The sequence below is a fragment of the Phascolarctos cinereus genome, unplaced genomic scaffold, assembly GCF_003287225.1.
Source record: "Phascolarctos cinereus isolate Bilbo 61053 unplaced genomic scaffold, phaCin_HiC Scaffold_5;HRSCAF=322, whole genome shotgun sequence".
Taxonomy (NCBI): Eukaryota; Metazoa; Chordata; class Mammalia; order Diprotodontia; family Phascolarctidae; genus Phascolarctos; species Phascolarctos cinereus.
The window spans coordinates 105,588,905-105,733,083 of record NW_027555958.1 but is presented as its reverse complement, the minus strand read 5'-3'; the positions used below and the strand labels follow the sequence as shown (position 1 = coordinate 105,733,083).

Here is a 144,179-nt window from a genome sequence, read left to right as displayed (position 1 = left end):
TTAATCCTAACTGGTTCCTCTCTATTCATCCTTATTACTTTTCCTTAAACTATCTGTAACACTAGCCCTTAACATATCCCTAAAAAAACAAACAATAAAAAAGAAACACTGCCCATACCATTGTTCCTGTTCTTAACCTAAATCTATCTCTAATTCTCTAGTCCTATTTCTCAATCTATTATCTAATTATAATTTTATCCCTAATTTAAGTATATGAATGTATGTGTGCAATACACTTAAAAACAATAAAATACAGAATCAAGCATAGCTTCATTAGTCAATATGTTAACATTAATTAATAGTTAATATTAAAAGATAAAGGAATGTTGCTGATACTAAAATATTCAAGGCAGAGTTGAAGAAACAAAATAATAATAGCATTAATGATAGCAAATTATAAAAAACAATCAATCACCACTTGTCCTGGACAATACATAAATATATATATATATATATGCATATATGTCTCTATGTGCGTATATCTATATGCATATATGTATTTATGTGTATATAACTATATCTGTACCTATATCTATATCTATATCTATATCTATATCTATATCTATATCGTCCAGGCCAAGTGGTGATTACAATATGTATATATGTATACATCTGTTTTTATATATGTATGTATGCACACATATGTTTTAAGACATTAAAAGATCTAAGACTAGTAGGGTTATAAAAATCAATCAAAATTTTGGGTAAAAGGATTATTAGTTGGAATGCTTTCTAAATAAACAAAGGGAGGAAAGTTTGGGGAAAAAACATTTTTATAGCAAAGTGCAAGAAAAAAAGGGATAAGGCAGACTAGTAGATACCCTATGGAGAATAAATCCAGAGAAGGCAGCAAATCACCAGCCTAGGATGCTGACTGCAGGTAAACCAAGTTACTAAGAAGCCAGGAGCATGATGGATGATAAAACTGAGTGACAGCAGATTAAAACTAGAATATTTATGGGAAGTAAAACCAAAGAAGATAACATATCACTATCTTAGGATATTGACTATAGGTATGAGATGTCAATTTTTAAAAATACCTATTTTCTAGAAAAGGAAACTAAGCCACAGTTAAATGACTTGTCATAGAAAAGTCTTTGATGCTGATATCCAAGGACCTAGGTTCAAATCCTACATCTAATGCTTACTCCCTTTGTGACCTTGGGCAAGTCACTGAAGTTCCTTAGACCTCAGTTTGCTCATCGGTAAAATGAGTGAGTTAGAGTAGAAAGCCTCTAAAGTCCCTTCCATTCTAAGTCTGTAGTTCTATGATCCAAATAATAACTCTACTAAGTATCAGAACTGTGACCCAAACCATATCTTTTAGACTCTTTTCATCATACCATTATTCCTTTCAGTAGTCTGGTGACTTAGCCAAGGTCATTGTGTAAGCCAAGGGCACCATCCAAGCCTATGCCCCTAGAATTGGATGTTCTACTATGACTTATATAACAATTCCTATGAATCATCCTCTGGAGAGAACACAATATAGTAGAAGTACCACTGGGTTTGGATCAGAGAACCCCAGTTTAAATACTGGCTCACTAATCCCTATTGGTTCATTCTTTTTTTTCTTAGGGGAAATTATTCAATACTTTAGGTCTTAGGGGTTTTTTTTAATTTTTAAAAATTAATGTATTTATTTTTAGTTTTCAACATTGACTTCCATAAGATTTTGAATTCCAAATTTTCTTCCCATCTCTCCCCTCCTATCACCCCAAGACGGTGTGCAATCTGATACAGGCGCTACATGTACATTCATATCGAACCTATTTTCAAATTAGCCATATTGTAAAGAAGAATTAGAACCAATGGGAGAAACCACAAGAAAGAAGAAACAAAAAAAAAGAAAAAAAGATCAAATAATGTGCTTTATTCTGCATTCAGACTCCATAGTTCTTTTTCTGGATGTGGGCAGCATTTTCCTTCATGAGTCCTTTGGAGTGTCTTGGATCCGTGCATTGTTGAGAGGAGATGCGTTTGTCTAAGTTAGTCATCGCACATTTTGGCTGTTACTGTGTACAGTGTTCTGGTTCTGCTCACTTCACTCAGCATCAGTTCATTTGTCTTTCCAGGTTTTTCTGAAGTCTGTCTGCTCATCATTTCTTATAGCACAATAGTGTTCCATTACATTCATATACCACAACTTGCTCAGCCATTCCCCAACTGATGGACAGCTCCTCAATTTCCAATTCTTTGCCACCACAAAAAGAGCCGCTGTAAATATTTTTGTACATGTGGGTCCTTTTCCCATTTTTATGATCTCTTTGTGATACATACCTAGAAGTGGTATTGCTGGGTCCATTTTTGTAGCCTTTTGGGCATAAGTTCAAACTGCTGTCCAGAATGGTTTGATCAGTTAATAGCTCCACCAACAATGCATTAGTGTTCCAATTTTCCCACATCTTCTCCAGCATTTATTATTTCCCTGTTTTGTCATGTTGGCCGATCTGATAGGTGTGATGTGACACTTCAGAGTTGTTTTGATTTGCATTTCTCTGTTCGATAGTGATTTAGAGCATTTTTTCATATGACCATAGATAACTTTAATTTCTTCCTCTGAAAACTACCCACTTATCAATTAGGAAATGACTTGCATTCTTATAAATTCAACTCAATTTTCTATATATTTGAGAAATGAAGGCCTCAGTTTCTTCAACTATAAAATGAATACTTTGAACTAGATGATCTCTGAGTATCCTCTAGCTCCAATATTAGTGGAAACTTCCCCTTAGCCTGATATACCTCTATCTATGGATACTTATTGAGATTTAGAGCTGGAGAGACAAGTCATTCATCCTCTCTCTTTGCCTCAAACTTCTCCCGCCAACTCAAGAAACTCTGTGGTAATATAGTATAAAGTATAGAATGCTGAACCTGAAGTAAGGAAGACCCCAGTTCAAATGTAGCTGTGACTCTCAACAAACCACCTGATGGTTCTACTAAAGTGGGAAGGGGATGTCATTGTGTCAACCGGGAGAATATGGACATGAACAAAGTCATAGATATTTGAAAAAATGGAAAATAGATAAAAATATAAAACACACTGATATGAAAACACACATAATGACCTACTGAACAGATAAGGAAAAGAGTAAGTGTAATTTTAATATAACATTTTGCCATGTATAAAGCACTAATAAATTTTACTAAAATAAACTTTGCAGTGCTTAAAAGACAATATTCTTTTTTTCAGGGTTAAGGATTTAAAAGAGGGATTACATTTAATAAAAAAATTAATTGAACTATTAAAAAGTGTTTAGTTTTCCCTTAAATCATGAAATCCTCCCAGCTACATGCTTCTTAGCTATCAGTGTTATATTTATAAAATATTCTTAGTTCATGAAATGTCCTTTCCACCAAGCACTAAGGAATTTAATACAGAAGTGGTGCTTTATTGATGCTTGGTTTTTCTGACCTTTCCAGTCTTGTGTTGGTGACATATTGGTCCTTTGTCTCCAATGCTATGAGAATCTAATAGATAGGATGGAATGGGTCAGATAATGAAAGTCCCTGGTACATTAACTTTCAATTTCATGAATGTCTGAATATTGCAGAGAAGATGAATAACAGGACTCTCTTTGCTTTTGCATTTTAACATTTATAAGCTGGTTAAATTCCTCCCACACCACCTCATAGCAGCTCCTCATTTTATGACAAGAACATGTCCATTTACATTTTTGACCAAGATGATAAAATTCTGAAACAATTTACAAACCACAAAGGAGCCATCTTTCTAAGAGTGATGACTAAAACTGGTATACATTTAATCTGTAATATGTGAACTTTCCATTGAAAAAAGCAGCTCCCTTTCCAGCTCCTTGTTTTACTGACATTGGAGAATAGTTGGGGGTGTGGAGTTGCATGCCTGATCTATTATTAGCAGGCTAAAATCATCCCCCAAAGCAGTGTTATTGTTCTGGAGAAGCATTAATCTGCACAGAGAATGTAATGGCAAAGCATGGCAGTCTGAAGAGTCTGTTAGAAGTGATTAATCATTGGCAGGAGGCTCAAAGTCACCAAAGTGATGGGGAATAAGAAGGAGCCAGGGAGTTGTTGGGTGAGGATAGGGATGAGGAGGCACACAGCTGTTAGATTGTTGGGGTTAGGATGATGAGAAGTGAGCTCATTTGTATTCTCCTGGGTTATTTTATAGTCATTGCATCATCTGCTCTTGCCCTATTCTATTCTAACCACTATATTTATGGGATCCATTTTTGTGAAATATGACCAGCATTAGACTTTACAGTTTGGCCTTTTGGATTGTGCTGATACTACATCTGTATTTTTTTAAATATGTGCTGTTTTCCATGGTACAGAAGCATTTTTTAGATCAGAGATGATGTTTTACATAAGGGAAGCAGCCATTGGGTTAATTCAGTGAGAAATTCTATTATGTAAACCACACCTGCCCTGGATTCCTTTAACATTTGATTAAGGGTGTGTGTGTGTGTGTGTGTGTGTATGTGTGTATATACACACATATATATTCATATACCCATATACATATACATGTTTCTATGTCTGTATATATGTATGTTTATATATATATATATTTATATGAGTATATGTGTGTGTGTATATGCATGTGTATATGTATGTGTGTATGTGTTTGTGTGTGTGCATGCGTGTGTGTGTATGTGCAGCTAGGCAGTGCAATGGATAGAGCTTGGAATCAGGAAGACTCATCCTTATAAGTTCAAATCTGACCTCAGACACTTACTATAGCTGTGTGACCCTGAGCAAGTCACTTAACCTTGTTTGCCTCAGTTCCTCATTTATAAAATGAGCTGGAGAAGAAAGTGGCAAACCACTCTAGTATCTTTACCAAGAAAACCCCCCAAAAGGGGTCACAAAGAGTCATACACACCTGAAATGACTGGATAGCAACAACAGTATGTGTGTCTTTGTGTGTACACATGCATGCTACATTTAGATGATGAAATACTTTCCCTGTGAAAACCTTCAAGTACATAATACAGAATAGGCGAGGAGCATCCCATTCAAGAAATGATTTCACTCTCTGATACCTCGGGAAAATTCCCTTGGATTTTGTGCTTGGCTCCCTGACCATGCAAACTGTCTACAGAGACCAGTCACTCTCTTGGTTTCAGTCATTATGTAATTTCTGTCCATGTCCATATGTCTTATTATCATAGAACTTTGTGGCTATCCTCTATCCCCATTCCAAACCATTCTACCTGCTTCAGTCCAAGTAATTCACCAAGCACTACGATTTGGCCATATCATAACTCTATCAAAATCCTCTAATGGTTCACAATTGTCCATCCAATCAATATGAGCCCCTTGTGAGTGTGTTTCAAGGACACTTCATCGCAGTGTGCCACTCAGCTTAAGTCTGCTCTTCTATATAGCTAGGCCTTTCCCCAGAAAGGACACTCCAGCTAGGCAAAGCTAGACTTCTCTCATTTCCAAGTTTTCAGAGAAGCTGGCTCCTTCATTCAGAGCAGTTTACCCTATCCCCTTTGCCAATATGTGTCTTTCTAGGCTTTTAAAACTTAGATCTAAATTCTCCTCTAGAGCTGTGATATTTTTCTACATTTGTGATTCAATTCAACAGGCATTTATTATGAATCTACTATGTGACAAGTAGCCTAGCAGAGTGAATAGAGAGCCAGCTTCAGTGTCAAGATCTGGGTTCAAGTTCTTCCTGATAGATACTGTGAAAATGCCACTTAGCTTCTCAGTGCTGCCAAGTACCCCTCTAAGACCATCTATTGAAAATTAGGCACCCATCTGTATTGGTATTGGGAGCTTCCTCAGCAGAAAGTTCCTATACCACTGAAATCACAAATCAGCTTAAAAAAAATATAAATGGCATTGGGCTGAGCACTGGAGATTCAAGATAAAATGAAGACCAGTCCCTGCCCTCAAGGAGCTTACAACTAAATCCAAAGCTCTCTTATGTTATCTGAATAGGTCTTCCTAAATAAATATATCAAGATTATCTCTTATTTTTCATTATGTTCTATGTATTTGTCAAGCTTGTGTTTGCCCATCTCCTTCATGACAATACTTTACACTCCTTAAGGTTAGAGAAGGTAGCTAATTAAAGCCCTGCAAATATATTAAATTTTAATATGATGTCAATCGCTACCATTTGCTGAGGTCACTTTAAAAGGTGATACTAGAGTCCCGAGGAATGAATTCTCTCCTGTCACTTGTATTTCTAGGACCAGAGTTGTTCATTGGATACGGTATACTGATGTAACCACCTCAGTCCTTTACACTTAGTGGGCTTATTATTGTAATAATCAGTAACCTCATGGATGGGCAGTGACTTACAGAGGCAGCTAGAAGGAGGTAATTCTGTTGGTGCTAAACAAAAAAAAATTACACTAGAAGCTCATATAAATATACATACAACCTCAAGGCAAAGCAAATGGGATTATCCCATCTCATCTTCAGTCTTACATCCCTCTGCCAAGCCCACTGTGATTCAAATGGAGCTATTTGATTGCTTGAAGACAACCACCACAACCACCACAACCTGGCACCCCTTAGAGATGGCCCTGCTCATAACCTTCATGTCTGAACACTGTCTCTACAGAACCAATATTTTCCCTGAAATTTAATTCATTAACTCTGCCTTCTGACAGGATTTTCCCACTTGCATATTCACTGCAAATGTAATAAATAGGTTCAAGCCATATCTTATTAATTTTTGCATCCGATCAACTTACCATCATTTGTTGTATATTTCAATCAGTGTGTTTACTATTCTGTCAATCTGATGTTTGAAAACTCAGAATCATCATTGAATTTTCCCTAACCAATACATTCCACTGTACTTCCATTATACCAAAGCTGCCTCTGACTAGCTTCATCTCCCACTATTTCCAAACATAATCCCCTCTTCCAGCCAGACTAATCATCTCATTGCCTCATGATCCCTTCTGTCTGACACTCTTTCCCCATTAGATCATATCATTAGCCAACTAGCTCACTAACTGGACTCAATGTTATGTCAGGAATTTGGAATGACATAGATTTTAAAATGTCAGCTTTTCTAGAATCTTATTTTAAACATTTATATCTGAGCATAGAAATCTATGGCCTTGAAAGAAGCAACATTTTCTCTGTTACTGTCTAGTGAACTTGGCCCTGACATAGATAAAGGAGAAATCTGTATTTATTTCAGCCTCTGTGGGATGAGAAAGACTCTTTCAATCTCTGGCCTCCTCAAGAATTCTCCTGAACAAACATTTCAATTCAAGGAGCATCTCTGAAATGCCAGGCACTAGATATACAAAGACACAAACAAATCAGGCTGTGCCCTTAGGTTCTTTAATGAAACTGGGCAGGAGGTAGAAAAAACAAACAAACATGTACACAGAGAAGTAAATGTAAAGTATATACAAAGTAAATTCAAAGTAATTTGGGAAAGGGGAGGATACAAACCTTTGATGTCTAGGAAAGGTCTCATATAGGGTAATACTTGAGCTGATCCTTGAAGGGACAAAGGGTTTCAGAGAGGAGACAGTGAAGAGGAAGTCCAGCATAGACATCCCTGCACAAAAGTGCTAAGGTGGGAGATGGAATGTTGTGTATGGGGACTAGAAAGTAGGTCAGTTGACTGATATGTATAGTGTGTGAGAAGTAATGTAAAACCAGTCTGTGCAGACAGGCTGGAGATTGTAAGGGCTTTAAATGCCAAAATGGAGAGTTTGTATTTTATTTTAAAGGCAATAGGGATCCACTGATGCTTCTTGAACAGAGGACTTAGATGTCTAGAATTGTGCTTAAGGTAGATCATTTTAATAGCCAACAGGAAGACAGAATGAAGAGGAGAACCAGAAATCAGAAAGACTGATTATGAGGTTGTTGGGATAATCCAAGTGAAAGGTCCTAAGAGCCTGACTTAGAGGAGTGGTCACATAAGCAGAAACAAGGGGACAGATGGAAGAGAAGTTGTGGAGACACAATTGACATCTTAACTACTGTTTGGCAGTTGGCTGTAGGGGCTGTCTGGTTTCCTTAAGTGTAAGAAGATGGAAGACATGGGAAGAGATGTGTTCAATGTCAACTTGGAAGAAAGTGGAGTTCTTTAGTGGAGTTCGTAAAGGGTAGGTGCTCTCACTCCTCACTTCTGCCTTGATGTCTTTCATGTTTCAGGTCAAGAGCCACCTTCTGTAACAGTCCTGTAGTGCTCTACCAGGCAGCTAGTTTGCGCAGTAGATACAGTACTGGCTCTAGAGTCAGGAAGACCTGAGTTCAAATGCAGCCTCAGACATATACCAGCTATGTGACCCTGGACAAGTCACTTAACCCTGTTTGCTTCAGTTTCCTCATCTGTAAAATGAGTTGGAGAAGGAAATGGCAAACCATTCCAGTATCTTTGCCAAGAAAACCCCGAATGGGATCAAAGAGAGTTGAACACAATTGAAATGACTCAACAACAGTACTTCACTAGCTACTAGCACCTTCCCTTTGTATCTGCTTTGTATACCAATTTATATACACGATATTCCCAACATCAGAATATATGCTCCTTGAAATAAAACTTATTTTGTCTTTGTATCCTCAGCACGTAAATTAAGCCAAATCAAGTCAATAAGCATTAATTAAGTGCTTACTATGTGCCAGGCACTGTGCTAAGTACTGGGAATAAAAATACAAGGAGCAAGACTGCCTCAACTCACCAGGAACTGACATTCTAATTCGGGAAGGAAACACACAAAAGGAAAGTGGAAATGGAAGGAAATATGAAGGTCCTTGTTCAAAGAGCATCACAGGGAAACATGGCTGGCTTCGGTGTCCTCCTTAAATGATGCTTCTGGGAAGAGTTGTCCAGTCAGAGGGAGAGGCCACAGGGGCAGAGGGTACTCCCAATGGGTGAAGTCCAGGGCTGGAGTGAGCTTCCAAAGTAAAGAAGTTCCTGGGACATGGTAGAAAAGAGTCTGGGAGGAGTCAGGAATGCAGTATGGAAAAGAATGAAAAAGGAGAGCCTTCCAAGTACGACTCCAATTTCCCAATTAGATTGTATAATCAAAGCAGAAGAGAGCTACAGTATATTTCTAAGCATGAACTAAGTATCATTTTAGGGTTACTCTCATCACAGGAACCACCAGATTAATTTTTTAATTGTGTAAAACCTGTTGCTCTGATTTCTAAAGCCAATAATACAAAAAGAGATTATAAAAGTTGCTTAGATATCTGTTCCAACAGTGAGGATCTGACCTTTTCTGGAATTGCACTTGTCCTAACACATATTAGTGTTGCTCTTTATTTTCCAGTAAAATGTTTCATTAACTTTCTGCACTGATCAGTTAGCTTAGAGATCCCAGCAAAGGACAGGATTGTTTAGGTATCAAGGCAGAGATTGCTGAATTGACATCTACAGCTTTTGGGGAGAATGGAGGTGTCAGGATTTGTTATGTAGATACTCTCTCTAGCAATGCAGATCAGATGCTTTTCTGGAAATTATAATCTTACAAAGTTGCCTGAGAGCACTGAGAGGACAGGCATTTGCCAGGGTTGCCCAGCCACTGCAGATCAGAAGTGGACCTGGCTCTCTGCCTACTACCCCAGTCAATATCTTCCTACATCTATGGTATTGAATGAAAGCATAAAGCATTCTCAACGTTTATTGTTTATTCCAGTTGTATTCCATTTTTATGATCTGAGATTTAGAATTGGAAGGAAACTCAGACATAGTTGAGTCCAAACTCCTTATTTTATAGAAGGGGAAATTGAGATCCAAAGAATTAAAGTGATTTGCCCAGGCTTACAATCAATAACTGACCAACCCAAAATTTGAACCTAGGACCTTTGAATCCAAATCTAGTCTTCTTTCCACTGTATCAGAAATGACTGTCTCATGTTGTTGCATTATGTCATAAATTGGACAGCTAGGTAGTGTAGTGGATAGAGTGCTGGGTCTGCAGTCAGGAAGACTTCTCATAGTGAGTTCAATCTTGTCTCAGGCACTTACTACATGTGTGACCCTGGGCAAGTCACTTAACCCCATTTATCTCAATTTCCTCATCTGCAAAATGTTCTGGAGGAGGAAATGGCAAACCACTCCACTATCCTTGACAAGACCCCAAATGGGGTCATGAAGAATTGTACACAATTGAAAAAAATGACTGAACATCTCATAAATTGTTTATAATAACTCATTTTTATAAGTCTATTAAGGTTTGAAAAGCATGTTGCTCACCACAATCCTGTGAGGTAGATAGTTAGGTATTATTATTAATAGGAAGATAGTAAGGCTCTGGGTGGGGGGAGGTGCTATTCCTGACCCAGAGTCACTTAGTGAATAAGTGTTTGAGGCAGCATTCAAACCAGAGCCCACTAAGTCCAACACTTTTATCTCCTATGACAATGCTTATAAAAAGCTACAAGGATGGGCATGCAATTAAACCCAATATGGAAAGGTGCACATTTGAAAGAATATAGAATAACATTTCCATGACAGAACACTGAGTCCTTCAGTTTTCTTTGATGTCCAGCAGAACACCAGGAATAAAAGAAGCAAAGAAAAAGTGAAAGGAAGGTGACAGGTGGAGATGACAGAGCAGGGATGCTGGCAATAAAAAAAAAATTATAGCTTGGATTTTATATATGCTTTGAAAAGTGGATAAAATGGTAATTAGTACTGAAGCTATTCTAAGAAAGCCATCCCTCCAACTCTAAACCTCCATGTGTGAAACGTAAAGTGTGTGTGTGGTGAAATTCATGCAGCTACTTGTGTGAGCTAATGGGCCAATAAATTTGGCCCAAAATTGGTAGTTCTAAAAATGTAGATGTTTGGGTTTATGTATTCTGAATTAGGGTTATCTTGTAATTTTGGTCTGGGCCTGTGACTTCATTGGTATAAAGAAACATGGGAGCTGCTCCTCAGTTACTTAGAGTCCCATTACCCCAGTGAATGAATGTATGAATGAAAAAGAGTTTATTAACCACTTACTAAGAGCCAAGAACTGTGCTACTTATTAGAGATACAAAGAGAAGCAAGCAAGATAGCCAGTGCCTTTAAAGAGATAATATACTTTGAAATGGGGATAAATGGTAAATTTGAATTGGAGGTAGCTCAATAATCCCAACTCTCCAATTCCAAACCTCAAATGATGAGACATAAAGTAGAAATGGGGATGATGTCACCATAGAAATACAAGTGGAGAAAATATAGCATGGAGAAAAAGGTAGTGGAGAGAGGTTCTCACCCAGAAGTGTGAGATATCCAGGAATCTAGACAAAAAAACCAAACAAACAACAACAACAACAAAAGAATCACCTATAAAGCAGAAAGTCTCAGGGGCAGAACCCAACTTCCAGTGGCATGGAGTAGCTTAATGACTTTCTCAGGGCCACACAGGTGGCATATGTGTCAGAAATAGCACTTGAACCAAGGTCTACCTGCCTCCAAGGGTGTCCACCATAGAATGCTGCCTCTAGATTTGGGGGTTATCTATTTCAGATCTTCTTAACCTATGGGTCCTTGCTCCGTTATGGGATCATGATTCACAGTTTAAGAAGTGCTCAGGGCATCACAACTGGAAAAAGTTTAAGAAGCCCTGAATTCTACTCTTTGAGTTATATTTTATTTTCACAAGTTAAGGCCAACAGGCATAAGTCTCCTGAATTAAAATGTTAAAAATTAAACATGATTTCATTTAATTATAGTCTATTCTTACTTGCTTCACTGAGACTCAGAGTTATGTACCTCTTCTTCAACAAACTCAGATTTTTATTCCTTCTACAAACCTTCTACTTTCATCTTTTCTGCTTAAGAAAGCTGAAAGCTGAAAAAAATACGAACAAATATGCTATATTTTTAAATTACTTTCTAGGCAAAAGATGGTCAGCAAAAAGATTTAGTCTAGCCTAGATTTGGAATTTATATTGAATAGTTTGAGATCTTGGTTTCTTCTATTTTTTTCTTATATTCACATTGGTGCGGACCTAGGGAATATTTCTTAAACAAAGAACAACAAGGAAAAAAAAAAGCTAAAACGAGGAGGGAAATTGGTTTTCCTGCAGACCAACCTCTTTCACATTAACAGAGGAAAGTGCTAATGTGAAACCCTGTGACAGTAATCGCATTTCCCTTTAGCTTTGTGGGGAAATCACAGTCATCCATATTAGCATTTCACACTAGTTAGGGAAGAACAGCAAAATGATCCAAGGATGCTGTCCAGAGGGTGAGAGGACCATGAGTGAGAATTGATTTGGGGAATGAGTTTTCCTGGGGAAAGCACTTCTCTGATAAATTTTGTATGGAAGCCAAAACATTTTTGGGACAGCCTTTAAAAAAATAAAAGACCAAGAGGCAATGGCCATGACACAGGAGCCAGGCAAGGCTGTAGTTTATTCAGACACTGACACACAATCAATATTGCCAGCACCTATTGATGATTTATTTGGATAATTACTCATGAACTCTTACCCAAGATGCTGTCAAAACAGGGCAGCTATATAATGGAAAATGACTGTACTTTTCTGTTTGGTAGATGAATTTTAATATAATAATGAAAACAATACTGCCCAGGATAGGATCTTGATAATGAACAGTCAACAACAGATTAAATGTATTAGAGATTATGGAAAAATATGGAATTTTTTTTTCCCTAAATCTTCACTATCAGGATTTGACTTCCCAAAAGAAAAATATTTTTTCTACTAGTTCAGATGACAATGAGTATAATTAGAGATGAATGTAGTAAAGAACATAGTAAAGCCCTGGGAGTCAGGAGAACTGCTAGATGACAATCTCAATGAGGGCAGCAAGGCCATCGACTTATATAAATTTTGTCTTTCTCTAAGTACCTTAGTTCACAGAACAATGCAAGGCACTGAAGGTGCTTATTCAATTCAATTCAAAAGACATTTATTAAACACACTATATTCAGAAGATTGTGCTAGGCACTGGGGATACAAAATAAAACAACAACAACAACAACAAAAACTAGTCCTTGACCTCAAGAAGTTTATATTCTACTGGGGAGGTACAATATCTATGTAGATAGATATATTTTGCTATATATCTAGACTACCCTCCTCCTCAACTTGACACTCATACATTTTTCAAGTTGGATGCCAATGTGAATGGCTATCTCCAGTATTCAAAGGTACCCTGTGGGTTTGTCCTCCTAAACCTTTAGTTCATGAGTCCTCACTGGTAAGTTTACATTTTACAATATTTTTTTTTTGCTTTTTGGTGAGGCAGTTGGGGTTAAGTGACTTGCCCAGGGTCACACAGCTAGTAAGTGTCAAATGTCTGAGGTCACATTTGAACTCAGGTCCTCCTGACTCCAGGGCCAGTGCTCTATTCACTGCACCACCTGAGTTTACATTTTATACTCAGCCAATAGATACAATTAGCTCAAAACAAAGGCATTTACTAAGATGATATAGAAAGAATAACAGCTAAAAACACTCTCCTTCCTGGTATATACTTTCCCAGAAATACATACTACATCCATGAGAAGAGAATGCAAAGAATTAGAACAGACTGGTGGTGAGGCACATATGTAAGGAACACATGTAGCCAATGCAAATACCTCCTCTAGCACCCCAGGTCCTGATATTCTCTTTTCGTGGTGTCTTCACACTTCTACCCACAGGATAAAGCATCGTCCTATTAGGTAAGTCTGCTTCTCTTGGCAGCTTCACTTTTGACGACCAGGGCTACTTCTCTCTTGAAGCCATAGGTGGTTCTCTTCTCCACTTTCAAAGGTCTTGACAAATTGACAGATTTGTTTCTAGAAGAGATAGCACACAATGAATGGTAAAGTAAAGATCTCAAAAGATTTCAGTAGGTTAGAGCCAGAATATTGTGCTAAATCTAATAGGGATTAAATGGAAAATCTTATAAGTGATTTCAAAAAAATCAACTCTGTAGGTATGAAAAAGGGGATACATAGCTAGACATTTCATCTGCAAAAGATCTAGGAAGCTTACTGGGCTACAAGTTCAATATGTCAACAATATGATATGAAAACTGTGATAGTAATGTAACCTTATGCACAATGTCCAGGTCATAGCTCTTGAACATTCTGTCACACTTAACCCTTGTTTGAGTTTCACACTAGGGAAGTAGGAATGTGACTTTCTGCCCTATTCTCCCTTCTAACTTCACCAATTATACTTCTATTGGCCCTTCCTAGTTCTGCCTAATGAGGGATACCTGGTTGGAAAGAGTGGTTTGTCACCAATTTCTCTCTCTCTCTCTCTCTCTCTCTCTCTCTCTCTCTCTCTCTCTCTCTCTCTCTCTCTCTCTCTCTCTCTCTCTCTCTCTCTCTCTCTCCTTTCTTCTCTCCCTCCCTCCCCTCTTCTTCTCCCCATATCCCTTCCTCATCTTTCTTTCTCTCCTTCCTCTCCCTTTCTTCCTCATCCTTCCTCTCTCTGTCGGTCTCTCTCCCTCTTCTTTTCTTTCTCTCTTTCTCTCCCTCCCTCCTTCACCCCCCTTTCCTACTCTAAATGCTTTTTTAAAATCAGAATTGCCTTTAAACACTTTACCAAATGTTTTAAAATAAGACTTTTTAAAAAATCCATCAAAAGATATATCACACGTGTGTATGTGTTTGTAGGTATGTATGTATATATGTGTGTGTATGTGAAATGACCAAATAATCAAATGTATCTATGATCTGATCAATTTGGACCCTTTGTACAGGCATGCAGATTGCAACCAAATATGCCTGCTATCCTGTGGGACTCTTGTTCATGTCCTATCATGATGATTGGTGTTCCTAATATTTGGAGGGGTTTTCCTTATTTCTCTTCATATCACAAGGATGCAAGTATAAAACATGGACTATCCAGTAATTATCCCTCACTCTCCCCACGTGACCAGCCTATAAAATATATGTGTGTATAGTCTCATTTATATATCCAGTTTAGTACATGGGAGAAAAAATCCATTGCCTTTCAATTAGCATCTTTTGAGAAACTTCTTATTCACTAGCAAGTTCTGTTGGTGAATTCTAGGTGAGTCTGTTCTTAATACTGTTCAACTACATTGCCCTTAGCTTTCCTGAATTATGGAGAAGCTCGTTTTCCCTAAGAAGAAACAGGCTGCTGCAAGTCATGTAGTATATATATGTTATTGCCCAGAACAGAATGGATTGATTCTATTATAAAATCTTCAAAGAGGTACAGAGAGGCACTTCCTACAAGTAATGCCTAGTATTACTGCCTTAGTAAAACTGATGGCTGATGTCAAGGCTCTGCAATTGGTGGCTAAAAAGATCCTTTAAATACAAAAGGTCAATTTGGGACCACTCTTTCTTGAAAGAAAAAAAAATGAGCATCAGCCTATTACCTGGGTAACAACTTTATGTGTTCCCTTTAGTTACCAGATGGGAAACTACATCGGCAGCTTTAACAGATAACCTTCATTAAAATAATGGAGAGAGGTCACACTTTTTTTTCTGATCCTCCTTGGTATCCGTTGCCACTTTTAAGCATGCATTTCTCTGAACTGGGACCACTTTTTATTTATTTTTTAATGCCTACAGACATCTCTCTTGAAAAGAGCATGTTCTGATGAAATCTAGTTTAATTTCACCTTGGTCCATCCAGTCCAGTCCTTCAGTAGCAAACTGAACTGACCTAATAAGAAATGAGAAAATTGTGTTTGGTGCCTTGGGCTGCAAAATTGCAGCTTGTATTGAAGGCATTTAAGTTTTATGAGATAGAATTCAGGAACCGACCTCCAGAATCCCTATTTCCAAAATCACTACTAAGTGTACTAGCCTTGTGAAAATTTGACCAATTGGCCATGAAACAATATGACTCTATCTACCTCTAAATGAAATAGCCTAACTCATATATTTCTAAACAAAAATAGTCAAGTGCACAGTAACCAAACCCAACCGATCCAAGTATGTCCTGGTTGGCTGTGAAGAAGCCTAAGATCTTAAGATCTGGCTTGTACCAGCTAGCACCTTCAATAGAGTTTCAGCAAATCATGAGCCCCCGTAGCTTTCTAGCAGTAGATTGGAACTGAGTCATTTTAGTGAGTTCAGTCTTAAGTCTGATGATCCAACAGAAGATGTAGATTTAAATAGATTATTGGTTTTGTTTTCTGATCAAGAGAGTCCTATATATTGAGCCTCTTTAAACTCTTCACAGAATATCATCTATTTTGGAATTGTTAGTCATGATTGGCATCTTTAGCTGAGCTGAAAGTGTAGAAGCTAGGGCATATTTCATCTCTGTGATGACTCTGTTGCTTTCAGATTTCATTATTAAATCAGTCCTTCACTGTGAAAGGTACGCCTAGATGTGGGATATGATAACAACCTTGACAGATGTTTCCAAACTTAATAAAGGATATGATAATATTCTTATAAATAATAAAGAATCAAGAAATAATAAAGATATAATGATGAAAAGTATAATTAATATAAGTATAATAAAGAAATAATAATATAACAATAAATTATATACATATATAGCAATATATATATATAAAGAGAGAGTGAGGGGAGAGGAGAGAGAGAGAGAGAGAGAGAGAGAGGAGAGAAAATAGAAAGAGAAGAGAGAGAGGGAGAGAGATACAGCAGAGAGAGGAGAGAAGAGACAAGAAGGGGGAGGGGGAGAGGGGAGAGAGGGGGAGGGAGAGAGGGGGAGAGAGAGAGACAGAGAGAGAGACAGAGAGAGAGAGACAGAGAGAGAGAGACAGAGAGAGAGAGAGAGAAGAGGAGAGGAGAGAAAATAGAAAGAGAAGAGAGAGAGGGAGAGAGATACAACAGAGAGAGAGAGAGAGAGAAGAGACAAGAAGGGGAGAGGGGAGAGGGGGAGAGAGGGAGAGAAGGGGAGAGGAGAGAAAATAGAAAGAGAAGAGAGAGAGGGAGAGAGATACAACAGAGAGAGAGAGAGGAGAGAAGAGACAAGAAGGGGGAGAGGGGGAGAGGGGGAGAGAGGGAGAGAAGGGGAGAGAGAGAAAGAGAGAGAGAGAGAGAGAGAGAGAGAGAGAGAGAGAGAGAGAGAAGGGGGGAGAGAGAGAGAGAGAGAAAGAGAGAGAGAGAGAGAAGAGAGAGAGAGAGAGAGAGAGAGAGAGAGAGAGAGAGAGAGAGAGAGAGAGAGAGAGAATGAGAGAATGAAAATCTATTTAGGATAGGGTCCAGACTATGCTTTCACTGTTACAGAGAACCCCTGGGTTAGGAAACTCCCTTCACCAAAGAAGGTTGGCATCTTCTCTGTACCCTTGTAGTTTAAGAGAGAGAGTTGCCTAGAGGTCTGAGGCATTAAGTGACTTGGCCAATGTCACACAGCCAACATGAGTCAGAAGTGGGACTCAAATCCAGATCTTGCTGGTATTGAGGCTGGAATTTTCCATTATGCAATGCTGTCTCTTAAAGAGAGAGCGTAAGATATTAAAAAAAAGAAAAGAAAAAGAAAATTACCAATGTAGCTCAATTATAAGGGTTAATCAAAGAGGAATTCTGATATGCCTCATCCATCCCCTTTTTTTTTTTTAAACAGGCCTTTTTATCACTCATAGTTGTTTCATTGTATCAATAAACATTTAGGCTTTAACATCAACATTCATTATAGCCTCTTGTTTTTGCTTATGCTAACTAATGTGCTTTATAATGTCTTTTCTTTTGCTATTTAAAAAAAATAAAATTTTTCTTCTCCCAGAAAAGGATAGTGAAAACACTGGGGCTTTGATTTATTCAAATGTGATGCTTTGGGCCATATTTTCATGCCATTAGTATTGTGTTATGTTAGAATGAAAGTGCTTAATGGACGTTAAGCATTATTTTGTGTTCCAATTTAATACAAGTGTAGCCCTTTTTGCTGATCAGTACTGCTTTAAGATTAATTGCCCAAATTACTGGTCTGGATTCCATATATTGTGGCCAAACACAAGTTTAGGAAATTAGCACCTACAACCATAGGACTCCCTAAGTTCTTCTAGTCAGAGCACCCCCAAATATTTTTCAAATAAAAGAATTCCTCTGCTCTTTGCCTAACACGTTCTCCCTTTTCCTCCGTTACAATGGCAATTAAATACTTGCTATGTTGTATTCTGCCACATAACAAAGGCCTGTACACACTATACGCAAGTCCAAATGAGTAAAAAAGGCACAAATTTGAAGGTGAAATTACAGCTGACCCCATGCTATGGTAGGATGAAAATGAAGAAAGGGAAATGGTGTGACTTAAAAGAATCCGCCCTACTTAGCTTCTTAGTGTCCTAAGTGTCCTAACAGCTTGTCTCACTGTTTGCTTAAACTTGGTTTATTTTTTTTTACTTTATTTTGCAATAAAACTCAAAGTGGCAAAGAGATGGCACAAACACTTTTGGAACCTTTGAGGAAATCTAAAACAATCCATGTATGTATTCAAAGCCAGGAAGCAGACCTCGGGATTATTTGATTGATTGATTGATTGATTGATTGATTGATTCTTGTCTAGTTCAAACAGTGCCTAGGCAAGAATAAATCAGTAAGACAAACAATGTGCATTTATTAAGTGCCTACTGTATTCAAGGGACTGTGCTAGACTCTGAAGACACAGATTCAAAGAATAAAATAATCCTTAATCTGAAGGAGTTTATGTTCTAATAGAAGAGATAATAAGCACTTCTATCAGTACACACAGAACAAATAAGAGAATAATACAAAGCAATCAATAATATTAATTCTTTGTATTAATAATAATACAAGGTAATTTGAGAAGGAAGGCACTGTCAATTGTCTAGGGGCAAAGCAAAGAATATGTCTCCTCCTCCTCCCCTTAGCCCAGTGTGTCATCATTGAGCCACAGTGTCATCTTCATGAAGCCAGATTTTCATGAATCCAAGAAGCTGGAAGGAGTATGAGTGGCCAAGGTCCACAAATTTGTTGTTGTGTTGAATTGTTTCAGTTGTGTCTGACTCTTTTTTGACCCCAATTGGGGTTTTCTTGGTAAAGATAGTGGAGTGGTTTTCCATTTCCTTCTCCAGCTAATTTTACAGATGAGGAAACTGAGGCATATAGAGGTAAATGACTTGCCCAGGGTCATACAGCTAGTAAGTGTCTGAAGCCAAATGTGTCTTCCTGACTTTAGGCCTGCCACTCTATCCACTTCACCACCTAGCTGCCCCCAAAATTTCTAGAGAACACTATAGAGACAGCAGAGTGATGTAGGGACTTGACAGAGATAGAGGGAGGATGAGTATAAGAAAGCATCATTTCACAGTGGAGAAAGAAGTATTCATCCAGGCAACCTTCTACATTGTACTACATAGATTTGGAGACTAGAAGACAGTTTGATAACTATAGGATAATACATTCACACCCTTCCAAATGAGCAAAGCTAAGTGCCTTCAGGCCTCAGCTAAAATGTTGATTTGATTTTCTTAGGGGTGGGGCTGAGGCTTTGGTTGTGGGTTGACTTCAGGTTACTCCTTAATAGGAGCCCTGGTGTCTGGGACCCTTATGTGTAGTCTATAAATAACTGTCTCTAGATTGTGGGCCCCTCCTCCTTATTGAGAATGGGCAGGGATTGAGCCCATGTCCTCAGAAGCAAAATAAGGAGAACAGTGGGGAGAAGAATGAGAAAGAAGGAATAAGTGCCCTTATGCATATAGGTAGAACTCAGCTGTCCTGAAATAGAAGTGACTTAAGCCTTCACTAGCAGACAGAAAGAGGAAGGAGGTGGAAAAGTACGTGAGATAATGACAACAGGGTACTTGTGTTTCTATTCAAGCCACTTGACAGGATTCAGAAACCTGGTACCTAGAGTGCCCAAAGAGTAAGTCCATAAATGAGGAAGAGCACAGGAGAAGCTGATAAAGCCTTTAGAGGCCTCAGACATCCAGGACCTAAGCTGATTGGCTCATGCACGCTGGTCTCTCCCTGCAGTACAAGGAGGTTGAAGTTGAATCTAAGTCCCCAAACTATGTCTTCACATTGCGATGTTTTCTTCTGACATTGACTACAGATGGTGGGGAAATTAAAATCTAAGCACCTTAACTGTATTTCTTCATCTCCTGGGTTTTTGGTTTGCCTAAACGCCAAAAAGGGTTTGGACTGCCTGACTTAGAAGCAATTTCAGACCCTTAACCTATGTAGTGTGTTTTTATACATTTCTATTTCCATTATGATATTCCTATTTAATTTTTATGTCTATGACTAAGAAACTATATGCAATTAAGCAATAGTTGTGTGATTGGTTCTAATTGTACCAAGCTTGGACAGGGTGTCTCAATGGGTAGAAGTAACATAATATATGAGTCTAATTAGATAAATCCATATATCCCAGTCTCCTAAGTGGAAAAAAAAAAAAACAATCCTACCACCCCAAAAGGGGAGGGTCTGGGTGAGAGAGGTAGCTCTCATGAAGAGCTTGGTGATGGCCCACAGTTTCCTCTTGTGTCAGTGATAACACAACCAACCATATAGAATGATTGTGGAACTACAAGCACCCTAGTTCTTATCAATAACTAGCATTATTGGTAAGCCACCAAAAGAATCCACCCCTTGGTGTTTGTACACATGTCCATAATTTCAGAAATAAATTCACAGTAAACCCCCCAGACATTAGTACATGTCCTTAAGAGAAGGGAGACCAGAATATCAGAGATCTTATGTTTAAAGGTTTGATTAGTATTGATTACTACCAAGCTGTTATAAGAATCTCTAAGCATTTTATCACTTTAGTCCCTTGAAGAAGTGAAGGCATGTAGAGTGGATAGGCCTGGACCTGGGATCAGGAAATCATGGATGCAAGTCCCAGACTTTAGCACTAACCAGTCACCTTAGGCAACTCCCTAGGATTCATCTGCCTTACAGAAGGGTTGGAGTATGTGTATCATCTGTCAATTCCCTTTTCAAAGAGTTATAATGCAAGCAAATTGTAGTAAGAAGGTATTCTGAGTCTGAAGTCAGTGAACCTGAGTTCTGCAGCGTGATGCCAGGCAAGTCACTTTGCATCTCTTGCAAAATGGGAAGGCTGGATAAGATGACTTCTAAGGGCCCTTGCACTTCTAAATGTATGATATTCTGAACCTACTTTTAGGTGTGCCATGATAATTTCTGTAAAATTTGGACGTCCATAGGGAAATGATTTTGAATGATTGAAAAAGCATTTCATTGAGTGCTTGGCATGTGCCAAGCAATATTAAGTATTGGGGATACCACCACAAAATCAAACCCGGTCTATGCTCTTAAGGAACTTATCCGCATCATAATAATCGGGGAGATGGCATATATAAATGAGTCGTAGGAGAGTATGTAGAGAGTGCCCAGATACAGGCATAATGAGTATGCATATAGGATTATATAGCTTGACACATTCTATCCAGGTCAATATCAGAACTGATTTGACTGTAATTCATGATTCTGAACTGTAAGGGAGAAAAGAAGAAGAAATGGTACATGCACAGTGAAAATTATTTGGCAAAGCTGTGGAGGAGTTGGCTGGCCACTGGGAAGTTATGTGGTTATAACTCTCCTGAAATAGTGATCTCTTTTTGTGGGCAAAGAACTAGAAACTAAGGGGGTCCATCTATACTAGAATGGCTTACAAATTATGGTAAATGAATGGAACAATAGTGTATCATAAGACATGATGAAGGGGATTATTTCAGAGAAGCCTGGGAAGATTTGCATAAACTAATATAGAGCAAAGTGAGAACAAGGAGTATGATTTATGTAACAACAACATTATAAAGCTAAATAAATTCGAAAGACTTCCCTATATACCACCATTCCCTACTCCCTACAAATATGTCTCCCCCATCCTAAAAATACCCTCTTATTAGATCCTTCTATCCCTACTCTTATCCTATATTTCTTCTTTCCTTCATGGCTAAAAGCCTTGAAAAGGCCATCTACAATAAGTGCCTCTACTTCCTCTCCTCTCAATTTCTTCTTAATCCTTTATAATCCAGTTTCTAACCTTACCATTCCACCAAAACTAGTCTCTACAAAATAACCAATGATCTCTTAGTTGCCAAATGCAATAGCTTTTTTCTCAGTCCTCATTCTTCTCGACCTCCACAGCAGTTGACACTATTGGTCACCTTCTCTTCCTTGATACTCTTTTTTTCCTCTTATTTTTTTGAATACCACTCTCCTGGTTCTCCTCCTGCCTTTCTGGCCACTCCTTCTCAGTCTTCCTTGTTGTATCCTTACTTAAATTACACCCTCTAACCATTAGTGTCCGACAGGGTTGTGTCTTGTGTCCTCTTCTCTTCTCCCTGTGTAATACTTCACTTGGTGATTTTATTAATTTCCATGGATTTAAATACCATCTGTACCCTGATGATTCTCAAATCTATGTATCCTGACGTAGTCTCTCTCCTGACCTCTACTCTCCTATATGTAACTGCCTTCTAGATATCAGAAACTAGACGTCCAGTAGATATACTAAACTCATCATGTCCTAACCCTTGCTCCCCCCCACCAAAAAAAAACCCTTTCTTATGCAGCACTTCTTAAACTGTGAGTCATGACCCCACATGGAATCACAAAAATTTGGCAACAGTGAAAGTTTTCTGAACACACAATGACCAAAATTTAATTAAAAATTAAAGGCATAATGAATCTGAGGTGTATCTGCCAATGTTTGCCCGTGTTGCATTGTGCAACTTCATGCAGCCCTGGTTCTGAACCCAAAGCTTAAGCAATTTGTACTACACATACCCTCAGGCCACGCAACACCAATGAATGCTGCCAAAATACAAAAAGTGATTGCAAGCGGAAAAAGATTAAGAAGCTCTTTGTGTAGAATATAACCTAATGCTCCCAGAATCTCAGGCTTGAAACCTAGGATACATCCTGGACTCCTCACTATCTCTCATTGCCACCCACCCCAATAACCAATATGTTTCCAAAGCCTATTGATTTCACTTTTGCAACATCTCTTAAATATGCCCCTTCTCTCTTTTGACACTGCAACCACTCTGGTACAGGCCCTCATCACTTCCCATCTGGGTTACTGCAACAGCCTGCTAGTGGGTCTGCCTGCTTCATTTCTCTCTGCAATCCAATCCATCCTCTATTTAGCCATCAAAGTATTTTTCCTAAAGGGAAGATCTATGTCACAACCCTATTCAATAAACTTTAATGTCTCCCAATCACTTCCAGAATCAAATTTTAAAAATGCTCTGTTTGGCATTCAAAGACCTTAATAACCTAGCCACTTCCTACCTTTCCAGTCTTTTTAATACCTTACTCCTTAACACATACTCTTCAATCCTGTGACACCAAACTCTTTGTTGTTCCACAAACACGACACTCCATTTCTCAGCTCTGGACATTTTCTCTGGCTCTCCCTAATGCTTGGAATGCTCTTTCCTCATCTCCACCTACTGCCTTCCCTGGCTTCCTTTAGATTCCAAATTCCATCTTCTATATGGAACTTTTCCCAACCTCTCATTTCTGGTGCCTTTCCCTCTCTTAGTTACTATCTATTTATCTTGTTTGTAGCTTGTTTGTTCATATTTTTTTGCTTATTGTCTTCCTCCTTAAGTTGTAAGCTTCTTGAGGGCAAGGACTATCTTTTACCTCTTTTTATACTTCCAGAACTTTGGACAGTTCCTTATACATAGTAGATGCTTAATAAATGTTTATTGCCTGAGTAACTGATGCTTCAAAGTCCAACCTCAATTCCAGGTGACCCATGCTGAAACAATATGTGCATAATGGACTCAAGATGTAGAATGGTATAGATATGGAATTCCCATTTCTGGGAATGGTCATTGTGGGTATTTGTTTGGCTTAATTGTGCATATTTGTTAAAAAGTGTCTCTTCTCCCATGATGGAGGAGGGGCTTAGAGGGAGTTTGGTGAGAAAGAAAGTAAATGATTATTAATTGAAAAATGAGAAAAACAAAAGAACAGTGGGCCAGGAAGAAGCAGTTACCAATGTGTTTTGTTGTTCATAAATATCCTTGACAGGGCTTGATCTGGGAAGGTTAGTTTGTCTGTCATATAGAAGTAACCCAATGTAAACACTCAGGTCCAGATATCCTAACATATGGTTCCTGATCACTGCTACGAGCACACGCAAACAGAGTTTCCAAATCTCACATTGGTGCCATAAATACTAATTCAACATCAGTAATCTTTAAAAGTGCAGCCAATTAATAGACTAAACAAATCTACTCTGCAAAGTGTTTTATGACCCACAGGATAATTTTAAAAATCATTCTTGAAGATTTAAATGTTGCATGTTTAGTCCTTCTTCAACAAATGCTTTGTCTCTATATTCCACCAATGAAGTGATTTTCCATCTGAGAAGAGGGTGAGAGTGTGGCCATCAAGGTAGAATTAATTATATTAAAATTGATTGCAACAGACAAGTAGGAGGGAGTGCTTTAAAATAATCGCCCATGGACTGCACTTTAGTTGAGGAGATACACATGAAGAATTGCTTTACACTCTGCATTAGCCCATCTTAATGATTTTATCGCTATGATATATACAGGAGCTACAATCCTCACAGTGGGTAATGAAGCCCAGCAGATTTACTTGATCCAAGACAGCTGATAAGGAGACAGCAACAGTAGTTAAAAGAACTGGCTTTTTTTTTTCCTTTTGAACAGCAGCATTTCTCTTCTATACCAGATAATTCTAACATATTATCTATTCAGTTTCAGTTTTTAATTGCGAAATTATTCAGTACTTTGATGGAGATTATTTTTTTTTAAATTCAGTTTGAATTTTATTCTTTGGGTCCATAGATTGCCACTTTCTTATCTCTCCCAAAGAGAGAGAAGAAGTAATTCACCTCAGCTACCCTGTGGTTCATTGAATTAGGTGGGAGGAGGTGGAGGCAGGTAGAAGCAAAGTGAGAATGCAGTTTAATCCCTAAATTTAATCTAAGGTTTGTTAGATACTTCAGATTCTTATGTCTCCTTCAGTTTCATTCTATAGAAGGGAGAAATGTGAAGTGATGGTCTCTGACAGGTCAAGTCTGTTCAAGCCAAGCAGATATATTGGTGTTTTCGTACAGCAAATTCCTCCCACATTGTGTTTTCTCTGAATCTCAGTAATAGGACTGTCACTCAGATTTTTGCCACCTGAAGTCAGTAAGCAAACTGCTGAACTACTTCAGGCCATGAAACAGGGGAAAGGAGCCCTAAACCTGAAATCCAGGAAGCCCTGAATTCAAAACCTACTTTTGGTTTTTATCGGTCATGTGAATGTCATTTCCTTATCTGAGAAATGGGGAAGATATCTGTAGCACTTCTCACAGGGCTGTTGTGAACATCAGTGAGAAAAAATATGAAAATAATTTTGCAAACCTTAAAACGTTAAGTAATTGTCAATTATTTAAGAATCTAATGTTTGGACTTCTGACTAAGGTGGTGCCATATTAGGACCTAGAGGATCCCAGAATCTCTATAAAAGTTCCCAGTAAAGCTAAAATTAATGCACCAGAAAGAAAAAATGATAAAGAAAACCAAAAATAAATAACTAACAAGCCTCCACAAAAGTCCAGAACTGCACAATAAGGCTGCAGTAAATCTAACAAGGCTCTGAGTGAAAACGAGTCAGGGTGGACTCAAGGCAAAGCACATGTAAGCAGTCCAGACCCACAGAGACAGGGCCATACCAGCCCCTGGATAGGGCAGCATCCTCAGACATATTCAAGTTACATAAAAAAGCCCACTGAAAAAGGAAATGCTAAGGCAGCACATAGATGACTGCTCCCCTAAGATCTTACAGAAAACCTGCTACCAGCTTAGCTGGTACCATGTAGTAGGAGCCTGTCAGGTTCATAGAAAGGGAAAAAAAAACTGATCTAGCTTTAAGACTGGGAAAAGAGAAGAAGGTACAGGAAGGGCCCAAAACCAAAACCTAAGGTGAACCACCAGGCAATTGACTTAAAGCCCAGGAAATCTTGCAGAAGGTGGGCTGGTCTTAGCCACCAAATCCAGGATGAAACGGGTCAATCCAAATCATTTCAGAGTATGAGAAGTATAGCAGAATCTGATGCAAGGATAATGCCCTGACCCAGAAACTGAGACTAGAGATGTGAGGAAAAGGACAAACACAATGAAGAAATGTTATAGATTAAGAGACACCCAAGATGTAAATCCAGAAAAGAATAATTTCCCAAGTCCAAATAGAGCCTCATAGAAAAGAATGACCTAGCTATAATGACTAGAATAGTACTAGAAGAAATGAAGCAAGAGATATAAAATGCAATGGTAAATTAACAGAGCTAGGAAGGAAAGAGTGAAAAGGAGAATTAATGGTTTAGAACAAAAAATGGTAAACCTTACCCAATCATTGGACTTACTGAAAATAAAGGTAGGCCAAGCAGAAAAGTAATGACTCCATGAAGCAACAAGGCATATTAAAAGAAAATTGAAAGACTGAAAAATCCCCAATTAAATATTTTCAGAAACCATTGTCTTGAGGAGTGATAATCTAAGAATCATAAGAGTACCTGAGTATTATGACCAAAAAGAAAGGCATAAATATCCTATTTCAAGAAATCATAAATTAAAACAGATCAAATCTATTTGAATTAGCTGGCAAAGTGAACATAGAAAGGATTTGCTAGTCAGCTCCTGGAAAACAGTAAAAAAAAATCAGTAATGTCACAGCCAAAATCCAGAGCTATCACATCAAAGGAAAATGCTGTAAGCAGCCAGAAAGACAAAGTTGAAGTACTAAGGAATCACACTTAGGATCACTCAAGCCTTGGTAGTTACTTCCCTACAGTAAAGGAGACTTTAGAATATAATATTCCATAAGACAAAAGATAATGGCTGATAGCCAAGAAAAACTTATCTCGAAACTGAGTGTACTCCTACATGAAAAAAAAATGGATGTGTAATTATAAGAGAAATTCTAAGCATTGATGATGTGAAGACTAGAGAAGACACATGACTGAAGAGAAAAACCAGAAATGTAAGTATAAGCACGTGGAAGGAGCTATACAATGGGCACACGCTTATATTCTAATAAGGGAGAAGAATCAAGTGCACCTACCTCACAGGGTTCACTTGAGATAACATATATAAAGTACTTTGAAAACCTTAAAGTGCTTTGCAAATGTCAGCTGCTGTTATGTCTCTTCAAAATTTAAATGTTTTCAAGGATCATGGGATGAGTCATATAAAACAAAAAGAGGTCCTGAGCTGGTTTTGTTTGGTTTTGATGGGGATTGAGAGGGAAAAGAACATACTAAAGAAATAAAGAAGAGGATGGAACAAGTGTCTTACACAATAGGGATTCAGGGATAGGTTAAGGGGAACAGGACCCATATGAACCTCACTTTCATGTGAACTAGACAGAAAGATAGCTGAACACATGTACACAAAGTGTCTGTTACAGAAATGCACTCAATTCAACAGAAAAAATGGGACAGGAAAGAGGAGAATATAGTTTAAAAGAGAAAGAAAGATTGGTGAGGTTGGTTATAAGTAAAACAGCTTCATCATTAGAGGGTGCAGCATAAAAAGGAAACTAAAGGGAAAGAAATAAAAAGTAAAAATCTGTAATATGTGTGATGTAAGTGGTATAGAATAAGGACAAAGCAGCAAAAATAGATTGCTGCAAATCAAATATAGATGAAAATATAGATATGAATGATAAGATTTAAGGATTACACAATTAAAAATCACAATCACATAAGCAAATGAGATGAAACTCACTTGTCAAACAGAGGGGAATAGAAGACTGTATCAGAAGGCGAATCCAGCAATATGATATTTTAAAAAACTCTTGAAACTTCAGAACTCACACAGTTAAGTGGCTAAAACAAAATGTATAATACATCAAATGAACTTGGTAAAGCAGGAATAATAGTCATGATCTCAGACAAGGCAGGATTAAAATACACACAATTGAAAGAGATAAACAGGGGAACTATATTATGCTTAAAGGCATTATAGATAGTGAATCAATATCAATACTTGATATATGCCCATTGAACTGCATAGTATCTAAATACTTACAGGAAAAGTTAATCAAGTTACAGAGGGAAATTGACAGTAAAACTATAATAATGGGTGACTGTAAAGTATTTTTTTCAGACTTAGACATTTCTATGGAAAAGATAAAAAAGAAAGTAAAGGACCCAAATAGAGTTGTTTAAATGTTAGATAAAATTGACATTTATCAATTACTGAATGAGAATGTGTGTGTGTCTGAGTTAGATAAAATTTATATTTAGATTAAAAGTTAGATAAAATTGATATCTAGCAATTACTGAATGGAAGATAAATATGTATATATAACTATATCTCTGTATATACATATATATATGTATGTATGTATGTACATATATATGTACACACATAAATGTATATATAAGATATGAATGACACCTCTTCAAAAATTAACCATGGATAAGGGCACAAAACCACACAAACAAAAGTAGAAAAGTAGAAATATTAAACATATCCTTTACTGACTACAATGCAATAAAATCACATTCAACAAAAGGACTTTAAAAATGGATTGGAATCTAAATAGCTTAATTATAAATAATTAGTGGGACAATGAACAGATCATAAAAAAATAAATCAGAGAAAATAACAATAATGAAGTAGCATAAAAAAATCCTTGAGTTGCAACTAAAACATATTAGGTGGGGGTGAAATAATTTGTATCTCTAAATGCTTTCTTCAGTCAAAGAAAGAAAAGCTCAGTGAATATGTACAGTAAGTAAAAACTAGAAAAGCAGTAAATTTTAAAATCCCAACTAAAAACCAAATTATAAATTTTTAAAATCAGAGAAGAGAGTTTAAAAAATTGAAAGCAAATTAAATAAAATCACTAAATTTAAAAATAAAATGAGTAGTTATCAAAAAAACCTGATAAAATAAATAACTAGTATGAGTTTTTAAAAGACAAGAAAACTAAATTTTCAGTGTAAAAATATGAAACCATCAGAATTGGGGATAAAATAAAAGAAATTATTTTGCCAAATTATATTCCAGTAAAACTGATAACTTAGATGAATTAATATTTACAAAAATATAAAATGCTTAGACTATCAGAACAGGATATAGATTTCTAAAAATGACCCTGTATCTGAAAAATAAACTGAGCAAGATACCAATGAACTCCTAAAAGAAAAAAAGGGTCCAGATGAATTTATAAATACATTCTATTAGACACTTAAAAATTAAAGTTGATGTAATTGCTACATTAGCATTAATAATGTTACTATACTTAATATACTATAAGTAATTTTTAATAGAAAAGAAGGATCATCTCAAACTTGCTTTATTACACAAATAGGGTTTTGATACCTAAACCAAGGAGGAAGAAATGGGAGAAAGAAAACCATAGGCCTAAAAGTTTATCTAATGAATAAATGGAAAAAATATTCAGGATTGATTATTTTTGTATTTATAATTTCTAGCACAATGATAATTTCACAGTCAGTACACAAGGAATACTTGCTGATAGACTAATTTATTGAAAGTTAGAGAGTGATTAGAAGGATGATGACTTTTATAAAGGAAATTTAAGATTAAATTCCATCACCTGTATAAGCTTCTCAAAGCTTTTCCAACACTTGTGAATCACTCATGGTAAAATTCATTTTATCTTCTAACTTAAGCTAATGTAATTAAAAGTATTATGGGTTACCAGAACTTGAAAATGAGTACAAGAGTAGTATCAGATGTAACAGAGAAGTTTAGTGGAGTAAATTACTCCCTATATTGTAAAGTAATTTAGCATTTTCTGATGATGGATTAAGGACTAATGTTTTATGCAACATAAAGTGATGTTGAGTATATAAACTCCTCCTAGATCATTGCCTTGTCATGGCAGAGGGGCTTGCATAGCTCAATGAGACTACAAGCTATGCTGTTCAGGGTTGCTCAAGACAGACATCATAGAGGAGAGTTGTAACAAAAGGTGATCCACTGGAGAAGGAAATAGCAAACCATTCCAGGATCTTTGCCAAGAAAACCCCATGGACGGTGTTAAAATAGTAAAACGTGTGATGCCAGAAGATGAGCCCCTCAGGTCAGAAGGTGTCCAACACATTAAGAGTGGAGGACAACTGCAAGTAGCTCCAGATAAGCAGCTGAGCCAAAGCCAAAAGGAAGGTTGGCTATAGTTGCATCTGGTGACAAAAGGAATATCTGATACTGCAAAAAACAGTATTGCTTAGGAACCTGTAATGTAAGATCTATGAATCAAGATGAACTGGATGTGGACAAGCAGGAAGATGGAAAGGTTAAACATCGACACTTGAGTGTCAGTGAACTTAAGTGGATCAGAATGGGGAATTTAATTCAGGTGACCATTACATATACCATTGTAGTCAAGAATCCTTAGAAAAAAATGGAATAGCCCTCATAGGCAATAAAAGGGTAAGAGGTACGATCTCAAAAATGACAGGATGATATCTATTTGAATCCAAGGCAAACCACTCAACATCATAGTAATACAAGTCTATGCTCCAAAACACTGATGCTAAAGAGGCCAAAGTTGATCAGTTCTATGAAAACCTACAACATCTTCTAGAAATGACATTTCTTAAAATGTCACATGAATCATAAGTGATTGGAATTCTAAAACAGGAAATCAAAAGATAATTGGGAAAACAGGCAAATTTGGCCTTGGAGTACAAAATGAAGCAGGGCAGAGAGTTTTGTCAAGATAACTCACTGGTTGTAGCAAATGCTCTTTTTCAACAACTTAAAAGGTGACACATGAATATTACCAGATGGCCAATATAGAAATCAGATTGATTATGTACTTTGCATCCAACTGTGGAGAAACTATGTACAGTAACTCAGTTAAAACAAGACCTGGAACTGACTGTGGCTCAGATCAGGAGATTCTTATTGCAAAATTCAGATTTTAACTGAAGAAAATAGGGGAAACTATCAAATCACACCGATATGACCTAAATAACATCCCTCACGATTATGAAGCAGAAGTGACCAATAGATGTAAGAGATTAGATCTGGTAAACAGAGTGCCTAAAGAAATATGGACAGAGGTTCTCAATATTGTGTAGGAGGCAGCAACAAAAGAAATCCCAAAGAAAAAGAAAAGCAAGAAAGCAAAATTATTGACACTGATGCTATACAATGAGACTTTACAAATATGTGAGGAAAGAAGGAAAATGAAAGGTGAAGGGAAAAGGGAAAGATATACCCAACTGAATGCAGCATTCCAGAGACTAGCAAGGAATAACAAGAAGGGTTTTTGTTGTTGTTGTTGTTGTTGTTGTTGTTGTTGCTGTTTTTAATGAGCAATACAAAAAAAATAGAAGAAAACAATAGATTGGGAAAGACGAGAGATCTTTTCAAGAAAATTGGAGATATCAAGAAAATGTTCGATGCAAAAATAAGAATGATAAAGAAAAACAATGGTAGGGACTTAAAAGAAGTAAAAGAGATTAAGAAGAAGGGCAAGAATGCACAGAAGAACTATAGAGAAAGATCTTAACATCACCTTTATACAAATAAGGTTACTGATCTAGAGCCAGACATCCCAGAGAATGAAGTCAAGGGAGCCTTAAGAAGCATTACTAAAAATAAAGCTAGTGAAGGTGACAGAATTCCAGCTGAGCTATTTAAAATCCTAAAAGAAGCTGCTGCTAAATTGCTGTACTCAATATGCTAGCAAATTTGGAAAACTCAACAGTGGCCACTGGGTTGGTAAAGACCAGTTTATGTCCCAATCCTAAAGAAGGGCGATGTCAAAGAATGTTCAGATTACTAAACAGTTGTACTCCTTTCACATGCCAGCAAGGTTATGCTTAAGATTCTGCAAGCTAGACTTCAGTAATATGTAAACTGGGAATTACCAAAAATACAGACTAGTTTTTGAAGAGGCATAGGAACTAAAGACCAGATTGCCAACATTTGTTGGATTATGGAGAAAGCAAAGGAGTTCAAAAAATCTGCTTCTGTTTCATTGACTATACTGAAGTCTGTATGGATCATAACAAAATGTGGCAAGCCCTCAAGGAGATGGCAGTACCAGCTCATCTTATTTGTTTCCTAAGGAACCTGCATGTGGATCAAGAAGCAACAATTAGAACCAAACATGGAACAACTGATTAAGATTGGAAAAGGATACTGTATATTGTCATCTCATTTTTTAAAGTTATATGCAGAGTACATCATGTGAAATGCCAGAATGGAGAATTGAAAGTTGGAATGAAGGTTGCCAGGAGAAATATCAACAATCTCAGACATGCAGACGATACAAATTGGCAGAAAGTAAAGAATTAAGAAGCCTCTTGAAGGCGGTGAAAGAGGAGAATGTAAAAGCTGTCTTGAAGCTTAGCATTTGAAAAAGAAAAAGTAAGATCATGGCAACTGCTCCCATCACTTCCTAGCAAATAGAGGGAAAAGAAATGGAAGCAATGTCAAATTTTACGTTCTTGGGTCAAAGATCACTGCAGATGGCACCTGCAGCCATGAAATAAAAAGAGATTTGATCCTCGGAAGTAAAGCTATGAATAAAAGGAAAATGGCTACAATTGACTCATATAAAATGAAAATATTTAATTAATAGATAAACAACTTCTCCACCAAATTAGCCAACGTGACACTTGAACTGCTTTGAGGGAAACTGAAGCCAGGAATTAATGCCTATTATATCATCTAGATGTCAGTTGGAGACAGTGCAACCTAAGGGATTTTCTATAGCTGATATAATGGGATGAAATAACATTGACTCATAATTTTAGAAATGAAAGAATTAGGATTAGAGTTATGTGCCTTAAAGGGCATCTTGCCCAATTCCCTTTCTCAGGTGAGGAAACTATTGTTACTCACTCAAGGTTGTAAAGCTAGTTAATGACAGAACCAGCACTAAAATTCATCTCCTGATTTCCAGTACCAAGCACCCTCTGCCATACCAGAATTTACCTTCCTCCCCACCCTCCGCCCCAGCTTTTAAAAAACAATTATACTAATAAAGTACAATGAGATATAGATAAAATGCTTTCTACTCTTTTGGCCCATTGGGATGGCAATGATAACAAGAAAACATCACTATAAACCATTTGTAAGACTCATAATAAAAACATTATACAATAGGCAACAATATAGAATACAATTTTAAAAGATACACATACATGTATATATGTGTATGTGTGTATATAAAATTTAAAGACTGTTCTACAGTATGAGTGAAAAGTAGTTCCTGCTTCCCAGGAAATCATATAGTCTAGCCAGTGACAGTGACACTCTTTCATGATATTAACTGAGCTCTCTCAGGGCAAAGGGTTAGCATTTGCAGCTCACTCCCTTAAGTGCTGATGTGGATTCTAAGCATGAAGAACCTTCAGACCCTGAGTAAGACATTTATTTCTGTTGCTATGCATCTTTTTGGGTTGCTATGCTTGAAGCAGTTAGTAAGGATTGCTTTGCTTAATTTGGGTTTTATTATTCTGTCTTATTTGAGCAATTTGTTATGTGTTCATTTAGGGTACTGAAGGCACATAACCCTCCTGTGAATGATATATGAAACCCTTAGACATTGTAGACTGGAAAAGGCTTTAAAAGCAATTAAACAAACAAACTGTGGTTTTGGCAGTTGGGGGATAATCAATTTTTGAAAATGATAAAATGCTTATAAATCATGCAGTTGATGACAGATACTAGATTAGGTGTTCCCAAGGAGCTGTCACCCCTCATTGGAGGTCAGAAGTTGTGCTGTTTACTCATTAAATTCTACCACCTGGCTTTAACTGTGGTTTGCAGGCTATTTTGAGATGTAATAATAGAGAACATGTTGCCCACCCAATCTTGTCTCATATGACTAAATTGACCAGCACTGAGAAGTTACATGATTTCAAACCCTTATCCTGAAAATTAGGGAAAGTGTAGGATTTCCCCATGATTTTGTTGAAAGGTTAAATATTTCAATCGATCTTCAGAAAAACCTGGAAAGACTTGTATGGACTGATGCTGCATGAAGTTAGCAGAACCAGGAGAACATTGTACACAGTAACAGCCATGTTGTTCGATGACTAACTCTGATAGAGTTAGCTCTTCTCAGCAATGCAAGGATCTAAGACATCTCCAAAAAGCTCATGATGGAAAATGCTATTCACATCCAGAGAAAGAACTATGGAGTCTGAAGGCACATCAAAACATACTATTTGCTCTTTTTTTCTTCTGTTTTGTTTTGTTTCTTCTTTCTTGTGGTTCCTCCTATTGGTTCTAATTTTTCTTTACAACATGACTAATGTGAAAATATGTTTAATAGGAATGTATATGTACAGCCTATATCAAATTGCATGCCATCTTGGGAAGGAAGGTGGGGAGGGAGGGGGAGAAAATTTAGAACTCAAAAGCTTATGGAAGTGGATGTTGAAAACTAAAAATAAATTAATTTTTTAAAAATTTAAGTCAGCAAATCAACAAACATTTATTAAGTGCTGATTATTTGCCAGGTGCTGTGTTAAGTCTTGGCGATACAAAGAAAGGAATGTACATAACTCCTGACTTCAAGGAGCTTACATTCTGAGGGGAAGACAATATGCAAACAACTATGTATATACAAGACATATACTGTATAAATGGAGATATTCTCTGAGGAAAGGCATTGGGGAGAGGGTTAGGAGAGGGTCTAGAAAACACTCATTTAGAAAGTAGGATTAGGGCCAAGTCCTGAATGAAATCAGGAAAACCAGGTGTCAACAGAAGGGAAAGCATTCCAGGTATGGGAGACGACCTCTGAAAAGGTACTAAGGGGCAGCTAGGTGGCACAGTGGATACAGCACCAGCCCTGGAGTCAGGATCCGGCCTCAGACACTTGGCACTTACTAACTATGTGACCCTGGGCAAGTCACTTAACCCCGTTGCCTAATGAAAAGAAAAAGTACCGAGTTGGGAGAGCGAATGTAATGTGAGAATCATATCAAGAAAACCAATGTCACTGGATCCAGCAGCATCCTAGAAGTAATAGGGAGCAAACAAAGTTTGTTGGGTAGGAGGGTGACATGGTCAGATCTGTACTTTAGGAAGACCACTTTGGCATATGAGTAGAAGTAGACTAGGAGGAGAGACTTGAGGCAGGGAAACCAACCAGCATAGTTGCAGTGGTCCAGATGTGGGATGGTGAGGGCCTGACCAGGCTTTTTCAATGAAGTTAAGCTTTGCAAGTATAGCCAGTAAGGGGACTGATACTGTAGCTACAATGATAATGGCAGTATAGTAATGCAGCTCATGGGGTAGACATTTCAGTCCAAGCTCTTCTGTATTTGTATCCCAGATCCATCAGGCTTCCAAGTTGTAATTGTATGTGTGAGTTAGAAGACACAGAGCTAAATAGATAAGAGATATAGATCGCTTATCCCTCCTGGGGATCTCATTCAGGGACTGCATTTCCCACAATAACTCACCAGCCTCCCTCTATGTAATGTCACCCAGTGCACACCTCTAGTCATGGTGGTTGACAACACATAAAAAGAACATGGGGTCTATGAATGAACACTGCCAACTCACTCCCCCCACCACCCTAGTTACTTCCATTTTTTTCCCCAGCACCATAATTGCAACAATAAAAAATGCAAGCCTTTCTCATTAGATTATAAGCTCCTTGAGGGCACGGACTGACTTGTTTCTCTTTGTATCCCCAGTGCTTAGCACAGTGCCTGACACATAGTAGGTGCTTAATAAATGTATATCGATTGATTCCATAAAAGCCCTGAACCCTCATGGCTTCTGTAAAACGTGCTATTTACTCCATGTGTATGTATTTTCTGGCTTTTCTTGTTTTACACTAGTTAATACAGAGAACTTCTGCCCTCTCCCTGGAATAAGATAACACTGAGAAGTTGAAGTGCAAAGTTAAACTTTAAATTTAGCATAATGTTATCTTCATATTTTGAAAATGAAGGAAAATCAGAAAAAGGCGGCAAGAACACTGATTCTTATACAATGACTCCACGTGTTTAAGGAGGGATGATTAATGAAGATATCTCTCACTCAAACCTGTTATGATATTGTGAGCAACTGAACTCTAGAAAAGTGGGTGTGAAGAAAGCCTGAGGTTGATTTAAAATAATCACCTTCAGATGATAGCACGCTATTAAGCAGCAAGTTGATGGCTAAAAGATAAAATTGTTATCCCAGTTGGAAATAAACTAGTTAAATATTCATTTACCTTGGGCTTTCACTAATAGCTCTCCCATAAGAAAATGTTGATTCTTAATCAATACTACACCATCCTTGAGAACATTTTCTTCATTAGGGCTCTGTTTAAGTCCCAGTGTAAGTTGTCAGTGTTGGTTCCCACATGTTAATTAGTTCAGATTTCTCTCTTTCTCTGAAGTGCTGAAATGTGTCTCTGGCAAGAATCCCATGCTTTCATTCAAGTTAAAGATAATTATATGAGCATAGGTCAGAAAAGAGCTTATGGCTGCCCATTCCTAAATACTACTAGATTTTTTTTTAAATTGGCCACTAATGAACAAGCTAAATTTTCCATAGTGAAGATTAGCAATTTGGATATAAAATATTTGGAATCACATCCTAATTAGTGAACCTGTTTTAACACTTTCCAATTATTAATTGACAGGTTTTTTTTAAAGGTTAAATAGTTTGATGCACATCGTGTTCATCTATGGAGAAAATGCTTTAATATCTTTGGAAATAGCATTGTCCATGTGTCTTCATACTATGAGAATTTCACTAATTGCCAGCCAAAGGATATAGGATCCATAATTCCTTGGGATGAAACTGTAATAGGTCCTGAAGCTTAGCTCAAAGAGTTATTAGCAGGCTACTGTTCAGTTTGGAGTGTCAAGAAAAGAGAATGATGTCAGAGGTCAGCTTGACCCCACACCCTCATTTAACAGAAGTGTAGACCATTCAATACACCTGCCCCACTTCCATTCCCAGCACCCAGCACTTAACTATTTGAGGGGAAGGGAATGGGAAATGACTTAAATCACTGAGCCATCAATAACTTTAAAAAAAAAGCCTTGCCTTAGTAATATATTTTAAAATCATATTCAGCATTTCTTATTCCTTTGTGTGGAAGGAGGGTCCTGTATTTTCAAATTGAAAAGACAATGAGTCATGTGCATGAATTCATTAGTTGCACCTCTCAGTGCCTACCAATTGTTAGTATAGAAGAAGAAAAGCTGGAGTAATTGTCTACAAAACTGAAGCTCCTGGGTCTTACTTTAACAACCATCACAAGTGATTGCAGTATATAGAAAGTGTTAATCATTTTCACCTTCTTGATTGTCATTAATGATATTCAGAGTTAAGGTTACAATATTTACTCTGTCTCTAATTTCTCTTCCATTTTTCTCCATTGTAATACTTCCCTCCTTGCATCCCTCATAGCACTTTGTGAGTATTTGCCCTATGTACTTATCTATATCTGTTTTGTATTATGCTTATTTGATACCTCCAAATTAGATTATGAACTCCCAAAGGTCAGAATAAATAAATTCCTGGTTTATTTATCTTTGTACTGTTTGGTACACAACACAGTGTCTTGCACATTGTGCTGAATACATTTGTTGGTTTGAATTTAATGGAACTGTGGCCTCTTCATAGTAGGACAATCATACCAAATGTTGAAAGTCTTTGGTTATGATTCTGCTGGAAATTATGAGACCTTAGGAAAATTATTTACCCCATCCATATCTTCATTAATCCTGTTGATAATCCTGTTGATTGTGTATCCAAAACCATATCCATGTCCTTTGTTTTAAAATCTGATGTTCAATGCTTCAAGTAGAAAATGTATTAACGTAGGGTTAAGTGGAAATGCTGTGAAAGGTATCTATTATTCCTGCTTCTACCTAAATCTCTTTTTCTAACCTCTGCTTTCTTACATGTACTCAACCCTTCTTCTCTTCCCTCACCTAAAGGCAGAAGGAGGGTTTGCTAAAATAAATCTAGGGAAGGCTAATCTTCAAGGAGATGTCCCTTCGTTGAAGCTGGAGAAGGCATCTTTCCCTGAGTTTATGCCAGCCAGATGTAACTTAATAACATAAATCCCTGAATAGCCCAACCATACAAATAGACACATGCATAAATAGACACTTGGCCATGATTTTGGATGGTGATGACAATCCACAAAGGCAGTGGTAGGATTTGGTGGGCAGAAAACTTCCTCCCCTCAGATTCCTCTGAAGTATGCTCTTTGGCCTCCCAGTAACAACAAAACTGTGCATCTGGTCCATTCTTCTGGTCACATAATGGAGGTAAAGATAATTTATTTTTTCCACCTGGTAGAATGCCAGATGTCCTGGAGAACCTTGGGGAAGGGGTGGTGGTGTTGAGGGAGCCTCTCTCCCCCTTGGCTTCCTGGAAGGAAGGTTGCTAATGCTCTTCAGATGTGAAAAAGGGAATTTAACTGACTAAGCCAGGAATCTTTAGACTTTGATTTGGCTTATTATTTTTATTCCAACTCACTTCTAAACTTCCTAAGTCTATCAATTTTCATTGTTTGAACAGTTCTCTCTCTTCAACATAAATTTCTTTACCTTGACAAAAATATCTTTTTTTTTTGGTTACTTCTCTTCATTTACTTGATAGTCCAGTCAAACTGGCTTCTTTGATATTCCTTATAAAGAGCATTTCATCTCCTTTCTCTGTGACTTTTCATAGCTTTCCCCACCCATACCTAAAAGAAACCACCTGCTTACCTCCTTCTCTTAGAATTTCCATTTTGCTTGTTGATTGCTTGAATCAATCAATCAATAATTACCTAGTTTTAACCAGGCACTTTGCTAAGAACTGGAGATACAAAGAAAAAGCAAAAACGTCCGACCCTCAAGGAACTTATATTCTACTGAAGATTATTACCCCCACCCATGTCTCTGTCTCTCTCTGCTTCTGTCTCTCTTTCAATATATAGACATATATTTGCACATATCTCTATGTATAGAGACACACAAACACATATTATATGTATATATTTGCTGTATTTTACATGTATATGCATATATGTATATACATACATACATGTATGTATGTGTGTATATATGTGTGTGTTTACTTTGGCAGCTGTGTGGAAAAGGATTGGTGTAGCAAGAGACTTGAGGCAGAGAATCTAAATAGAAGTCTCTTGCAGTAGTCCAGGCAAGAAGTGAAAAAGGCCAGAATTGGTGTAGTGGCTATTTGGGTGAGTACAGAAAACATCATTTTGAGAGTGAAGCCCTGTAAGTGAAGGGGCTCAGGGAAATCCTCTTATGGGAAGTGATTGGGCTGAGCTTTGAAGGAAAATGGGGAATTCTAGGAGGAGGAGGTAAGTAGGTGATTCATTCTAGGTACGGGGTGATGCATGGTGGGTCTTGGGGAAAAGATGAGTTCTCTTTCAGATGTTATGAATTTGAAATGTCTCTGAAACTTCCAATTTGAAAAGCTCAGGGGAGAGGCTGAGTCTAAATATATAGATTTGGGAATCCTTGGTATGGAGATGATAACTGAGCCCATGGAAGTTGATTAAATCATCAAGTGAAATAGTAGAGGGAAAGAAGAGAGGCTTGGGTTATACCATCAATTAGAGATCTTGACATGAAAAAAGATCTAGCAAAGGAGACTGAGAAGGAAATAAGCCAAAAACCAAAAGATAAGAGCATCACAAAAACCCAGCGAGAAAAGAAATGGGTCAAACCTAGCACAGAAATCAAGAAGAATGAGGATTGAGAAAAAACTATTATTAGATGAGGCAATTAACAGATCACTGATAACTTTCAAGAGAGGCTTCAGTGGAAAGATAAGGTTGGAATCCAGACTGTGGAGGATTTCAAAATGTGACAGAAGTGGAGACACTGAGTAAAAATGGCTTTTTCCAAGTTCATCTTGAAAATAAGTTGAGCTGAGTTGTATCTGATTGATTTGTTATAATAAAAATCATTGTGTAGTTGGAGAGGATCCCATCAAGTGAAACAAAGGACAGTGTGAAGGAGTATGCTCTTTTGACTCTGAATCAGAAATAATAATTGGTATTTATATGAGGCCTCTAAAGTTTCCAAAGCATGTTAATTTCATTTTGAGACTTAACACAATCCTATGAGGTAGGTAGTACAAGTAGTATTATCCCCATTTTATAGATAAGAAAACCATGGCTCACAGAGATTAACTGATTTGCCCATGGTCCCAAAAATAATCAGTTTCATAGACGACAGTTTCTTTGCCATATAACACTGCCTCTTACATAAACAATCTATTAATAAGTATTTATTAATTACTCATTATGTGACTATGCTAAGCACTGGAGATAAAAAGGAAAAAAGCAAAATATTCCCTATCCTCAGGAAGTTTCTACTCTAATAGGGGAGACAACACAGACTTATTTAGGTATATATAAGTCATATCTAAAGTAGATTCAATGTAACCTAAGAGAGGAAGGTAGTAGTAGCTTGAGGTACCAGGAACACCAGAAGGTGCTGCTTGAACTGATTCTAAGGAAACCAGGGATTCCAAGAGGCAAAGGCAATGAAGGAGAGCATGGAAACCATGAAAGACAATCAATATGGAGATATTGGTATGGGGGATGGAGCATTGTATGCAAAGAATGGCAAGGTCAGTGTGACTGGACCAAAGTGTGTGTGTGTGTGTGTGTGTGTGTGTGTGTGTGTGTGTGTGTGTGTGTGTGTGTGTGTGTGTTTCTATAAAAGAGTTAAGAAGACTGAAAAAGTAGGAAGTGACCAGGTTGTAAAAAGCTTCAAATATCAAACAAACTTTATCTTAGATTTTGGCAGCAACAGAGAGCCATTGTAGGTTTATTGAGTGGGGCTGGGAATGGGAGTGACATGGTCAGATTTACATCTAAGATAATCACTTTGGCAGCTGTATGGAAGATGGATTGGAGGGGGTTGAGATTTGAGGTAAGGATATGTTATATTGTATGCAAGATTTAGCTTTACATTTTAACATAGACTAGCAGCTCTGGTGTGAGGGCTTGCTGAGCCCTTTTCATCTAGCATTGGTACCCATCTGTTACCCAACTCTCACCTGTGGCTCCAAGAAACTGTAGCATGTACAGCACCCATACCCCTAGGGTGTCACAGCAGATGGACCAAACCAGGTTGAGGGTAACCGATAGGCCTCAAACCCATCAGTGAGTTAGGGGGTGTTTATCCAAAGCATGTGAAGACTTTCCATGGGAGAATGGGTGGACGAGAGCAATTCATTCCCCTGGCCATGAAGGTGACTGAAGCAGGTGCTGTGAAGTGCTTAGAGCTTGACCAGACATCGAAGATGCCAAGGTTATCCACCATATTCCAGGCTATCACTAGTCATCTTGATTTTTGTCTTGCTACTAGACTTCGATGACTCTGGAAGAGAGAGTGAAGCTGATGCTTTTATGAAACTCTGCCTCACTTAAATCTAATTCACACAAAAGTCAAGACATTACCCCTCACATCAAGATGTCATTGGTCATTTATGAAAACAAAGTATGAACAACAACAACACATAGCAGGTACCATGTATTAATAGAGATGGAGAAGAATGCGTAGTGTCTTGGAAACTGGAATACCTTTGGAGTCAGAGGACCTGGCTTCAAAGGCACTTTTCCTAATTACTACCTGTGTGATCTTTCTCTTCACAGGTCTGAGCTTCTTCATCTATAGAAAGAGAGGATTGGAAAAATGACATCTAAGTACTCTCTCAGCTTAAGATCTGTGATCTTATGATTCTAGAGAAAAAACTAATATTATGAGTATCAGTGAAAGCAGATAGCTTGTGAGTATTATTCTAGACTGTATAAATCACTTTCTGGGTTTAGCATCCTGACAAAACATAGAGAGGAGACAGCTTTGCTAATGGGGTCCAACAAACTTGAAAAACAGTATCTCCCTTTTAAATTTGATCTTATTTACAGATAATGTTCAGGCCTTTAAGGAAGTAATCTTTTACTTTTGCTGAATCAGTGTAATGGGTGAAGGGGTCATTATTTACTTTTGAAGTGATATTTCTTGAAGCAGTAAATTCAAATGAAGACTTTTTCAGTATTCCTTCCCATTGGTAAGAAGAAACTAGAACACAACAACACTCAAAAGACAGCTTGAAACACCACCATAAATATCACCCCTAAAGACAAAGGAAAATGAAAAGCACCTCAGGCACCAACTAGCTTTCATTGTGTCATGATTTACCAGCTTGCTAATTGATACTGTTCCAGTGACCAAAAAAACAAAACTGAACATAAAATAGCATTTGGACGTCTGTTTAGAGAATTTACTATACCACACTAATCTATGACAGAAAAATCAAAGTTTGAGTTACCTCATGGAAAAGCTGCTGAAGGGAAAAGTTATGTATAAATGATGTGGATCTGAAGATGATAAAATGGAGGAAAGAATTAAACTTGGTATAATTTCTTTTGCTTTTCCATTTTATAGTCTCTCTTTCTTTCCAGCATTTGTAGTTGACATATATGTCAACATTCCAAATGGGATTCAAGGTCTTCCCTTCTACCATTAAACTGTCAATGAAATCTCTTGGCAACTCAGGCCATCCCCCAGCAATTTGGGTCTTTTATCTGTCTTGGAAGCACTTTATTTGCACAGTGGAAAAGTAGCCTCCTCCTTGGCCGTTCTCAGTGCTCAACTTTGATTTTCCCCTTTGAAAGGCTATTGTGCACATCTGCCATCCTCCAGCATAAATGTCACCTTCCCAATGTGTCATGAGTGATATGAATTACACTGCCCTAGGGAGCGATCTCTTAAACTGATGTGGTTGCCTAGTTCAAAGGCTGAGCCTTAAGGATGCCATATCATACAGATATAAATCAACCTATCACTGCAGAGGGGCATGCTGGAAATTTCCATCTCCATTGAGCAGTCTTTGGAGAAAATATTCAATTCCTCCAAGTTATTGGGGTTTTTCTGTTTTCATCTTTTGAGGTGTCTGGATTTAGCTGTGCTGTAATAGTTTCTGCTGGGCCATTACTCTGATGTGGTACATGAATGTAATGAAATAAAATTGATGAATTTTGTAATTATGTATAATTATATTACAAGAAATGATGGATTAGTGGATCCAGAGAAACTTGGGTGGATTTATATGAAATTGATGCATTGTAAAATGAGCAGAAACAGGAGACTAATTCACAAAGTAACCTCAATTATGTTAAGAAAAACAATTATGAAAGGCTTCAAACTTTGCCTACTGTCATGACCACTCATGACTTCAGAGGACTCATGATGAATGCCTTTGGGGGAAAACTGTTGGTAGCTGAGGAGGGAGAAGGTGGGGGGGGGACAGAAAAGGTCTCATTCAGAAGGTGCCTGAACTTCAAAGGAAACTAGATTTTGAGAGAAAGGGAGTCCTTTCCAGGCATGTAAGATAGTCAGTACAAAGGCATAGAAATGTCATGTGTGAGGAATAATGAGACCTGTTCAACTGAACTATATTTTGCACGAAAAGGAGGAATATGGCTGAAAAGGGAGACTAAGGCCAAGTTGTGAAGAGCCTTAAATGACAGGTTAAGAAGTTTTATTTGATTCTAGAAGATAGTTAAGCAGGATAATTACACAGTCAGACCCGTGTTCTAGGAATACCAATTTGGCTGCTATGTCAATCAATAAATATTTATTGAAAACTTATTATATGTCAGATACTGTGTAAGCTCTGAGGAAATATAAAAAGATAAAAAAAAAACAGTCCCTGCCCTCAAGGAGCTCACAATCCAGTGGAGCTATGTGGATAACAAATTAAAGAGGGTTGAGACTAGAAACAGGAAAATCAATAGGAAGCTATTATAGTAATCAGTATAAGGAGTGAGAAAGCCCACAGAGTGATAACTGTGTAACTAGAAGGAGACAGTTTTTTGTGATGTAGTGGAAATAGCATTCATTCCTTTTCTCCAATGGAGTTGATCATTAATGTAATATTTTCTACAAGGCTATCCCACCAACTTGTCATTCACAGGCTGGGTGCCTAGAGGAGCAACTATCCCCAAGTTTGAAGTACTCTATGGTTTTATATCCCTAAAAGTATAAATTAAAAATAAAATAAATAATTTAAAAAAATATATAGCTTGTGAACCTCCATGCATAGTTATCTTTACTTCATTTAACAGACAAAATTTGCTCAAAGCAGATATTTACTGAGATGGCAGCATTAGAAGAAAAGTAACAAAAATGTTTCCCTTATAAACCTGAGATGTATTTTCCACAAGTACACATAATGTCAGTGTATATGGTGTGGTAGTAGAGAGATTCATATGTAGACAACACATGTGGCCAAGGCAAGTCAGGCCCACTGGCACTGCAGAACTCTTATGTCTTTTCCATTCTTATGACAAATTCTTTCTGCACCTTATTGAGTGTTGATTTCTGTGGCACAAGGCTTTCAGCTAGACTCCCTGAGCTTGCTCCTTTCTGGAGCCACATTCTGATTGTCAAGGCAATCCTGTTTCTTTTCTCCACAAATGCTATCTCTTACCTCCACCTTTGACTGATTTGCCCACTGCTAGATACTGATCCTCCTTTTAGGCAAATAGCTCCACTTCACTGATGGAGTGGTGTGCAGAAGAGACGAACCTTCCTTTTCTCCTACTGCCTTCTGGTAGAGGCAAAAAAGGGGAAGGAAAAGGGGAGACTCTTTCAAGAGCTGGGTTCTTCCTGCATACCTGGCTCTTTTCTCTGCTGCTAAGGGTCACTTTTCCTCAGAACTCTCTCCTGCCTCACCATACTGCTTAGAGACTGTTAGTGTTTAGAAGGCTGACAGAGGTTTGGCCAATCCTTTGGAATCAGCAGCTACGTAACACAGTGGATAGAGTGCTTGGCATGGAGTCAGGAAGACTCATCTTCCTGAGTTCAAATCTGGCCTCAGACACTAACTGTGTGACACTGAGCAAGTGACTTAACTCTGTTAGCCTCAGTTCCTCATCTGTAAAATGAAGGAAATGGCAAACTTCTCCATTATCTTTGTCAAGGAAACACCAAATGGGGTCACAAAGAGTCTGAAATAACTGAACAACAAGAAGCTAACTGCCTTCTGATTGCATTAAACTTGACTGAAGAACCACTATATAATTCATGTAAGAACTTAACCACATTTACTATCTCCGTTAACAGTTCCCTTGTGTTCTGTGAATGATGTTTGGGGCAACCAGTTTATCAAAGGTATTATGATAAATCTGGCCACTACATTAGGGAGATCCCGATATAGCTGGTATATAATAGAAGCCTTAGCTATGAGGTATTATGAAGTAAAATCTCCCACACATGTGTGACCTTGAGCAAGTCACTTAATTTTTTGGGACCTCTATTTCCTCATCTGTAAAATAATTTTGTTGTTGAGTCTTTTTAGTCTTTCTTTCCAACTCTTTGTGACCCCATATGGGGTTTCCTTGGCAAAGGTACCTGAAGTGGTTTGTCATTTCCTTCTCCAGCTCATTTTACAGAAGATGAAATTGAGGTCAACAGGGTTAAGTGACTGGCCCAGGGTCACACAGCTAGTAAGTGTCTGAGGCTGGATTTAAACTCAAGTCCTCCTGACTCCAGGGCCAATGCTTATTTACCATGCCACCTAACTGCACTTTGTAAGATAATGCAGTTGGACTAAATGGCCACTGGGGCCCCTGCCAGTTTAGGATTGTAGAAACTGATATTATTCTGGTCATTTCAAAGATGAGAAAACTGAGGCATAAAATGATCAAATAACTAGCCCCAGATCAGAGCTCAAAATTAAAATCAGGATTAGAACTCAATTCCTTTTGTTATATAGTATGGTATTTTTTTTATTCTTTTCCCCCCTGCTTCATTAAACTTCATTTCTACTTAGGAATGGTACTGGCTTTAGAGGGACTATTTCATCCACTGGGTAAGATGCTAAAAATCAGGAAAATTATTTCTAATGTGTTATTTGGGGAATGGCAACAGTTCATTCACCTTAATTTCATCTTCTCCAAATTACGGTTTTTGATTCTTATCACAGCTGTCTCTGGGAAGCTGAGGAGGCTGGGAATTTATTCAGCTTGTGTTTTCTTCTAGCTGAGCAGGAGGGAGCTGGAATGGGTGCTGGCTGTTCTTGTCCACTGCCCTTTACTCCAGCTGAAGATGTATGTAGACTGGAGGTGAAAATACCAAGCCATTTCATGACTTCACAATGCAGGATCACTTCTGTGGCAGAGGAAGATCTACCTTCATCTTCTAATGAGCAAGAGATTAAGACCAATGCTGGATAGGCTTATAGATACATCATCACTGGCCATAAAATCAGAGCATTTTACACATTCTCTATACTTCCCCTTCCCTTTTCATGAAAAGGCAGCATTGAAAAAAATGGGAGGAGCATTGACTGTGGAATCCCAGGACCTGGGTTCACATGTTGGTTCCACCACATACTACCTGTTTGATGTTGGGTAAATCACTTAATATCTCTCTCATCTGTAAAAATGAAGGGGCTGCAGCTTGGTGGCTCATTGGAAAGAGCACCAGCCTGGAGTCAAGAGGACCTGAGTTCAAATCCAGCCTCAGACACTAGTTGTGTGACTCTGGGCAAGTCATTTCACCCCAATTTGCCTCAAAAAAAAAAGGGGTTGAACTAAATGATCTCTGAGCTCCCTGCCAGCTCTAAAACTATGATTCCCTCCATCCCTCTCCCCCTAGTAGACGTCTTAAAGCAATTCTAGCTTTCCTCCTTCTAAGTACCCACAGTCAGGAAGTTTACAACTAGTTCTTCATTGTCCTCTTTTGAGGGCAGTGAGACTGAGCTACTGGAGTAGCACAGCACTGCCACCTAGCGATAGTATGTCAACATCTGGTGGGGAGTGCACTTCTTTCCCCCCAAAATGAGGCCATTTAAGAACCCAATGCATTTTTATGGAAGTCCATTCTGTCCACATAAAAAAAATCTAGCAAAAGCTCTTTTTAAAAGAGCATGAAGTTCTCCCAGGATACATGAAGAGAGACAGCAGCACCTTAATTTGGTCCTACTCACCCTCAACACTGTTCTTGTTCTAAAAATAGCAAAGGCCTAATTTTTTTTTCATTGTATTATTAAAGCAACAGACCTTTACAGGAACAAAAAAAGTTGTTTTTTACACTGATTGATGTTTATACGAGTAACAAATGTTATGTCATGGACATATATATGCAAAATGATAGTGATTCTGTGGTTATTTTTCTTTGTCCTACTTTTGATATGAGATCTATTTCCTGGCCCGCCCAATTTTTTTGTTCATTTTTCTCAATGCAATTAAATTAATTCAAAAAGCAAAATTTTTCTGACCTTGTGATAATAAAACAGTTTACTGAATGTTTCCTTATTTATTCGTCTGATCCTTCCCAAAACATGGAGTATTCACGCTAGAAAGTTCCTTTAGAGATCACTAACGTTGTGTATTTAAGTGGTTTACTCTGTCATATCTCTGACCTAGTAAGTTCTTTCTGGATAATTTTCAATAGTCTTGTTACTTAAGACATAATATTGCACTTCCAAAATATATTTCTCTTTTTCCTCTATTAATATTATACCTGATCATTGGTATTAAGTAGCTACACGTACCTAACATGCATTTCAATATTTTCTTAGTACCTAGAATGTCCCTGGAGCCAAGGAGAAAAGATCTTTTAAAAAACCTTTATAGAAATGATATGTAAAATACCTTTGAAAGCAGTTCACGATAAGGGCAGTGCATTTGTAATAGGAAGGAATGATGGTTTTTTCTTTTTTTTTTTTAAGATACTAAGTGCTTCCCTTCTTTGACCCTGCCTCCCCCGCCACCTCTTTCCCATCCAGTATGAAATGGATCAGTCTATACTCTCTCTCTCTCTCTCTCTCTCTCTCTCTCTCTCTCTCTCTCTCTCTCTCTCTCTCTCTCTCTCTCTCTCTCTCTCTCTCTCTCTCTCTCTCTCTCTCTCTCTCTCTCTATATATATATATATATATATATATATATACACATACACACACACACACACACACACACACACACACTTGTATACGCACACATAAAATATAAGCACATTTTCAATGTCCATCAGGAGTATGGCACACAATTGATTTTTCAAAAACAATGGCCTAGAAATTAGAGCTGGAGTAGCCACATTAGGTCACTTAATGCCAGTGCTTGATTGCTCCCTCTATACACCTCAGTCTGGCTCTTAATGAGCTTAGGGATGTGGCTTCCATCTCTTCCCTTGGGATCCTTTTTTGAAGATATTCTGATAGTCAGTCCAAGCTCTAGCTTCCCTCATTTTATTGCATACCACTCTCATCATCATAAAATAATCCTTTGCCCTGCCATCCTCCCTAGATGCTCTCATCCTTAAAACACCTGTTTAGAATTAGAATAAAAATTCCCGTTGTTGTAATTTGATTTAAATGTATGAATTTACTTCCTTCTGTTGATGGGCCAAATCCTTTATGCTTGTGGTTATTGCCCTATTTAGAGGAATAAATCACACATTTTCACAAGGTGTTTACTAAAGCTTGGAATATCATCACTAACTTTTTTTCGAATAAAGCTTGGGTTACATACTTATTTTCAAATATCTTTTATCATAATAAATCTTTAAGGCAAAATAAATGTTGTATAGATTAATATACATATGCAGGTAAAATCCCTTCTATTGAAGTTTTCTTGATGTTCTTTCAGATGGCTTCTTGGGTTATATAAATTTAGTTTGAGGTCATTACGTGGATAATTTGTTACTAAGTAAAGTAGTTTGTCAGGTTACGAGACATTAATCTTCCAATAGGTCTTTAATTAGGACAGATGCCCTAAATAATTCATAGCAAGACTTGGCCTGGAAACATTTATAATACTCAATTATAGCATTTTACAGGCAATGGCAAATTGTTTTTGTGTAGTCTGGAAATTGTGGGACTTAATTAATTACCTTCAATGTTTTAGACATCTGCTGTGCACTCCTTAAATGCATTAAATTGGCAACTCATGGAAGGGCTAAAAATAGAGTTCAAATCCCCCAGATGGCAAAGGGTGAAGATCAACTGTGAAGGAAAGAAAGCCATTCTGTTGTGGAAAGGAAACACAACACCCTATTAGATCTTTGACAACATTTGGCTTAGGTGGCTCTCAAAAGTGAATCAGAATTACTGTAAAAGAATGGGAAATGAGCTGAGCTTTCTATATAAGGAATTTCTGTTTAGCATATTTCTCCACTCTGGTATCTGAAGATATTATGAAGTAAACAAACTGGCAAACCAAGCCTGGGTACTGATGTAAAACAAATATCAATCTCTGTCATATAATACTTCACAGAAAAATTTATTTATACAAGTACAAATGACATTGCTTCCTATTGGCTGTATGTGAGACATGAGAAGAATGGAGAAACATAACTTTGCATGGCTATTTATATATGGTATTTTTAAAATGATAGAAAAGAGAATTAAGAGGTTATCATATTTATAATTTGATCTTTGAAATCAGATGTCAATGAAGACAAACATACAACCATTTAAATTTTAAAGATGAATGTTAATTTTGTTCTCTTTTTTTAAAAACTTGTTGAGAAACACAGAATTGCAGAATTTCAGCATTACATGGGATCACAGAGATCAGCTAGTCTAATCTTGAACAGGATTCTCCAGTACCAGAATAGGAATGCCCTAAACAATATATCTGATTGGTGGTTTTCCTGATTTTGTTTGAAGACTTCTGGGAGGGATTCAGCTTGAGAATTACTTTTATAGTTGATGACAAAGGGAGTAATAATAATTTCAAAATTTTAGCATTAATCCAGGATCTTCTGATGCCATGGATTCCTGCCAAGAAAATGTATATTCACAGTTTCCACACTGACCCTTTTCAACTACTCAACAATCTTCAGCATGGTTGATGATTAACTATTCCCACTGTGACCTTGGCTTCCTTATTTCTTTCCCATCTCTCCAATTATTATTATCTCTCTTGAATTCTTACTTCTTTTCAGCCTTTAACTTCTTCTACAATAATTAAGGGATACCTTCCTATGGCCACATTTACTATTCATTCTCTCTCTCTCTCTCTCTCTCTCTCTCTCTCTCTCTCTCTCTCTCTCTCTCTCTCTCTCTCTCTCTCTCTCTCCTCCTCCTCCTCCTCCTCCTCCTCCCCCTCCCCCTCCCCCCTACTTACCAACCTACCTACTTGAGTGTCTTCCACTAGCTAACTTTCCCTATACTATTTCTAAAATAGCCTCTCCCTCAATACAGGCCATGCTACTCAAATAAAAACTCTTTAAAAAGAAAAAAAATGAATATGCTAAAAATTAATGTCAATTGTAAACAATACGGAGTGTTTATGAATTAGATTTTTCCAGTAAGTACAGGCTAATATTTATTTACTCAACTGAAATTCCTCTTTCCAAAGTTACTGATAATCTCTTAGTTGTCAAATCTCATTGCCTTTTTTCAGTCTTTATCCTACTTGACATTTCTGCTGCATGTGACACCTTTGACTACCCTTTCCTCCACTCTGAGATTTCATGACACTACATTACCCTGGTTCTTCTCTTCCATGTCTGCCTCTTCTCGATCTCCTTTGTAGGTTTATCATCCATATCATACTCCATAATTGTGGAGTTTTCACAAGATTCAGTATGTCTTTCTCTACTTTCTCTTTGTGACCTTATCAATTATTTCTATGCCAATGACTAAAAGACCCACAGCCCAAGTCTCTTTCCTGAGCTTCAGTCCTCCATTGTTACCTCCCTGTTAGACATTTTTAATGCTATTTCTCAAAAACATCTCAAACTCAACATATCTAAAACAAAACCTATCTTCCCATTACCCATCAATATTATACTTCTTCTGCATTTCCCCATTTCCACTGAAGGCACCATCATTCTTTCATTCTTTTATGTTCTTAACCTCAGTATCTTCCTTGACTTCCTCACTCTAACTTATCACATGGATCTATTCAGTTTCCAAATCTTGTCATTGATACTTCCAAATCATCTCTTTCATATGTGTCCCCTTTTTTCTACTCACACAGTGACCATTTTAATTCAGGCCCTGCCTCAAATTTCTCCTCCCTCCACATAGACTCCAAGTGATTTTCTTTAAGCACAGATCTGACCATGCCCATAGGGCAAAATACTATCTCCTCTGTTTGGCTTTTAAAAGCTACATTCCATCTTTCCAGACCCTTTGGACATTACTCTTCTTACTGAACTCTGAAATCCAGCCACATTGACCTTTCTCTGTTCCTCACACAGCTACATCTCCCATATTCTTTCTCCAACTCTGCTTCAGAAAATACCTCATGACTCCATTTGGTGCTTTCTTGGCAAAGATTCTGCAGTGGTTTGCCATATCTTTCTCCAGATCATTTCCCAAGTGAGGAACTGAGGCAAACAGCTGGATGACTTGCTCAATGTCACACAGATAGTAAGTGTCTGAGGCTGGATTTGAACTGAGGAAGATGAGTCTTCCTGACTCCAGGCCTAGTACTCTATCCACTGCACCATCTAGCTGCTCTTTTAATATCTAATATTAATATCTCATATCTAACATAATGTCCATTTAATGTCTAATATCTAAAAGCCCAGGAAAGTGAGCACATTTTTTTAAAATTGCTAAATCAATAGCTCTAAACCATAGATCTGGCTATGTCACTTCCTACATTAAGAAGTTTCAATGGCTCCCTATGGCCTCTAGTTTAAAATGAACACTTCTTGGTTTCACCTTTAAAGACCTTCACAATCTTTCTGGATTGATTTCACACTCTTAATCTTCACACACCCTGCACTCCAATCAGTGATTTTCTTCATGTATGACATTCTATTTAACATGTCTACACTGCTTCGATCTGGACACCACGACTGGAAGGTATCCTTCCTCATTTTCACATCTCAGAATCCCTATCATCCTTCAAGTCTATGCCTACAAGAGGTCTTTCCTGTATTCCTGAGGTTGTTTATGCCACACACACTTATCCTCAACACACACACACACACACACACACACACACACACACACACTTATTGTATGTGTCTTATTCATTCATTGAGTTATTCATCTGTGAGTCTGTAGAATACATGCTCTTTAAATTGTAAATTGTTTTCATTTTTTTTTTTAATTTTATCTGATCCTTAGGTTGGGGCTGCAAACACACTGAACACATTTAATTAAAAGAAAAACAACCTTGTTCACTTGAATAAAATTAATGGCAGAAATCATGATACTCTATTGCTTATAACAAGAAAGTGAGTGAGTGAAAGAGACCTATTCAGTATTGTTTGTTACATGAATGACCACTCCAGTATTATGCATTGCTGCTCTAAGCTTATCTTAGCCTTAATTCAGTATTGCCTATTCTCATGACTCATCCATCATTTGTATTGTTCTTTCTCTTTCAACTCTCCAGTCTTCTTTCTACTATTGAAAAATCTGGCTAAACCTATCCTCCTACAGAGATGAAACTTGTTCCAAAAAAAAAAAAAAGAAGTTTCTCTCTAACCAATCTGTAACCTGAAGACATTTCATTCTGCATGATACACAAGACCATCAGTATCATTTATTTATTTTTATTTTTTTAAATTTATTTATTTTTAGTTTTCAACATTTACTTCCACAAGATTTTGAGTTCCAAATTTTCACCCCACCTTGCTCCTCCCCCTACCCCAAGATGGCATACATTCTGAATATCCCTTCCCTAGTCTGCCCTCCCTTCTTTCTCTCTACCTTTCCCCTTCTGCTTTCCTGTAGGGCAGGATAGATTTTTGTACCCCATTTCCTGTATTTCTTATTTCCCAGTTGCATATGAAAACATTTGTTTTAAATATGTGCTTTTAAAATTTTGAGTTCCAATTTTCTCCCTTCCTCCCTCCCTACCCACCCTCATTGAAAAGGCAAGCAACTCAGTATAGGTTACACATGTGCAGTTATGCAAAACACTTCCATAATAGTCATGTTATGAAAAACTAACTCTATTTCTCTTAGTCCTATCCTATTATTCTATTCTTTCTTTTGACCCTGTCCCTCCTCAGAAGTGTTTGCTTCTGATTACCCCCTTTCCCAATCTGCCCTCCTCTCTATCATTCCCCTGCTATCTTGTCCCCTTCTCCACTTATTTTTCTGAAGGGTAAGACAGCTTTCCATACCCAATTGAGTGTATATGTTATTCCCTCCTTAAGCCAAATCCCATGAGAATAAGATTCACTCATTCCCTCTCATTTTACTCTGTTTCCCCTTGACTGTAAGAGCTTTTTCTTTTCTGTTTTTTTTTGTGAGATGATTTACCCCATTCTACCTCTCCCTTTCTCCTTCGCCCAGTATAAACCTCTCTCACCCCTTATTTTTATTCTCCAGATATGACCTCTTCATCTTCAACTCAGCCTGTGCCATCTATCTATCTATCTATCTATCTATCTATCTATCTATCTATCTATCTATCTATCTATCTATCTATCTAGTCTGTCTGTCTGTCTGTCTGTCTGTCTATCTATCTATGCATACATACATACATATAATTTTTTCCCTCCAATTACCCTAATACTGACAAAGGTCTCATGAGTTATAAATATCATCTTTGCATGCACAAATGTAAACAGTTCAACCTTAATAAGTCTCTTATGATTTCTCTTTCCTGTTTACCTCTTCATGTTCCACTTGAGTCTTGTATTTGAGAGTCAAATTTTCTATTCAGTTCTGGTCTTTTCATCAAGAATGCTTGAAAGTCCTCTATTTCACTGAATATCCATTTTCCCCCCAAAGGATTATACTCAGTTTTGCTGGGTAGGTGATTCTTGGTTGTAATCCTATCTCCTTTGCCCTCTGGAATATTATATTCCATGCCCTCTGGTCCCTTAATGTAGAAGCTGCTAAATCTTGTGTTATCCTGATTGTGTTTCCACAATACTTGAATTGTTTCTTTCTGGCTGCTTGCAATATTTTCTCCTTGACCTGGGAACTCTGGAATTTGGCTACAATATTCCTAGGAGTTTTCCTTTGGGGATCTCTTTCAAGAGGAGATCGGTGGATTCCTTCAATTTCTATTTTGCCCTCTGGTTCTAAAATATCAGGGCAGTTTTCCTTGATAATTTCTTGAAAGATGATGTCTAGGCTCTTTTTTTGATCATGGCTTTCAGGTAGTCCAATAATTTTAAAATTAATTTTCCAGGTTAGTTGTTTTTCCGTTGAGATATTTCACATTATTTTCTAATTTTTCATTCTTTTGGATTTGTTTTACAGTGTCTTGATTTCTCATAAAGTCACTAGCTTCCAATTGCTCTATTCTAATCTTTAAGAAAGTATTTTCTTCAGTAAACTTTTGGACTTCCTTTTCCATTTGACCAATTTTGCTTTTTAGGGCATTTTCCATTTGGCCAATTCTGCTTTTTAGGGCATTCTTCTCCTCATTGGCTTTTTGGACTTCTTTGGCCATTTGGGTTAGGCTATTTTTTAAGGTGTTATTTTCTTCAGTATTTTTTGGGGTCTCCTTTAACATCACTCTGTTTTTCCTCTACTTCTCTTACTTGCTTCTCAAAATCCTTTTTGAGCTCTTCCATTGCCTGGGACCGATTCACATTTTTCTTGGAGGCTTTGGATGTAGGAGCTTTGGCTTTGTTGTCTTCTTCTGGTTGTGTGTTTTGATCTTCTTTGTCACCAAAGTAAGATAATATAGTCTGACTCTTTTTGCACTGCTTACTCATGATCAAGGCCAATTACTTGAGTTATAAACTCTTTGTTAAGGTAGGAGTCTGTTTCCAATGTGGAGACTGTAATGTTCCAAGCTTCGGGGGTTTTGTGCAGCTGTTTTCAGAGATACTTCCAAGGACCTGTAAATTTTCAGTTCTTCCAAGATGCTACAATCAAGGGTGAGGTGTTTACTGCTTTCCTAGCCTGTGCTCTGGTCTATAAGTGACAGCAAACATTTTTTTCTGCCTTGGAACTGTGAGGAAGATTTTCTCTCCACAGCCACTATAAGCTCCACTGAACCAGCACTCCTCCTCACCCCAGGACTGCCACCCAGAACTGTGACCCAGATCCAAGCACAGGCAAAGCAAGAGAATACTGTACCAGCAGAGAGATCCCTGCAATCCCTCTCTGATCAGCCACTCGATTTCCCATCTGTCTGTGGGCCAGAAGCTCAGGAGGCAGTCCCCTCCCCGGGCCGTGGTCGGGGAATGGAGCTGAGATCACTGGGCTTCTCTCTCAGCACCGCAGAAACAGACTTTTCCCACTGACCTTCTAAGTTGTCCCTGGGGTTTGTGGGCTGAGAAGTCAGGAAACTGCCACAGCTGCCCAAGATTCAGTCCTATGAGGCCAGCTTCAGGTTTGCTGAGGCCTATGTCAAACTGCGTTCCGCTCCCAGCATGGCTGGATATACCTTTCAGATCAACCACCTGGGTTGTCTGGGGCTGGATATTTGTTGAACTCTGTCTTTTTGTGGGTTCTGCTGCTTTAGAATTTGTTTAGAGTCATTTTTTATAGGTACTTGGAGGGGTTTGGGGGAGAGCTCAAGCAAGTCACTGCTTTTACTCTACCATCTTGGGTCCACCCACCCCTCAGTATCATTTATACTTTTGTAAGTTGATTACTTAAGTACTTTAGGTACTTATTTAAGTAATTTGAAGTATTTTAAGTATGTATTTAAGTAATTACTTTGTGATTGGGTTTATATAGTGAGTCATGTGTCTGTTATATGACTATTTTTATCAATGTTCTCTGCTTTTTTAGTCATATGCTTCTAGGGAGAAGAGTATTATGTTGCATTCTGGGTGCCACACTTTGGGATGGTCATTAATAAAATGAAAAGTATCTAGAAAAGGATATTTGGGGTAGAGGAGGTCTCAAGTTCATATTATATATTAATAATAGCTGACACTTAAACAGGTTTCCAAAGTGCATTAGAAATAAAATTGTCACATTTGATCCTCAGAATGGGAAGTAGACACTATTATTATCTTTACCTTGAAATTGAGGACACTGAAGTAGATAGAAGTTAAGTGACTTGAGATTTGAACTCAGATCTTCCTAACTGCAGGTCTGTTACTCTAGCCACTGTACTACCTAGTTTCCTGATATGAGGATCTTTTTTGAAGGGGGGAGGCCAAAGAGAGTGGGAATGACTGGGTATATTTACTCTGAAGAAGAGAAAACTTAAAGGAGGCTTACCTGTCACATAATATAGGAAATACACTTATTCTGCTTAGCTAAAGAAGAAAGCCCCCCCACCTTTTCTCTTTATCTTCCCTGATCTCTGCTTTTCAGCTCCCTTTGGTGTATTATTGTCTTCCCCAATTTGAGTGTAAGCTCCTCGAGGGCAAGGACTATCTTTCATTTTGCTCATATTTGTATCTTCACTGCTTAGCACAATGCCTGGCACATAGTAAATGCTTAATAAATGCTTGTTGGCAAGCATATTTTAATATTTGAGGAAATTTTTTTTCTAACAATTAGAGCCAAGACTGTACAGAAGCCAGCTTCTACTGTCTCAGGAGAGGCAATTTAAAAATTTTCATTGTGAACATTTAGACCTCAGAAATGGACAAATTCTATCAATCAGGGCTTAATTCATTGATTTGTTGATTAGGTTTAAGAAAGAGATTGAGAAAATGTAAATAATTGGATTAAACTCAAAATTATGTCTTGCCTTTTCAGAGAGCTAGTTGTTAAGATTTACCAGCACACCCCTGATTAGAGCTACTCAGGAATAGAATAGGCTCCTTCAGGAGGTAGCAGTGTCCTCCTCAGTGGAGAGATTCAGACCAGAGCAGCATGCCCACTTGCTGGGTAGGTCCTACATAGAGGGCATTTATGTTCAGGTATAGGTTGGACTAAATGAGCTTTGGGGGCCCTTTGAACACCGAGAACGTGAAGAGCTATCATTACCTTTATTTCCAGAAGGATACACATATATTGCAAACTCCCTCTAACACCTCCCATAGCATATATATGCTATTAAATTTTATATATACACACAATACATATAATTATTTATATAGGTGTGTGTGTATATGTACACAGAGATACATATGTATATCTATATGTGTATGTATATTTGAACATATATACAAACATGTATGTGTATATATAGTCTCAAAAGTCTTAAAATGTCATTAACTTTCTGCCATCCTAAATATGTGGGCATGCATGTATGTGTATGAGTGTACCTGAACATATTTGTGTATATGTGTGGGTGTATATATGTGTATGTGTATTTATACACACACATACCTTTAATAGCTTAAGACTATGCCAAGACTTTTGAGACACCCTGTATATTATGTGGAATCACAGAATTCGAAGGTTAGAGGGAACCTTAGTGTCCGAGTAGTCTAACCCATACACAAAAGTCACCTGTACTGTATTATACCTGACAGCTATAGTACCTGTCCAACCTCTCCTTGAAGACCTTCAAAGAGAGTAAACCTGCTACCTCTCAAGGCATCTGGTCCCACTTTTGGACAGCTCTAATCACCAGAAAATTTTTCCTGACATCAAGCCTAAATTTTCCTCTTTGCAACCTCTACTCAGCTCCTGGTTCTGCCCTCTGGGGTCAACACCTTCTTGCAATATTTGAAGTCAGTTCTCATGCCCCCACTGAGTCTTTTCTTTTTCAGGCTAAATGTCTTTATTTCCTTCAAGCTATCTTCACATGTCATAGCTCAAGGTCCTCCATCATTCTGGTTGGCCACTTTTGGATATTTTCTAACTTACCAATGTCTAATGTATATCCAATCTTCTTTTGATGCTTTTCTACATGGAAATCTTTCCCTCCAAATTACACTTTCTTATATAATGCTTCCTGCCTTTCTATTTCAAATTCCCATTTTCTTATTTTCTGTGTCTACTTATAGCCATAAAACATTAGCTTTTTGACTATGACTAGGTATTCCTAATGTTGTTCCTCCCTATATATAATTTAATAGGGACCTATAGTATAGGAAAAGTCATTACCATTTCCATTTCCTCCATAAGAAATTGAGAAATAGCAATTCAATGAGCCTCGTGTTTGTGTTGATCTTACTCATCCAGGAGAGTAACCATTTTATGTACTGACTTTACTATTTATGTCAAATCAAAAGATCAAAAAACATCCATTCCAAGAATATCATTGTACTAGTCACTGGGGAAACAGAGATTAAAAATAAAAGAATCTCAGTCCTCAAAGAGCTTACATTCTTATCAGACATTGAAGAACAGATGAAAAACCCATGCAGTTTTTTTTCTTTCTTTATCACTAAAACTGTATATTTGCTCAATAAAAACAAAGAGCAAATTGGAGAAGAATAAACAGTAATGAGAGGATGAGGAGCTGGAAAAAGTCTGAAGAATTTGAGAAAAGTTGAGGAAAGGGAAGTTCAAGAAGTATATATAAGGAAGGGAGAAAACCAGACTAGAGGTGGGCTTATCAGCTGGCAATTTGGGACCATCTTGACTAGTACATATGAAAATAATAACTATCTCCCAAAATCCATTTGAGATGGATTAACCCCCTCTCAGGGATGCTGGGGCATCAGACAGAAAGATCTGGGAAGGCAGTAACATTAAAAAAAACATTTTGGCAAGTCATCTACAATTCTTCAGTTTAGTTCACCTTTCCCCTGTGACTCGCTCCTTCTGCCGCATCTTCTTCCAGGCTGGAAATAATACTTTGCTGGGGCTAAGAGTTTCCTGATAGCTGAGAAGTTTTTTCTGAACGAAAGGAATTAAAATGGCAATGGCTTCATATTTGTGACTGTTCTTTCTTGTTTTAAAGGTTTTTGGGAGGTGAACGATGCTACAGTAACATAGCATTAGATCTAATAAAACTTAAACAAAATCAGATGTAAGTTTGTTGTACTTTTGATAGTAAAGATTAACAGGTAGCAAACTATATTCAATTAAAACTGAGATGGGAAAGGTCTAGTTATTGGAAGGCTGTGCCTACAGAGAAGAGTTCTTATTCTTTGTCTATAATGTAGTTATTTAATCCCAGTGTCCCAGACCAAAAGACGCAATGAGCTTTGAATGCTAATTTATGAGGATGGTAGAATTCAAAACAGAATATGCTCTGAAGGATTATCCAGTCTAACTCTTTCATTTTACAGATGAAGAAAATAAGGCTTCTAGAAGTGAAGCAATTTGTCCAAGCTCACAAAATTATTAAGAAGAAGAACTAGGACCCAAATGCAGGTCATTTAACCCCAGCCTCAAGGTTTCTGTCAATGCACCATGATCCCGTATCTAATTCACCAGTTAGTGAGTTACACAGCAGGGAATCAAATCTGGACTCATATCTACTGGTTCCAATTTCACATTTTTGGGGTAGATTCTGGTACTGAGGCCAAGTTCATGGGTTCAAACCTTTGGAGAACTTTTCAGCTTTGCAAAAGGGAAAAGAAAATCTGTTTCATGATCAGACAGGCTAATAACAATTATCTTGCAAATTTAGTCTCTGGTCAGAGGAAGGATGAGGCTCACACATGTGAATGACAGGCATAGTGCAACCGAATACCAGTCCTGACAAATGGCTGCTGGTAAATCATGTCATCTTCCATTATGAAAGGTAGCACATACTCATTATTGCAAGCACAGAAGCCTTTTAGACCTAGACAACAATTTTCCTCTGTGGATGGCATCAGTGAAAGAAAAAATGCATTTGTGAGATCTGCTATCAAACCTCTAATGCTGACTTTCAAATTATATAGGATCGGTATATGATGTCATTATTTTTAATGGGCATTGTATACAGAGGAAGAAAAGAATGTAGCCCAGGGCACATAAAGTTGATAATATACCATTCCTATCTAGTGCAAGAAATTTATGTATGAGTACATTACACCACTGTTAATGATAGTTTTTAGCTGTAGTTTTGGATGGCTTATAAAGTAAGTCTCAGTTTCTTGTTAAAGGCTTCTAATTTATAGACAGAGAAGTATAAATGTCCCCAAGTGAAAATAATGGCCTACTATTTATTTTAGACTAGTTTCCCTAACTGTTAATTGTAAATTGAACAGTTTGAGCAGATATTCCTAATTCTAATAATGGTAATTAAATTATTGGTAAGCTTGTTTATTCATGATTTCCTTTTAGATTGATCGATCAATCAATCAATCAATAAGCATTTAGTAAGCTCTATGTGCCAGGAACTGTACTGGGTGTTAGGGATACTTAGGTGTTAGGAACTTAGATTCTAGATTTATTCAAGGAATTTAAAGGAATACAGCCAGTTCATAGATAAGTGAATACAGCATATGGCCAAGATAAGCACGTGAACAAAAGACGTCTTGAAATAGTTAACTTTTGGGGATGCCCATCAATTGGGGGATAACTAACAAGTTGTGGTATGTGATTTTGATGGAATACTACTGTGCTATAAGAAATGATGAGCTCAATGGTTTTAGAAAAACAGGGACAGACTTGCACAAAATAAGAGCAAAATCGACAAAATAAAGGAAACATTATATATAGTAATGGCAATATTGTTTTAAGCATGACTGAATGAATAAGTTAATTTGACTATTATAAATACTCAAATTAACCATGAAGAACATATGATGAAAGATGTTATCCTCATCCAGAGAAAGAACTGATAAATAGAAGTATGTATAGGATAATTTTACATATATGTGTATGTGTGTGTATGTATATATATATATGTGTGTGTGTGTGTTTGTGTGTATGTGTGTGTCTAATGGTATTAGGGTGGTGGTGGGGTGGGGGAAGGGAAGAAAAAAAGAAATTTACACTATAATTTTGTTATGTATTTGAAAGGAATAGCAAGTTGTGCATAATAGATTTGCAGTTTTATGTGCAGTCATCTTTTTTACTATACTATGTTATGGTAATGCTTGTTTTATTCCATAAATTAAAAGTAAAAGTAAAAAAAAATTAAAAAGAAAGAAATTGGGTCAAAAGAGAAATTTACATGATAATTTTATTGTATGTTTAAAGCGAATGACAAGTTGTACATAATAGATTTGTAGTTTTGTTGTGCAATCATCTCATTTCAGGACTGATTAGTGTTATGGCCTTGTAGAGAAAATGTAGCTAAATAGCCAGTCAGTGTGCTTTTCACATACATCTTGACGACCTGTTAAGAAATGCTGTATCACTTATAATAAGTCGCTCCACATTTATGATTTCAATCTAGTTTACTTGTCCATCAACACTCTACTAACTCCCATCTTTGGAGAATATGACAATATATTTGCCTTGGAGTCAAAAGACTTGATCTCAAGTCTCATCTCTGATACTTACTGCCTAACAAAGGATAAGTCGTTAAACTCCCCCTAGTCTTTGTTTTTTATTTTATTCACAAAATGGGGACGACAGAAATTAAGATGCCTATGTCAGGGAATCACTGTAAGGAAAATACTTCATAAGTCAACCTGAAATTCCTTTTCTACACCAGAGTAATTCTTGTAATTAGCTATTATTCCACTGCTAAAAAACAATTAGACAAAGATTTAAGAAGTAAAGCTTTCTTTCCAGAAACTTCTTCATTTAACTAGTAAAGTAAAACATTAATGATGCCACCCTCAATTTTTTCTTATGGCTCTTTTAATCTCTATCTATTAGACTTTAGACTTTAGATTTCTCTACCCCGTCATTGATCTGAAATGTCTTCAGATCTCCAGGGTAAAGGAAGAACATGGCCATGTGTTGCATTAGATAATTCCCATTATTGAAAGGCTGTGTTCAATCTAAAATGACCTTTTCTTGTATTTATTGTCAGGCTAGCTTTACAACACATTAAATTGCAGCTTTTGTGCAAGGACTAAAAAGCATGCTGTTCTGCAGAGAATGATGCTCTCCAGTCTGTTTGCTTAGTACAGCCCGCTGTACAGACAGCTGGCTATAGTATCCAGGGTGTTTGGCAGAACTCACTAGTTTTTTCATTCTCTGCTGTTTGTTATTAAGTCAGCTGCAAAGAAAAGCCATTGTGCCTGAACTTGGACTGAGGAGAAAGATGGACCAGTGATTATAGTGGATAAAAGTTTATCCATGAAGGAGGTGTCTGTACTTGTGGAATACAAAGCTGAATTGCATCAATACTTTTGGGGATGCTGAACAAGAAATCTGTCTGAGGATGGGTATTTGAACTTCTTTTTGAAAGAATAAAGCCTAATGTTCAAAAGCCAGGCTTTGGTTTGGCTTTGTTTATCCCTCATGCTTTTAAGATTGTTGTTCATAGGCTTATGAATCATTCAAATAACCTGTAGGTTTTAGAAGTTTGGCAAAAGATTGATTGGTATGTCAAGATCTGTGGAGGGTATGCTGGAAGGCCTATTTATTTCCCTCAAATGAAGACACCTCAAATGTAATGAAATAACTGCATGGTGAAATAGAAAAGAGCCTGGGATGTGGAGGCAGCGGGTATGGGTTCAAATCCTGTTTCTTCCTTCATTAACTTCATGCCTTTGGGCAAATCACTTCATTTCTGTCTCAGTTACTTTTTGTGGGGACATGGTGGTATAAATCGAGTTTCCTTATCTCACCCGTGCTGGAGTGGCCACTCGGTACAGAAGGTCTAACGTGCTCTGTTTTCTGAGCTGGGTGAGTTAACCCCTCTTTAGGCAGGGGGTTGTCATCTACTCCTAGTGGCTCACTATGTTAGTACCAGAGTTAGCACATACATCCTATCCACTTTAGTCCCAAAGTGGCCAGCCTTAGCCTCCCCCAGTGTCAGGGTTTACAAGTATGACCCTGCCAGTTTCCTGTTTGTGAAATGAGCAATTAAACTAGATGACCTCTAATACTTATTGTTATTTTCTTCTTGTATTCAGTTCCATTCAGCAAATATTTATTGGACACCTAGTAGGTATAAGACACTATTGTACATCCACTTATCTTAATTACATTTTTATTTTCATTTAGCTATTGCACAGAATAGACAGCTATCTGTAAGAGGACTACTGTATTATTTCTATATCCTGAGAAAAAGGCAAGCTAATTTTTATCTTGGTTGTAGGGCTAATTAGATATGTTTGATAGGTGCATTTTCAATTAACATGCCATAGACAAGTAGGAAATAGAAGAACTGATCTTTTGCATAAAGAGTGTTTCACTTGGCTATAATATCGTATTATGCAAGATGCCAATATTTCTGCTTTTGTGGAATTCCATGAGTGGAAAGTTTGGTTTCATTGAATGGAATTAGTGATTATAACCGGTAACTTCAAACTTGTCCAGTTAGCAGAAACTACGCAGTGCTGCAGTAACACTCTCCCAGCTAAAATTATATTTAAATCCATGAACTTCCATTGTGGGTTTCAGAAGTTCCCATATTCACAATCTCAGCCATTTCATACTGTTCCTCTGCCTACTCTCAAAGGGGACAGAGAGCTAAAAGGCATTCTCTGATTTCTCCTTCAGGGAGTATCTCTGTCCAGCCTGCTTTCTCATGCTCATTCTTCACACAACTCACAGCAACACTGGCAGCCAAGAACATAGTCTGGTGCTAGCTGTTAGGAGAACATAAGGGTTATGAGCTGGCCTGTGATTTCATTGAACTCCCATATGAAGAAACTTCTTCCAACTCAAGATTCTCCCTTTTTTGCAACTTAAAGTCCTACAGAAGTGGGTGGGGGTACTAAGAAATTGTGATTTGCCCAGGGGGTAAGTACGTGTCACAGGTGGGATCCCATCCTGGGATCAAGGCCAGCTTTCTACCTACTACACCATGCTACCTTTCAGGAGAGAGTAAAGAAAGATGGGAAGGCTATGTCAAACCTGGGAGGAGTCACAGGTTGCTTGGATAGTAAAGAGACTGAAGGAGGCTAAGAGAATGCTTTGAGTCTGGATTCTGGGTCTCCAGGGAGGATTAGAGATTCAACAAACTTTTTTTCTGCTGGGACCTAATCAGTACTTCACAGTGAGTTGAAAAGAAGGGAAAGTCAGATTCCTTGCATATAATCATAAATGCAAACAATGGGGAGCAAATCTATAGGTTATTTGGAGGAGGTTGTTAACCTCAAAACCAGTGTTGTAGGCAGCATAGTATAGTGGAAGAAGTGTGAGATGTGGAGTCAGATAGGAGGTAGATTCAAATTTTGTTCCCAGTATTTCTACCAGCTTTGTGAATTAAGTCACTTAAGCTCTCTGATCTCAGTTTTCCCATCTATAAAATGGGACTAATCATAACTGTAGTACCTACCTCATGGAGTTCTTTTGAGATTCAAGTGAAATAAAGTATGTAAAGTCTTATCCTTCATGATTTTATGATTGCTTTTTATAGGGCCTGGGTCATTCACATAACCTATGGATTTTTAGAACTTTGACAAAGTATTGATTATTATGTTAATAGCTGTGGAGGGAATGCTGCAAAGCATATTTAATTTTTTTCAAGTAAAGATACCCCCAAAGTAATGAAGTAATGAAGTAATGAAGTAACTACATGGTAAGGTCTTTTATTAAACCTTATTAATTAATAATTAACATTATTAATAAAAATAATAGTTATAATAATAATAATACCTAGCATTTATATGTCACTTTAAAGTTTACAAAGCACTTTACACATATTACCTCATTTGATCTTCATAACAGGTCTGTGAGGTAGGTACTATTGTTATCCCTGTTTTACAGATGAGGAAACAGATTAGCAGAGAGTAAGTGACTTGATCAGGTACCCAGAATCTAAGGCTAGAAAGATTTGAACTTAGCTCTTCCTGATTCTGAGTCTTACTCTGTCCACCACTGTGACAACCTTATTGCCTATTAGTAAACTAATCCCCACAAAAGTTTAGTAAATAAAGCCAGAATGAAAGCATGGCATACTAAGAAAGTACAATTCTTGACATTATGAAGAATTGTGGTTTCTATCTAGGCAGAACAGTGTATCCCAGAATCTCATTAATTTAACCTAAAAACAGGCAAACAAATCTCAAATTAATGAGTAGCTAGGTACAAGTGGATACACATAAATATAGGCATACATGTAATATATACTTACGTAAATAGGTATGTATATATAAAAAATGGGATGAATCATTAAAATGAATTTGGCTCATTTATTTTGACAAGTGCAATTTAGAGTTAATTACTTATTCATGTACCTTATCACTGAGCAGCAAATGCCCCTTTGGTATTTGGCTCAGAAAATGGATTATTTTGAGAATGGGACCTTTCTGAAGAGCTATTACATCCTCCCCCAAGCTTTGGTGAAGCTACTGATCTCCTGTTGTGAGAAATAAGGAAGTTGCTGATAAGGCAACTATGTATCTGGGCATTATTACCTGTATGAAACATTAGGGTCTCTACCCATTGTTCTTTATTGCCTATGTGACATGCATCTCCATACTCATTTTGCATGTAGAGCAGAGGATTACATTGAGACACCGCTCTGGGGTAAGTAGCACTTTAAAAGAATTTTTCCTTTCGATGAAATGGTTCAGCTGAAGTAATTATTTATCTGAACAGCCTGGTGACCTAAGGTTAGGCCCTGTGGATCCCAGTGAGGCCAAAAAGGGGTGTGATTGATAGGTACCTGAACTTTTCTCACCCTAGTCGGGTCCTGTTCCTAATGAAGCGTCCAAGGCTTTCCATGCCCATGTCTGTGTTTGCCCCCAGCAACTGCAGAGACTGTCATTGGAAAATGGTTGTTTCAGAGATAATAATTGGAGTGCATTTACATCTCACCTTGGGAAATTAAGTTGGGGGGAGGGTAAGTAGGAGGGAGGAAGAGATGCGAAAGAATGCCATGGGCTGCCCTTAGAGTTTTGATGGAAGGTTGGCTTCTACAAAGAGATCTCAGTAGGACAGTTATTAACAATGGAAAACCTAGGAAAGAAAAGCATAAGGAAGCTTTTTTCCCCCCATTGCATAACGTAAAAAGAGTGTTTACCTGTTAGTTCACAGTGAGGTTTAAAGAATAATGGAGTGCAAATAAGCCCCTGCTCACATCACCATGAGTATGCACATTGTATGTAAATACAAATTAGCTTATTTTAAATCCCAGTATGGGATGTATAGAGTTCTGGTTCCCTTCACAGCTCCCATACCCCAGCCACTGAAGAGGAAGGCAATACTACTTTCGCATTCAATGAATTCCCTTCATTATTTTGCAATTCTAGCCCTGTCTAATCCACAATTTACTTTTTCCCCCTTCATGTATTCTAGTGCTACTCTTCCCCACCTCTTACCCCCAGACCTGAATCTGAGGTAGTGGTTGCCTCATTTATCCCTCCCCCCAATATTTACTTTTAAGAACTGTTTTTCCTTTATCTAATAAGCCCATTTCTAGCACGTTTTGGGGGGCAGGGGCAGGGAAGGCAACTAGATGCTCCAGTGGATAAAGTGCAGGACTTGGAGTCAGAAAGACTCATTTTCAGTTCAAATCTGACCTCAGTTCAAATCTGATGATACTTACTAGTTGTATGACCCTGAGCATGTCACTTAAACCTATTTGCCTCGGTTTCCTTGTCTATAAAATGAACTGGAGAAGAAAATGGCAAACCTCACCAGTATCTTTGTCAAGAAAACCCCAAATAAGGTTTCAAAGAGGTGGACAGGACTGAAACAGCCAAACAACAGCAAAAAGTACATTTTTAGGAACTTAGTGTATAATTCCTATGGTTCAGAGAAAGTAGGTTCAAATACTAGCTCTACCACATACTATCTAAATGACCTTAAGCAAGTCTCTAGGCCTTTCTTCTTGGTAAAGTGAAGGGATTGAACAAGATGGCCTCTAAAGTGCCCTCTAGCTCTGTAACTATGATCCCTCCCAGGAGTATTTGCATTTTTAAAAAAGATGAATAGGAGAAAGGTGATAATAAGCACCAAGGTTGGAATGAGAATGCAATTTCCGGGATTAGGAGAGAAGGCACTCAGCCTTCATGAAACCTCTTAGGTCATCCCATGGAAGGGGCCCAATACCTGTTGTCCCACCCTCTTGCTATATCATATCTTCTCTAACTTTTTTTCATTATTTCCCTGTGGTTCTCAAATTGTCTTTTAAGTAACTGGTTGTAGAGTCCTTTACTGTAAATAAAACTTTTGCAGAATCATTACAATAATTATAATTATAATCCCCACAATAAATTATGCTCTTTAACAATTACAACCCTTACAAAAAACCTTTGTAAGCATTTTAATGACTATTTCTAGTGGTGCTAAATAGTAAAAGGCTGATTTTATAAACATACATGTAATTTTTTCAGGTCAATGATATTATTTCAATAAATTTTTGTTAAATTCCTACTGTGCTAGGTCCAAGGAATACAAAGATGAAAAGATAGTTTCTGGCCTCAAGCAATTTACTGGAGGAGATAAAGAATATACAAAAATCAATATGATTCAAGGTAGACTGAAATTGAGACCAAAAGGGAAATGATGACAATGTACTCTGGGAATTTTTAATGAGGTAGAAGATAGTATTATAAACAATATTAATTATAAAGGACCTCACAGAACTTAGTGGAATGTAGAGGACCAGAGTACTCTCTACAATATTCCCAACAAGTGATCATCCAGTTTTTCCTTAGAGACCTATGGTAATTGGGAACTCACTACCTCCCGAGGCAACCCATTTTGCTTTTATATCGCTCCAATTGTTAGAAAGCTTTTCCTAATGAAAAACCAAAATCTTCCACCTAATCCTACCTCTGTCTAGGATGGTCAAAGTAATAATAAGGACTATAGATATTTTCAAGATGCTTTACACACATTATTCCAATTCTCATTAGAACCTCACAACTAACCTGTCAGGCAAGCATAATAGGTTGACACCATTAAGAAATCATTTCCATTTTACAGATGAAAAAACTGTTTGCTAAGAAAAGTTAATAGGCTTGCTATTACAATTACATTTTAGAGAGAGTAATAAATAGACTTGCTGTGGGGTAAGCAAGAGGTAGGTTTGCTGATGTGGAACCAAAACTACATGGAATTAGGAAGACCTGAGTTCACATTCCAATACTAGCTGAGTGACCCAAGGTGAGGCATTTAACCTCTCTGAAACTTATCAATCTATAAGTTTTTGTTAAGCACCTACAATATGCCAGGCACCTTGCTAGTTACTGGGGACACAAATACAGAAAACAAAATGATCCCTATTTGTAATGAGCTTATATGCTAGTAGGAGAGACAATAAGTACAGATAAAACATTTATAGCAGAAATATAAAGTTAATAGATACATATATGTATACATACACAAATAGTTAAATGAACTACTAGGGGGAGGAAGGGGGAATTAGGAAAGTTTCATAAATATTGGCATCTAAGCTGAATCTCAAAGTCAGAGAGGGACTCTAGGCATATGGAGAGAGTACATTCCAGGAAAATTCAAGGACAGTTTCATGTGGGGAATGGAGAATGAAGTACCTTGAGTGAGGAAGAGAAAGGCCAGTTGGGCTGAATAGCAGATTGCAGGATGTTCAATTAGGTTAAAGGTAGCTTGAGTGCATGTTGTATAGGGCTTGAAAGGATAAAAAAGAGTTTCTCTTTTATTCTAGAGGAAATAAGCTAATACTTAGTTGAGTTAGTTTCTTCATCTGTAAAATGGGGATAATGACAAGGTCTAGTAGATAACATTGTTGTGAGGATGAAATGAGACAACTACATTAAATGAGATAAAGTACTTTACAAACATTGGTATGCTACATAAATGTCAACTTAAAAAATAAAGCTAGAAAAATCTAATAACCCTTTCACATGATGACCCTTCAAATTTATCAAAACATCTATCATGACCTTATTAAACTTTTTCTTCTCTAGGCTAAACATCCTTTGATACTTCTACCAGTCCTCAGTGTTATGGTATCAAATCTGCTTATCATTCTGGTTTCCTTAAGCATTTCAGGGTTTGTTGTTTTTTAATTTACCCTACTTTGCTGTTAAATGATTTGCTCCTTTTGACAGAACCTTGGAACTATTTGGGCATTAGTTGATAATATGCATTGCACATCAGAATTGTTAGAAGTAAACCAACATGAGAAATAGATGTCATATTCATATTTATTCTGAATTTGTGATTTGCTACTCTTTTTTATTTTTATTTTTTTCTTACTTTCATCTTCACCTGTTAGTTTCATCTTCAGTCTTATCATTAACATTTGGCTTTCCAATCTTTTTAAATTCCCAATTTTACCAAATTATCCATTATCCTGAGGTAATTGGGGGCACCAGTGAATAGAGTTCTGGGCCAGGAATCAGGAAGACCTGAATTTACATTCACCTTCAGATACTTACTAGCTGTGTGGCCCTGGGCAAGTCACTTAACCTCTGTCTGCCTCAGACTCCTCAGTTATAAAATGACAATAATAATAACACCTACCTCCCAGGGTTGTTGTGAGGATCAAATGAGATAGCATTTGTAAAATACTTAGCATAGAGCCTGGCAAATAGTAGGTGCTATATAAATGTTCATTCCCTTTCCCTTCCACTCCCCCTTTATGGGCATTAGAACAAAAACATACTCTGGTACTCCAATGAATCTGTAGTCTCATTAATTTGTATATTCTCTTCGTTGAACCATCCTTTCCTGCTGATCCTATACAATTCTTGTCCATGTCCTCCCATAAATTTACCATAAGATGGTACACCCTTTTGTATACCATCACTACCCAAAGTGCTAGAGACCTTCCTCACTTTCTATTTTACGTGTCATGGAGCCCTTTGGCAGTTTGGTGAAACCCATGGATTCCACTCTTAATAATATTTTTAAATGCATAAAATAAAATGCATTGAATTACAAAGGAAAACACTGAAATACAGCCATCACAAAGTTTCACATGTAATCATCTTTTTTTGAATTGTACTGTGTTATGGAAATGCATTTTTTATTCAATAAATTTAAAATAAAATAAAATAAAGAAATGCAGCTAGCAAGATTTAAAAAAAAAAGTTCATGGACCCCAGTTTAATGACACCTGGAATGAAATCAAGCTATAGAATGCAAGAATGGTTTAAATATAAGAAATCCCACTCGTTTCACTTACTCTTCATTTGAGGAAATACCCAAAACAGCCACATCTTTGTAAACTCCCACCAGCCCATGAAGCCCAGACAATCTCTCCAACTAGCAGGCATCTCCCCCTTTCAATTCCCTTTTATGCTTTGTCTTCTTCTATTAGAATTTAAGTTCCTTTAAAGAAAGAACTGACTTTCGTTTTGATAATATTTGTATTCCTAGCTTTGCACAGGGCCTGGTACAAAGTGAACACTTAATCAATAATTTATCCATCTACATGCTGTAGTCCTGCCGTGTACCCACCAGTGCCCACTGTTCCACTGTGGATAGAGCCCTGGGCCTGGAATTAGAAAGACCTTAGTTTAAATCTGATCTCAGACATTTACTAGCTGTGTGATCCTGAGTAAGTCACTTAATGCTGTTTGCCTCCATTTCCTGATCTGCAAAATGAGCTGGAGAAGGAACTGGCAAACTATTCTAGTATCTTTGCCAAGAAATCCCAAAACGGGGTCACAGCGAATCGGATGTAACTAAAATAACTGAACAACCACAACTGTGACAACATAGCAGGGAAGCATGAGAGGGGCAAGTAAAGTTTCGTAGGGTGATAGATTATTTTTTTGTTCCTCTATGTGCAAAGCATTAGGATTCCCAAAGAAACAGAACACCCACCTTACAAGAAAGACATTGGACTGTGTGTTTTACCAGACCACCAGAACAGTGGTTTCCTGTATGAGTCATTATTGCATGAGTAATTAGCTTGATTCAGTACCCAAAATTGTGATCAGATAAACATTTCCCAAGTAGATCAGAATTATATGGGTATCTTGCTTTTTCCGAATTGGAAGTCTTTCAATTCCCCCAGTTTATTAGCTTGGTTCAGTATCTTTGAGCTTTACTCAAAATTTAAAGTGTAGGTTTTTATGATTCTGGTAGAAGCAATTGCTTCCAAGGGAGAAAACATTCTGTAAATTACATGTAAATGTTTTTACTTGGATGAGTTATTTTGCATCTGTGCAGAGGATCATTTTAATTTACCCAAGAATGAAGATTTCCAGTGATTGAATGGAGTGTGCATGCTTGTGTATCTAATTTCTAGTTCATTTATACAGGATTCTAGCAGACACCAGGGGCATTTTGCTTTAATGTAAGTGCTACTTAAAAAATAAAATAAAATTATAATGAAAAGCTAAGGATTAGCTTGGCATTTCTAATTTTATTTCCAAGCTGCCCTGCATAGTCAGGTGAAATAGACCTGGGTTGGGTAATTTGATAAGATGGTCTCAAAGCAGTAAGGCTTCATTTTTTCTAGTACCGGAAGGAAGGAGAACTAGAATGTTATTGACCAAAAAGACTCTCTCTTTTCTTTGTGATGACATACATTTGTGATGATAATGACAATTTTTTACATTGGTATCATTCTTTAATTTTTTTTTAACTCTAGGATTTGTTTAGCCTTTTCACAGTCAAATATTTGAAACTGCAAAAATTGTAAAGGCTTCGTTAATTCAGTGTTGTCTCTTTGGACCATTAGAACATCTCCAAGAAATAAGCTGCTTTGAGTTGTTTATTGACAGTGAAAAGGATGTGACATTTTGACATTAATCAGTTGCTGGGTGAAGAGAGAGATACCAGTTTAGATGTTCTAATTTTATTTTTCCATCACTGAAAAATCTAATAATAAAGGCCACTGGAATGTGAAAGTGGTATGAATATTAGCTTCCACCAGATTCAGAAACCTGACTATATTTCCTTCATATTTCTCACTGCTGCTTTCTTGAATGCTGAAAATGAATAAAATGTTATAGCTTGAAAATGTAGCTGAGCTACTCATTCTCCTTTGTTGTCATTTTATTAAGTGTAATTTGTTAGCCTCCCTTTCGTTTTGCATAACTTCAATTTTTTTTTTTTAGCTTAGATGTTCCCCCAAGAGAGGAAGTACAGTTTAATGGACAGAGAAGTGGTCTCAGAGCCAGGAAGATCTACGAGTTCCTTATACTAAGGAAATCACAGATCTAGCTCTTATCCCTCTATTCCCAAGCATTGTGGGATAGAGAGTTAGTTTCAAATCCAGAAAGTTGAGAGTTCAAATCCTACCTCTGACCTATACCGCTTGGGTGATACTACACAAGTCGAAATTCTAGTGTTCAAAACAATTCATTGCCATCTGCATTGGTAGACTGTCCTCACCTAGGACTTCACCATTACAATGAAATAGATCCAATCCCCACTCCCATATTCCCCAATACTTCCATATATAATGAGAGGATAAGTATTTCTCTTCTTAATACCAAGGTGAGGAAGATCTTGACAAGCCCTTCTGGACTTCCAAGACAAATTTTCCTTATCTAAAGGATTAAGAAATGTTTGTTTTATTCCATAAAGTAAAAATAAAATAAATTTGAAAAAAGAAAAGAAACCATAGGCAGGGGAAAATGACCCTTTGCTTGGGATTATATCGGGACCAGGATATGCTTCACAAGCTCAGATTTGCTAGTGTGTTAGTCCCAGAACTGGTCCATGTTCTAGGGCTTTTAGCCAAAGGTACCAAGATGAAAATTGATAGGACCATTTTAACACCCCCTAAACTCATAACCCCAGAAATTCCAGTCTGTTGCTTGCCTGCCAAGCTACAATGCCTCCCAGAGTTAACATAATCCTTATTAACACAAATTAGTTTAAAAATGGAAATCTTAACCATCTATAACTCAAGTGGTTGGTAAAAGTACTTGTGGGGTATATTATGCTATCATTCAATTTTTAAATGGGAGGAAAGTGCATCATACAAATATAATTTTTAAAACCTAACATTTCTTTTCCCAATAAAGCAGGTGGCTTTGAGGTTTGATGGTGTATTTCTTTTTCATTGTTTTATGTTAATCATATAAATTATAGAGATTAATTCATTCAATTTCTAAAGCATTTCAGGGCTACATGAAGGTCAAGCAGAGAGTTGGATAACAATACTTGAACCTGCCTAACTGACCCCCTCTGAAAGTCCTGAGATGTTTTTGGTCTATAATGCAGATGTCTTCATGTTGTTCAATTGAATCCATATACCACTTTCCTTGTGTTTTGTGAAAATTAGTGAACTATGCTTACAATGTAGGTGAGAGCTCTATGTTACACAAGACAGCTGCTTAGAGCTAACTAACCCATGCCACAGAAAGCAATGCCAGCAGCAGTGACAGAGAATTGTCTAGCTCAGGGATGGGGAGCCTGCGGCCTTGAGGCCACATGTGGCCGAGGACCTAGAGGACCACATGTGGCCTCAAGGCCGCAGGCTCCCCATCCCTGAGCTAGCTGCAATTAATTTAGGGAAAATGGAAGGACATCACTGGGCTCCACATAAAAATTTAACTATACCCTCAGGAAGGAAAATGAATGGAGTAAACTCTGGGACCTCTTCATGATATCCACGCCTTCACTCCATCTCCATCATCAAGCTCTGGTGCCCAGACAGTGTCTCTAATGTTACAAACTTTCTATTCCTCATGCCTACTCTGTCTTGTGCCCAATGCCTCCCCACAGGTATGGTTCAAATAGGCACTTGTAGGCTGGATTTTATGACAGCTATCACCAACTTTACCTTCCCAACTCAAGTGTACACTCTGTGTGGGCTTCAAGATTCCACGAACCTTGACCAACACAAACATCTGCATATACCCTGACTCACAACAATTAGGTGATATAGTTGTCCTGTGATTCTCAGTCTCAATTATTCTCTCTCCTGTATTCATTCCCCTTACTCATACCACAAAATAAAAGTGCTGGACTTGGAATCAGAAAGAATCAATTTGAATCCTGGCTCTGACATTTACAAGATGGATGACTCTGGACAAATCACCTTAACCTCTTAGCCTCAGTTTCCTCATCAGGAGAACAGGGATGTTGATAATGACTTCAACCTTACAAGATTGTTGTGAAGATTGAATGAGATAATACTGCATGTAAAGCATTTTGCAAGCCCTAAAGCACTACATAAATGGTAGCTATTGATTTGGTGCAAGATATATCAGCCCAGTTCCCACTCTCTGCTTCCCCCAAATACTAGAGTCTAGCAAAGCATTTGTTCAGTCAGACTCCACCTAATTCAGCTGTTACCCACAACCCTCTGTCCCAAAGGAATCCTTTCCCACATGCTACCTATAGCACCATCTGAGCCCTACTCTGCCTCCAGGCCCTGTGTGGCTTCTTTCTCTTATATTGACAAACCCCGGTTCTAATCCATACTCCCCTTCCTGCCTCTGGCCTCTCAGCAGCTTACTGTCTCTGGCTTTATACACCTAGTCTGCTACCTCAAGGCCCTCCTTGAACAGGAACCTCCTAGCTATGACCTTTCATTGAGGCTGTAGCCTTCAACAGAAGATATATATAGATAGATAGATAGATAGATAGATAGATAGATAGATAGATAGATAGATAGATAGATAGATATGGCTTTTAATTTCTACTGGTCATGTAGCTGAGACTGTCTTTTGTCTTCTGTCAGTGAAAGGTTATGTGTGTATGTGCACACATGTACACACATGTACACACATATATGCATGTATATGTGGATATATACATGTATACCTATATGTACATATACATAAGTATATTTTCCCTTCTCTATTGTTTCTATAAGTACATTGTTTCTCATTATGCTGTTGTGGTAAGTAGCTCTATGGATGTTTTCAGGAGATCCAAATTAAAATCCTACCTCAGATTGAAGGAAGATGCTATCTGCATCCAGAGAAAGAACTGATAAATAGAAGTACTTATAGAATGATTTTCCATATATATATATGTGTGTGTGTGTGTATGTATGTGTGTGTGTATATACACACACACACACACACACACACACTCACGCACACACACACACATATTCCTGCCTAATGGTAGCCATGCCTGGGGGGGAGAAAAAAAGGAAAAAAAAAGTAATTTACATTATATATTTAAAGGGAATGGCAAATTGTACATAACAGATTTGGAGATTCATGTGCACTCATCTTTTTAATTATACTATGTTGTGGAAATGCTTCTTTTATTCCATAAATTAAAATTATAATATTTTTTAAATCCTACTGCAGATATTTAAGTAGGTATGTGACTTTGGCCAAATCATCTAAAATTTCCACATTAACACATACACTCCCTGTCTCACAGGGTTGTGATAAGGAAAGCTTCTTGAAAACCTTAAAACACTATAGAAACATGAGTTATTAATATTATTATTCTCAGTGTGAGCATTGTTTCTCAAACAGTTTATAACCTGGTCCTTATTATGATGTATAAACCTAATAAATGTGAATTAAATTTAATTTAGGGTATCTAATTTTGTATGGTGGAATTGATTAATGCCTTATTTTGCCCCATTACTATATTTAGGTATATGAAACCTTGAGGTCTGGGGTAAGTTTATTTTTATGGTGTTAAAAAACCAGTAGTTGAAAGTCTACTCACTATCTAGTTGGGGAAGGATGATTGGAAAGAAGAGATCATTTAATATTTAGAAAACAAGATTAGATTTCAAGTTAGGAGATTTGGTTTTAAGTTTTGCATCCATTACTTACATGTGATTGTAGGTAATTTTGTTAATCTCAATAAGCCTCAGTTTCTTCATTTATAAAATGGGAGTAATGATTCTTGACTCATAGGGTTGCTGAGAATATGAAATGAGATGTTACTGAAAATATTATATAAATGTAAAGCTTATGTCAGCTGTTGAAATGACATGGAAAAGAATTGTAACTGCCTCATAAAATGGTTGGTATTCATTACTGGTAGGTGGATTTGGGCTAAATGATGAGATTAAGTGAATGAAAAGACATTCTGTTTTAGAATAAGAAACATCTGAATGTTCGGTTCCCAAAGAGATGGTAAAGACAAGCAAGAATATATAAAATCTAATCTATGAAGATTAGGAAAAAAATTTGAGGATACTATTCTGTGCTCTCTCAATTTCTTTGATCAGATCTAAAGGGAAAATTGTTGAATTTCTGAATCTTGGTGTTTGCAACATCAACACAGGTGACAGCATAATATAATTACTAGAGGTAGGGAATCTGGGCCTCAGTTTAAGGAAAGGAAAAGTTTTTATTGACTTTTCTAATGTAACTCTGATGGATCTGAATGCATACTAGTCACAAGGAGTTTTATTCCAAGAATTCAATATCCATGAGGCATTATGCAGCAGCCATACCCCAGGCATCCAAAGCTTCTTAAAGAGAGTGCTCAGTGTCCTTGGTCCTGGGCTTCTCTGGAGTCTACCAGCATCATCTTTAGTCAGTAAAAGATGCCTTGTTGGGCACCTTCTCCTATCTTCTCAGAGGTGGTCACAGCTCTCCTGGCTACTCTGGACATTAACAGGGACTGCTTGGGAAGCCCTAATGACTGAGTCAGTAATGTTCACAGCTCCTGAAGGTATGAATGAATAGATAGATAGATAGATAGATAGATAGATAGATAGATAGATAGATAGATAGATAGGTAGGTAGGTAGGTAGGTAGGTAGATAGAAGAAAGGCACTTTTTAAGCACATACTGAGTACCAAGCACTATGCTAAGTGCTGGAGATAAATGAAACACTGTGAATTCAAGGAATTCACATTCTAATTAGGGGAGTTAAGATTAGATGCCAGGGAGATGAAAAGGACAGATGATCCATTGGGTACAGTAGTAGTAGTAGGATTGAAGGGGCAGAGCCCAGAGCTATTTGAAGTATATCAACAGTCAATATGGCTATGCCTGGGGGTCCGGAAGGTACAATTGGGAAAGCTGATGGTTCTCTATCTTACTGGAAAGCTTGCAGGTCGTGACTCCCTACTCGTTGAAGTGGTGTCAGTGGCCAGCCCTCACCACCATGGGTGTGTTGAAAGAGAGGGGATTGTAAAGGGTATGCCCATGACTATTGGAAAGTGGAGAATGTCCTAATCTGAATGTAGCTGGAGCAGTATGACTCCCTCCCAGGGAATGAGAATGAGAGGTCAGATGCTGGAATAAAAAATGGCAAGGAGGACTGGCAAGAAGGTTGAAGCAAAGACACAATTCTGGTGAGGTTTAGGGGGAAGACCTGGAGAAAAGAAGGGCTCTCCCATCCTTCTTGAGTCATCCAACAGGCTGGAGTGAGGCAATGGACTGTGGGTAAAGGAAAGAAAGGAAGAAAGGTTCTGTCCTCAGGAGGCTATTCATTTTACTTCAACTCAATGTATACTTATTTATTCATTCATTCATTCACATATTTATTTATTTATTTATTCGGTGTGGAGAACACTATACTATGTAACAGGAGAGGTACACAGTTTAGATAAAAACTAGCATCTGCCTTCGTGGAATTTATAATTTATCCCCTCACCACCATCTTCCTCCCCCAGCAGCTCACTCACTTCCACAGGGTCTTCCTGTTGAGTGTAAGCTCCTTGAGAGCAAGGGCTATTTTTGCCCTTTCTTTCTATCTCTTAATATAGTGCCTGGCACATAGCAGTTCTTAAGAAATGTTCATTGATTCATTGATTCACTCTTTCTCTTAGAGCTCAACTTCTGCCATGGGGTGCTTGAGTTGGGGGCTCTATAGATTATAATATCAAGTTATCACTCATATATATGTATGTATGTATGTATGTATGTATATGTATATATGTATATGTGTAGATATATGTATGTGTATGTGTGTATATATAATATGCATTTAATCAAATATGATCTAATGGGATAATACATTTAAAATACTTTACAAACCTTAAAGTGCTAAAGAAATTCTTGTTATTACTGTTATTATTATTAAACTCATATATACATACTGTATGTCCTGGGTAGACTATAAGCTCTTCAACGGCAGGGAATGACGAACTTTTGTCTTTCTATCCCTAGCATCCAGTACAGTAGATAGCACTAAGGCATTTAATAAGAATTTGTTGATTGATTAAGCAAAAGGTTTGGAGCTGGAAGGGACCATGGAAATAATCTTGTCTGATCATTTTATTTACACCTGAGGTAACTGAGGCCATGAAATATTAAGTGCCTTTTGCAAGGTCATACAGGTAGTAGGTAGCACAGTCAGAATTTGAACCCAGGTCACAGAATCATAGATTTAGAGCTAGATGAAATTTTAGAGGTTATCTAATAGAACCTCCTTATTTTGTAGATGAGGAAACTGAAACCCCCCAAGCTAGTTGTTAATTGGAAAGGAGAGTATCCCAAATGGTTTCCAGTTTTCCTTCATTAGACACTAAGCAAGGTGCAATACCTGATAAGCAAGCCATGCCTTCATCCCAGGTGAATTTGCTCAGAGCGTACTCGTAAGTGTGCATTCTCTGGGGAAGCCTGATTTCAGTTCTCAAAGCTACGAACCCAAGGACTTTTGTCTTAAATAAAAGGGACATATTGCTTACTACCCTATTTCTTCCTGGAAAAATAGCTTTAAAAAATATTCCTTCTATAAAGGTCACATGATCCTGTCATTTCCTGTGAGTGATATGTGACAGTCAATTCTATAAATATTTGTGTTTGAAGTTGATGTGCATTACTCTTTTGGAATGATTTCAGTGTTGTAAATGATAAAATCAGAGACTGGGGTGAAATACAGGAGGCAAAGAGAAATAGGGAGCCTGGGGAAGTATTTTGGTTATCATGTGCTCTTGGTATCAAGTGCTGGATAGAGCAGAAACTTTGGAGTTAGGGAGCCCAGGTTTCAAGTCTTTTCCCTGACGAATAGTGTCTCTGCAATTCTGGACAAGTCATTTAACCTTTCATCACCCTAGGCACCTCTACAAGACTGTATGTGACAGAACACTTAAAGGTCTGCGTTGGTAGAGGAAAGTCTCTTCATACAAAGGCAGAGAGGGAATAAACATTTACACAGTGCCAACTATGTTCTAGGTACTGTGCTAGGCACTTTACAAATATTATCTCATTTTATCCTCACAACAACCCTTGGAAAAAGATGCTATTGTTACCCCCATTTTGCAGTTGGGGAAACTGAGGCAAACAGGGGTTAAGTGACTTGACCAGGGTTCAAAGAAATATCTAAGACTGTATTTGAACCCAGGTCTTTCTGACGTGAGGTCCGGTGCTCTCTCCATTGTGCCATCAAACATGGATGGACACAGGCATGTATATCATAGAGATACCTGCCTGTAGATGTGCACATGGTCTTTTTAAAGATCTTTACATTTGTTCCTGGTCAGGATTCACTCCGTACTCAGTGTTGCTTTCTAACTCCACTCTTATGAACACAAAGTCTGTTAAGACCAAAATAATAATAATAATAATAATAATATAATAATAATAATAATAATAATAATAATAATAATAACCGGGATTTCTAAAACCTGCAATGTAGGAACAAAAAGCTAGCTAAATTCCATCATGTTTCATAGAAATTCGATATCCATGACTATAGATTCTTGTCATTTCTATCTTCGCAATATTTCGTGTATACATTTTCTCTGCACTCACACAGCCAGCACTTTCGCTGAAGCCCTCATCACGTCTATTGCAGTAGCTTCTAATTGGTCTACCAGCTTCAAGTTTCTCCCCACTCCAATCCCCCCTCACACAGCCAACAAATTGATTTTCATGAAGCACAGATCTGATCATGTTGTGTCCCTACGACTGCAGCAGCTCCCTATGACCTCTGGGATCAAAAATAAACCTCTGTTTAGCATTTAATATCCTTACAACATGAACCCATCCTACCTTTTTCCCATTTATTTATTCCTTCTTCTACATCACACACTCTGCAGTCTAGTTATACTGGGCTCTTTGCAATTCTTTGCACACAATAATCTCTCCCATTGCCATTGATTTTCTATGCCAGTTCTTTGGCTGTCTTTCATGCCGGAAATTCTCTCCTTTTTTGGTATTCCCAACTGCTAGTGCCTGTCCCCCAATACTACCTTCCCGTTTTCCCCTCCCAGGATCTGACACTCCCTCATCTTCATCCTCCTGAGAGGGATCCTATAATCATCTGCTCCAATCCAACCCTCAGACCCATTCTACCCTTTCCATCTAATTCCCTCCCCTTCAACTTATAGGACAGACAAATACACTTGTATCAGTTAAATCATATGTTATCTATATTTGTGTCTCCTTACTTAAATATACCTATGGTATCTCCTAGACAGAATGTAAACACCTTAAGGACAGAGAGTACTTCATTTTTGTCTTCATTATCCCCAGCACTTAAAATAGCCATTTGTACTCAGTAGGTGCTTAATAAACAACTGATCATTGATTAATTGAATTGTGGATGATAATAACAATCGTAGCTGGCATTTATGTAGCATTTTGAAGTTTATAAAATTCTTCATATACATTATCTCACTTGACTTTAACAGTAACACTGTGAAGTAAATCCTATAGTCATTATCATCTCATTTTTTCATATGAGGAAACTGAGGTTGGGGCTAAGGTTAAATGACTTGCCCAAAGTCAGAAAGCTAGTAAATTTCAGAGGCGTGATTTACAAACACTTCCTTCTTACTTCCAAGTCCTGTGCACTTTCTTCTGCTGTGTCATACCGATATCTAATGTGATCCTGGGTGTATTCATTCATTTTTCCACTCACAAACCCTCCTCTAAATAACACATATCCAGACTCCCTCCTTAAAGAATTGGTAGGACCTCTTAAGTCGTCTTTTCTGGGTGCCATCTTTCAATAGGGAGGTGCAGTGCCTGGTAAGGCTATGAGTTTGGTGTCGTCTGAAAGGGCTAAAGAAACATGGATATCTATCAGGCATCTTGAAGAAGGGAGTCCTGCGTTATTTAGGGGATTGGCCTAAATGACCATTTAAGATACTTTCCAACCCTAAAAATGTGGTTATGTAGTTGATTTTTTTTTTCAATATAAGTTCCCTACTTTACATTTCTCCCTAGAGGCAACTATGTGGCGCAGTGGGTAGAGTGTTGAGCCTGGAAGCAGGAAGACCTGAGTTCAAATGTGGCCTCAGACAATTGCTGGATATGTGACTTTGGACAAATCACTTAACTCCTAGATGCCTCAGTTTCCTTAACTGTAAAATGGGAATAATAATGGCACCTACCTCACGGAGTAGCTTTGAGGATCAGATGAGAGAATGTTTGTAAAGTTGGTTAAATGGAATGTGTGGCACATAGTAGGTGCTTAATACATGCTTGTTTCCTTACTTCCTATTAAGTTCAATTGTTAGCTTCAGTCCAGCTGCAGGCTGTTGGGATCTCTTTGAATCTTGATTCTGTCACTCATGATATTAGCTACTGCTTCCAAATGTGTGCTGTTTTTATATTGGAACAACACACACATATGTTTGTATGTATATGTGTATCTTACATATATTATATGTATATGCATGTATCTTATCTATCATGTGTATGCATATATGTATATTTATCTTATATATCATGATGTGTATGTGTGTATCTTCATTCAAGCCCCTGATAAAAAAAAAATCAAAAGATCTTAATTCAAGGAAAGAGATTGTTTTAATTTTTTTTTTCAGATTCTTCTTCCATAGGCAAATCCTTCTGAACTAATGGGTTGTTTGTAGTGACCTTCGTTTAAAATATTTCCTCTGGTTAACAAACATGTCCTTTCTGTTCTTGAGGTGAGAAGGGCTTCTCTTGTGTAATTTTTAAGGAGGTGGCAGATGCCTCAGCAGAAGGGTAGAGATGTGTTGGGGGGAGATGGTAGTTCATGAACATGCCATCCGTAATAGCACCACCAAGAACCCGGGTTGGGGGGGAATGGTGTAAAGGTAGAAATCTCCCTTAACTTTGAGGCCTATCAAGGGCTATGCAGTTGTTCCTTAACAGTGGTTGTCTCTTTACAAGTCATGATGAATTCAAGAACCACACTGAGCATTTAATATTGTTCCTTTAGGTAATCCAAGTAGAGGAAACCTCTGAACCACATGGGGAATCTCCCTTCAACTCCTAATTATACAGCTGGGCAGCCTGGCTCTCCTGCAGACCCCCAGCAAGAACTACAGTGATTGACTCTGATGCTTCATGTGGTGGAGCCCTTTGTTATCCCATATGTAGGGTCTCTCTTACTTGCAAACTGCTGATGTTTGTTGCTACAGAAATTGTCTCTGGCCACTTTTACAGGCATTAGTAAAAGAGCAAAGAACCTGTATGTGAAGATGACAATTATAGGCCGTTTTCCTTCCAGTTTTTCCCTCATACTTAGTGTGATTGCTAATATGGGAAGGGTTTGTATGCCTTTAGTGGGGGCTTCCATGAAAAACAGGATTCCTCCCCCCTCCACTTCCAATCCCCATACCCTTTGGCCTGCCACTGATGAAAACTGTTTTGAGGGAAGGAATCCCTGCAAAACGTGATTAGTCAAAAGCCAATAACCTAAAACCAGCATCAAGATATGGAGTAATTGATTTTGTTTGGTGTAAGGCACAGCTGCCCATGAAGGAGGGCAGTCAGCTAAGAGTTCACCCCTTCCTTTGCAGGAGTTATAGGGCTGTACTGATTGTGTTGTCATCGACAGGGGCAGGGTCCTTTACAGCTAAGAACAATACAGATACAAATAGCAAAACATGATTCTTCTGCCTCTCCCCCACCCCACATCCTTGTTACTGGTAGCAAAAATGAGTTAGAGATGATTTCTTCCGCTGCCCCCACAGACCTCACTGGAGTCTTTTTAGAGCTTCCTTGCTTCTTGTTTCTAGATACATATATTCTTGTCAGGTTTAGTCACATATCAGGCTCACTGAGTGAAATATTAGAACAGAGATGAAAGGAAGCAAGCTCTGGTGCTGGCACATTTGCTGGAATACCCTGTGCGAGGGAAACATTCCCAGTAATAAGTGAGAGCAAGGGAAGTATGAGGCCCAGATAGGATCAGCATCTGCTGCCCCATTACTTACCCTGTCCGTTCTTCAGACGCTATAAAGCTGAGCAAATGGAAGCAATGAAAGTTTGATTTCATTACTTGCCTATGGTCTCCTGTCAATCTGTCGTCCCTTCAAATAATAAATCTGACCTAAATGCAAAGGGTAAAAAATAGAAGGAAGATAGTGATTGATTTGACCTTGGTGGTATTAGAAAATCAGATTGCTTATAAGGATGCTCTTTAGAACAGTGGATAGCCTTTCCATATTGACAGATTAAAAACAAACCAATAAGCTGAGTTAGCTTGAGGAAACCTGAACTGGAAATATCATATTTAAAAGGCTATTGCATTTTACAGAATCTGAATCCAGAGTAAAAAGGGATTAAAGAGACACTATCATATAACTCCAAGCTTTAATATTCACTCTTAATGGAGAAGGTAGGGTAAAAACAGTTTTTCACTAAAACTGCTCTGACTATATGTAAATGTCTTCTTCGTCTTTTGTTGGACTCTACTGAAAGCAGTTCAGGACAATGTGAACAGACCCCAGTGAGGTTCTCTAATGGACATATTAACAGTCTAGAACCTGACAAAAGCCAGGAATCCTATGATTTAGTGTCTGTGACACTAGAGACAATATGGTATAGTGGGTAGAGCACTGACCTTGAAGTTAAACCTGGGTCTGAGTTCAGGGGTGGGAAACCTGTAGCCTTGAGGCCACATGTGGCCCTCTAGATCCTCAGATGTGGCCCTTTGACTGAATCTAAACTCCATTTCAATCAATGGGCCTCCTCTTTCTCCAAGGAGGAGGAGAAGAGCGGATTATGGGGCAGTCCTGGCAAGAGACCGTTTGGGTAGGTGAGATTAAGATCTGCCCTTGTCATGGAAATAGCTGTGGACTGGGAGCCAAAACACTCCAGTGTGAGTCCCAGCTCTACACATCATTTACTAACTGTGTTAAACTAGGAGAGTGAGAAGTTTTCTGAGTCAGTTTTCTCATCTGTCAAATGGAGAAAATAATACTCATGTCTCATGGGGTTGTGAGAAAGTGCTGTGTTAACTCCAAAGTGCCATATAATGTGTTATTTTTGTCACGTTGTTGTTGTTCAGCCATTTTTCAGTCGTGTCTGTTTCTTCATGACCCCATTTGGGGTTTTCTTGGCAATACTACTGGAGTTGTTCGTCATTTCCTTCTCCATCTCATTTTGTAGACGAGGAAACAGGCAAACAGGGTCAAGTGACTTGTCCAGGGTCACACATCTTGTAAGTGTCTGAGGCCAGATTTTAACTCAGGAAGATGAATCCTCCTGACTCTAGGCCTGGCATTCTATCAACTGTGCCACCTAGCTACCCCGATTATTATCATACCTGCCTATTCATTGTAAAGTATTGCTATAAGGATTAAATGAAAAAAGTGATTAAATGCACTTTGAAAATGTCTAATGCTTTACAAATGTGAACTATTATTATTCTTGTCTGGCATAATGCATAGGAGGCTCACCTTGGTGTCAGGATGGCCAAGGTTCAAGTCCACACGCATGCGCGCGCACACACACACACACACACACACACACACACACACACACCAGGTGACCACTGGAATGTCACTTAACTTCTTAATATATCAGGCAACTAAGACCATAAGTTAAGAGGAATCATGAATACGTGTTATGTGGGGAGTCCCCCATAATAATAAAAATACAGATGTAGACCGCTCCTCAACAACAATGATAACAAAAATTACTTCATTTGGAGATTTTATGATCTCCTCTTCTGAGAACCCTCACAGATGTGTAACTTCAGATAAGTGATTTCACTTCCCAGGCTTCACTTTCTCCTCTGTAAATTTTTTTAAAAGACGATTTCTAAGTATTTTTCTAATTCTAAGAGTCTTTATTTCCCATGTGTTGGGGTACCCCTTCTAGTTTCAAAATTCTCTGATTCGCTTCAGCATTCAAAGTTTAAGATCATGGTGACAGCCATAGGGTAGTCCTGGACAGGTTCAGTTCTGGAGTTCATTATGATAAAAGTGAACACACAGAGACTCAGCTCAATATAGTGGAAGGTCCTCTAGAATCAGAAGACCTGAGTTCAAATCCTTCTTCTTATGCTTACTACATGTGTAGCTTTGGGCAAGCCGTTAAACATTGCTGGGTTTCACTTTGCTCATGTGTAAAGTGAGGGCTTCTGAAGCCCCCTGTAGCTCTAAATCTATGGTCTCAGGAGGAAAGGGGACTCAGAGTCAGATACAGGCAGAGGTGGGATAATTTTAAAGATGCATGGAGAGCCTCTAGCCCCCAAATACTTCCCAAACCTTCTCACCTAGGTCTGAAATTAAAATATTAGAGGTCAAGGTCTTTTTATTTTATAATTAAGAATGCAGATTACACTCTTGGAGAGGAAGATACTGGCTAAAATTTATGCCTGTGTTAAAATGGATGGTCTAATATACTTTCCTAAAAGGTTTTGAAGAGAGGGTAGGGGCTGAGATAGGGAGAAGATATTTGGATTTGGATTTGGATTTGGAAGAAGGAGGTGGTATTCAATAACTGTAAAAACTACTTTGAAAGGCTTAAGAGCTCAGATTAATATAATGGCCAAATAGGCTTCCAGAGGACCAATAATGAAACATGCTGACCATCTCCTGATAGCAGAGTGATGGACTCAAGAGGCAGAATGAGACACACAGCTTTGGATGTGGCCAAGGCAGAAATTTATTTTGCTTGACTATGATTATTTGTGCAGCTGTTCTTTATCTTTTACTAATGTTGGTTGAGGAGGTGATGGGAGAGAGAGAAAAATAACTGCTTGCTAAGTGAAAAAAAAACATTAAATGGAAGGAGAAGGTGGGTAGAAATGGGGGATAAGTAAAAAGAAGGAACAGAAAGGGGAAGAGTGTGATGCCTCCAAAATAGATCTACACTGCAGTTCCGCGAAGGGGAAAGCTCTTTTGAAACTGATCTAGCTACTACCAAGTCCTTAGCTTTGCGTTTAGACCAGCTTCTCCAAAGCTTCTGCCAACCACAGTGGATCTTTTGATCCAATCACAGAAATAGAATGACCATAGTTATGAAACAAGAGAAGGAGCAAGTCTTTATTATACCCTGTGTCAGGCAACTAGGAAGGGAAATGAAGGGTGAGGGAAGGTTTATAATGCAATAGTTAAATATTCACAATTGATCTCCACAAAGTGCCAACTGTGTTTATTTTCCTTGATGCAGTGGTACTGAGATTTATCAGCCATGGTACATCCTCTGAAACATGCAACAAAGTCACAAGATTCACTGGGCAACAAGCCAGCTCTGTGGTTCAGCCTTTTGTTGTTGTCTTAGAAAGGAAGACATATGCACACAGGTCATTTATAATGAGCAGTGCTGTGGAAGTAAAACCATCACTTGTAATGAATAGGACTGCCCCTTAACAGGAATGTTTCAATAGGGAGAGAAGAGAAAGGATTCTAATGGGGACTTGGCAGCCAGGTGTCTACCCAAAAAGAAGTGAAAAATGTCAGCGGTTCCCTGAGTAGGGATTTTGAGGCATTCATGGTTTCAGTAGGGTGGATGTTCCTTCTACTGATGCCTTCTTAGCCCCAACCACTCTTGTCTCTATGGCTTTGTGTAAATACTCCATAGAAGATCCATCCAAAGGCTGGAGCCCATCCTCTTGTGCCTTTGTAGGTCAAGTGCAGCCATAGCAGGCAGATTGTTCATCTATTTAATCTTATTCTCACTACAGGAGTAACCCACTGACTTCAGTCAATCAATCAATTATCAAGCATGTATTAAGTAACTAATATGTTAAAATAAAGTTGAAAATATGAAAACAATGTCTTAAGAAAATATTCAAGTATTATAGTATAAGAATACCATGAGCCGAGAGCATTTTTTTTTACCAATCTCAGATAACAGAGACAAATACCTCATTGAAAAGGAATGTCACTTCAAAATTGTCAGTCGAGAATCATAGAGTAGAATGAAAGGTTGTTGTTTGTCCTTTGTGCTCAAAAAGAACCATGATATCAGGAAAGTGATGCCAGGACTTGTAGGTGAATTGGATTCAAGTGAGGGAGGGCTGTACAAAGTGACGAGCCTCACTTTCTCCTCCAGAGCCATCTGGGTCCAGTGGTGAGAGATAGATCAGGAGATGGCCCCCAGGATGAAAGGACTGAAGGAGTTATAATACAAGTAAAAAGGGCCCACCAAGAGAAGGTCTACTTGTCTGGAACTAAGTATTTAGGGATAGGATGGGAAGGAAATGGAAGCGGTGATATGGATCAGGGATGACTAAGGGGTGGCTACTGGAATACATTAGGTTCTGATACAAAGAGAAGGAATGAACCAATTCCTACTCTCAAGCAGCTTACATTTTAACATGGGAAACAAGGACCTATATACAAAATAAGCATTAAAAATAATGAAGACAAAGAAATACAAAACCTTTCGACTACTTCACTAAAAGTATTAAGAAGGAAGTAACTAGTAGTTGGGGATGGAGCATCAGAAAGGCTTCAGGTGGTGCTTAAGCTGTGTCTTGAAGGAACAGAGGGATTCTCTAAGACCAAAGTAAGGAGAGATTACATCCAAGTGGTGCTAGACATTGTGCATCATATGCTACATCCTTCTTATTCTCATCTACCATGTGCCTTTCTTGTATGCTAGCATGGTTCTTGGTACATAATAGCACAACAAATACTTGTTGAAAGAATGAATTAGTTATCATCATTACTACTAATCCATGTTGGCTACTTTTACTTCTTATAGCAAAAATTGTCTCAGTGTTCTTTCAATGATAAAAATAATTATTTTTATAGGTTTGATACTGTGATAAGTCATCATCTTTTCTGAATGAAATCTGTCATAGATGTACTTTATACATGCATGTATACATATATGTATGTGCATATTCATGAAAGTAATAACTTCATGTTAATATAATTTTTAAATTGTACATTTCTTGGTTACAATAAACATAAAATGATTTTCCAATATCAGTGGGGAAATTTATCAAGTTTCATTCTGGAAAAGCATGAAGACACTGAGGTAATTTGTACTACTCTCATGTCAGGCAAGTAATAGGACAATTTGATGTGGTTAAAATAAGAACTAGTGCTGCCATCACCTTTACTTAAATTCTGTCAGTGTTCATTAATTCTAATATGTAAGAGATTAAACTCCCTCTGTAAAATAGCACCATCCTCCCTGGATAGAGTAAATTCTTGCTGCGATGTTGTCATATTCTGACAACCTGATTCCTCCAGGGCCCAGGGTGGAGAGAAATTAAAATCATAACTGAGCATCTGGAGGTAAGATAAAAGGCTCTGAGCACCACAATCTAAAACAGGAGGAGGAGATTGAATTAGGATTAGATAAAATTGCATTTTATGATAAAGCGATGCTATTTTTGTTCTTTTTAGTATTTATGCCACTATTTTAGAATGTTACTCATTGTTTTCCCAACTTGTCAATTGTTGATTCTGTTACTCTTTTTTTTTTTTTACTATATGTTTCGGTTTTCATCTTCATACTTACAGTGCCTAGTACAATGTCATACACATAACAGGTGCCTAATACATATTTGTTGATGTTAATTCAGTTTTTTCCAATGTGTTCCATTATCATCCCTGACTCATATCATTGCTTCCATTTCCTCCCCTTCCAATCTTTGAGTACTTTCTTCCAGACAATTAAATCCTCTCTTGGTTGGCCCTCTCTACTTTTACTATAGCTCTCTCAATCTTTCCATCCCACTCCGTGATTCTTGACAGACAATTCTGAAGTGATATTCCCTTTCTCTTTTAATGAGAAACTTCTGTCTGCTTTGTCTGAAATTGGTGAAAACTGTGTTCTCAGCTGCTGGCATTTTTATGCTATAATACTTGAATATTTTTTGTTAAGACGTTGCTTTTGTATTTTCAACTTTCCAATATAAGCCTTGAACTTCAAATAGCTCTTCAGTAAAGAGAGAGAATTCAATTATGCTTGGTTAAAATTACTTATGGCATCTCAGAGTAATTTCACTAAACACTTGTTTGAATAACCAATGTACATGACATTTTCCACACTTATGTCCCTGAAAATGGCTAAATATTAAGGCAATCTTACAAATTCAACCCAGGTTTTAAGCTGTAGTTACTAAGATACAGATGGAAATTCAGCGAAATAAAATAGTTAAACTTTTAAAATATAAACTACGATGTTGAAGAAAGGCATTTTCTCTTCTCATGTTAATTGATAGCACTTATATGGTTATGTTTTGTTAAAAACTGTGCTCCATCCCCATCATTACTTGTTGAAGTTTTTTTCATACCTTTTAAGGATCAGTTCAAATGCTCCCTTCTTCAAGAAGTCAGGTAACATTCCATTTTCCATCATCAGTCTGCTTGGTTTGAATTCCAGGAACACCATGCTTCACCCAGGATAAGCTGATGACATGAATTTTCACCATCATGTTGATTGAGTCCATTTTTGATACGCAACAACTTTTCGTCTCCTACAGTTACCTCTCCCCTCAGATTGGAGGGCTGGAGGATGGGATAATAAACTCCTTTCAAAGGCTTCCTTTATAGAAGGCTTAGACCAGAACTTTTCAGGTAGCTCAGTTTTCCATCAGCAGCTCTGCTTGGTTTTGACTTCAAAGAACATCATGCCCCAGCACCTCCTGCGCCCTAACCTTTTACCATCCTTTCATGCATTGTCTTCTCCTATTAGTTTATAAGATCTTTGAGGGCAGGGACTTATTACTGGTTTTATCTTCCGTGCTTAGCACAGTGCCTAGCATATAGTAGGCACTTAATAAATGTTTACTGAATCGAATTCAATCAAACTTAGTCTCATTTAATCACTCTCTCTTTTAAACTGCTATAACTGCTTTATTTATTTTTTTTATGGTAATTATCATACTTTGCTTTGTCTTTTTGTTATTTCTGTATATGTCTCATCTCACCTAATCTATAGTGAGCTTCTATAAGTAAGGGTTTTGTTTATCTTAATATCCCATAGTGCCTAAACAAGTTGCTTGCATATAGCAATTCATCATTACATGTTTGTTGAAAGAAGTGTAAGAGTTTATGTAGACATGCTAAAAGTTGCTATTGGTCTTCAGTAAATAGAGCACTGGATTTGAAATAAGGAATTCTTGGGTTCAAATCTCACCTTCAAAGCTAGCTTTGTGGCCCTGGGCAAGTAAATTAAGCTCCTTGAGCCTCAGTTTCCTTATCTGTAAAATGGGTATGATGATAAACCCACCTTACAGTATGATTATGAGACTCAAATAAGATAAAATATATAAAGTGCTTTGAAAACATTAAAGTATTACATCAGTGTGAGTTATTGTTGTTGTTATTATTATTATTATCATTCTCTGAAATCAGGCTGATGTCTCATCTACCAATGAAGGCTTCATATTATGGTTGTGTTAATTTCTAAAAAAAAAAATTATGGTTTTGTGAATTGTAGACTTCCACCATTGTAACATGGAAGATAAGTCCACGTAACAACTTTTATCGGTTTCCATTTGCCTTAGTTGATAGAGAGCTGACCCTGCAGTCAGAAAGACCTGGGTTCAGGTCCCAGTCTCTTCCATATACTAGTTGTATAATCCTGGGCATGACAGAACTTCTCAGTGCCCCAGGAAACTTGATAAACCCATTAATTGAGGAATGAGTGCTGATCTATATAGGCACAGGGAATTCCCTTTGCCAAGCAATTCCCAAGTCAGCTCCTCCCAAAAATATATGGCATTTATCATATGAAGAACTCCAGGAATGGTGCTTTTCCTTCTGTTTAGGGCAACAGTGAGGCAGACAACAGTGCTATGACTATTTTCTGGTTATTCTGGAACGTGATTATAGAACAAAAATTAAAATATGTTTATCTATTGTTTAACACCATCAAGGAAGATTTCCTCTCCTTGCTGTGTTTAGTTTTGCAAACTGTCTCATTCATTACAATCACAGTTGATGATGGATCTTCAAATCTAAGTGGAGATTTATGTTGATACCTTTTGGTAGGGAAATTAATAATAATAATAATAAATTACGTTTATTTGTCACTTTAAAGTTTACAAAATGTTTTCCTCATGACAACCCAATGATGTAGATAATGCTAGTACTATTATCTTCCTTTCGTATATAAGGAAACTGGGCCTTGGAGAATGATATAGACTAATCTGTAGAAGTCATATAGTCTATTTGAGCATTTTATAGACAAGGAAGCTGGGACCAGAAAGAGGAAATGACTCACTCAAAGTTACATAGATTTTAAATATCAAAGTTACAATTCCAACCCTGGTCAACTTAGTCCAAACCCAGGGCCTTTTTTTAATGCCACAGTGCCTCATAACTTTGTTTGGTATTAGTCAATTCTTTGAAAGTTTTTGGAGGCAAAAAAAGAAAATTCAGAGTGATGTAGAAGAGGCTTCACTTCAATTAACTATGCTTTTTCTTGTTTGCATAGAATATGTGAGTAGAATAATTATTTACCTGTGGCTTAGTCCCATTGGAAATTATCATTGAGATACCAAATTGGCTGGCCTGCCACCCAAGGAGTCCCCCAGCTTCTTCACATCCAAAAAATCTATTACTTATCTCTTTTTTCTAGTCTGACTTTCTTAAACCCTTCCAACCCAAGCCCTGTGGACTTCTTGTAACCAGATCACTCCAAAGCCAGCTTTCATTACTAGGCCACTGAATATTTCTGAAGTGTCTTGCAGCCTTTGTTTTGACTTGGCTTTCTCTTCTCCATGTCACATAACCTGCTTCTCTTCAAGCCACCACCCAGATGGCTGAGGTTCCTTCTGTCACCTAACTGAACAATAATTACTTTGACTAATAGATTGTTAACTCTTTGGTATTAACTATGCTAATGACCCCCTCCACTAGGAGTGATAGATAAATAAAGGTTGGCTGTCTAATGTTTTACAGTAGAAGTGAAACAGGGGCAGCTAGGTGGTGCAGTGAATAGAGCACTGACCCTGGAGTCAGGAAGACCTGAGTTCAAATCCGGCCTCAAACACATGATATTTCCTAGCTGTGTGACTCTGGGCAAAGTCACTTAACCCCAACTGCCTCACAAAAAAATAAAATAAGTTTAAAAAAAGAAATGAAACTCAGTAAAATTATGGCTTGGCTTTTTAACTTAGTTGTGTTAGCTTTCTCATTTTTTTCTGATTATAATATGCATAATTGTGTGATTATGCCCAATTATATCAATGATATCAGTTGTGTAATTATAATATGTCACGATGAAGTTTTTCAACTGATTAGGGAAGAATACATGACGTATCCGAGCTAACTTTTGTTTTAAGTTCATTGTCTCTTGGGAACCCATATTTTCAAAGAAGTTTGTATTAAGACATGTTACAATAAGTTGAATAATCCTCCACCCACAGGTCTAATGATGAGGAATGTAGTCTACATGAAAAATATGTAACTCAACTTGTGTTCATCCGCTCATTCAATTTCAGTGTGTGTTTAAAAAAATCTAAAAAAGATATCCCCTGCATTAAGGGATTTAAAATTCCACAATAAATATAAGACATGTGCAGATATCTATAATATAAGGTAGAATAATAATATGAAGGAAGTGCTGTTGGAATTCAGTGGATGGCGAGACCAGGTAAGACTTTATATAAGAGGATGCATTTGTTCTGGATGTGAAGAATCAGTAGCATTTCATTAGATAAGAGGTGGAGAAAGGTATTCCAAGTAGAAGGGATGATATCAGTCAGCAAAAGTAGGAGGGCAAGAAAACTGAAGAAATGGTTGGAAAACATTAAGTAGTTCTATCTTGCTGATGCCTAGGGTAATAGCTTAGGGTAGCTAGGTGGCACAGTGGATAGAATACTGGGCCTGGAGTCAGGAATACAAGCCCAAATCTAGCCTCAGATGTTTATTAGCTATGTGAGGCTGGGCAAGTCACTTAACCCTGTTTGCCTCGGTTTCCTCATCTGTAAAATGAGCTGAAGAAGGAAATGGCAAACCACTGTAGTATCTTTCCCAAGAAAACCCCCAAATGGGGTCATAGAGAGTCAGACAAGACTAAAACAACTGAATAACAAAACATTAGGGTAACAATGGAAATATATATTGAGGCTATAATGGAGAAGGTCTTGACTACAAAAGTTACTACTTCGGAGGTGGTGCAGTGGGGAAAGTACCGGCCCTGGAGTCAGGAGGACCTGAGTTCAAATCTGGCCTCAGACACATAACACTCACTGGTTGTGTGACTCTGGGCAAGTCACTTAACCCCAGTTGTCTTACCAAAGGGAAAAAAAAGTTAGGACTTTGGGCTTTAAAATAATAAATGAAAAATTTGAAGCAGAGAAGTGACATAATTAGAGATTAATCAAGTGATAATATGTAAGGTGAATATAATCAGAAGAATATAGAGGCAAGAAAATTACTTAAGAAGTTAAGTAATGGTCTAGGTATAAATGATAAGCACTTGAGCTGGGATAGGGACAGTGGAAATAGCAGGGCAAGTACAAACAGACCTTTCAGAGGGAAACTCAGCTGGTAGCTGACTGGAGTGGGCTGTGGACAGGGGTGTGCTAGCTCTAACAAGCTTATTAAATTTTCAGCACGAACATTTACACCATAGAAATTAGCAATCACCACAGATCTAGGGCTTGATTTACTAAGTGTTAATGAAGCAGATTAAACTTTGAAGTGTGTGTGTGTGTGTGTGTCTATGAATGGATGAAAGGATGGATGAATGGATGGATGGATGGATATTTTCAGTAGGATAGAGTTGGTTCTTAATCATTTGACAGAACACATTTGTGTTATATTGCTCCATATATAATGCTTGAGCTTAGCAAGAATACAGTAGAAAGCTAAAAGAATAAATTTAGAACCTGACTGGAGGCCTGGTAAATATAGATCAATAATAATAATTATTATTTACTGATAATCATTATTTAATAATAATACTTTGTGTTTGTATAAAATTTAATTTTATGTATTTATATAACATATATTACATATAATATCTATCATTTATTTATATTTTATAACAATATATTTTATATTTATATAACAACAGAAAGTTTGCAAAGAGCATTACATCTGTCATCTCATTTGAACCTCATGTTACCTCTGTATGTGGATCACATGCTATAGGTGAAAGAATATTGCATTGGGTTTCATTGGGCCTAGGTTAGATTCTTTCCTCTGCCTCTATATGATTGTGGGTAAGTCCAATGGTATCCAGGCTTCTGTTGTAGAATAAGCAGTTGGGCTAATTTCTAAGGTGTCTCCCAGATCTGAATCTTTGAACCTAAAGCAGATTCTTGGAGCAATGTTAGTGGATAGGGGAAGAAAGATGAGTCATTTAAAGAAACAGAGAAGATCAAAGTAGGAGGAAAATCAGGAGAGTACATTGTTGTGGAAGGTAAAGAAGGAAAGATTGTTGACTAAGGGCCAACAATGTCAAATGCTATTCACAATAGCTCTATTTTTGTTGCACTTTGAATGAACCTGTTTTAGACCAAGCACTAATAAAAACTCTGTGTGTGTGTGTGTGTGTGTGTGTGTGTGTGTGTTTGTGTGTCAATAATATAAGTGGATCTATACTTGGCCAAAGTGATTGTATAGAATTGTCACAGAGGAGTACTTAAAATCTTTCACTTGTGTTTGTCTCAGGTATAGAAATCAAGACTCCTCCCCGCCCCTCCCCCATAACACTCAATTAATAACAAATTAATATAGTCCTAGTTTTGGTAATAACTAGCACTTAACATATAGTGCCTAACACATTGTAAGTGCTTAATACATGTTTATTGAATTGAATTGTGACCTTCAGCAAGTTATTTTATTTCTCTGGTTCCAGTTTCCTTATCTGTAAAATAAAAGGTACAGACCAGATAGCTTTTAAAGTACCATTATTCTGCATATATCTCATATTCTATAATTTTTATAATGCTTGGATTATGCATTTGTTTATATTTCCTTACTTTTGTTCCTTATATGGAGTTAATTTGCTAATAAACTCTCTAAGCTACTTAACGGGAAAGTCTTTTGAGAATAGTCTAATTTTTTTTAATCTTCAGTAACTGTTTTAAGATATCAGTCTTTGGAATCAATGGATGAATAAGATTATTATGTGTAACACAATTTTTTTTGGTATGCAGTATCTGTCACATATGTTTTCTACAGATTATATTCCACTAAAGAATATAAAACCTTTCCCCATGTGACTCTCTAGGAGTCTAAATGGGTGTTGCCTCAGTCAAATTGAGACCTGTTAAAGACCTTAGCTTGAAAAGGTCAAGGTCTCCCACTGCATCCTGAGCCATCTCTAGTAGTCCTGATCTATATCTGGTTACTGGACCCAGATGGCTCCAGAGGTGAAAGTGAGGCTGGTGACCTTGCACAGCCCTCCCTCTCTTAAATCCCATTCACTTGCATGTCATGACATCACTTCCTTGATGTCAAGGTCCTCTTCTAGAAAAGGACAAAGAGCAGCTGCAACTCTAGGGGTGGATATCCCACGGACCACTCCTAGTTGAGTCAGTGAATCATCTGATGGTCTTTTGACCTAAGTATTGTGGCATGATGTTAACTGAAAGATTCCTGAATGGATAAGCCCCTCTTTTACAACCAACATAACAGGATTAGCTAGTGTATATATTGTTATGTTGTTAAAAGATGTCAGAGACTGATTGAAAGGGACTAGAATTGGAATTATCCATGTGTCAAAAGCCATCCTTGAAAGGAGTAGTAGAATCATGTTAGGTTTCTATGTTAATTGGATCTATTCTATGTTTAAATAAAAGTCCTTAATCTTTCAAGCTGTCAATCTTGTCCCTTCAGGAAGACTAGCTCACCTGGAAAGGAGAAACAACTATATGACAGCAAGAAACATAACACACATTATTAAAACAAGAATTGTAGGTTGTAGGATGATATAGCTTTTGCATGCTTCTTTTTGGGTGTATATCACTAGACTACACATTCATTGTGACATGAACAATCAGTATTCAAACAAAATTTAATGCATTCAGAAATAAGAATGAATATAACTACGTCTTGTCATGATATCATTACATGTACTTCAAAAAACATTGACTAACTTTGTGTTTCACTCAAGAGCCTGCACTAAGTACTGGGGAAATTAAGAGAAAAAAAAAGATTCAGTCCAACCCCCATCCCTCCCCACCCAAGGATCTTACAGGCTTCTTGGGTACAGGGAAAAGTAAGACCTGTATAGCAATAAATATAAAGCCAGGTAAACTGTGCAAAGGAGAGATCTTGTCAAAATGTTCTGGAAAAATGTAAAGAGTTTGAGAATATTTTCATTTGGAGAAAATAAGGAAAGAAGACTATTGGAGGAGGAGACTCCAAGGCTAAATGTTAAGGGAAAAAAAATGCCAACAGATCTTCATCTGAAGATTTAGTGCTCTCTAGGCACAATGGGATGTCCTGCATGAATAGCAAAAGCAGTGTAGCGTTAAGGAGCTGCACAGATAATAGTAGAGATTGGCTGGCAGTGGTGGTAATAGAAGATGAATTCACAAGCTCTGGAAAAATAGTGTCAGATCTGAGCTGAGATTGATATAGAGAGTGAAAGACAACAAAAAAGAGTACAAAAAATATATATATGAAGAAAGAGGAGGATGAAAGAAAGAATGGGACTGCTTCCTGGGATGGAAGAGATAATAACTGACAAAAGATAGAAGACAGAGCTGCATAATTGTTATTTTGCTTTTTTTTCTACAGAAGTGAATGAAGTTTGTACTGCAATGACTAAAAGGAAGTTTATATCCCAAATAAATTAAGAGGTAATAAGAACATTTAGGTACCCATGATGAATTTGAATCACCAGGCCTGGATGAATTACTTCTCTGAGTACTAAAAGACTTGGCAGATGTGATGGCTGACTTGTTTTCAGGGATATTTGAAAGAATATAAAAATTGTGTTGGTAATGCAGGACTAGAAAAGGTCCCACATTTTGAAACAATAAAAGAGAACAGACTCTAAACTATAGGCAAATTAGCTTGACTTTGAATCTTGGGGAAATCCTAGAACAGATCATTGAAGAGATAATTAGTAAATATTTAGAAAATGAAGGCATTGATTTCCAGGATCTGGCATGATTTTTCAAAAGTATTTCATGCCAGACTAAACCTATTTCCATTTTTTGACAAATTTACTAAACAAGGAATTCTGTAGCTATACTTTACTTTTGATTCTAATGGAAAAGATGGAGAAATGTTGGCCAAATAATTATGCTGTTAGATGGATTTGGAACTAGTAATATAGCCAGATACCATTAATGGTTCAATATTGACTTGGCAGAAGGCTTTCAGGAGAGTACTCCAGGGAACTATGTTCCTCACTGTGCTATTTAACATTTTTAATTAATGATTTGTATGAAGGCATACATGGTGTCCTTACCAATTTTCAGAGGACACAAAGCTGGAAGACTGGCTAACACAATGGATCCACAATAATTTTTGAGAGAACATGAGGCTGAATCAAAAAAGATGATATTCAGTTGTGATAAATTTCAAGTCTTACACTAGATTAAGAAACATCAACTTTATAAGTATCAGATGAGGTATAAAACAATTAGCAGTTTGCAAAAGTTCTGGGGGTTTTACTGAACTGTGAGATCAGTGTGCATTAGGCAAGGAATATAGCAGATAAAAAAATTAATTCAATTTGGGATTACATTTGAGAGAGGAACAGGAATAAGGAGGTGTTATTGCCTTTGGTTCTTTGCCCTGATCTGAACAGATATAAAATATTGTGTTTAATTCTAGATCCTACAGTTTAGGAAGGATACTCATTAGCTAGAGAAAGAGATCTGTGACTGGAAAAAAAAAAGATAGGCCAGTCAAAACAATATTCAGTGCGAATGCTCCATTGCTATCCATAGAATATCCTAAAATCAGGGTCAGTAAACAATGGCCCAAGGGCCAAATCTGGCCTGCTTCCTGTTTCTGTTTGGCTTGCAAGCTAAGGATGGTTTTTTACATTTTTAAAATTTTAAAAGAAGTATGGACAATTTTAGCCCTCGGGCTACAGCTTGCCAGCTCCTCGATCTAGAAGAAGGCCCTTAGCACATTAGGTGAAAGATGGGAGGGTATAGAAAGGATATGATCTGCATTAGTGGAGGGAGTTCTCACATTGATGAGATCACAGATCCATCAAAATAAAGAAATGTAAGGTATGAGTTGAGGTCATATTCCTTTAAATATGAGATAAGGTCATATTCCTTTTCTGCTGTTATTGATGAGTCATTTCAATCTTGTCTGACTCTCCTTGAGCCCTTTTGGGGTTTTCTTGGCAAAGATACAGGAGTGGTTTGTGATTTCCTTCTCCAGCTCATTTTACAAATGAGGAACTGAGGCAAACAGGGTTAAATGACTTGCCCAGGATCACACAGCTAGTAAGTCTGAGGCTAAATTTGAACTCAGGAAGAATCCAGGAGAAGGTATGTGCACATGACCTACCCAGCAGTTTAGCTTGTCTAAGGAATTTCACACCTTTTGTTAGGAGACATCGGTGTGATAACAAAGACCTCATCATTGGAGAATTTTTAGAGAGGCAATCAAAGACTTATGACAGCAGTACAAGGGCCCAGAAAATACCTGTACAGACCCATTGTAATCACAATAGCCCCATGCAGTATAAGTACTATATCCTACCCATTTTACATGTGGGAAATCTGATGCTCTAAATGACTGGCTGAGGCTGAACATGAACCATGTCTCTTGATTCTAGGCCCTGCATTTTTTCTCTTAAGCAATGTTATTGTTGTTGTTGTTGAGTTGTTCTCAGTCATGTCTAACTCTTTACGACCCTTTTAGGGGTTTTCTTGGCAGAGATACTGGAGTGGTTTGCCATTTCATTCTTCAGCTCACTTTACAGATGGGGAAACTGAAGCAAACAGGATTAAGCGACTTGCCCAGGGTCACACAGCTAGTAAGTGTCTGAGGTTGGATTTGAACCCAAGTCTTCCTGACTGTGACTCCAGGCCAGGCACTCTAACCAGTGTGCCACCTAACTGCCTTCTCCTCGGCAATGCTCTCTCCTAAAGAGTTAATCAGAGTTCATCTGCAAACCTAAATCTCCATGACAGTCAAATAAAAAAGTAAATAAATAAAAGGAAGAGCCTACCAGAGTTAATGTAATTTCTTTTCATTTGCTAATCTGATATTTTAAAAATCTGGGACCCTCCAGTATATGACACGTACTTGAGGCTATGCAGACATACTTTATTATAGAAACATTTGTTAATCATTAGCGTCTTATTTAAGAGGGGAGGAGTACTGAAAGAATGAAGCTTGCACAAAGTGACCTAAGATTTAATAATGCTTTTAATGAAGAGGAAAGGGGAGAAAAGTGCTTAATCCCTGGCGTGGTTTCTACTCTGATATAAATTGTTTCTCCTGCTGATGCACTTATCTTTTTAACCTGATTACCTTTTAACATTTTATCCATCATAGAGAATCACAAATTCTTAGAGCTAGAAGTGATCTTAGGGATCATTAAGTCCAACCTCTTTAGTTTGTAGAAGAGGAATCTACAGTCAACAAAGAGAAATAACTTGTCTAACATCATGCCATCCATTGGTAACAGATAGGGCCTTCAATGGCACAAGATGACTTGTGTTTTCAACAAAATATATTTCTTTCAGAGTTTCTCTCTGGTTTCCTATCTCCTTCCATTAATTAATGGTTGTTGAGATGAATTCCACATACCTCATTCCAGAGAAAATAGTTTGGGTGGTGCAGGGCAAATGAAGGTGATGTAAGAGAAAGGGGAAAGTAAAGAATGTATTATAATGGGAAAAGTGTCAGGCCTGGAGTTAGGAAAGATGTGGATTTGAATCCTGTCTTTGATACCTATTAATTGTATGACCCTGGGCCACTCATTTAGTTTCTCTGAGCTTGAGTTTCATTAATTCAAAAAGAAGAATAGTAGTACCTATCTCACAAGGAAACTGTAAGGATAAAATGAAATGATGTTGGAGGTCAGTAAAGCGTGTCAGTTCTGGAGTCAAAGGCATTGGTTTTAATTCTGACTACTGCTTTTATCTTTGTGTGGAAGGAGAAGTATCTACCAGTGGCCCCTGAAATATGGCCCAAGCTAGTTCTTTTCCTTATAAGGCACTAAAAACCATCACTGAGTTTGATTGGTTTTGGGAACTTAAGACTTTTTGTGCCAATTTGTACTCAGAGACTTAATGAGCAGCACCTTTTAAAGTATTGTAGGAACCATACTAAGTACTAGGGTTACAAATACAAGCAAGCAAGATTGTCATTGCATTCAAGGAGCTTATATTCTAATGGGGAAAGACAAGACATAAAGGGGAGCTAGGAAGTGGGGTGGGGTGAAGGAAGGCAGACCATGAGGAAAAGTCCAGAAAGTCAAGTTGTCAGTGAATTGTAGCATGGCTACAACTCCTACTGCATAGTGGTGCAGGCAGGCAATCACCAATCAGGAAGGCACGGCCTTATGGTGAAAGTTTCTCCAGTGTGGGAACTGAATCAAGGCTGTATACTAACTTAAATGGTCTTACCCTGCTCTGAATCTCCTCCCTTTGCTACGGCTAAGTTAACTGTTAGTTGGACAGGTGTCTTGTTTCATTCCAATTTCAAACCTGAGGTACCAGACCAAGCAGGTCAACCTTGACCTACTACTATACTCTTGGAATTGCATCTCATCCCTTGGGCCTCAGTTTCCTTATCTGTAAAATAAGAGGGTTGAATTAGATAATTTTCTAAAGTTCATTCTAGCTCTAAATTCTAGGATCCTAAGAAATGTTTTATTTAGCTAGTTAGTGAGTTATTTTTGTATGTAGCACATAGAAGTTCTTTGGCCAACAAAAAAATTATATTAAGCTTTCCTAGGGAAGAAGGTAGCTGACTTGGAAAAAAAATCCCTTTGATGACTTCCAATGACAAGTGCTTGGAGCAGCAAACTCTTTTTAAAAAGGACATCCTGTCTCTGATTGTGTTTATTTCAGTCATGGTGTGCTGGAAAAGGCAAGGTGGAATGGGCTGGACCCCAAGCTTCCTCTGGGAGAAGTCCAGCAATCAGTGCTCTTAATCAGATAAAGATCAACGTTATATAATCATGTGATGCGAAACCTTCTAACTGCAAGAGAAGATGAAGCTAGATGACAATAACATGCCATAGGGAGAAGTTGTCAGATTTCCAGCAAAATTTTTTGTCTTTGTGAAATTATAAATCTTTTCCACTTTGATGAGTTAAATAATTCCCTTTTGTCTGCCTGTAGAAGCAAAAAACCCAATTTTGGTCGTCTCAGTTACCTTCCTCTTGCTTTAATTCTCTTCCTATTTCTGAAGCACAGCAAGGATTGCTAATTAAGGAATTTAAATTCTGGGAATAGTTGATATTATGCCAGTGCAGGATGTTACTTTAACTAAACATATGAGGTCCTGTGGAATTAATTGCAGGAAAGGGAAAGAGTATATAAGGAAGACTGTTGCAAGGGTAGTTGGGGTTTTCAGATAATAATGTCTTTCATAAATCTTAATGTTCCTCTGGGACATACTTCCTTGGTCTTTAAATATAGCTATTATTTGGAGAGTTGTATTATAGAGTATTAGAGAGACTACTGACTCTTAGCCAGAGAATCTAGATTCAAATCCTTACTATTGATGATTACTTTTTTGTGACCATGGGAAAATAGACCTCAGTTTACCTTTCATTGGAATTTTATTATTATCAGCAAACAGCTAACGCACAGCATTCCCAGCCTGCAAAACCCCAGAACTCCCACATGCATGCGTTCTTGCTCTTTGACCCTCTCCCATCCAGTTCACTTAATCCTCTTAATTAGGTAGTGAATTAGGAAGTGCAAAGAACTGTTCTGAAAACATTATAGGAAAGAGGAAGGCATCATTGTCATGCTCATATCTTCGCCCACAACCCTTCCTTTCTTGGAGCTTCTGGATCTCAATGTGTGTGTATAGGTAGTGTTTTTATTACTGCTTCCCTGTTTAGACAAGAGGTTACCATGCATGATATATAGAAAAGATTACCTATATAAGTGACCAAAATGAATGACTGCCCATGTGATTTGAGCGACTGTGTTAAGAGCTTTCCCTGCATCCCCCAAAACAATTTCTTCCACTGCCTGGGACTCTAGAAATTCCACTAATAGACATGCAGCCTTTTGGCCTCAGACTTCATTCTTTATTAAAATTGTAAAAATCTCCAGAGGCAGCTAGGTAGCACAGAAGATAGAATGCCAGGCCTGGAGTCAGGAAGTTGTCATTTTTCAATTGTGTCTGACTGTCTATGACATCATTTGGGGTTTTCTTGGCAAAGATACTATTTCTTTCTCCACCTTATTTTACAGATAAGGAAACTGAGGCAAACAGGGTTAAATAACTTGCCCTGGGTCACAATCTAATAAGTTTCTAAGACCAGATTTGAACTCAGGAAGTTGAGTCTTCCTGATTCCAGGCCTGGTGCTCTACGCACTGTACCGCCTAGCTGCCTGGAGTCAGGAAGATCTGAGTGAAAATCTGATTTCAAACCCTTCCTAGCTTTGTGACCCTAGGCAAGCTATTTAACCTCTGTTTGCTTCAGTTTCTTCAACTGTAAAATGGAGATAATAATAGTATCTATTTCTCAAAGTTGTTATCAAAATTAAATGATACAATATTTGTAAATTGCTTAGGCCTGGCACACAGCAGGTGTTTTGGTTAAGCTCATTACCTCTAATCTCATCACTCTGCTTTTAACTCAAGCCTTGATGAGCACCATTTTCCTCAGACTCTTCTACCCTCTGATTGGAGGGATAGAGAGTAGCATACCAGCTCCTCCCAATACCTTCCTTTATAAAGGGCAGAAGCTGGACTCAGCTCACTCCAATCTGCATCAGCTTCCCTGTCCTGTCCAGTTTCAACCCCACTAAACAAGGTGCTCCTAGCAAGGTACCTACTGCTCTTCTCCCTCTCCTCCCCTAGCCCTGCCATCCCTACTACCAGCTCTCACCCCCAGTACTTTCCAATCTCCTTTTGTGTTTTGTTTCCATACATTAGCTTGTAAGCTCTTTTGAGGGGAAGGACTATCTTCCTTTTTATAAATTATATCCCATTTAGCACAGTTCCTGATATGTAGTAGGTACTTAATAAATGTTTATTGGATTGGATTGGATTAATAGATGTTAATTTGTGTCCTTCTTTCCATCCAGAGGGGTAACACATTAAATCTTAGCAGACATTCATGTTTTCTCTAGTTATATTTTTCATATATATATATATATATATATATATATATATATATATATATATATATATGTATATATATATGTATATATATATAAAATATATTATATATTTTCTTAAATTCTTCAGTTACAGTTATTCTCTATAATGGGATTGTACCTATACTAAATACCACATACCTGAATTTATGTAGAGCCTTAAACCTGATGACCCATTGTGCAGCAGTTTTGAAAGTCTACCTGAACTCAGCTACAAAATGCTGTTTTGTCCTTTACAGTGGGTAGCTTTTGACCACTGACACTTCATTCTTTTTTTCTGTTGAAGTCTCTAATGCTTCTATAAATATTCAAGTTATTCAGATACAACTATTCTTCCTTTATTTCTGGCCACAAGTTACTTAAACCCTTTAACTATTCTAGCATTTGTAATAAAGAAGTGACCAATAGGAAAGCTCTATGTTGCTACAGAAGCTCTGTTTAGCAAATGAATGGATGAAAGTTTCTAACTCAAAAAAGTTTCTTCTTAGGCACCATCCTGTTAAGGACTGGCCTCCAGGAAATTTCAGGACTGGCACTGTTTCTTATCCAATTCCACATTTATTAACTACCCATGATGTAAAAACAAAATAAACCAAAAAATAAAAATAAAAACAAAAACACTGGGCCAGGTGCTAGAATTAGAAAGACATACATGAGAAAGTTCCTGCTCTCAGGGAGCTTACACTCCACTTATGCATGTGTTTGAAAAGCAGGTGGCTACAGAAATCTCATTTAGAGACCAACTATTGGCCGTTGAATGGAGAGAGCAAATGGAATTCTCTTCATTGCTTCTCCTATAGTTGGCATGAACCAAGTAAAAGCCTTATGATGCCTTTTCCATCTCTGAATTTGCTATCCTCTTCTGATTCACTGCCCGTTAAGTTAATCTGTCATAAGATGGATCATTAGGTCTCAGTATGTGCTTTTTACCAGTTTGTGGCAGGGTAGGAGAGAAGATATATATAGAAAATTAGGAAGGGAGGAAAATCATGGGAAATGGGCCATTGGCAAGCAAGGACATGAAACTAGTCCTGTGCCTTGTTGTTTATGCAATTAAAACCCTAGTGCCGAAAATGAGAAATCGAGTTCTTATCACAAGATGTCTGGAGCAAACCCCAGAGTAGTAGTGTATGATTTCAGTACCAGATGCATTCGGAAGGTTCCCAGCTTCATAGTGGATTGCACTAGGCATTGATTCAAATGAATAGTTTGATGGGTTTGTGCAGGCACCAATCAATCTGTACATTTATATATTTGGTCAAATAGCCTTTGTATATTGATGACACAGGATCATAGATTTGAGGCTATGTAGCATATTTCTAATTACATTAGGAAGAAAAGGAAGATCAAAGAAAAGATAAGACTTTTGCTTGGGGCAGATGGGAGAATGATAACTGCAAAAGAGAAGGCAGAGTTGCTCAAGTTTTATTCTTTTTCTGTTTTCTATGTAAAAGAGAATAGCCATTATGCTGGAAATGATAGAACAAAAATGACTAATAGTTACTACTGAAGTTAAGTAGGGAGATGATGAGAGCACCCAGCTGCCATTGATAAATTGTAGTCACTTGGCCAACATGAACTACATCCTCAGGTCCTGAGAGAACTGCCATATGTCATGACTGAGTCACTGTCATTGATATTTGAAAGGTCATGGAAAACTGGAGAGATGTCCCAACATGTGAGGACCTCTGTTTTTACAATTTTTTTTTACAATTTTCAGAAAAGAGGAAAGAACAGTCTTCAAGCCATTTCAGAATTTTCTGCAATTCCTCAGAAAATTCTGAAATAGATAATTCAAGAGTGGTTGGCAAGGTTGGCAAATATCTGGAAAGGGAAATAATGATTACAAAGAGCCAGCCTGGCTTCATCTAAAACAGGTCATGCCAGATGAACCTCATTTTCTTTTTCTAAATAGAAAAAGAGAGGAATGCAGTAAATATTATTACCTTTGGACACACTATTCTTGTGAAGAAGGTATAGAGAGATAAAGTAGACAATACTGCAGTCACATGGGTTCAGAACTAATTCAATGGCCAGACTCTAAGTGTAGATGTTAATGATTCCATGTCAGTGTGGCAAGCTGCCTCCAGTGGAGTACCTGAGAGATCTATGCTATTTTACATCTTCATCAATGACTGGTGATTAAATTTTTTTTTGGCTAGGCAATGGGTTTAAGTGACTTGCCCAAGGTCACACTGTTGGTAAGTGTTAAGTGTCTGATCTTGGATTTGAACTCAGGTCCTCTTGACTCCAGGGCCGGTGCTTTATCCTAGCTGCCCCAATTAAAAATTTTATAAATTGTTTGGATAAAGTCGTATATGATATATTCATCAAATTTTCAGGTGATGCAAATTGGAAGGGATAGTCAATACAGAAGATAACATGGTCAGAATCTGAAAGGATCTTGACAGGCTCTGTGAACCATATATTGTTGTAGAAGACCACAAATTTACATTATCTATGCTATATGTTTATTTGTTCTGTTGAACATTTCCCAATTACATTTTTGGTACTTATGGACTAGAAAGAGCTGATGCTAATAAGATGAAATCCAATAGAGAAGAAGGTAAAGTTTTACACTTGAGTACAAAAAAGGAATCAACTTTACAAATAAAACACATGGGAGGCATGGGCAAATGGAAGTTGTTTTGAGAAGGATCTAGGTGTTCAATGTACTGTAAGTTCCATTTGAGTCAGCAATGTAATGTGGTAGCCAAAGAAGCTAATTCTATCTGGGACTGTAGGAAGGAGGACTGAGCTTCCAGGAGTAGGAATGTGCTAATCCCCATATTGTCTGCCTTTGTTAGACCTCATCTGAATCATTGTGTTTCATTTTGGGCACCATGGTTTAAGAAAAACTGGAAATTGTCTAGAAGAAGGCCAGAATGATGAGGAGCCTTGAATCTACAACAAATGATGATTAGTTGAAGGAAATATGTATTTTGAACCTACAGAAAAGAAGACTAAGGGGTATATGTGCATTGGGCATATAGGAGGGAGATAATTGTCAATCTTCAAGTATTTGAAGTCCTGTAAATTAGAGGTGGGACTAGATTTATTTCATTTGCTCTCAAGGGCAGAATTAGGAACAATGAGAGGAAGTTGCAAAGAGGCCAATTTAGACTTCATGTCAGGATAAACTTCCTAACAATTAGAGCTTTCCAAAAGTGAAATGGTCTGCCTCCAAAAGCAGTGGGTTTCCTCTTCTAATACGACTCCAGTCAGAGGATGGACAGTCACTGGTGAGTTATGTTATGGCAGAAAATCCTTTTGTGTATGAATTGGATAAGATGGCCACTGTGGTCCCTTCCAGGGGGCCTCAAATTCTCTGATTCCGCAGTAGTACAACCCCCTTATTTTGGGAAGAAGAAGGTGATGTGCAGGAAGGTTAAGTGTTTCCCAAGGTCACCCTGATAGTAAGTGTCAGGGGATGGATTATAAAACCAGGCCCTCTATCTCCAAGTTCAATGGTCTTTTTACCACTGTATCTTGCTGCCTCAGAACAGACACTCAATCTAAGTTAGTGTTTGTGAAAACACCTCTATGTGACTTAATTGTTTATTATTAAAAAAAAACTTTTGGTATAATATTAAAGAGCAACTCAGACAACAAGAAGATATTGTAAGGGCCCATATAAGAGACAGAGAGAAACACAGAGAAGATATTAATTAAAAAGAACTAGAGACTAAATCCTTCCTGGAGCTGTCTTACATGAACTAAAATAAATCTAGTTGGAGATAGAATTGAGATGGGGTGGTTGCAAAAGGAAAGAAAACTTAAAAAGGAGAATAACTGTCTAGGAGAATAATGCTTTCTAGCCCCTTGCTGTTATCCCCAAATGAGGATACTGGTCTCCTCTTCCACTTTCTAGACATTTACTTGATAAGCCTCTGTGGCTGAGAAAGTCAGGAAAAACACAGGAACCTGACAGGTCAGTGAAGCCCAAGTATTCCTGGGAAGAGTTGTCTGAGAGTCCCTAGTAGTTACCTTCCCAAAAGCCTCATAATTAGCATTAAAAAAGATACTATAAGTACCTATATAAGAACAGAGTGCTTGTATGATCACCTTATTTCTTGTCATTCTTTAAAGCACTGGAAAAAGGAGGTGAAATGAGTTTAATGTGTGGCTGGTGTGAGATAAACTCATCCTGGTGGCTCAAACAGGCAATCCACAAGCATTTACGAAGTACCTACCATGGCCTAGGTACCAGAGATACAGAGATTAGAGCAGTCAGCTCAGTTTGCAAAATGAAGTTAGAAAAGCAGGCACTGAATGCATTTCCCCATCACTAATATCATAATTCATGTATGAATGACATCAAGTTTTTTCTTCTTTGGAGTCATAGTAGTTGGCTTTATGCTGCATGTTTTGTTTGTTGTTTTAAAATTTCACTTCATTTCTGGGAATCAGTTGCACAATTCTTGTGGTATATAAGTTTCAGGGTACTCAAGTACTTAATGATGAACAACTTAAATTTTTGCTGGCATAGTCAACTTCAGTTTCTTTATGATGGGCCATTTTAATCACTGATGCCAGTCACAGACAAAAGCTTTTTGTGATGTTTACTGGGAAACTGAATATTCTGTTAGTTCATATGGGATTGCTAGCAATGCATTAGGTGAGCAGTAAATACCACTTTCATGACCTAGACCATTACCTCTGGGCCAAATTGTTAAAAGTTATCTGATGTGTAATTAAACAGGAATTAGTATTCACAAGATGACTGTGACTAGGTTTCCTAACAATATGTTAGGAAATGAATGAGGCAACTAGGTGTCTCAGTGGATAGAGCACTGGGCCTGAAGTCAGGAGGACCGGAGTTTAAACCTGGCCTCAGACACTCACTGACTGTGTGACCCTGGACAAGCCACTCAACTTCTGTTTGCCTTAATCCACTGGAGAAGGAAATGGCAAACCACTCTGATATCTTTGCCAAGAAAACCTCATACAGGTTCATAAAAAGTCAATCATGATTGATTGGGGAGAGTCAGATAATGATTGAACAGCAAATGTTGAAATAAAGGGTGTGTAGACAACTCACCTAACACCTCCTAAGCCCTTGGATTATAAGGATGTACACAGAGCTGCTGTGGCAGCTTGGCTAATTCACTGAAAGTAAATGACATTTAAAGAAATAACAGAGCGAATTGAATAACAGGAAAATATTCACTTCCTCCTAGAATGTCCACATAAGGTACCTCTTCGCCAGGTAATCGCAACACTGATGGTGAAGGCATATAGATAGAGAACAGTGTGACCTGGGAGATTTCATAGAGAGTTTACACATAAGGAACAAATAAAACACATGGAGTATTCATGAGGTAAACATATGTGGCCAGGGAATGTGTATGTAAAAGAGCCAATTCCAGGAGCCTGTGTGGTCAGGATATGTGTGCGAAAGGCAAACAAGTAAGGACATGCATGGCCAGGGTCAATGCATGACTAGGGCAAATCACACCTTCAACACTGTGTAGCCACCAATATTCTCTGATGTCATCATGATGCTCCCCATTGAGTATCAAATGAGTTATCCTCATGTCTTGGCTCTCAGCTGGGTGTCATGCCTGCTTTCTATCACATTGCTTTTGCTGAGGATGTCCACTTGTCATGCAATTGATGGGGATATCCATTGGTCATGCAGTTGCCATGCATCTATTGTTGTCATCTGCAGGAGCTGTAATGACTAGTAAGCATCTCCCTGACAAGGGCAGGATACCATTATTTTAGTGTATAGTCTGGGGCTGTGAGCCTTCCTCCCCAGGAAGATAACCAGTAAAAGCTAATAGAAATCCTCAGATTAAGATTAGGGATATTCCTTTTAACTCCTTTTCTCCTCTCGAAGACTCATTGCCCCTGATTCCCAATAACTATCTGACTCAGACGTTAGAAAATTGCTTTTAACTCTCTTAAATCCCTTCTTCTCAATCTGTGTTCCCAAAACTCTTTTCTGAGGCTCCCTCTATAAAATACCACAGGAGCTATGTAGGAAGGAGGGAAGTAAGTCTTGGTTTATTCTCCCAAAATACTCCTTGATTGACATTCAAATGACTCGGGGCAAAAACAAAAGGCTAATTGAAGTAAGCATAACCATTGGTTTCTGTCCCCATCCATATTCTGACCTTTGTTATTCATAGCCACTGTAACAAAATCACTTAATTTTATGTTATGTTTTAGCCAGCACAAATCTCACTGGTCTCTCCATATTTGGATGCCTAAAACCAGCCCCACAATGTACTGGATGGGAATTTTATACCTAAAGATCCATCCTTATGGAAAATAATAGGGGATTTTATTGAACTGAAAGCTTAACATGATTCAGTGATTTAGTGTGACAGCGAAGAAAGTTAATACAATCTTTGGTTGTATTAAAAAAAAAAGTGTCCAGAGCAGGAAGGTTACCAGAGTATTAGGTTCTATTCTGGGCACTTCATATTAGAAGAGATGTAGACAAGCTGGAAAACATCTAAAGGAAGCCATCCAAGATGCTGAAGGACCATGAGATCATACCCTATTAAGTTTGCTTTAAGGAACAAAGGATGTTTTTCTGAAGACAAGGAGATTTGAGGGAGACATGCTAGCCATCTTCAAGCATTTTAAGGGTTATCATGAAGAACAGGTTGAGGCAAATTAGTTTGACACCAGAGGATAGAATTAATAACATTGGAGGGAAGTGACAGATGGGACACACATGCAAATCTATAATACCTCAATGATCTAAAATTTTATTGAGGTAGCTATTCCTTTCCATTGATAGAAATCAAAGCATTTCTGGCACCTAAGAGATGATCTTCAAGAATTACTGTAGTTGAAAAATTCATGACTACCATCAGTCCTGTAATGAATGTCTGAAGTGAGTTTGTTTTTTGGCCCATTGACATACCTGAAACTTTTCCAGCTTGGTAGCAGCTTGGCAGAGCTTGGGAAACTCTGGAAGAGGAGTCTGACCAGAATGGTTAGAAGACTCAAAACCACATCAGTTAAATCACAGGGTCAGTTAAAGAAAATGAGAATATTTATTCTGGATAAGAGGATACTTGGAGGAGGAGAGGATGGCACATGAGAGCCATCTTCAAATATTCAAAGGATTTGGACTATTCTTACTGGGCCCTGGAGAGTAGAATTGAGTGTAAAAATTTCAGGCCATCAGATTGTGTCTCAGTTTGAAGAATTAATAATGTTTTTAACAATTAAAACTGTCAAAAATGGAATGGGTTTGCCTCAAGAGGCACCAAAGATGTTTAAGCAGACCCCTTGTCAGGAATGTTGTAGAGATGATTCATGGGGCTTGACTAAGGTGACCTCATATTATTCATGCTGGAAGTCAAGAAGATTTGAATTCAAATTTTGTCTCAGGTGTTTACTAACTTTGTGACTTTGGGCAAGTCACTTAATCTCTCTCTTAGCCCCAGTATACTCATCTATAAAATGGATATAATAATAGCAAGTACTTAGAAGGTTTTGATAATCAAATTTATACATACACATAAAATATATGCATACATATATAAAATAAGTATTATATATACATATATACACATTATACATATGTATGTATACTACATACAAAATTTATATTTATATATATCTTTTACTTCACAAACCTTAAAGCAGTTTATAAATATAATAAACACATTTAATATGAATGTTTATTTAAACATATTTCACATTTACACAAGCACATTTAGTATTAATAAACATATAGTTTTAGAGAGTTGCATGAGGTATCAAGAAGTACATGGTCCACAATCATGTGGCAAATATGTATCAGAGGAGAGGGAGGGCTTAAACCCCAATCCCCCGAACCACTATAGTGGTTTGCCTCTAATTTTTTTCTCATAGCAAGTGCTATGTGTGTGGTTGAATGAAGGCATGAAAAGAAGTTAGCAGTTGGGTGAATCCATTTCGTCATTTCAGATGTCAGAACCATAAGAAATAATACATCTTTACATATCCCTTCCCACAAAGGCTAGGACAGCATTCTGCCCTCCCCCACACCCTTCAGAAGCAGAAGTTCATCTGGCTGTTGTTGGCAAAGGCAGAACCTCCTTGCTATTAGCAGGGAATTGGTGTGACTTCTATAGTTCTTATTGGTTGTGTACTTTGAAGAGAGTAAATACCCATTAAAAATGGAGTTCTCATTTGTTAGTGATTGGCAGCAGCCTGGGATTCTAGAGGAAAGGAACTAATAAATGAAAGCAAACACAGGCATTCCACACAGATTTTCCATCAGGCCCAGATGGCTGAGTTGTATTAATGGTTGGCTCATAGCAAATATGTATTGACATTAGTATTCAGAATAAGCAGATGGACCTGTTGTATTAACATCAAATATCTCCATTTATTGAAACAAACAGAAACACAACCTCTTCTAGTAAAGATTCTCCTCACTGACTATGTGAATTCATACATTAGTAAAAGTTTTCATTTCCTCTGATAGCTCTTATCCTTTTTTAATGCAAAATATGGATCATTCCCATTTCTGTATTATTTATCATCACTAGTAACCTGTAAATACCAAAGAGACATCAAACTTTAGTCAAAAGAGGCCCAAGATCTCCTATGTTCCCATCTCATTACTTTACATTTGAGAAAAGCTATATTTAGAATCCTAGTCTCCTGGAAGCCATTCCTGTGCATATCCAACAGGACCTACCATATTCCCAACTCCCTCTAGATTTAGTTCACTGTGGTTTGATTAATGCCTGCCATCTATTACAAGAGTTATTTAAGGCTAGCTGTTTAGTACTTTCTTTTGCTATCAAAGTCCTTTCTCCCTTCAAAATTCCTTTATAAAGACTTAGAAACATCAGTCCATGAACCCAAGTTCAGTTAATGATATAAGAAAAGTAAACAACTTAGATTAGAAATTAATTTAACCTCAAAAATTACTGAGGAAAACCGTAATTATGAATATATGGGCTAGCAGGCTGAACTTTTCAATAAGAGCCTGCCTCCTCAGAGATGATCTATGTACACAGTAGGCATTCAGCTTGGTAAATTATCATTTAGTGCTTATTATGATCAAAGTCTCATATAAAGATCTCAGTGTGCTCCCACTCACTGCCTGCTGACTTGACTTCCCCGAGCTTCCTCCCTGCCATGGCTGCCTTCAAGCTTATGCTAATCTGCCATAGAGAGAGCCTTGTTTCAGCAGATGCTATGATGTGGACCTGAGCTCTGCTGGGTATAAGGAGGCCAAGTGCTGTAAGATACTGGCTACAAATTTGATATCTGCTTCACCTTTGTCCAAAAGAGGACAATTCATGCTCTTTGGACAGTACTAAATGCCATTGAATAGATGTGTTTGTTAGTAGTGAGGACTTGGTGCCTCTAAGACAGTATCAACAAAACAGACACTTCTATGGCATCCAGAAACCTCCAGTGGTGACTGACCACCCCATCTACAGCAATATCAGTAAGGGCGATTACTATGTGGATCTCACTGAGGATCATCTGCCCTCCTGTGAGAGCCTTCTACCCTTCTGGAAAGAAGTAATCATCCCTCAAATTAAGGAAGGAAAGTGTGTTCTGATTGAAATTCATGGCAATAGCCTTGGTGGGATTGTCAAACATCTTGAAGGTCTGTCTGATGAAGCAACCATGAAGCTGAATCTTCCTGCTGGCATCCTCATTGTGTATGAGTTGGATAAGAATCTGAAACCCATCAAGGGATCATATGCAAAGCTATGGAGGTTGTGGCAGCCCAAGGCAAAACCAACAAGTGAAATTAGGTACCAGCGCATGTAAGCAGTAGCCAGTCCCTTCTCAGAGTTCCTACCACATCTCTTCCTTGCCTCACATTCTGACTATGTCTCTCCCCTACTTCACACACTGACCATCGCCTTTGAGAACACAACACATAGCTACATGTGAGGGACTGACAGTTCCTCTTCTCATTTCTTCCCTATTTCAGATCAATATATTTTTTTTCTCTCCTGTTATCCCTCCCCTCAACCTCCTATGTTGTTTGCCTCAGTAAGGACCTGGTTGGGTCAGGGGTTGGGATATGGTAACAAGTGACTGATTTGAAGAGTTGAAAGAAGCAATTGTTACAGTTATTCCTATGAGTTAGTCCTGCTGGTAGGGCAGCTCTCTCAGGGACTGTCATCATTCCACTAGCAAAAGAAGCTACATTTTACCTGGGTGGTAATTCAATAAATTGTGAGAATCTTTTTTGGGTCATGTTTCATCTCTGACCCAAGAGAAATGGATCTGGGAGGCTGGGATTATGTCCTAATATTTACTTGTTTCATTTACTTTCCAAAAAGACCCATCTTGTAGACTGGTTATTGCTAGTGGCTTTTGAAATTAAACTGTCCCATATAGTCATGATCTGAGGTCTCAAACCACAACAGAGAGGGGAAAGTTCTTTGATTTCTAAGTGCTTGAGGAATCCAAACTAATGTGTGTCTTAAAGCCCCTGCTCTGTTGTGTGGCAGTAAAATGCTTCAAGATCATGTCACAATGTGTCTCCCTATGTCCCATTTCCTTTTGTCATCATGTCCCAACTACCTAGACCTGCCACCAGGATCCTCATCAGTTTAAGCATAACTGTATCCCCCCCCATTTTTTTGTTGTCGTCCAAGTGATATACAATGAAAAGTCTCCCATTAAATTCTACTTTGATGCCTCATCATGCCTGTAAAGGTGACTATGTGTTTACAAAGTTTCTGTCAGACTGAAAGCCTGTAAGAACAGGCCAAGAGGTAGACTTTCTTCATCCCAGAGCCAGCCTAGATAAATTTGACTACCAGTTATCATCATCATCATCATCATCATCATCATTATTATTATTATTATTATTATTATTATTATGTCATAGTAATGGATAATGTGGAAGGGGAATGGGTCAGCTCAAGGTTGATGTTCTACTTGAAGCCTTTCCAGGTTGCCCCAAGTTGCTGGATGCTAAATTTGGCTGCCAGATTTTTTTTCGGGGGGGGTGATGGTGGTGGTGATAGCAATGAGTAGTACGGTAGAATGGGTTCAACCAAACAATCACTTTCTATTTGAGGATTTTCCTAATGTCCCTACCTGCTAGTGCCTTATTCCCACCCAAAGTTATCTTGTATTTTTTTATATGTGTGTGTGTATGTGCATACATATATACATATATATATGTATTCCCCTATTCTATACAATTTCCTTGCTAGCATGGACTGTTTCCTTTTTATCACCAAATCCCCAGCACATAGCTTAGTGTCTGGCACATAGTAGGAAATTAATGAATTTTATTTATTGAGTGATGATGATAAAACTACCCATCTTTTGCAGTATGTTCAAATTGCTTTATGAGTTACCAACGGTGTGTGTGTGTGTGTGTGTGTGTGTGTGGTTATATAATAAAACACAATCTCACCTTGAAGTATTTATGATTCATCAAGGAAGATAATAGCTATGGTTTTTTAAAGAGCGACTAAGCTAAGAATATGCTAGGAGAGGTTAAAAGTGCTATGAGTGTAGAAAGAGATCACTTCTGGTTAGTGAAGTTCAAGAAAGGCTTCATGGAGAAGGTACTGTTTAAGCTGTCCGTCTTGATAGGACTTCAGTTTATAGAATTAGTTGGGGGAACTGTGCACTGTGGGCTCAGGGAATAATGTGAACAAAGGTGTGAAGAAAAGAAAATGTAGGAGATATGAAAATTATAGGACCATTGGTTAAGAACCTGGAGATCTCCTGGTCCAATGCCTTCATTTCGCATATGGGGAAACTGAAGCCTAGGAAGGTGAAGCAACTTCCTTAGTTATTGATGGCACGAAATGCAATAATGTTGATCAAAATTAAAATCCATCCAAGATTTCATATGAATGAATGAAAAAGAATATAAGTGCTTACTATGTGTCAGGCACTATACTAAGGCTAGGGAGACCATTAAAAAAAGGAAGATTCTTGCCTCAAAAAGCCCTCACTTTCCAATAGGAGAACATGTGCAAATGTATTTTTCATCTCAACTCATTTTCTTCAGATGAGCCCTCAGCACATTTCTATATTGCAGTAATCCTGTAAAAACATCCTACATTACCATCCATTGCTCTGTTTAACTGAATTTATTTCTTGCTACACCAGAGAAAATTTCATTTGTGAGGAAATGTCTCCTACAGAAATAAGTCCAAAGAGCGTGTCAATACTAGAATAAAACTTATTTGGTCAACATATGTGACTGCTTGGTTATCTCCATGACAAGTCTTAGAAGGTCATCATTTAGGGCCAAAAAAGTTAAAAAGAAGCACCTTCCTTCACCTCTTCCTTTTCCCCCAACCCAGTGGTGTTTGATATAAATTGGCTTAGAAATATAGAAATTCAGATTAACTTGGGACATGAACCTGCATTCTCTAGATTTTGTCCTTTTGACTCTTTGTAGCCCATTAGGGCAACATGAACTCAGTAGAATACTAGACCGGGGGTTCTTAATTCTTGTTGCATTTTGGACTCCTTTGGTAATCTAGTAAGACCTATAGACCCTTCTTTTTCAGAGTAATATTTTTAAGTGCATAAAAGAAAATGCTGATGATTCTAAAGGAAATCAGTTATATTGAGATTAAAGTCATCAAAATATTAAAAAAAAAACCTAGTTCACAAAGCCCAGGATAAAAGCCCCTGATCCAAACTGTTAAAGCTAGAAAGGGCTTGAGAGATAATCTAGCCTGACTTTCTTATTTTAGAGACTACCTCAAGACCCAGCAAAATGAGGGGCAGCTAGGTGGCGCAGTGGATGGAGCACTAGTCCTGAAGTCAGGAGGACCTGAGTTCAAATCCTGCCTCAGACCAACCACTTGACACTTGCTAGCTGTGTGACCCTGGGCAAGTCATTTGACCCCAATTGCCTAAAAAAAAAGAAAAGCTAGGGAAATGAGTGACTTTCTCAAAAGTACATTTGAAGAAGAGATATTCTACAGAAAGCTGTTGGCTATGGAAAAAATAAAATAAATGGAAATAGCATTTAACATAAGATTGAATTTTTTCAGGTAACTAGCCATTATTCTATTGAGTTGGATCTGGCATTTTCTTCCATTGATATTCAAATACGGTGAAAATGAAACTATAATAGCAATTCCACAGAAGTTCTGCTTTTTCTTTAATTATACAGACATTTAAAAATATTTACAGATAATCTTGTACTGACATATCCAAAAGATTATTTGTTAAAAATATTTTTCCATGTGGAAAAATAAAAACCACTCAGGCTATTTATGGATTGATAGGTGGTGCCATTTATTTTAAATCTTAAAAATAGATTTTTCCTTCCCATAACAGACAACACTTTCTTATTTACTTCTCCAGGTAAAATTTCTGATGAAAAGATTATGGCTTGGGGAGGTCTGAAGGAGGAAATTTCTTAAATAGTAAAAGAGAAGCTGAGTATCAGTTATGCTGTAATTAATGTAGAATTTAAAGCTAAAAAATCCAGACAGTCAATGATGTGTTCAATATCTCTCATGGAGATCTATTTTTCAGTAATGCTTATCTTTCCAAGGGGCATAGTTAATTTCTTCAGTACTCTGTAAATTATTACAGAAATTACAAATCTACTAGAAAATCAATACAACTAATTGTAAATTAATAGATTTCTAAGTGTGAAGGAGCATGTAATAATGTAGATGAGCTCTATAAAGAACATGCCAATTCTGGTATCAGGGGTGCAGAGTATCCAGCTGCTTTATGTGACATCTTCAAGTGTAAACACATTTCTTTCTTTTCCCTAACCCCCCCACTGATTTAGTCTGCCACTGCAGCGAATAACATTTCCATTAGCCTCCTACTGTTAAATCGTAGAGTAACCATAATAATAATAAAAAAAATTCCAACATGCAAACAAACTAATAGAGCAGCAACTGGGGTTACCGTCTGTCTTTGCCATTTGCATGCAGCCTACAAATACTCATGTTCAAAGCAAGCAAAACAAAGCAAAACAAATTTGATCAAATATCAACCCCTCCCCCTTCCAATTTGTTTTTGCTCTTAGGGCATCAGGGGGCGGGATTTAGATCTGTGAGCCGTCTGGGTGAACTCCCAATGTGGAAATTCCTTCCACTTATGCAGATCGGAAGTTCATTTGTATCTTAAAGCCTAGGCTGGGGGTGTTACCCATGATCACATAGGTACTGTGTGTCAGAGATCGGACTTGAGTATAGGTCTTTCTGTCTTCAAAAGTATCTTTCTGTCTATAATAAATGTAGTGAGTACGAAACAACCCGTTTATGCTTCTATGTTGGCTGTAATGAATAATCTTTGTTCTTGTGAGGGCATTCCATTGCTTTTTCTATTAATTGTAGAACCAAATTAATTTTCATATAAACCAAAAGTCATTTCCTAGTCATTTATTAAATTGAAGGGTTTGGAATTTTGGTTAAGATGGAAGCATGAAAGTAGCCCAGATCTCCCAGATATGCTCGAGCAGTGAGCTAGAAAGCACCAACTCAAAGAATGATTTAAAAAAAAATACAAAGAACATCAACACCTTCATCCAGCTAGAAGTACACACAAAGACAGAAGCTGTGGCTGTTGGAAGAGGGTTCCAGCTACCAAAGCCAGAATAAACTCAGGTGAACAGACTGGAAGCCCACAACTATCCCTTGACAAGGGGAATCACTGCTGGGGAAAGAAGACATCAGCAACATTCTGACTGAGGATACCCTCAGGTAAAATGAAAGACTATAGCAGTAACCTGACTAGGGATTCTCTCAGGGACATAGATTACATCAATGTGCTGACTAGGGATGACAAATCACAAAGCTTGGACTGCAGACATTAACCTTTCCCAGTGATCTGAATGAGGAAACATCAATGGATGCAAAGATAAGATCCCAGAAAGTCAAGATCAGGACCAAACAGGGCCTCACTAGCCTCATTGAAGAATACATCCATTTGATCCTAGGCTTGATTTTGTTTGTTTGTGAGTTCATTTATGACTTTTTCAATTGTTTATTTTTTGTCATTGGATTATTTAAATTCACTTTCTTATTCTGTTCATCTAAACACTTTATGCTTGCTTTTGTTTTTGGTAAATATGCATTCATTTTACAGAGAGTAGAACAGGACGAGGTTTAGAAGGGAAAGACAGAGAAGTGAGAGTTTTAACCTGCTGTGAGCTCCCGAGGACAGGGTCTATTTCTCACCCCCCCACCTCCCTTCTTTGTATCTCCAGCACTTATCACAGAGCCTGGACCATAGTTAGTGCTTAACAAATGCTTATTAATTTAATGACTGATGAATTTAATATATGCATTAAAAATAAGCTCTAAGTCATAGAGATTATAATTTTCTAATATAGGCTTATTTTTTATTTTTTTAAATGGAGATGTTTCTTTTTAAAAGTGTTTGTCAAGTTCATAAGAAAAATCAGAATATTTTTTTAATTAGAAAAAGTTCTTTAAAAATTTAAAGAAAAGAAATTTAAGGGTTTGTGGATAAAGTTGTATTGTAATGACTTGGTGTAATCTATCCATGAACATTTACTAAGGTGTTACTTTTTCCAGAAGCCTCTACCAGGCATTCTGAAGACATATAAATGATATAGAAAACACTGTCACCTTCGTGACTATCATTTACAACTTTGTGGATATGTATATTGAGGGGAAATAGGGCCATGGGAAATATACCTTTTTGTATTCTTAGACTTTGGCTGCTAACCTTTGTATGTGGTATTTGATTGTAAAGGTAGAAGAGATACTAAAATATTCCCTGGGTTTAGTTTTAACTCTGATTTTTCCTTGCTCACTCAGGTACATGGGAGAATGAATGGGGTTTAGCACTGAAAAACAAGGAAGTCCCAAATCTTCAAACTGGACAAGTAATCCTTATATGAATGACAATCTAGTACTTTCTAGCCTTTAGAAATTAAAATCAGGAAGCATTGAGAATGCTCACCAGCAGCTAAAGTCTTCCACAAAAAGACCCAAGTTTCTGAACCAGGAGGCTTAGACCGAAGAAAAGATTAAGCTTGAAGGGATTAGGTAGCTGAAGAGACTTTGCTCTTTATCCTAAGAAGCCGAGCACCTAAGGCAAATGATGTCCTGATGGAGATGAAACGTGACTTGCCCAAGGTCACACAGCTAGTCAATATCTGGGGCTGGATTTGAACTCTATCCTTGTGACTCCAGGCTTAGCGCTGTGTCCGCTGTGCCACCTAGCTGCTTCTAAGCTTCTGTATCTGGATAGGATGACATATTATATAGAGCATTTTATTCAGAAGAACCTATGTATTTGGCAGGAATCAGTGAGAAGTCGGCCTAGTGGAAGCAGCATGATAACCTCACTAGAAAATATTAGCAGCCTAGCAGCATTCGAGGTTTGAACTGCTCCTCCAATTCCATACTTTGCCCATATGAGTTCCCTCTGTGTGTGTATCACTCCATATGTGTTCCTTATGTGTGTGCTCTTCCATCCATTGCTTTGGCCATGCTTTTCCCCTACACTATGCCTTTCCATATGTATACCCAGGCCATGTGTGTTTACTATATATACCCACCCTTTCTACTGATGGTGTGGGTATAGCTCAGATTTATGTGGAAAATATTCTATTGCTACCTTCTTACTAAACCATTTCATCACGTCTTTACTTTGAAATAATTGAGTCTTCAGGCTGATTATTAAAGGTACATGTAATGGAAGGAGTTCATAAGTTATGGTTTTTCATACATACAGATCCACAGAGTGCCTTGTACCTGGATTAGCTTCACCTTGGGGACATGCCTGCTTTGTTAATGTCAACATAAAATGACTTGGAAATAATACTATTGTAAAGTAATTCATTTTAGGGTCATTGAGGATAGGACCTCCTGCCTTATTCACATTTGTATATCTCACAGTGCATTGGACATAGTAGGGGCTCAATAAATATTGAATTGATTAGAATTGAATTGAACGTAGTAAAAACATTGCATAAATAGTAGTGGAATGTGTCATATCAGTATTGCGCCACTCTGTTTGCCTGTTGACATTTCCTCATTTGGTAATTGGTAGGGTTGCAGCAGTATTAAGAAAATACTTACCTTGGTGTTATGTATGCCTACCCAGAATGTGTATGTGGGAACTCTTTCATTATTCTGACCCAAAAGAGAAATCCAAATTTCAAAATATAAGAAATAACAAGATCCTGAAAATTAGTTCTATTTCTTATTTATAAAGTGTATATAGTGTGTTTGCTGCACTCTGTTCTGAGCATAGACGTAACGTGGTCCTTGCCCTCTGAAAGTTTACATTCTGAGGTTGCAGAGACACACACATACACACATACATACACATAAACCTCAGTCCAGTAATTGGAATCCAGTTATAGTGAACTCTCAACATCCCTGATTAAAAGTTAAATTGTAATAAAATAATGTCAGGTGTTTGGGGGACGGGAGGGGGGAGGAAATCTTACTTCCTGGTAGTATTCCAAGGCCAAGATAGATACACCCTAACCTGCTGTATCATCTATATCCAAAGTCCTGTATAATACATGCAATGCAAATTGGTGGCCATTGTTATGACCCTGAAGAAATGCCAGATCTTCAGTCATCAAAGAATACTGTGTTGTTGTATTCACTGTTCCTTCCTTAATAAAAACAGAAATGATTTTCAATGTCATGGGACAAAACTAAAAGCATTTTCAGGATAAAAATCTATCAGAGAGTAAAACATTAAGTCCTGTGAACTATAATGTATAGAAGTTTCACTATGTCTAGATTATACCTAAAGCGGGTAGCTAGGTGGTGCAGTAGATAGAGCACTGGGCTGGGAATCAGGAAGATTCATCTTCCTGAGTTTAGATCCAGCTTCAGACATCTACTAGCTGTGTGACCCTGGACAAGTCACTTAGCTCTGTTTGCCTCAGTTTCTCATCTGGAGAAGGAAATGAGAACTTTTCCAGCATCTTTGCCAAGAAAACCCCAAATGGGGTCATGAAGAGTTAGACTCTGATGAAATGACTCAACAGCAACAAGGATTATACATAAAATAAGTTATATAAATAAATAAATATATATATATATATACATATATATATATATATACATATATATATGTATATACATACAGATATATATGTGTGTATGTTTATTTGTAGATATGGTATACTTGTATATATACAAATATATAATATATGTATATATACATATATAGCTTTTATGGTTAGTTTTATATCTTTATTATTTCAAGTTTGGGAAATGAACTTTTTTGGGAGAGAAGGATAGTATAGGTACTTCAATTTTTTTTTTTGCACCTAAAATGGATTCCTATCTCTTTCTCTAACTAGCTCTTTGACATTGGTAGCCATTCTGTGGTGTTTGCTGAGCTAAGGATTTTGGAGGAAAAGTAGTTATCCTCATGCTATTGTTCTTCAATTGTTTTCAGTCATATCTGACTCTTCATGACCCCATTTGGGGTTTTCTTGGCAAAGATACTGGAGTGGTTTGCCATTTCCTTCTCCAGCTCATTTTACAGATGAGGAAACTGAGGCAAACAAGGTAAAGTGACTTGCCCAGGGTCACACAGCTAGTGTCTGAGGCAGGATTTGAACACACAGCTAGTGTCTGAGGCAGGATTTGAACACAGGAAAATGAGTCTCCTTAATTTCGGGCCTACCACTCTATCCACTGTGCTGCCTAGCTCTTCATCTATCTTGTTAGAGAAGGCATAAGGAACACCGATACCTTGATTGACTTTCTGTTCCTCTTTTAGTAGGTATGTGGAACAGTGACATGGTTTAAGAGATGAACAATCAATATTTCTTGATTAAAGAAATCTTTGGCCCGTGGTAGGAATAGTACCTGAAGATAGACTCTAAAAGCTAAAAAATATAATTGAAATCATCCAGTCCAACCCCCTCATTTTACAGATGAGAAAAACTGAACCTCAGAGAAGGAAAGAAGTATCCTACTTCTTATCACAGGGCTACTATGTTAGTTGCAGAACTAGGATTGAAATTCAAATTGCCTGGCTCCTAATCTAGTGCTCTTCCTGCTTTATCATTATATATCCTTAGTATAATTGCAACCTTGTTTATTCTCCATTTAAACTCTTTCCCTTTCCCATCCAGATTCTGTCTGAAACCCAGACTCTAAGCACACCTGCTTTGGATTATTACATATATATTATATTATTTTTCCTTAAAAAAATTGTCACATGAGGAATAATCATCATCTCTTCCTATGTTCAGCTTCAACTCAGGAGGACATGAGCCTGAATCCTAGATTTCCTTGGGCTTCCTACTTCTGATTGGCACATTCTCAATTGCACAGACCACAATTTCGAAAGGAACAATCTCCAGATCAATATTTTGGCTATGGAATCTCATTGACAAATGCATTTCTTCCTTTGATACCTAGTATTTCTAGGCAAAAAGAAGTGGTGAAAATCAATAAAGTTACACTTAACTTGCAAAATGATACAAAGATGTTTGTTATACAGGAGAGCAAGGAAATCACAGTGCCAGACTGTTCTTTGTGAATAAGAACATTCTTCTTTGAACAGCAGTTTTACTATGTATTTATCTTTATTATGCAAAAGCCTTTGGCAATGAGAAGGATGTTTGTATCTTTAGTTTTATGAGACACTACATATCAAAACCAGATAATAATGTCATGATATATGGCCTGGCAGTATCCAGTTCAATAAGCACAGTGGCCTTCTTGGCAATTTTGATTGAAAAGAGGCATAAAATCCTTACTTTGCCCAGTGTTTTTAGCATGGTTCCAGACAGCTTCTTCCCTTCCCATGTTTCATTTCTGTGAGGATTGGCATTAAGAGAGAGAGAAACGGCATGATACAGTATTTCCAGAACTCATCATCATACCACATTTGCACTTTTCTTCCTGAGGACTCAACTCAAAGCACATTTCCAAAGACACTCATTTTATCACATAAGCATCCGTCCTGAGAGAGAAGGAGAGAGGGAGAGAGAGAGACAGACAGACAGACAGAGACAGAGAGATGAAGAAACAATTCTTATCCCACTTTGCTGGTAATATAATAAAAAAAAATTGAGAGAAGTCAGCAGTTTTATTTGGTTTTTGGAAACTTTGGAAACTTTGGAAATTTAAATCCCCTTTGATACAGAGGTGGAGAACCTGTGGCCCTCTAGGTCCTCAAGTTGGCCCTTTTACTGAATCCAAACTTCACAGAACAAATCTCTTTAATAAAAGGATTTGTTCTATAAAACTTGGACTCAGTCAAAAGGCCACACCCAAAGACCTAGAAGGCCACAAGGGTCCTTAGCAGGTTCCCCACCCCTGGTTGAGGAGATAAAGAAAATGTGGAAATTGTCTTATTTGTACTCAAAGGCTACACCTGAAGATTTTACTAAGCTGGAAAGTCTTCAAAGACTTCACAAAAGATCTTTTTGTTGTTGTTGTTGTTGTCTAGGAACTAGGCCAGCTAAAAGGTCCATTACTTGAATGTGGATTTATCTTCAAAGTAGATGCCCATAGATTGGGAACTAGTTACATAAATTGTGTTACATGCATGTTTTATGATATATATTATTGTACTGTATGAAATGAAAAATATTATGAATACAGGGAAGTATGGAAAGGCTTGCATGAATTAATGCAGAGCAAAGTGTGCGGGGCCAAGGAAATAATCTACACAATGACCACAAAAATTTAAATGGAAAGGACAAGTATCAGAAAATCATCAAAAGCAAATGTTGATAATTATAAAGAACAAGCTTTGCCTTCAGAGAAGTAATATGAAAAGAGACCTCTTTTTTTTTATCGAGTTGGGAGGTCCACAGGTAGAGAACATTGTATATGTGTTTTCAGACTTTTTGATTTATTTATAAGTTTTGCTGATTTCCCCACTCTTCCTATATTTCTCTCATTTTTTAATTTAAAAATATTTTTTGTATATGGAATGGCCCACTAGAAGTTTGAGGTGAGGAAGGGTAATAGGAGTAATTTAGCCAAAGAAAAACAAAAGATATCAATACAAATTTATTTTTAAATAAAAAAAGAATTTGTTTCATCTAGTGATGTTGCTTTTTAATTTTTTTATTATTCAGTAAATTTTTAAAACATGGGAGGGATTTTTATCTTTGAGAATGAAATCAAAGCTGTTTTGAAATAAAAAAGTATCCATTCATAGGTGGTGGGTAAAAGATGAAATGACTGAGGAAGCAAAGGTTTGAGCTTCCATGCATATCGATTAATAAATGCATACCAATTGCCCAATAAATCAGGACCAGGCCCCATTCAGCTTGGCACTGGACCCAGAAAACAAGGGGAGACAGATTTTTATGCATTAAAAACAATTGATCAGTTAAGACCAATTAATTAAAAAAAAACAATCAGAATGCAAAATTAGGTGATCTGATTTCTAATTGGAGGAAAGATTAGGGACTTTCCAAGTTGAGAGCAGAAGAGTGAACAGGTGCAATTCCCTGAAATCAGAAAAAAAGGTGTCCTACTGTCTCCAAGTATATTCAAAGGAATGTGGAAATAATAACTGATTAACCAATACGGGGCCAGTTTTCAGGTAAGACATATGAGTTGCTTGAAATGTTTAATTGTAAGAAAACTCTTTGCATAAATCTTTGAACCTGACCAGATTTCAGGTCAGCATTACCTAGATCCTTAGTTAAAGGTCTCTAAGCAGCTGGTAGAGATGGTCCAACTTCAGGGCCATGCAGAGCTAGGTTTGAACAATGCAATAAAGTTTTCTCTCAATTGTCACAATTAAATAAAATTTTCTCACAAGACAGAAATTGGACTAGACCCCTAACTGAATAGAAAGGAAACTGAACTAGCTCCAGAATTGAGTCCCAAGATAGAGTCAATGAGGTTCATCCAATTCCCACTACCACTTGCTGTTCTAATCCCCTCATAGGATCATAGATTTAGAGATGAAAAAGATCTTAAAGATATCAAATCCAGCCTCCTCATTTTGAGGAAACTGAGACCCAGATAAGTTACATGACTTTCCTATGGCATCAAAGCTATTAAGTGTCAGTGGTGGGATTTGAACCTAACCTTTCTTGAATCCTTTTCTCTTTATAGTCATCCCTTCAACATTGTAGGGTCAGGGGTGCTGCACCCCATGATTTTGAAAATTCATGTAAAATTTTTCAGCCTTCCCTTAGTACCAGAGAAGAAGTCAGGAATTATTATGGCATCAAAAATAAAATGTTTATATTATATGAGACTATACATTTTATTCATGTCAGAGTTTCTAAACTTTTTTCTGTCATGTGCTGGCCTTGGTATGTTGTCTGCAGCTTCCACAAAACTCCCCAAAAATTCCCATTTAATTTCTTATGCTGACCTGTGATATATTTAAACCAGGATGGGGAAAGTCATGACATGGAAGGGATAACTATTTAGTGTCAGGTAACTTGCAAAACTGGGTTTAATTTCAGAAAAATAATGCTCACATAACTGAATTTGATCGGACTGCTATTTTGTGTTTGCCTTTCCCCAGCTAAAAAGGAATAGGTGAGTAGTGAAGAAAAATAACCATTACAAGGACAGTGTGAGAAGTTTGGGGGAATGTCAGCACCATAACAGTTTATTTTAACTCAGTCCTTTTAGAGAAAATAAAAATCAGTCTTCTCTGATTCTTGAGTTGAAAATAAAACATTATGAAGGCAAAGAAATCACTGAGAGGTTGGTGGAAAATTGTATTATATTTGTTTTACCTTAAACTCACACATGCAAAAATGGCAACAAAGGGTTGGGGACACCTGCAGATTGAATCGTCTCTCCCTGCCCTAGTGCTCACCATAGGCACCCATGTAGGATTTCATTCAGAAAGAAGAGTTTGCCAGCTAAATAAGGTGATTGTCAAAACAGCAACCCATTGTGATTCTGATGTGTTCTGTCATCAAATCCTGGGGATGATGCCAGATAGAAAAACCAATTTCCAAACTCCCCTTAGCAAGAGAAACAACCTCCTTCCCTGTCTACCTGTCAAAGAAAAAAAAGACAAACTATCAAAACCAACAGGCTTGCTGATTTTTAGTATTTCAGTTTGACTTAGCCTCTCTGGACAAACATTGAGCTTTTGCCTAGTCCTGGACGTGCTTCAGCTAACTGCAACTCAGCAGTGATAAAGAGATATCATCTCACAAAAGAGAAGATTTAGAAGCATCAGCGATCACCACCGAGAGAAGATTAGACAAGCCATGGTCGTGAGTGAGCAACCCAGAACAATGAGCAGAAATGATGACATTTGAAGTCATGCAGGTGAAAGAGAAAACACAAATAAGGGTCTACCAGACAGTACTTAGACCATTTGCATAGAGGATAAAGCAGGTGCCTCTGGAATCCATTGCTGGAAAGGCAAGGACCAGACAGAAAGATGCCAGATAATTGAATTTACTGAAGAGAACCACCCCGAGGAATTGGGCCAAAATTCAAACACTTCTACTCTGCTGTATTGATAGGCATCCCAGTATTACATAGGTAGCATCCCCAAATAACTGAAAGCCTGCAGAAGTCCCTCTTCAGGCTGTCCAGTGTTAGAAATGGCAAGTACCTCTGGCAGAGCTCAGAAGGCACATGTGAGCCCAAACATGCTAAGATCATCACAAAAGGAGACAAATTACACTTGCCTCCCTGCTCCTTCAGGAGGCTGTGCAGCCACGTAATCATGAAGGAGAGAGATGTGTCAAAAGGCACCAGATCATGTGCCGAAATAGAAAATATTGTTGTAGTTGCCAATGACCTTTTGTAGTTATATCCTTCACTTTTAAGTCATGCTGTCATCTAACTTACTGTTGCCCTTTAAAGGTCATTGCCATGGGTGTACCATTACCACCATACTAAAATATGCCTGTAATTTACCTCTTCCTCATAAAACAAGCTACTAAAGTTGGATGGTGACTTCTAGATTCTGGTGGGGGGTATAGATGGATTAATCCACCTATTATAGAACTGTGACCTATATGGATATTGTCAAGGGGCAGTGGGAAACTTTATATGAAAATTGCCGTTAGAATCAGTGGGGAATGAATCATTTTGAATTAGAATTTCTCAGATGGCCTAAGATTTAACTCTTTACACTCTTAATTTATTTTTTTATAACTCACTTTTGATGAAAATCTGACTAAAATGGATTGTCTCGCATTCTTAAATAAGATACTTGGATGCTTTGGCATTTCATCTCCCTAATAGGATAGATGACAAACCTCCATGTAATCTTAACTTGTGCTATCCTTATCATGCCCCTAACCCTCATACATCCTCATTAGAGGGGAATTAGAATATAAGCTCCTTGAAGAAAAGGAGAGGTTTTGCCTTTCTTTGCATGTCCTCCCACCTATCATAGTTCCTGGCACATCTTCTTAATAACTACTTATTGATTGATTAGAGGATGGGGCTGGAGGTGTGATACAGATGAAGCCGTAGCTACACAATGTAGATGGTGGAGTGAACATTAGTGACTTAACTTCTTAGTATGCTGCTATTTTTATAATGAATGGGCCACTAGATTACTGACTCATTCTGATCAGTGTTCCATTAGCAGGGCATGCTAATGCCTTAACAACAGATTCATATTCTGTTTATGAGTAAAGCCAGCTCCAAAGGTCACATTTCAGTTACATAATATGAAGAACTTTGCAACAGAACAAATTGTTTAACAGTGGGACAGGTGATTCTAAGAAGCTGAAGCTTTTTCTTTTCTTGAAGATCATCATGGAAAAGATGGAGGCCTGTTGACATAATGTGGTCATCTATAGACCATGTTTGTCTTATGGGGCTGAATAAGAGAGACAATGAGTAGTGTAATGGGTAGAGAATGGAACTGGAAATCATGGGACCAGAATTCTTCTCCCAGAAAGATAGCTTTCCTGGCCAAGCCAGTTTATTTCTCTGGTACTCAGTTTTTGACAGCTTCTCTATTATAATATGAATTATATTATTATTATTATTTTATCATTATATACTATTATTATATTATAGTACTAATCATTATATTATTATAATACTAATCACTGCTGATATTTATATAGCACTTTATATCGTGCTTTTCTCAAATACTACAGGTATCATTGTGTTTACTTTATAGGAAAAAGGATTGAGAAGTTCGCTTGCCAACCCTATGTCACAGTTTGTAAATGTAAATGTAAAAGGCAGAATTCAAATCCAAGTTTCTTGATTCTTAAGTCCATCATTCAATGCACTATACCTTGTGACCTCTCACTGTTAGGATGTGAGCTCCTTCAGGACAGGAACAAGGCTATTTTTCATTTTTGTACCCCCTACTATTCCCAGATCATAGTATACAGTATTTTATGTGTAGTAAACACTTAATAAATGTTTGTTGAATTGAATTGAAGAAAGGAGATTAGACTGTATGATCTCTAAGATCCCTACTAGGTATGAAAAGGAAAGGTCCAGGTATCTACAAATTCCCTTGACTAAGGGTTTGTTATCTTTAAATACATATATACATGTTTTTTATGTAACATATATGTGAACATATACACACACACACACCATGCTTTTTTTGTGACTAGAAGAAAAGATTATCAAAGAATTTTTTGCTGCCTGGCAAATAACTTGGCCAGCTTTCCTGCTGTGTCATAGATTTGGAAAGGCTTTGACATTGTCAGCTTCCTAACAAATGCTGAAAAGTGAATCAAATTGGGATTAAAGCCTGAGCATTCTTTTAAGCTTTTAAACCTTTTTCTTTTTAAAATTAAATCCAACAAAAAGGGGTGTGTATATACATCTATAAACACACACCTCTCCTAAGAGGCTGGTGCTTCAACTATTCAAAGAATCAACATTTGGAGCCATTTAAGTGGGAAAATTCATGGCTGGTTGAGTCACTGGTAAATAATAGTAGAGCTGGAAGCCAAATAACAGTTCTTGGTAACTCAGGAGGTGATTGAGTCGTCCATGAGGCTATGCCTTGTGCAGAACTTTTAGGGGGGAAATGGTTAAAAGTGAGAAATTACATGAAGGACATAATGGAAGGGGCAAAACAATTTCACTCAGCTCTGAGTTATGTATGTTAAATGATAATCTTAGTCGGTCTTTTATTTACTTATTATGGAAGACAAAATGTTATGTCCTCATTTCAAAGAGTAGCCCTTAGAAGAGATAGCTAATATAGAAAACAGTGTGAAAAGTTCATAAATAACAAAGTAAAACATAACAGCTCTACTTCCCATCCCTGGGCATATTGGGTTTTGAAGAGCATGTGTGATGGCAAAATGATCATTCTATTTGTCATTTATAAATAGAGAGCTTGTGCTTGGCCAAGAGAGGATGATCACAACAAAAACTCACTCTGTGGACAGTGGCTTCAGAGTTGCAGTAACACAATACATCTTCTAGTTCAAGGCAGTCAATGAATATTCCATTCTTATATAGCTTGAGTCAAATTCTCAAATGTAGCAATTTGTAAAACTGTATATCTGCAGGTGGACCATGATTTAGAGATTTAACTGTTATAAGAAGCCATATGGTAGAGTGGAATGAGTACTAGACTGGTTGTCAGGAGATCTGTATTTCAAAAATTTTTTTTTTAATGCTTATATCAACCCTATGAGTTAAAGTAATCAGTCAACCAATCAAGAAGTACTTCCTGGGGCAGCTAGATGGTGCAGTGGATAGAGCACCAGCCCTGAAGTCGGGAGGACCTGAGTTCAAATCTGGCCTCAGACTAAACACTAGACACTTACTAGCTGTGTGACCCTGGGCAAGTCACTTAACCCCAATTGCCTAAAAATAAATTTTAAAAAATTAAAAAAAAAGAAGAAACACTTACTCAAATACCTAATATGTGCCAAGTATTTTGAGTGATTTTAACCAAATAAAGAAGTATTATTATCCCAGGATTAGAATATAGGTTTTCTGGTTCCTAGTTTAGTACTGTTATTTTTACATACATACATACATACACACATACATACATACATACATATATACATATGTATATGCACACATATGTAGCTTATATATATTTATCAAAACTCACATTCAAAATGATGAGTCTGGTTCCCAACGTGAAGCTGTTTATATTCCACCATCACCACCATCGCTGCCGCTTCCACCATATTCTAGAGTTTCTTGTTTCCAGGGTTTTTCTTTAATGCTGTCGGTTCAAGCCCCCATTCTGGTTTATTGGTTCCAATATAAACACTAGTTACAATTAGTATGTCCAATATCACTTAACCATTTACTGTCAATCAACTTTTTAAAAGGGATATTCACTGAGAATGTAGCAAAACCAGAAGTGCAAGCATTTCCTTCCCTACTACCTAGAGACACATTCTCTCCTATGTCTTGGGTAAATGATATATCTCCTTTGTATCACAAGCCAAGACCCAAGTGGCAGGAGTGTTGGTGCATGATTTTCTATTTGCAGATGATTGTGTACTCAATGCAGCCTTTGAAGCTGAGATGCAACAAAGTATGGATCAATTCTCTGCTGCTTATGCTAATTTTGGCATGACAATTAACACCAAGAAAACACAGGTGCTCCATCAGCCACCGCACCATCCATATGTGGAGCCATTGGTTACAGCAAATGAAGAAGTTTTGAATGCTGTGGATAAGTTCGCTTATCTTGGTAGTGTACTTTCCAGGAATGTATACATTGATAATGAGGTTGAAGCATGCATTGCCAGAGCTAGCTTAGTGTTTGGGAGGAAAGTATGGGAGAGAAGAGGTATTAGAATGACTACCAGACTGAGGGTCTGCAGAACCATTCTGCTGACCTCATTGTTGCATGACTGTGAAACCTGGACAGTATACCAGTGCCATGCCAGGAAACTGAATTGCTTCCGTTTGAATTGTCTTAGGAAGATTCTGAAGATCACCTGGCAAAATAAGATATCAGACACTGAGGTCCTTTCTCAAACTAAACTGCCAAGCATTCAAACTCTGCTTCAGAGACTGCAACATGGCAGAGAGCTGGCCATGTTGTTTGAATGCAAAACATATGCTTACCAAAAAAAGACTATTTTATGGAGAAATCACACAGGGCAAGCATTCACATGATGGTCAGAAGAAGCGATACAAGGACACACTCAAGGTCTCTCTTAAGAGCTTTGGAATTGATTGTGACATGGGAGACACTGGCACAGGACTGCCCAGCATGGCGTGCCCACATCAAAGAAGGTGCTGTGCTCTATGAGCAAAGCAGAATTGAAGTTGCTGAAAAGAAATGCGAGATGCACAAATTTAGAGAATCCACCCCAAATGTTCACATGGACTATTTGTGGCCAACCTGTGGTAGAACATTCCGAATTCATATTCGTCTGATCAGCCACAGTCAGACACACTCTAACTTGACTCTACCATAGTGATGTCATTTTGGTTCTCTTCGAAAACAAAAGACAACAGCAACATCTCAGGTCCTAGGAACTTACAGCAGTTGCGACAAAGCATTCACTTCCACCAAGTTCAATCCTCGGCTACTTTTGATTAACTGCTTCACTGAGTCAAATATGTTGTTTGGGGCTTTTGAACTCCAAGTCCAGAATAGATACAAGAGGGACAGAAGCAACAGTAGGGTCACGTGCTCATAGCTTTGTGTTGGCACAGCTGGGGCGGCCAGTGTATGGCATTGGTACTAGTTCTCTCTTCTCACCTGGAAGCTTTCAGCAGTCCTTGATTCCTCGCTTGAATGGAGGGGGGGAATAGAGAAAGAGAGATTATTTCCAATCCATCCTTGTTTATCCTATATGTTTTTCATACATAGTTGTTTTCATGTTATCTCCCCATTAGATTGTTAGCTCCTTGTCTTCTGACTTTCTTTATATCACCAACACTTAGCACAGTGTCTGATTATGATGTTGAGTTGGTTTTTAATCATGTCCAACTCTTTGTGACCACATCTGGGGTTTTCTTGGCAAAGATACTCAAGCAGTCTGACATTTCCTTCTCCAGCTCATTTTACAGATGGGGAAACTGAAGCAAACAGGGTTTAGTGACTTGCCCAAGATCACATAGCTAGTGTATCTGAGGACAAATTTGAACTCATGAAGGTGAATCTTCCTGACTCCAGGCCTGACCCTCTATCTCCTACACCACCTAGCTGCCTGACACATAGTAGGTACTTAATACATGCTCATTGACTTAACTTGATTTGATATGCATTACCGATGTACAAGTTTAGTCTTTCAGGACTAAGGTTAGATTTACTTTTAAATAGCAGGTTTTTATTCATTTAACCAATACTTCTTGAGCACGTATTCAATACAAAGCTTTATGCCAAGTGGTACAGAAAAAACGAAGATGAATAAGCCATCATACTCTGTCTATAGAGTTTTCAGTCTGTAATCTTCAATCTTGATAGATTTATTATATTCCAGGACTTCGTTTTTATTTTTTTTTATCAAGAGCTCTCTTAAATATGCTCCTACAAACTTAGGATAGAGATGCAGCTTGCTCAACTAGAAATGCAGTCTATACTAAGTGTGCTAGCCTGTCATTACAGATTTCATTCCAGGTACAGAACCACAGTTCACAAGAAGCCTGACAGAAGGATATACTATAATTGTCCCTACTCCTGTTTCAGCAAGCACCTGTGAAGGCCATTAATAATAATAAATCTCCCAATGAATTGCATCCATATGAACTCACCCAACAATATGTCATCAAAGAATCAAACAAATGGTCATGTGGATTCATTTATGGAAACAGAGGGGTTTATGATAATTATTCAGGATTGGGTAATTGCAACAGATAGTGTGGAAGGGTTATCCTTAAGGAGCCCAGACTTACGAGTTCAGATTATGCAAGGAAATAGTAGAAAATGTGCAAAAGATCATCTACATGAAAAAATAAATTAGTATCTCCTCCAAACTTAGCAAGGTGTGACCTGTAGCTGGAATTATACATCAGAAGCTCACTTTCATAACCTAGCAGATTACAAATTCCCTCAAAATATCCTTGAGAATTCAACAAATAAAACTATACTGGTACTGAGGAGTTATCACTAACAAAACTGTTACCACAATTGTCCAGACGTAATATTGGTCCACATTTTTAAAAATTAATCATTCAAATAACAATTAAATTTGTTGATTTAATAATAATTCTGAGAGATGGAGTTTTTGAGCCTTGTAGCTTTTTGGGAGAGTTCAGAAACTCCTTGGGTTCCTCAGTTAATGCCATTTGCTTTGCATGAGGAGTTCCCTGCAGCTTTGACAAAGCTTCTCAAAGGAAAAGTTAACCACTAATATGAGAATGAACCTAAGTAATGCCAAAAGATATAAACCTTAATGGAGTTGTCATTCAGCCATTGCAGAAGAGGGGTGAAGGTGAACTTCCCTTTTACCAGTCCCACAAAGTTTAATGTTGTAAGCATTAACTGCCAGGGAGAGTATAATCAGAGTAATAGGCCACTGTTTCATGCTTTAATTATGGGTCAATGTACATTTACTAGCGTTTTGTGTTTTAAGCTTTCTTTCTGTGATGAAGGAAATAAATAGCTATCCTATGCTTGCTCTATTTTATACTCTGAGTACCTTCCTAGAAGAAAGGCCATTAGTCCCTTTTGGGGAGACCCCAGACCTAAGGTAGACCTAAGCTTCACTTAGGAAATTGTTTTCAGAATTCTGCTCTGAGTTGGGTACATAATGTGTGAAAAGAACCTGATTCTCTGGTTTGGGGCCACACTCTTTCAGGACTAAACCCAAGCTATTTAATTCCACTGTTAGGACCCTTTATTGAACAAATGCCCTAGCTTTGCTAGGGTCTTTTTATATAAATCCAAATATATACTCAATAAACACAAAGCAGTTGGAGTATGGGGGAGGGCAAAAGCTAACACTTGAAGGGGATTAAAAAAGGAGGAACTCACCCTTCAGTGACCATCCCTTCTCATTCCTACTGGATTCTGTTGCTTGTAGACAATGGAGCAGGGGCAGATCAAGGCACAGAGAGAACCCTCCTCCCTGGTATTTTTGTGCTCCCATGTCTCTGTCTCTGACCTTCATTTTTAAACATCACATAATTTGAGTCCTTCTGAAATCACTACCCCTTTGCCTGCCTGCCTACCCTCTTGGTGCTATGCATCCAGGGAAGTGTGTGCTAGGGCAAGTTCTAAGCATTTTTTCTACAGCTGATGCTTTAAATTTATCAGATTAAGTATTTACACCTCAAAAATAAAATTTAAAAATATATAAATCAGGGGCAGCTAGGTGGTGCAGTGGATAGAAGCACCGGCCCTGAAGTCAGGAGTACCTGAGTTCAAATCCAGCCTCAGACCAAACACTTGACACACTTACTAGCTGTGTGACCCTGGGCAGGTCACTTAACCCCAATTGCCTAACAAAAAAAAAAAGTTTAAAAAAAATATATAAATCAGAGCTTGATTTATTGTTTTATCTAGACTTAGAAAATGTTAATAGTGAAGATTAAACTTAAGTGTGTGGGCAAACTATTTTTTTTTGAAAGCCCATTTGTTAAACATTTACCAGTATTCTCTTATGTGTTGCTGTTGGATCATTTCAGTTGTTCCTGACTCTTCACGACCCCATTTGGAATTTTCTTGACAGAGATTCTGGAACAGTTTGCCATTTCCTTCTCCAGCTCATTTTACAGATGCAAAACTGAGGAAATAGGATTAAGCAATTTGCCAAGGGTCACACAGCTAGTAAGTGTAAGAGGCAGGATTTGAACTCAGGAAGATGAGTCTTCCTGACTCCAGGCCCAGTACTTTATCTACTACACCATCTAGCTACTCTCCTTTATGACTCTATAAACATTTCTTGGGCTTAGCTGAAGTGTATTAGAAGGCTCAGGGAATGGAATCATCACCAGATAGGAGACCTGGCTACTAGAGGCTAATAATAATAATAATAATAGTAACTGAAATTTATACAACACTTTAAGATTTGCAAAATGCTTTGCATCCATTAACTCATTTGAACCTCATAATACCCGTTATGTATCAGGAGGCAAACTGGCCAAATGAATCTATGTCAGGACATCAGAGGCATGGCAAAGGCTAGAATGCCTGTTTTATAATAACAGTTCATATTATATGGCATTTTAAGGTTTGCAAATTGCCTTTCTCACGACACAGAAAAGTATTTTTCTGTGAGTTCGGTTGTAAATGTATCATTATCCCCATTTTTAAGATGAAGAAACTGAAGCTTTGAGAGAGTCAGTGACTTATAGTGACTCACGATCACACAACTAGTAAGCATCTGAAGTAGAAATTGGCCCCTAGGTCCCCCGATTTCAAGTCTTCACCCAGAAGAGGAGAGACCAGGAGCTACAGTCACAGCTGCAGTTGCATGCACTCCTCCCCCAAAACATTGTGTCCTAAAATGCTCCTTTCTCCATGATACACTGATATTGGGACATCAGTAAATAATTGGGATTTAGAGCTAGAAAGGACCCTAAAGAGCAATTACTCCAACACCCTAATTTTACAGATGAGGAAATAAAAGACCCATTGGTTAAGTAATCCAGTACAAAGTTGTAGCTGGAATTTGTATGGTCATCTGATACCCTCCAGCCAAGTCTGATAATTCACAATGAACAAATCACTTAGCTTTGCAGAGCCTTAGAACACAGGTCTCTGGGCTCCCAATCCAATGTCCTTTCAATCCCACTCTACTCTCTGTTAATAGAATATCAGGCTATGTTCATTCAACGTTTGCTTCAGATGCAAAAGGCCATCATTTTAAGACCAGTGTTCTCCCATTAATGCTGTAGTGTTGTGAAACTTAGAAGGCCACAGTTTCTGAAGAATCAATGAAGCAGACGACTCAATGTATGAAGGCTATAACAAATTTCTAGGAGTAATCCTAAGAGCCAGATGTTACATGAGGAATATCATTGAAGAATTAGAAGATTAGAAAAGGAAGTGGGCTAGTAATGTTGCAAGAGTGTAAGATAACAGAAGGACAGGCTACATGTCATTGTAGTGTTCATGAAAGTTAAAAAGGCCCAGAAGAAGGTCTTTGGCTCATTGGGTAGCTTCTTATAGAGCTTCTATGGAAAAATAGGGACAAGATAAGTCAAGTCAAATCATCAAGCATTTATTGATCACTTACTACGTACCAGGCACAGTGCTAAATCCTGGAAGTACAAATAGACACCAGAAGAGGGAAATGGAAAAGGTGAGGGGGAGGAGAAGAAGGTACCTGAATGGAGTTATAGTGGAGAAATTCCATAGAATCAGGGAGAATGGATGGATTGTGACCCATACCAGAGGTGATCATGCCCACTTCAATGAGATCACTGGAATGTTACAGCAATATAACCTGTTCAGTTAAAAATATTTTCTTAGAGGGATATAGTATAGTTTTATAATGTCTCCCAACTAATCTGAAATCTAACACCAAGTTCAATATTTTCTTTAGTTCTAAAGGTTATTGTGAGAAATGGATTTTACTGTATACTGTTGCTTCTGTTACAGCTTGCCAGCCTGGACCCATCCTATAGTAGCTCCAAATTATGGGGAAATTCTTAAGGCTTCCATGTCTCCTGAAAGTCCCAAACATTCCTTCTCTGTTGGTGAATAACATGTATTGACCTGCTACATCATAAATCCTGTATGTGCTATATCATCTTGTGGCCTGAAGCTGCTTTGTGATTCAAGAAGCATATGATTGATGACATTGTGTATTAACTGATTCTGAAGGCCCCTGGGCATTGCTTTGCTTGTAATGGATAGCCAGATGATCCACCATTGACTTCCTCAACTTATTTCTCGAAGAGGGTGACAGTGGAGACATTTTTAAAATTAATTTTTCCTGGTCATTATGTAGTTGTGTCAGTTTAGCTCTATTTATCTATGTTGTCAACTCTGTATGATGTAATAAAATAGTAATTATAATTTACTTTATTTTTTAATAAATACCTTGGATTTCAACTTTATAGAGAACTCCTTTTACCATTGCAGCTTAGTCTTTTATTTTTGGTTGTCATCCTTTCTATTTACATTATTGTAGGGATTGTGCATATTGTTTTCTTGGTTTTGCTTACTTCGCTTTATATCAATTCACATAGGACTTCCCATGGTTTTTTCTTTATCCATCATATTCACTATTTATTTTTTAATTAATTAATTCCTTTTTAGTTTACAACATTCATTTCCACAAGATTTTGAGTTCCAAATTCTTCCCCATCTCGCCCCTCCCCCACCCCAAGATGGCATGCATTCTGAACACCCCTTCCACTAATCTGCCCTCCCTTCTATCACACCACCTTCTCTTAACCCCTTCTCCTTCTGTTTTCCTGTAGGGAACGATAGATTTCTATACCCCATTGCCTATATATCTTATTTCCCAGCTGCACTTAAAAACAATTTTTAACATTTATTTTTAAAGCTTTGGGTTCCAAATTCTCTCCCTTCCTCCCTCCCCACCCCTCCTCATTGAGAAAGCAAGCAACTCGTTACAGGTTATACATATGTAGTTATGCAAAACACTCCCATAGTAGTCATGTTGTGAAAAACAAACTATATTTCCCTTCATCCTATCCTCCCCCATTTATTCTATTCTCTCTTTTAACCCTGTCCCTTCTCAGAAGTGTTTGCTTCTAATTACCTCCTCCCCCAATCTGCCCTCCCTTCTATCATCCCCTTGCTCTCTCATCCCCTTTCCCCCTATTTTCCTGTAGGGTAAGATAGATTTCCATACCAAATTGAGTGTGTATGTTATTTCCTCCTTAAGCCAAATCCGATGAGAATAACATTCACTCATTCCCTCTTACCTTCCCCCACTTTCTCTCCACTGTAAAAGCTTTTTCTTGTCTGTTTTATGTGAGATAATTTACCCCATTCTACCTCACCCTTTCTCCTTCTCCCAATATAATTCTTACCCCTTAATTTTATTTTTTAGGTATCACCCCTTCATCTTCAACTCACCCTGTGCCCTCTCTCTCTCTCTTTCTCTCTCTCTCTCTTTCTCTCTCTCTCTCTCTCTCTCTCTCTCTCTCTCTCTCTCTCTCTCTCTCTGTATTATCTATCTATCTATCTATCTATCTATCTATCTATCTATCTACCTATACATATATTTTTTTTCCTTCCAACTACCCTAATACTGCCAAAGGCCTCATGAGTTACAAATATCTTTTTTTTTTTTACAAATATCATCATCTTTACAGGAATGTAAACAATTCAACTTTAATAAGTCCCTTATGATTTCTCTTTCCTGTTTCCCTTTTCATGCTTCTCTTGAGTCTTGTATTTGAAAGCCAAATTTTCTATTCAGCTTAGGTCTTTTCATCACGAATGCTTGAAAATCCTCTATTTCACTGAATATCCATTTTCCCCCTGAAGGATTATACTCAGTTTTGCTGGGTAGGTGATTCTTGGTTGTAAATCAATCTCCTTTGCCCTTTAGAATATCATATTCCAAGCCCTCTGGTCTCTTAATGAAGAAGCTGCTAAATCTTGTGTTATCCTGATTGTGTTTCCATAATACTTGAATTGTTTCTTTCTGGCTGCTTGCAACATTTTCTTCTTGATCTGAGAACTCTGGAATTTGTCTACAATATTCCTAGGAGTTTTCCTCTAGGGAGCTCTTTCAGGAGATGATTGGTGGATTCTTTCAATTGCTATTTTACCCTCTGATTCTAGAATATCAGGGCAGTTTTCCTAGATAGTTTCTTGAAAGATGATGTCTAGGCTCTTTTTTTGATCATGGCTTTCAGGTAGTCTAATAATTTTTAAATTATCTCTCCTGGATCTATTTTCCAGGTTAGTTGTTTTTTTCCAATGAGATATTTCACACTGTCTTCTATTTTATTCTTTTGGTTTTGTTTTACAATGTCTTGGTTTCTCATAAAGTCATTAGCTTCCTTTTGCTCCATTCTAATTTGTAAGGAAGTATTTTCTTCCGTGAGCTTTTGGACTTCCTTTTCTATATGGCTAATTCTGCTTTTAAAGCATTCTTCTCCTCATAGGCTTTTTGAACTTCTTTTGCCATTTGGGTTAGGCTATTTTTAAGGTGTCATTTTCTTCAGTATTTTTGGGGTCTCCTTTAGCAAGCTGTTGAATTGTTTTGCATGATTTTCTTTTTTTTTTCTTTTTTTAAAAAATTTTTAGGCAATTGGGGTTAAGTGACTTGCCCAGGCTCACATAACTAGTGTCAAGTGTTTGGCCTGAGGTTGGATTTGAACTCAGGACCTCCTGACTTCAGGGCCAGTGCTCTATCCACTGGGCCACTTAGCTGTCCCCTTGCGTGATTTTCTTGCATCACTCTCATTTCTCTTCCCAGTTTTTCCTCTACTTCTCTTGCTTCTCAAAATCCTTTTTGAGCTCTTCCATGGCCTGGAACTGGTTCATATTTTTCTTGGAGGCTTTGGATGTAGGAGCTTTGACTTTGTTGTCTTCTTCTGGTTGTATGTTTTGATCTTTTTTGTTGCCAGAGTAAAATTCTATGATCTGACTTTTTTGTGCTGTTTGCTCATGATCCCAGCCAATTATTTGAATTTTAAACTCTTTGTTAAGGTAGGGGTCTGCTTCCAATGTGGAGAATGTACTGCCCCAAACTTTGGGAGTTTTGTGCTACTGTTTTCAGAAATATTTCTAGGTACCTGTAAATTTTCAGTTCTTCCAATGTGGTATGATAAGGGGAGAGGTGTTTACTCCTTTCCTGGCCTATGCTCTGGTCTATGATTGACCACAAGCACTCTTTTCTGCCTTGGAACTGTGAGGATAATTCCCTCTCCACCATCACCACAAGCTCCACCACACTAGTGCTCCTTCTCACCCCAGGACTGCCACCCAGAACTGTGACCCAGATCCAAGCACAGACAAAGCAAGAGAATCCCACCTTAACACCAGCAAAGAGATCCCTGCAATCCCCCTCTGATTAGCCACTTGATGCCTCCTCCATCTGTGGGCTGAGAGCTCTGTAAGCAGCTGCCTAATCTGTACCAGGACTGGCCCTAACTGAGCTCCTCTGTTATCACGGTCCGACAGACCTTTCCTACTGACATTCTAAGTTGTCTTTGGCATTTGTGGGTTGAAAAGTCTAGAAACTGCCACAATTCCGCTTGATTCAGTCCCCTGAGGCCTGTTCCAGGTTCACTGAGGCCTGGTCTTTGCTTGTGTGGCCCACGCTGAACTGCACTCCTTTCTCAGCCTGGTGCAATAGACCTTTCCAATCAACCATCCATGTTGTCTTGGGCTAGAAATTTGTTTTGCTGTCTTTTTGTGGGTTCTGCTGCTCTAGAATTTGTTTAGAGCCATTTTTACAGGTATTTTACTCCACCATCTTGGCTCTGCCCCTCTTTTTTCTCCATTTTTTAAAAATTATTTTTATTTCATTAAGTATTTCCCAATTACATGTAAAAAACTTTAATAACCATTTAAAAATTTGAATTCCAAATTATCTCCTTCCCTCTTACCAGACTCCCACCCTTGGAAAAACAAGCAATATGATATGGATTATACATGTGAAGTCATGCAAAACATATTTCCATATTATCCATATTGTAAAAGAAAACACAACCAAAAGAAAACAATAGAAATAAAGAGAGTCAAAAAACACATGTGTTTCAATCTTCAGTCAGAGTTTATCAGTTCTTTCCCTGGAGGTGAATAGCAATTTTCATCATTGATCCTTTGGAATTATCTTGCATCATTGTCTTGATCAGAGTAGCTAAATCCGATATTGCTGCTATTATATACAATGTTCTTCTGGTTCTGCTCACTTCACTTTGCATGAGTTCATATGAGTATCTCCAGGTTTTTCTGAAATCATCTGGTTGTCTTTACTTGTAGCACAATGATATTCCACCACTATCATGTAATACAACTTTTTCAGCCATTCCTCAGTTGATGGACATTTCCTTGATTTCCCATTCCTTGTCACCAAAACTATGTAAACATTTTTGTACAGATAGGGTCTTTTTCCTTTTCTTTGATCTCTTTGGGATACAGATCTAGTACTGCTATTGCTGAGACAAAGGGTATGCACATTTTTATAGCCCTTTGGGCATGGCTCCAACTTGCTCACCAAAATGGTTGGATTAGTTCACAACTCCACAAAGTGCATTAGTGTCCAAATTTTTCCATACTTCCTCCCTTATTTGCCATTTTCCTTTTCTGTCATGTTAGCCAATCTGATAGGTGTGAGGTAATGTTTCATAACTGTTTTAATTTGCATTTCTTTAATCGATAGTGATTTAGAGCATTTTTACGTGGCTACTAATAGCTTTGATATCTTGTTCTGAAATCTGTCTGTTTATATCCTTTGACCATTTATCAACTAGGGAATGGATCTTATTTCTATACATTTGGCTCAGTTCCCTATATATTTAAGAAATGAGGCCTTTATCAGAGAAACTTGCTATAAAGTTTTCCCTCAGTTTTCTGTTTTCTTTCTAATTTGTCTGTATTGATTTGATTTGTGCAAAAGCTTTATAATTTCACGTAATCAAAATTATCCATTTTACATCCTATTGTGTTCTCTATCTTTTATTTTGTCATAAACTCTTTTCTTAGCCATAGATCTGACAGATACATTTTTTCCATGCTCCCCTAATTTATTTATGATATCATTCCTTATGTCTACCTTTTATCCATTTTGATTTTATCTTGGAATACATTGTGAAATGTTAGTCTATGCCTGTTTCTTCCAAACTACTTTTTAGTTTTCCCAGCAATGTTTGCCAAATGATGAGATATTACCCCCAGAGCTTGGGTCTTTGGGTCTGTCAAACACTAGATTACTGTGGTCATTTATTACTGTGTGTTGTGTACCTAATCTATTCCACTGATCCACCATTCTGTTTCTTAGCCAGCATCAGATTGTTTTAATGATTGCCACTTTGTAATATAGTTTGAAATCAGGAACTGCTAGTCTGCTTTCCTTTACATTTTTTCCATTGATTCACTTGATATTATTGACCTTTTGTTCTTTCACATGAACTTTGGTACTATTTTTCCTAGGTCCATAAAATAATTCTTTGGTAGTTAGACTGATATGGCATTGAATAAGTAAATTAACTTTAGTAGAATTCTCATTTTTAATATATTGGCTTGACTTACGTATGAGCAATTAATACTTCTCCTATTGCTTAGATCTGTCTTTGTAAGAAAAGTGTTTTGTAATTGTATCCATATAATCCCTGGACTTATCTTGGCAGGTAGACACCTAAGTATTTTATATTGTCTGTCATTAGTTTAAATGGAATTTCTTATTGTTAAGTTTTGTTGGTAGTATATAGAAATGTTGATGATTTATGTGGGTTTATTTTATATCCTGCAACTCTGCTAAAGTTGTTGATTATTTCACCTAGTTCTTTAATTGATTCTCTAGGGTTCCCTAAGTATACCATCAAATCATCTGCAAGGAGTGATAGTTTTGTTTTCTCATTGCCTATTTTTTTCCTGCAAATTCTTTTTCTTGTCTTATTGCTATAGTTAGCATTTCTAATACAATATTGATTAATAGTGGTAATGATGGACATTATTGCTTCAATCCTGATCTTAGTAGGAAGAATTCAAGTTTATCTGTGTTACAGAGAATGCTTATTCTTGGGTTTAGATAGCTAATACATATCATTTTAAGAAAGGTTCCATTAACTCCTATGCTTTCTAGTGTTTTAATAGGAATGGGTATTATATTTTGTCAAATGCTTTTTCTGCATCTATTTATATAATCATATAATTTTTGTTTCATTTACATGGTTAATTATGCTGATAGTTTTCCTAATATTGAGTCATCCCTGTATTCCTGATATAAATCCCACCTGATCATAGTATATGATCTTTGTGATATATTTTTGTGTAATATTCTTGCTGGTATTTTACTTAAAATTTTCATATTAATATTCATTAATGAAATTGGCCCATATTTTCTTTCTTTGTTTTTGTTCTTTCTGGTTTAGGTAGTAAAAGCACATTTCTATCATAAAAGTAATTCGGTAGGATTCCTTCTTTCCATATTTTAAAAAATAGTTTATGTAGTATTAGAATTAATTTTTCTTTAAATGTTTGGTAGAATTCACTTGTGAATTCATCCAGTCTGGGGACTTTTTCTTAGGGACATCATTGATGGCTTGTTAAATTACTTTTTCTAAGATAGGGTTACTTAAATATTCTATTTCTTCTTCTATAAATCTGGGCAGTTTGTATTTTTATAAATATTCATCCATTTCAGTAAGGTTGTCAGTTTTACTGGCATATAATTAGGCAAAATAACTCTTAATAATTGCTTTAATTTCATCTTCATTGGTGGTGTAGTTACCCTTTTTATTTTTGAATCTGATAATTTTTTTCTCCTTTTTAAAATAAAATTAACCAATGGTTTATTTTATTGTTTTTTTTCATAATATCAGTCCCCAGTTTTATTTATTAGTTCAAAACATTTTTTGCTTTCAATTTTATTAATCTCTCATTTGATTTTCAGGATTTCAATTTTGGTGTTTATTTGAAGATTTTTAATTTGCTCTTTTTCTAATTTATTTAGTTACATGCCCAATTCACTGATTTGCTCTTTATCTTTTATTGATGTACACATTTAGAAATATGAATTTTCCCCTAAGTATTACTTTGGCTGTATCCCACAGATTTTGAAATGTCTCACTGTTGTTATTCTCTTTAATAAAATCATTGGTTGTTTCTATGATTTGTTCTTTGACCCCTTCATTCTTTAGGATTAGATTGTTTAATTTCCAATTGACATTTAATCTATGCTTCCACAACTCTTTGCTAAATGGAATGTTATTGCTTTGTGGTCTAAAAAGGGTGAATTTAATATTTCTGCATTTCTCCTTTTTCTTGTGAGGTTTTTATGCCCTAATAATACATGGTCAATTTTTGTGAGCATGCCATATACAGCTGAGGAAAAGGTATATTCCTTTCCATTCCCTTTTAGTTTTCTTCTGAGATCTATCATATCTAACTTTTCTAAGATTCTGTTCATCTCCTTGACCTTGTTCTTCTTTATTTTATGGTTAGATTTATCTAGCTCTGAAAGGGGAAAGTTAAGATACCTCACTAGTATAGTATATTTCTTTCTGTAATTCATTTAACTTTACCTTCAAGAATTTGGATGCTATGCCATTTGGTGCATATATGTTTAGCATTGATATTACTTCATTGCCCATTGTTACTTTTAGCAAGATGTATTTCCCTGCTTATCACTTTTAATTATGTCTATATTTGCTTTTGCTCTGAGATCATGATTACTACCTATGCCTTTTTTTTACTTCAGCTGAAGCATAATAGATTCTGCTCTAGCCCCTGTTTTAACTGTCCATGTCTCTTTGTTTCAAGTATGTTTCTTATAAACAACATATTGTTGAATTCTAGTTTCTAATCCATTCTGCTATTTGCTTCTGTTTTATGGATGAGTTCATCGCATTCCCAATAAGTTATGATTAGTAACTGTGTGCTTCCCTCCATCCTGTTTTCTTCCATTTATCCTTCTCTCTCTCTTTTCCTTCTGACTTTATTCTCAAATCTGTTTTGCTTCTGACCAATGTCTTTTTTAATCTTCCCTCCCTTTTATCACTGCCCCCCCAGTTCATCTTGTCCCCTTCTCCTCCTACTTTACTTTTGGGTAAGATAGATTTCTATTACCAGTTGTGTGTTTGTGTATTTCTTTCTTTGAACAAATGTATATGTGA

At 37.5% G+C, this 144,179-nt stretch overlaps 1 pseudogene; it reads left to right on the top strand.

Moving 5' to 3' along the window:
* The first annotated feature begins 29,862 nt into the window (after positions 1–29,862).
* On the top strand, positions 29,863–112,443 carry LOC110208666 (phosphoglycerate mutase 1 pseudogene; annotated as a pseudogene).
* Positions 112,444–144,179: the final 31,736 nt, after the last annotated feature.